The sequence below is a fragment of the Ceratotherium simum genome, chromosome 18, assembly GCF_057802395.1.
Source record: "Ceratotherium simum simum isolate JZ-2026a chromosome 18, ASM5780239v1, whole genome shotgun sequence".
Lineage (NCBI taxonomy): Eukaryota > Metazoa > Chordata > Mammalia > Perissodactyla > Rhinocerotidae > Ceratotherium > Ceratotherium simum.
In genome coordinates this window covers 53,524,250-53,668,428 of record NC_141917.1, presented here as the reverse complement: position 1 = coordinate 53,668,428, position 144,179 = coordinate 53,524,250, and the positions used below count along the sequence as shown (strand labels likewise).

The following is a 144,179-nucleotide window of genomic DNA, read 5'->3' as shown; positions in this document are numbered from 1 at the left end:
ATTGACAGATAGAGCAGCTGAGGAATGTAGAGGTTAAATAATTCACCTGCATCACATAGTAAATGGGGCTGCAAGGTCCCTGGTCTGAGCTCTCCATCACGATTTCATTCTGCGTCTGTGTCCCCTATGGCAGTCTCGCTTTAAAACATGTTTTCATATTAATTATTTTATTAATTCTTCACACAACATGCTAGGGATGAATTATTAACTCCATTCTACAGATAAAGACACTGAGCCTCAGAGGTTTAAGGCCCAGTCTTCTTTGTAAGGTACATTTTAATTAGAGTTTTGCTGTAGAACATTCTTGATGAGAAATGGATGGGAGGGGTGGCTTATGAAAATGAAGGAGGAAGATGAGATACTGAGAAATCTTAGTTTGGAAGAATAATTCCTTACTTCCTCATCTCTACGCCTTCAGCAAGGGGGAAATAAAACTTAATAATCTGCTGTGAAGAGCTGTTTCAATTGAAGTGAGAAAGGCTAGACCCCTGGGAGCAGAGAACTCTCTGGTGGATTTTATGGAATTAATGAAAAGGTACTTAAACTAGAGGATAAGAGAGATAATGAGAAGGAAAATGCCATCAGTGCGACCTTAAGCTCTGTACCTTGCCTCACAGAAAACCCACATACATATTTTTTGAATTGAATTGAATCCAATTCTTTGGTATGCAATTTCCTCTTGAACAATCTAATGCCAATTCAAAAGTAAAAGAAACAGCCTGCTTTCTAATACATTTAGGCTTTTGCAAGACTTAAGGTCCTTCAGACTACTATAATTACCCTCACATTATTGCTCACATCAATTTAGTGTCCAGATTGAAAAATGGAATAAATGTTTACCAGAAACCCATTTACTTGTCAACTTCAACAATGAGTCTGGGATGAGAAACAATATTCTCTGAGCCGAGGGGTGTAATTTCACCACCCAATGCTGTTGTCAATGTTTCATCAATTGAAAATCAATAAACTTCAATCAGTTCCCTAGATCCAAGTACCCTAACCTTTGGACGGCAAGAGGGCCGTTTCTGTTCCAGAGACCTTCGGGTCTAATATGGTTTTGCCTTTCTCATATAATCAGCAAAGCTCAAACTGCTTCCTGATTGAAGAAAATTGCTCAGCAGCCCCTGGCAAATGATTGGAAAGTGTTTTCCAGTTTCTAACAATGACCTCGGGAAGTGAATACGATTGGAGAAGGCAAGGCTCTCAGCATCTCTGCAGGCTCCTGTCGTTCTTTTCTTCTGTTTCCTGTTTTATTATTTTTATTTTTCCTGTGTTTGTTATAGTGACCTGAAGTTAGCCAGGCCACTATCTCCTTCTCTAAGGGACAAGGCGACAGGCATTGGGAGCCTGCTTTAGCACAGACCTTGCATTGCAGGCACTAAATACTGGCCTGCCCAGCCCTGCCCCCAGCCCCTGCTGCTCCAGGAGATTTCGAGATTCTGCTAGAGTCCCACTCAAGTGCAGGTGGGATTTTCCTTACACTGGGTAAATCTTGGGCTAGTTAGTTCTTCCATCTCTCTGCTCCTATCTATGCTATTTTGCCAAATTTCTCCCAGTTACTACCCTATTGATAGTGTTCTTCCCTGTTTTTCAGAATAAAGTTGTGTTTTTTTAAACCGTATTCTAAAATACATTTTTGGTCATTTCCATAGAACTTGAGAAGAAAAGGAGTAGTTAAACGTGCAGAGTCAAATCGCCATCTTAGAACGGAAGTCTTGACATCCTTTTCAAAAACAATTGCTAATAAAATTTATAGTTCTGTTTATGGCATAAGAGTAAAAAGCCCATGAAACTACTCAGCAGTGTAGGAAATGAATGGTTTATTAAACTGTTGACGGTGCTCTAATCCCGGCTTCAGAATGATTAACTAACAAATCCATCATCTGGGGGAAAGCTGGCTTGGCAGAGATTATTTCTTAAACTATTCTTATTTGGGGGGATTGTTTGGTTTTTATTTGGGAGAACTGCCAGAATTGTTTAAAAACATATATTTTTTTTAAGATTAAAACAGAAATAACCTGTGTTTTATGCATGGCTATAGATACACTCCATATATTTTAACTGATTTTGATTTTTTTTAGTCTGGGAAAGGGCCAGAATTCCAACAGGAGGCTCTAAAGGTATTTTATCAGTTCCAAAAAGGAGGCAGGAATATCAGTTAAGATTCAATTGATGGCAGGTACCAGAAATCAAACTATGTTAACTTAAAATCAAAGAAGGAATTTATTATAAGACTATGATGAGGAGGGAGGCCCTCCCAGAATCTACACACATAGGTGAAACTAGAGAATGTTATCAATTACAACGTATTCAGCTGCCAATCATGGAAAACTAGAAACAGTGGAGTTCTTCCTGACTCAGGTAACTGGAAATCTAGAGGTAGGCAGGGCTCCCAGGTTGGTCAGTGATGTTATCTACTTTCTTTCAGCTCTCTACTTGCCTTTCATGCTACTGGTTTCATTCTTATGCTGGTTCCCATGGTCACAAGAGAGCTGCCAGCAATCTGTGAGGCTACATCCTCCTTGTCTTAGCCTGAGTTCTCAGAAAAACTAGGTGTCAACACTTTATTAGGGACTGGAATGAGATTTGGGGAAGCAAGAAGAGGAAAAAGGGGAATGAGGTGGGATAGGGGAGAGAGCAAGTACAATGAGGAGCCTTCAGAAAGGTTGCACTAGCTACTGTAGATCAGGACAGGCTGTATCGGTGCAGGAACAGAGAAGAATTTATCCATCAGCAACTTCCTCTCCCCTCTCTTCCACTGATCAGAGTCATTTCCATGGGGCCTAACACCCCCTCCTTCTCAGTTATGTCCCCAGACTTCTCCAGGCAGCTGCTGGGAAAGCCACAGCCCCCCAGGGCCAGTGGGGCCAGTGCATAGGTGTAGCAATCTCTGTTTACCAGGTGGCACTGCATGTGCGTTTTCTCCATGTCTAGCAATAGCAATGGCAGCAACAGTGACCTGGGTCTGTAATCTCAGGAACATCAGATGGTTGCTGGGGCCTTCTGGTCTATAAGCAAGGCAGGTGCACGGATCTGGGATGGCACATAAGCTGAGTCCAATACACCATCCCCGTCTGGGGTGGGGGTCTCTTCCAGATGCTGCTTCAGAAGAGTTAGAAAGCCTCCTTCCTTGAATCTCCTGACAGTTATCTTCCTTTGTTTCATTGGCTTCACCTGGTACCCCCATCCATTGCTGAACCAACACCTGTGCCCAGAGACTAAGTTTATGATAAACTGAAGCCATAGTCATTTGCCCATTTCCAAGGGATGCATGGGGTGGCTGTAGATATCAAAGTGAAAACGGAGGCAATTACTGAAAGAAGGAAGAATAAATGTTGAAGAGACAACCATAATGTCCACTTCAAGAATATGCTTGGAAACAGGAGCCAGAAAAGATAAGAAGACTCTGTATTTCTTCTCCATAAACATCTATTTCATTGTTATTCTGAGGAGAATTTAGTATCCAGGGCATAAAATATGGCCTCTAATAGCACAAAAGTTTAATTGCTCCAAATCTAGCCACTCTCAAAGATACTGAATCTTTTCTTTGTATCTGATTGACCCAACTTGAGTCCTATGTTCTCTCCTGGACCAATCCAGCTGCAGCCAGGGGGATGGGTTCACATAAAGAATGTGCTTGATAGAGGCCCAGTCCCACAAAACAGCCATGTAAATGGGGGAAGGGTGTTTATAGAACAAAATAATATTTGTAACATTCCTCAATAGGACCATTTTTATACTTTTCAAGGATAAATAAATTAAACTGTGTATTTGCCTTCAAAATTGTCTAAACATGACATCTCTGACAGTATTCAACCTTTCTTGGTGCTAACCAAATGTGGCAAATACCATTAGCCTGTTGCTGAGCAATATTCTCTTTAGTGGCTATTACCTCTCCTTTTTCCATTTCATGGATGGTGACAAGGTCTCCACCCCATTCCTGAAGATACATAACTTCAAATTCTGGTCATTGAAGTCTCACTACTTCTTGGAATATACAAGAAATCACTCCTAGACTGAGTAGCCAATTCATTGTGTAAAAGTGGGCATACCATCTTGAAAACATATTTCGCTGGCTTTAGGTACATACTCAAGTACAACTTGCTGAGTAAACAGGTGACACACCATCAGTATCTAAGCTGCCGACCAAACACACTCCAGGCCCTGTCATTTTCATGTAGGAATCAAAATTGCATAAGCTAGTATAAAGGGGTAAGAAATTCATAGTTGCCCATTAAAGACCAGAAGTGGAAGTGAAAAATAGTCCTGAGGACTAATCCAAGGAACAGAGAAGTAAAAAAGAAATGGCAGTGTCCTTCAATAGGTGAATGGATAAACAACCTTTGGTGTATCAGTACAATAGAATATTATTCAGCACTAAAAGTAATGAGCTATCAAGCCGTGAAAAGACATGGAGGAAACTTAAATGTATATTGCTAAGTGAAAGAAACCACTCTGAAAAGGCTACATATTTTATGTTTCCAACTATACAACATTCCAGAAAAGGCAAAACTATAGAGAGAGTATAAAGATCAGTGGTTGCCAGGGATTTGGGGGGAAGGAGGGATGAATAGGCAGAGCACGGGGGATTTTTAGGGCAGTGAAACTATTCAGGTAATGCTGTAAGACACAGGTATGACATTACACATTTGTCAAAACCTATGAAACTGTACTACATAAAGAGCACACTCTAACATAAACTATGAACTTCAGTTAATAATTGTGTATGGATATTGGTTCCTTAATTATAACAAGTGTACCACACTAACGCAAGATGTTAATAATAGCAGAAAGTGTATGTGGGAGGGGTAAGGAATATATGGAAACTCTCTACTTTCTGCTCAATTTTTCTGTAAGCCTAACTGCCCTAAAAAATAGTCTATTATAAAATAAAAGAATGGGAGGGGGGAGTAGGGAAGAGTGAAGTTCTATTCTTTGAATGTGAAGGAAAAGTAATGGCCAAGCACGTCCAGCCCTCGGCAACATTTCCCTTGGATGTCTTGGTAGTTAGGTTGCGTTCCTAGTTTCCTCATCTTGGGAACTGCATCCTTCCCCCCCAACATGACTCTTTTGTGGGAGTGGGTTTCTATCAGACACATTCTTTATCTGACTGCATCCCCCTGGCAGCAGTTAGATTGGTCCAGGAGAGGATGCATCACTCAAGTTGGGCCAATTAGAAGAGAGATTTGGTCTCTTTGAATGTGATAGATTTGTAATTTTAGGAACAAAAAAGTGGCCTGGCCAAGAACAGTGTTCTCAGAGAATAGATTTTACTACCCTTTAAAGATCGTAACTTGTTTTCTCCAGGATTTTGCCCAATCTGGTCTAATAATAAAGGAAAGATTTTAATTCAGATCTCCATAATATAAACTCCTTGAGGATGTGAATTCTGCACAGTGAGCCCTCATAAAACATGTGTTGCCCATGATAGCAATGACGGTCATGATGATAATAATGATAGAGTAATAAGTAATTCAGTAAATCTTATACCAGTCTAGTCACCTGTAAAATACCATTTTCCCCCTTTGTCTTTTCATAGATGTTGTGAGGATGAATCAGAGGATGTCTGATTGCTCTGTGAGAGCGAGCTGCTATTGATGAGTGCCAGAAACCTGAGGCTCATCTATTGTTGAGCGCCAAAGTCCACCCCATCTCAGATTGCTGCTCATGGCAACAAGTAGGTTACCAGGAAGAATCATACACAAACCCGCCTTTATTACAATGACATTGTTAGATTTCTTAACATCTTGCCCTTCTCTTCTGAGAGCTGAGAGTGATTCACAATACACAACCTCTATTCGTGGGCTTCCTGTGAGGTAGGCAGTTAGAAGAAATTGGGAACTCTTAGCACATCAGAACAATAGCAAGTCCTTCTCCATAGTCTTGCCTGAAGAGAGCTTGATGACATCAGCAGCACGTCTGTGCCCTGCCCCACACAACTCCCAGGAGCGTCTATGCATGGGCCAGCGAGCATCTTATTAGCTGACTGATAATTAGGAACACCATTGAGAAAATGGGAGAAACATTCTGCAAATTAAAGGGACTTGAAACATAAAAGAAAATGAAATCTTCACTTTTTAAAACAGAGAGGCAATCTTGCCCACCAACACTTCCCCCCTTTTTTCCTTTACTTCTTCCCGGTACATGCTCTCCCTTTATCTCTTCTCAGGCGGTCATTCCGGTTTTCTGAACTGAGTTGATACTGCCTCACACAGCTGTGTGGTTTCCGTAGGTGTGTCATTAAAACAACGACATGGCTTCTAGGCATCTGACGACTTAGTGAGTTCAAGCTCTATCCCCTGACTTAGTGCAGTGGATCTGCCTCCTCTTGCAGCACAGAGCCTGCCAGATGTCTGGGGTGCATGGCAGGCTCTGGTTGCGCAGGCATTATTTTATTTCAACAGACATGCAACAGCTGTCAGTAGAGTGGCATGGCTTGACTTACTTGTCTGAGGGCCCTAATGAATGAGGGAGAGTTGCCTTGGGATGTCCTTTCCTGCACTGTGAGGCACTGGTGGGACTGTGTTGACCTGTTTACTTAGTATAACTCCTACTCCTCTAAACCTGGGTTCCTCCTTTTGGAGCTGTGTGGTCAGGCTCACCAAAGCCTCTGTGCAGTAGATTAGCTTGGCGCTTCCCAAACGTGGTGGGCTGATGATTCTGCCTGTCTAACAGATGCTGATGTTCCGAGGACCATACCTTGAACAGTAAGAGCTTTGCTAATTGTAGCTGAGCGTGCCATTTTATAACAGCCCACCACCAGGAATGAATAGACAGAACCCACATATGCCTCTAGACTTTTCCAACCTCAGGACCTCCATAAAGGGGAAGGGAAATGTAACCACTACTGATAAGGCCTCCATCACACCCCAGGCATGAAGCCAAGAGGCCAGCATTTAATTCTAATATCTTAGTTGATGAGAATCTGAGCAGCTTGAATAAGAAAGTGATTAAGTATACCTTGGCTTGTGAGTCCCGCCCCTTTGACATTATGAGTAGATAGTGTTGCCAAGGCAACTTGTTAGATCCAAGGTGCCAAATCTGAGATGAGGGGACCTCAAGAGAGACCAAGTGCTTAACACACTACTGGAAACCCCAACTCCAAAAAAGACCTGCCGAAAATAGAGGTGCAAATCAGTAACCACTGCTGTTCTCAGGGTGTAAGAATAGGTCAGAAACCTCTCTGGTGACTCATCAGCCTCCACCGTTGCCAGCAGTTATCTCCAGCCCTAGTCAGGCAGCCAGTCACTGCCTGGCAGAGGGAAATCTCTCTGCAAGCTTTTTCTCAAGGATGTTTTGGATCTGAGGAAGGAGCACCTTGGACTTGTCAATCAGCTGGCACAATGGACTATGCTACGTCATCTGGGATGGCCTTTCTGAGGTCACAAGAACCAGACCAGGTTGTCAAGGCCCCTACCCATTCTGGCCTAAGTGCCATGCATTGAGGTATATGAGTGATGGGTATGGGGTTTTCCAAAGCCAGGTAGAGACTCCTTTCTCTGGGGTGCTTGGCTGTTTGGCCAAGTGGGTGAGGACCCACAGTCAGACGAACTGCATCTCCAAGCACCATAGGGCTGGCGCTATGCACCAGGGTCCCAGGTTGGGCTCTCTCTGTCGGGAGCAACGGCCTTGAAAGATTATTTAGCTGAAAATGCCACTAGCAGGAAAATGAACCCCCACACACTCAAACTTTTTTGCCCTTCCCTAACCATTCTAACTCACAGACTTTCTTCTTCCAAGGCAGGGCTCCTGCTGACTGAAGAAACTAAAAGTAGACAATTAAAGATAGTTTTTAATGATTTCAGGTCTTCTGAAATGTTTACTTCTCTGCAAAGTATTCCTAAAACGCCAAGCTCCTAGCCTAAAATCCAGCAGAGCAGAAGTGCCTCTTTGGGTTATTGAAAGGAGTAGCATTTGAAAGAATTATCAGTGTTGGCTGGTAACATATTCTGAAGATCTGCTAAGGGTGTGACATCATGTTAGGAGCTGTGAGAAATAACAAAAGTTACACCACAAGTTTTTATTGTCTGATGTGGAATAAGAGTTGTGCATTCTAAAGAAAACATGTATGGTGCATTAGAGTTTATAGAGTACTTTTATATAAATTATGCTATTTGTTACAACCAACCAGAGAAGTAAAAAATTATCTTCTGCATTTTGTAGATGGGAAAAATGAATCTCAAAGAGGTTAAGATAATTTTTCAGAGTTAAATAAGTGTCTAGCAGTGGATTTGGGATAAAGCTCAAGCGTCGGCATCTTTTCTCTTCATCACGGCGCATAACACCACTTCAGCCCCTCTGGAGTCAGGAGGGAGAAGAGAACGCCTCTTCTCAGGACTTTTACCCTCGTCCTAGAAGAGTCCTGGGTGTGAGTATCTGGTTGACTAGGAGCTATCCCCAGGCCCTTCCCTCTCCTTTCCATGGCTCCTCATTCTCCAAAGGGTGCAGAGTCCTCTAGTGCAAATCTCATGACTTGTGACAACGCATCCCTCCCCAAAACACCCATGGTCCTCCAAGGACTTCATGTTGGCTTAGCCATACTCACTTATCTTGCTTTAAAGATAAAGAAGCAGAGTTCCTGGTGTGCAGGGGGTGAGCCATACAAGACAAGGACTCCACTGTACCTTGCTTTGCAGCCATTTTAAGCAGTCACAATTTGTCACAATCTATGCTCTTCTAAATTACTTTATCAAGGGCTACCTTGTCTTGTCAGTTGATCACCTGTCCATAAGCATTCCATATATGGATTGTGTTTTATTCTTCCTTATTGCTCCAGCTCCAAGCAGAGCTTCCTATACAGTAAGTGCCTGATTATGATTGTTAGAATAACCGAGGGGTATTAGGAAAAGCCTAGGAAAATTCTCTCTCTGTCATAAAGTATCCTACACAATTCTCTTTGATGGGAGGAGTAAACTTGCAGAGCAGGGACTATACTCTGCCCTTGCAAATTCAGTGGCAGAAGTTCACTGAGCTGGGAGATGGAGAAAACTCTCAGGAATGCTCAGTTTCCCCACCTCCCTGGAGTCTCATTCCATCCCTCCTCTTGCCCAGCCTCCGCTTGATTACTTCCATCAGGCTCTAGACCAAGAGAAGACCAAGGATGCAAATTCCTACCCCATCCCCACCAAAGAGATGCTGGGTCTGTAGATCCAGGTGAAGCCCAGCTATGTGCATCTTGAAAGGCACTCAAGGTGGTTGTGGCTCAAGGGGCCCCCACACCACAGTTTGAGAAAACATTGTATTAGACAAAGATTGCATGCAGGGCTGTGGGTACCATCCCTGGGGGAACCTCAAATCTGAGTCATGCCCAGTCTGGTGACACCTCAGCAGGCAATCCAGAAAGGCATTTCTGGGTCATACCAAGACCATTCAATGGGAATATGATTCTTCTGGTCCATCCCCGAGTTACATGTGTATGGCTTGGGACACACCAGGCCTTCTGTAGTTTAGGTGAGAAGATACTCTCCTCCTCCCACACCCAACCGATTTATTAAGTGCTTTCTATGTGTCCGTCAATGTGTTGGGTCTTTCTTGTGTATTCAGTTAATCCTCACAATAACTCTGTGGGTTATTCCTCCATTAGAAACAATAAAACTGAGGGCCAGAGAGGTTAAGACGTTTATCTAAACACGACGTGAAAGTGGCTGAACTGGATATGCATCCAAGCAGCCTGGTTCCACAGACCATCCAGCCTCCTACCACTGTGCCACGCTCACCTTCCATCTAAATCGAACAGGTCTGCGATTGGGGAGCAAGGCGGCTCAACAGAGCTTCTTTCTACATGAAGACATTCCACGTTCCATGGACACTGCATTTCCATCCTGTCATCTAGCTGGAAACTTTCCCTTCTTTGAACATTTGTTCAAAGGACTAAAATAAAAGCTAAGTAGGGGGCCGGCCCGGTGGCTTAGCGGTTAAGTGCACGCGCTCCGCTACTGGCGGCCCGGGTTCGGATCTCGGGTGCGCACCGACGCACTGCTTCTCTGGCCATGCTGAGGCCGCGTCCCACATACAGCAACTAGAAGGATGTGCAACTATGATGTACAACTATCTACTGGGGGGCTTTGGGGAAAAAAAAAGGAGGAGGATTGGCAATAGATGTTAGCTCAGAGCCGGTCTCCGTCAGCAAAAAAAAAAAGAGGAGGATTAGCACGGATGTCAGCTCAGGGCTGATCTCCCTCACAAAAAACAAAGTTAAAAAAAAAAAAAAGTTAAAGCTAAGTAGGAAGTCCGGTGGGGTGGAGGGGAGCTGGAACATTTACATGCGGAGCTGGATGAGCCTGCCTGTCTGCCATGAAATTCGCCCTTTGCCCTGCACATCAACCTGACCTCGGGGAGCACAGGCAGCCCCGCACCAGGGCCAACCAGGGCAAGGGTCAGTGGGAACACAGCTCAGACCACCTCATGGATATGTTGGTTTTGGCAGGATCTGACCAGTTTTATCCTGTGCTTAACACTCTTCTCTGTATCAAAGACAAAAAGGGAGGAAGCAGGAATGAAGGATCAGCAGCAAATATAACAGGAATTAGGAATTGGTGCAAACACTTTAGGATAGACCCACAGGCTATATATTTTTTCTATAAATTAGTAAATTTATAAATATGTAAATTATATTATAAATTAATAACATCTTGGTCTTTTTTTCCTACAAAATTCAAGACATAGAACATAGAGTTTGGATTAGACGTACCTGGATTCTCATCCAGCTTCTGCCACTTACTTGAGCAAGTTACTTAACCTTTGGGTCTTAGTCTCTCAATTTTTAATTGTGGACGATAATATCTGCTTGAAAGAGTGAGCTGTGAGGATTAGAAATAAGGTATGCAAGGGAGGCTCTCAATAAATGGTAGCTAATATTATGATAACTACTCTAGAACTCATTTCCTAAGTTAATGGAGTGTCTGAAGATGAACCTAACCATATGAAAGGTGTAGACTTTTGATCATTATGATTTCAAAAATAACAATACAGGATTTTAATTAGTATATTCTGTGAGCTCAAAACACTTTACAAGTAAATAGAAATTTTACATCTATTATTCCATTTGATCCTCATAACAATCCTGTGATGTAAGATAGGTATTATTTTCTTCATTTTACAAAGGCCTCTGTTAAGGATTAGCAGGATTAAATGGTTTACCCTCACAATTTATGCAGAGAAGAGCTGAGACTCACACACCAGTCTTCTGAAACTAAGTTCAGAGCTCCTACTACCCGACCACACTAGAATTTATGTCATCCATCTTCAAAGTGCCCAATGAAAACACATACTATATCCTCTTTCATATTCAATTGTTAGAAAATTGTATCCCAGAGATGGAAAGAAAGTTTATTCAGATTATATGGAAAATCACCGAGAGGAGTAGGATTTTTTACAAGGAGACCTCAGTACATAACAACTTAGGATGGCCCGAGGAGACCATGAAAAGGCATGGATGCTGCTACTTGCTTGCTATGCAACTTACACAAGTTACTGAACCTTATTAGACTGAAGTTTCCCAAGTTCTGAATTGAGAATAACAGTAACAACTTCATAGTGTTGTGGTGGTGATTAAATCAGACAATAGATGTGCACCTGGCAAACAGATGCTCAACAGACGTCGGTTTCCTCTATCTCATGCATTAGGTTGACAAATGTCCACTTGGCAAAATCTGGTAACCGAAGCTCTGGAGTCATGAAGCCTTCTCATGTCCACAAACCAGGTACAGTGTGTACTTGGCAGGGATGGCCAAGCATCTCGGGAGTTCTCTGCCTCAGCTGTCCTGAAGTGGAGCGCTTCCTGGAAGGGCCAATGAAAATACTTTGGCCTCTGTAAGTAAGTAAATTTCCTCCCTTTGCTGTGTAAGGGTAATTGCCAGTAAGCGTGCTAATGTGATCCAAATGTTAGAGTGGTTTGTCTGCTCTGGATGACTTAGATGCTGATAACTAATAAGTAGACGGCACTAAAGTTCAAGCTTAATGTGAACACGTGCTTGCCTAAGAACAAGACTAGAACCATTAGCTCCCAGCACAAAGGCTACTGAGCCTCTATGAAATGATCACAGCACTCGCTGTTATTCCCCTCAGAGCAATGATGAGTCTCGAGGCCCATTACCACCCATTACTACCTGTGCATGGGGGCAATTCTCAGAGGTGGGAGGGGGAAATCCATTTGACTCGAAGGAGGCAAGCCTTTCCTGCTAGCGTTCACTTCTTGGCAGACAAGGCAATTGAAGAGACTAAAAAGTTTTAGCTTTCTTTGTCTGAGTGTGCATGGCTATGTGTGCAAGCTCATCAGCTAACCATAAAAGAATATTGTTTTCATAATCATCTCCTTCTATACAACCATGGTATAGAGCACACCATGAGGGTCGACTTATGTGAGGATTATTAGCAAAGTCGCCTTTCTAAAGGCCAGGCTGTGTCAATGACTCTCAACTTGGACTCATTTGCTGCTAGGTCTGTGGGTTGGACCCTGGCTTACGGCTTGTAAAATCTGAGTTCTTGCAGTGCTCCGCCTACCTTATCCTGGTGGGAAAATATCCAGTTGTTTGTTTGTGTTTCAGTTTGATTTTAGTATGTTCTAATTCAATGTCAATATTTTAGGTAAAAATGGCAGTCAAATGATGGTCAAAATCTGGACTGCCTCGACCCCAGGAAGGACACAGTGAGCCAAAAAGAATCTTGTTCTCTGGTACCTTCTTGGGTTTTGTCTAAGTCATCATCACAGAAACCATAACATCTGCCCTCCTTGTCCAGCCTGTGGTTCCTTTCATCTCCTGAGATCAGCCTAGGAGGTGTCCACAGCTCTGTCCTGATCCTGAGGTTCTCAGTCATATGTAAATCCCTCTACCCTATGCACTTTCTGGGGGAAGGCAGCTAAAAGCCTTAGTGTGGTAGTTTCCTATTGCTGCTGTGACAAATCAAAACAAACTTGGTCGCCTAAAACATTATTTTATAGTTCTGGAGATCAGAATTCTCACTGGGCTAAAATCAAGGTTTGGCAAAGCTGCCTTCCTTCTGGAGGTGATAGAGGTATCTTGCTTTTTCAAGCTTCTAGAGGCCACCCACATTCCTTGGCTCATGGTCCCCATCCCCCATCTTCAAAGCTAGCAAAGTCTGGCCAAGTCCTTTTCATGCTCCCATCTCCCTGGTTCTCTCTCTTCTGCCTCCTTCTTCCACTTACACGGACCCTTGTGATGACATTGGGCCCACCTGGATAGTCCAGGGTAAGTTCCCCATCTCAGGGTCAACTGATTAGCCATCTTGCTTCCATCTGCAACCTTAATTCCCCTTGGCCACATAACCTTGCATATTTGCAGGTCCTGGGGATTAGGTTGTAGACACTTTCAGGAGCCATTATTCTGCCTAGCAAACACCATCCCTTTTTTCCCACAAGGCAGAGGATGCACAGGACCATTGTTGAAAGCAGGCCTGGTCAGGTGCTGGACTTACAGCAGCCTCGCCCACTGAACTACCTCATCCTGGCCATTGGTAGATGTTTGTGATCAGCTTCCCTTTGCAGCCTTCCCAGGCATACAGTCTGAATCAACTTCTAGGGATCCCAACATCCTCTCCCTTGCAGCTGACACAGGCTCTGTGTTCCCAGTCATTACTGGTCTATGACCAGTTCACCAAACTCCATCTTGGATGGAAATTTCACTTTGGGGAAACATGGCTGAGCTATGCTTTCTAAGGCTTTAAACATCTGATTACTAAGATTGGCTCGAGGCAGAGTGTCAGCCCCTGACCCAGGCCTGGGCTGCTGCATATCTGAAGCATATCTGTTGAGCTTCCTCACCGGTCCCTGGGATGGCAGATGACCTAGGCCCAGCAATGGAGGCGTTAAATCATCTGGCCACAGTCCTGACCTAAAGATGGGCACGTGACTCAAGCCAGGTGTGGTAGGAACAATGATGCCCGTCAAACATTCTAAGTCCTCCTTCACATTCCTAGTCACTTTGCAGTTAGGCAGGGCCATGGGGCTAGTTATGTCCAAAGAAAGGAAGAGGAAGTGATATTGGTCACTTCTGGGCTGAAGCAGTGGAAAATCCATGCCTAATTCTCTATTCTTTCTCTGCCTCTGCTGCAGCAATAAAGGAAATCTTAATTTCCAGATGGTGCAGATACAAAATGGTGTAGGGTCCATCATCCTGGGTCCCTGATGACCAATGACACACATTGGACCTGTAACGTGAGAAAGAAAGAAACTTGGGTGTTGAGCTTCAGATTTGGGATTGATTGTTACCACATCACAACCAGCCTATGCGGACTAACACACCAGCCCCATAAGAGGGCTTCCTGAGACTTGCCAAAACTCTCAGGAAAGACTCTGCCCCTCTCTTTCTCTGGCACTGCAAGCACATTTTGAGACATTAACTTGGAACTTCCAACAGTCATCTTGCCATTAAGAAGAGAGAGCCTATCTGAAGAGGAAGCCACTCAGAAGCAAGCAGAGCCAAGAGATGAAGAAAAGGAATCCTGTCAACCTCATCTGAATCCTTAGATACATTTGGGCACAAAGGCTGCTTGACCCTCTGAATCTCTGTGACATGAGAAAGACATTCCCATTTTTGCTTAAGCTAATTTGAACTGTGTTTCTGTCCTTTGCAATGATGGCAAAAGTCCTCGTAATCAGAGCCCTTTCTTCTGACTGACTCATGTGGCAATCTAGAATTATCTTTTTTCATCTCAGGGACCGTTCCTAGAAAAAGCAAGACTCCTGCATATCAGAGTGGAGCCCTCAACACAATTTGCTGCCTCTAGATACTATAACTCTTCTAGATTCTTTATGCATGTCCCTGTTGTAGTATAATTACATTCCCCTTTCTCATTTCCTGAGAAGGAAGGCTGTGTTGATAGTCAGGAGCAGGGAGACAATATAATCATCAAATCACTAAAGGGAAAAATTCACCAGTGATTCAAAATAAAACAAAGAAAAAGTGAATATTGATAAGCTTGACTTACATAACAAAACAATACCGAGAAAATGGTGCTGCCCTTATTCTGCTATAATACTCTCTCGAGGCATTGATTTGCCTCCACATGTTTCTTGTTTGGGCCTTCGGGAAAACGACCAAAGGTTTTGAGGTTTCCTCCAGTAGAAATGATGAGTGTGCATTGACTCATCCACAGTCTCTCTTTTGTTCCCTGTATGAGCCAGGAAGGAGGCATGTAGGAGACCACTGCTTGGAATGAAGTTGTGGTCTGTGGCTGTGGAATTGTACCAAGATAACAGGTCCATTGAGGGGTCAAACCAGCAAAACTGACCTCCACTCCATGATTTAACCAACAGTGCCAAATCCTGACCAGCTGCCTAGGCCGGGCTGAACCACACTTTGATGTGACCTGAGCTCACCCCCACGCCCCCCTACCCTACGTGATTCCTCAGAAAGCATCCTGAATTGACCGAATGGAACCTCCAAACTTAGAAATGGTCAGGAGCCCAGAGGTGGCAGACTCAGAATTTCTTCAACTTTGACCACCACTGTGAGTCAGTGGATAAAGCTGAGTCTCCACCAAGTGTCCTTCCGGTACTAACTCAGGAATTCAACAAGATCTATAGGAGGGATGGCATTTCGTTGAGCGCAAGAAGTCAGGTTAAGTTTTCAAAAACCCCATCGTTAACTGATAGCTTTTATTTAGCAAGAGAACATATATGCACATTCCTGTGTGGATAGGTATTACTCACCTGGAAATTATCATTAGAAGATTGGGAATCTCATTTTCTTAGTAATGAAGGCCTCTGGTGGAGAGTCTTCAGGCAGTTTTTCATCCAACTGAGCAAAGCCAGAACTCATTCACACATATTGTAAGAGGATATATTTCTCCATCGCAAGTATTACTATCTTGGGGTCATATCTAAATAGTACCTGACTTGGATGAAAAGAAGTCGGATACTATTGACAGTATTTCCTCAAATTATACTTCTCATTACTCTTGATAATTATAATGTTAACAACATAACATCTATTAGTTGCCAAAATGCGATGGCCCCCATGAACTTTTACTGAGAGAATTAGAGAATTTCACATGTGAAGTGATTACCTAGCCTACATGCTCAGATCCTCTCTGCAACATTCCCCACTAATAGTCTTCCACCCTTGAATGCCACTGCTTCTAGAGGCAGTCTGTAAATATTGTTGGACACCTGTCACATCACCTCAGCCCACCTCTGATTTCAGGCACAGCCCAGACTAGACTCACTTTGAGCTGATGGTGTCTCACCTCTACTGGGTGCCCCACAGATTTCCACATCTGCTCGTGACCTTCTCCCAGGCCACCTGCTGTGCAAGGGCAGCCTGGAAGTAGGATGGTGCTAAAGCCTTGGGGGCACCCTCAATCGACAGGGGTCGGGGGGCCTGGGTCATCCTCCTTCAGCTGGATGGTTCTGAGAGGGTTTCTGCAAGATCCTCAGAGGTCTCTAGATAATGCTCACGTATATTGGCTCCTATTCCTTCCCTATCTCTCTCCTCCACCCCTTCTCTGTTTTCCATTACTGGGATTATCTCCCAAATAAATGGCTTGCCTCAGGCTCTAATCTTGAGGGAACCCAAACTAAAATACAATCTATTCTATTGTAGTGGGTAAGAATATAGACTTTGGGAATACACTGCCTGACACCAGCTACTTGACCCTGGGCAAGTTTCTTAACCTCTGTGCCTTAGTTTTTTTCATGTGTAAAATGGGGATAATAACATTACCTACATTCTAGGAGTATTATGAGGATTAAATATTTTAAAAGCACTTAAAGGAGTGTCCAGCCCATCATGAGTGCTATATAAGCAAATGTTTCTGTATATATGTTCGTGCATACATAAAACAGCAGTCATTGTTGAAGAGCTTTTCCCTATGGTGAGGTGGAATCTGTCACCCTATACATTTCATCCTTTAGACAAAAACAGCCCAGAGCTTCAGGTCACAGCAGCTCGGTTGGTTAGAAATGAGGAGGATGGGGGAGTGAGTTCAGTTTATTGGGGATTCCTAACTCAACTTGGTAAGTCATTTCTCTGGGCCTGGCTTTGTCCTAGGCACTAAAGCCATGAAAAACAAAAAATTTTACAGTGATGAAGCAGAGAGATTATTTTAATAAGTCTGTAAATGAATCACAGTTAATTGACACAAAAATGCTAGTGAAAATGCTATTTAATGCAATAAGTGTCACCTTTTCAATTCTTTTCTTTTTAGAAGCAGGGTCATAACTATCAGAATACAAAATCTTGCCTCCTGACACCCCAAGTTTACTACTGTAAATGTTCTTCCACTGACAAGACCTGTCCTTCTTTGATACAGAGCCTAACACTGGGTCAATCTAATTTGTAAGAACAGAAAGTAAGTTTCAAGGAAGTGATAAAAATCAGAGATTGAGAGACAACAATGGGTGTTTGCTGGGGTCACCAAAAGGTAGATTGTATGTGTGACAAGGGAATGTGTGACAGGGAAAAAATATGAAATTGTAATTGCAGGCTCCTACTAGCCCTTTCCCCTCCCACTGCTTCACACACATGGCTCCTCAGTTTCCAAGGCCCCTTTACTCGAAGTGTGCTCTTTGGACCAGCAGCATCACCATCACCATGGAGCTCAGTAAATCGACAGAATCTCAGGCCCCATCCAGACCTACTGAATTAGAATCTGCATTTCAACAAGATCCCTGAGTGTCTCCAAGTGCATTAAAATTTGAGAAGCTCTGTCTAAGGAAGGAGGGTCGCTGGCTTGCTTATCCAGCTACCAGGTCCCAATTTATTCTGATATTTTTCCACCTCCTCCCAGGTTCTGCCCCAGAATGACTGAAGGCAGAAATTGAGAATAGATCAGAGTGCTTTTCACGTGGGAAGGAGAGAATTGGCACAATAAAGGGCAGCAGGACAGAGAGGAGGGAAGAGAGAGGAGAGGAGGGGAGCAGCTGCCGTGGCGAGTGGGCCTCAGCGAGAGAAGCATGTGAGGAGAATCTCTAGGAAGTTGTGGCTGCGATTTGTTGTTCATTCCTTTTCAGCTTCCTCAAGAGACTTTCAATAAAACTTCCATTTTTTTTATTTTGAAAAAATAAACCTGTAAAGAATAATATTGCCAATATTTAGTTATTCACTACCTACAATTTGTAAATGTTAATAATCTTGCCATGGTTATCCTAGATTTTTAAAAAATAAAGCATTACTGATAAAGTTGAAGTCCCCTACATCCTCCTTGGTGGCATTTCCCTCCCTCTCCTTACATGTTACCACTGTCAGGATTTGTGTCAATCCAGTCTATTTACACGCTGTCACCACATGCATGTTGCTGCATAACATAAAGCATTGTTTTGTCATTTTTTAATTTATGTAATTCTTATGTTGTACACCCTATAAATAACATTCTAAAACTTATCATTTTGAAATCTATCCATGTCAAAAAATATAGATCTAGCTCATTCATTTTTTTATCTCATTTTCTTATTGTGGTAAAATATACATAACACAATTTTCCGTTTTTAAATGTACAGTTCAGTGGCATTAAGTACATTTGCAGTATTGTGTAACCATCACCACTGTCTATTTCCAGAACTTTTTCATCATCCCAAACAGAAACTCTGTACCCATTAAACAATAACTCCCCATTCCTCCCTTTCCCTATCCCCTGGTAACCCGTATTTTACTTTCTGTTTTAGCTCATTTGCTTTTAATTGCTACATCACATTTCTCCAGTAAATACTATACACAGTATGCATTCCTCTTTGGGCTAAATTACTGTGTTAGTTTTCTGTTGCTGCCCTGACAAATTACCACAACCTTAGTGGCTTAAAACAACACGAATTTATTATCTTACAGTTCTATGGTTCAAAGTCCAACACAGGTCTCACTGAGCTAAAATCAAGGTATTGACAGGGCTGAATTCCTTTCTGGAGGCTCTAGGAAAGAATCCATTCCCTTGCCTTTTCTAGTTTCTGGAGGCTCTTCTTATTCGTTGGCTTGTGGTCCCCTTCCTCCATCCTCAAAGCTGACAACATAGGGCTGGCCCTGTGGCTTGGTGGTTAAGTGCGCGCGCTGCGATGCTGGTGGCTCGGGATCGGATCCCGGGTGCGCATCGAGGCACCGCTTCTCCGTTCATCCTGAGGCCGAGTCCCACATACAGCAACTAGTCCCACATGCAGCTACAACATACAACTATCCACTGGGGCTTTGGGGGGAAAAAATAAAATAAATAAAATCTTTAAAAAAAAAAAAAAAGCTGACAACATAAAGTCTCTCTGACTCTGCTTCCATTGCCGCATCTGTTTCTATGACTCTCCTCTTTTGCTTCCCTTGTTCACTTTTAAGGACTCTTGTGATTACATTAGGCCTACAGATAATCCAGGATAATCTTCCTATCTTAAGGTCAGCTGGTTAGTAACCTTAGTTGCCTGTGTAACCATATTTCCCCTTTGCCACACAACCTAACATATACATAGGGGATTAACAGATACATGTAGATATCTTTTGGGAGGGGGCGTTATTTTGTCTATCACAATTACTGAAACAATGTTGCAGTTGACATCTGTGTATTCTCTTAGTGCTCATTTATGGAGAGCTCTCTGGGCACTACATCTTCAGTGGAATTTTGTTCTTTAAGGTCAATTTGGAGTCAGATTTGTCTTTATTTTGAATACAGCCCTTGCTGAGACTGACCCGAAGGGGGCCCAGCTTTATTCCGGTTGCATGTGTAACGGAGGAGTTGACCTTCACCTTTCAGACCTGGCCCTTGCATCTACTTCCTCACAAGTGCCTACTTTGGAAGCTTTAAGGTCATAGTGATAACCAAGAGGGAGACTAACAATTACCACGCGGAGGAGTTGGAAAGCAGAGATGTCTGGGACATGTGATAAAAAAAGAGCTATCTCTGGGATAAGGGAAATCAGAACCATCCCTTCAGGGAGGAGAGTTGGCAGGGGACAGGCGACGGCCCTGACAGCTGGTCCAAAGTAAGACTGGAGGTGCTGAGGCACAAGGTGGGAGAGTGCAGGACACACAATAAAGCATGTGCATCCAGAGGCTTTCTCCTCTGGAGTCGACGCATTACAAAGACGCTGCTCTTGATGGAAATACTTTTAGAATTTCATTAAAACCAAAAGCACATTCTTTTGACATCACAAGTCAAGTCTTGCAAAAAAGGAAGTTATCAGCTGAGTAAGAACATTTTTGGTCAAACAATGACTGAAATTGATTTTATGATGTGGCTCTAGAGCAAAGTGATCACCCATCCTAATTGCTCAAGACTGGGTTTTCACTGGTTATCCTAACAATTATCAATAGTACTCACTGTCACTCTCAAAGTGCTCCAGGTTGTGCGATAAATTATAATATCCCGTCATGAAAGCAATTCCCAAAAGTAAGTAACAAATGTGTAAGCAATGGCAGGATTTGGAGATTGAGTCCCCAGCTTCCTAATGTGACTACTTTTAAGAACACACTGATATAAATGTATAAGTTATGATATGTTTGCTTCAAAAACAAACACACACAAACCAATAAACCACCCTCTACATTTTTCTTTGCTTTTTTGTAAAATCGTGTGCAGGCAGATAGAGTTGTGGTGTAACGATGATTGGCAGCAAACCTCCCTCCTCCCGTTTTACACACCATCAAGATGAACTTGTATTGACTTTTCCTCCTGCAGATTGTCTTTGATATTATTTACTGTAACTAGAATTTATCTCAATAACAATGTTAGGAGAAAATGAAGGAGCTCATGTAGTATAATGTGTCCTGTGTCTTGCAGTCCCACGAGAGTGCCCTTGGAGACGTGACTTTCTTTTGGGGGCCAAGAGAAAACCAGAAGGAGTAGCTGATCCATGACACTGTAATGAGGCAGTTGTGAGAACTATTGCTCTCATGAGGGCAGCTCATTCCTGTGCATTGCCAACAACTTAATTCCATACACACTCTATCTTCCTTCTCATATTGAGGAAGGATATACTGGCATCACTTCATAAACATGACCTTGCTCGTTATCATAATACACTTTCCCGAAAGCTGGGGAGGACAAAAATACCTCATGGTGACTTGTGACTATTGATGTAACATAATAAAATTCTATTAGAAACATGAAGACATAATACTGACACTTCAGACTATTTTTGGCTAAGGAATGTAAATAGACAATGTTTCAAATATAAACATCCCCAACCTTCTGATATCAAAAATAACAACTTTGCAACAGACTATATATCTAGGGGTTCTGGCAACAAAGAATTTCAGAGTGGAATCAAAAACCATAGTGATGAAATACAGAATCAAAATAACACGGTTTCAACTATTTTGGGACTCCTTTTCTCCCAAGGAGGTTAACATAATGAAGATGTTTGATCATTTTCCCAAGCCAGGCTCCATTTTAGAAGGTAGAGGAGACAGAACTGGGTCAGAGGAGGAGTGGGAAAGTCAACAATTAATTGATGAGCAAATATTTATCGAGTGACTATTGTGTGCAGGGCATAGCACGGTGGTTAAGTCCACAGGCATTAGATCTACCTGCTTTACCACTTACTAACCTCAGATGACGTACTTTACCTCTCTGTGTCCCAGTTCTCTAATCTAATGTGGGGCTAATAGCAGGACCTGCCTCATAGGTTTGTTGTGAAAATTAACAATTAATTTTAGGCATTTATAAACTATAAATTAATTAGGCATTTATAAAGTAAGTGGCACAGAGCAAGCACTCAAATGTTATAGTTGGGAAAATACTGTATCTGCAGATAAAAATACAACTACCTGAAGAAGGCAGTATATGATCAATAGGGAATGGTAACTATAGCAGATTAAGAGAGGGAGGATCTCTGTGAATGAGTGTGGAGGAATTCCTCATGGAGGAAGGGGGGTTTGACCGGAGTCTGGACAAGTAGGTAGGAGGGGACGAGGTCATAGGGTACATCTGGGAAGGCCAGGATACAAGTGAACATGTGCAAGTGAAAAGGAGGTGCAATTATTAGGCCGCTCTGGCTGGAGCAGAGGGTTTGTGCGGCGGCAAAGTGGGAGGGAAGGTGGCAGAGGTAGTTCGGGCTCAGTTTGGGAGAAGCTTAGATTTTAGCCAATAAAGGTTTTTTGGACAAGCTCACACCTTGGTGCAAGTGTTAGCCTATAGCATGGGGATCAACTGTCCGGAGGCTTTCGCAGTACAACGGGGGTCAAGTGTGAGGGCCTGGATGAGTGAGAGGCAGCCAAAAAAGTAACTCTGCTGTGGATTTGGCTAGACATGACAGGCCTCTGCTTACTTTGTCCTAACTGAACCCAAGGGCCTTCTGTGCTCACGGGAGGACAAAGCCCAGCCTGGGCCACTAAAATGGAGAGGTCTTCATGAAATGACCCATGCTTGCACTTTCTTTTTTGTATTGGATGAGAATATCCTCAGAGTGACAATTCTTATTCATCATAAAACAACATTGGATACCTACTTGTGCTGGAGACATTCAGAAGAAATACAAAACCAGTTCTCTAAGATCCCTAAGGATCTCACAACCAGGATTGGGGAAGGGAGAGGAGGTGTTGGGGAGGGCCGTTTGTTCAGAGGAAGGCCAAAGACTCCGCCTTTCGTTGTTCAATAGATGTCAAGTGAGTAATGTGGATCAAGTGTGCTCCTGAGGTCAGAAGAGATTGCTACAGGCCACAGTAGACACAGAAGCTAATTTGATGGTTTATTTTATTAGAATTCAAGACATTTCCAATTTTAGAGAGGAAAAAACAATCTTGTAGTTGAAGTGGAGACCAAATTAGAAAAATAAAGTAAAATTTGACAATGTTATTCATGTTTGTGCTCTTAACATAAAATTCCATCTGGGTCACAGACTTGAATGAGCAAAGAGATTTAGTAATAATAGCTAACATTTATTACACACTTACTTTATGTCAGGTACTATGCTATACCGTTTACATATCAGCTCATTTAATCCTCACACTTTATTAAATAGGTGTACTGTTATTGTGTTCCTTTTACAAATGGGGAAAGCGAGGCTTGGAAAGAGTCTATTTCATTCCCCAAAAGATTTGCTTCACTGTAAGCATTATCGCCCCCTTGATTAGACTCTGATCTGTCATTTCTTTTGTTTTTGTCACCATTTTCACCACTCTTTTGAGACTGATAACCTTATGTTTAGGTAGCTTGAATTGCAGGACCCTTAAGCTCTAGCTGAAGCAGATTTGTGGGTTCAATATTGGCAGTATCACCCCACTATAACATATGTCAGGTCTACATATATTTGAGCATTTCTAACAGCTGCTGCTGCCAGCACCTCCCTGCATTGCTTCCTGGACACCTGCTCTGCCCGGGACACCTGCGTGGTGGTCAGGACGCCAAGCAGTGGAAGTTGATGAGGCATTTGGTGTCTGCTTGGGTCTCGTTCCTTCCTCTGCCCCTTGATCGTTGTTGAAAAGACTGGCAACTCATTACATTTCGGTCACTTCCAGCTCTTCAACTTGTTAGCTGTATGATCTGGGTAAGTTGTTCAACTCTCTGACCATCAGTTTCGTTACTTATAATATCAGGATAATGACAGTACATACGTCTTAGGGTTGTGTGGTTAAATGAGTGACTGTGAAGCACTTAGAATAATGCTTGGCACACAGTCAGTGCACAATCACTGTTTGTTTATTATTGTTTCTAGAGCTTCTCAAGTGTTCATTGGTGACATTCGGTGGGTTCAAGCACTAGAATCAAATCAAGACTTAGGAATTGCAAATAATTATATATCAGAACAACTTGTAACACGGTTACAGAACAAGACTGACAAGTAACTATTCTACAAGTAAAATACACGGGGCTGTAACTTAAGTTTCCGTATCAGTTAGGAAGTAGAGCACAAGGAAGGAGGGACAGCACCACGAGGAGAGAGCCCAGCACCCTTGATCTGCGTGTGACGAAAGTCGTCATAAGTGCTGATCGAAGTGAAGTCTGAGGACCTCTTGCCTGAGTACTTTAAAAAGACAAACTCCTGGACCCTACTGATTCAGAAGTCCTGGGAATTTCTTTTTCTTTTCTTTTTCTCTCTCTCTTTTTTTAAAACAAGTATCCTAGGTGATTGTTAGGCACTTGAAAGTTTGGTTCCCATCCATCTGAGGATTGGGAAACAGCATCCCACCAGGATCAAAGTGGATTTGCAGCTAGACAGAAGCAAGCCAGAGCCTTTCAGTTTGACAAAATGATTCCAACTCCTAGGCCTTTGGGACATCAATTGACCAGAGAGAAAAAAAGGAACTGGCCATGTGGGCCATTTATTGAGTCAAGAGCATTGATCATCTTATGACCTAGCCTTGCCTGATACCAGCTCTGTAGGACACCCAGTGATCAAGGGACGTGGGCTTAACAACAGCAGAGTAACAATGGCCCACTCTCCTCTCAAATGTCGTTCCCTTAATAACAAGAATTACAAGAAACAGCACACTGCCTTCCATGATACTAGAAGCCAAATGAAACCCTGAAACATGAGACATGGAGACAAAAAGCATATGGAAGATTGGTAAATGACTTAGCCAAATAGAACAAGGTCAAATCTAAGGGTCTACAAAGGAAAAACTAAATTAACCAATTCATCTGCAGGACTCTGGAAAGGCATCAAAATTTACACCAAGTATTGTAAAATATGGGAAGAGATTGGGTGAGGGAGGCTAAAAAAGATGAGGGTGGTGATTAAAAGTACATAAAAGTTATTTGGACCCCCTGGATTCCAAATAATTACCCTATCCAGTTTTTTAGGAAACTACTGAATGATGTACTGACCCAAACAGAGTATAAACTAAGAAGGAGGAAGACTTTAGGGGATTTTAGGAAACAGGAGACACACACAGGAAGGAGGTGAAGGGAATTCCCTGGCTGATGGCAAAGGGAAGTCCCAGAACAACAGCTGTGCAGCAAGAATAGGGAACAACCAGCCCAAAGGGGAACAAGGGAACAGGGGACTGTGGAGGAATGTCTCCAGAGAGAGACATCGAAACCTACAGCTATCTGATGGGTTTAAAGATGTGGAAAATGGTATTGGAATGGTATTGTGGAACGGTATTGTGGAAAGCCATAGCTATAGGAAGACGTGGAAAGATTTTGCCATTGATTAAAAAAAAAAAAAAAACCTAAGCAAATAAAAAATTAGGTAACAATTAACTGCAGGAAAAACAAAAAGTTATACAATATAGGGAATGTAAATAGTGTACATTATTTGGTTTAGAAGTGAACAGTAGTCAAAAATAATGAAACAATGAATATGAATTTAACCAAAAATTATGATTACAATTATATTAAAGAAATATAGAGCTAAAATCCTCATCTACCATAGTAAGAATTAAATAGATTATTTAATTATAATTATAAATGAAGAGATATAAGTATATGAATATTATTTAGAACTACAGTGGTATACACCCAAAGACACACCCCAAAATTTAAAAGTGGATGCCTCTGAGGAGTGGGACAGTGAGGAATCTGTGTATGTATGTGTGTTAGGAATCTGCTGGGTTTTTTAAAAAAGACTCTAAAATCTAAACTTTTATTATATACTTTCTTGAAGCAGAATACCATAACATTAAATGTATTGGTTCCAGAGAAAAACTGTCAGAGTTCAAATTTTAATGCCACTGCTTAGTAGCATTGTGACCTTGGGAAAGTTACCAATGATCTGGGTGCCTTGGTCTTAACATCAGTACAATGGGGATGACATGACTCATGGGGTGTGTTGAGAATTAAACAAGATAATCCTTGTAAAACATCTAGCATAGTCATATAGGAAGACTTCGATAAATCTTATCCATTATCATTTCACTTTTTAACTTATGTTCATGTATTACTTTGAAAGAAAAAAATAGTTTTTTAAAAAGCAAGTAGGACAAACAAAAATCCCTAGCAAGGGAGCTTTTGGGAGGCTTTCTATGCACACCAACCAGGAACTGCATCCCGGTTCACCATGCCCCTAAAAGGAGGCAGAGAGCGAGAGAGCGAGAGAGAGCGAGAGAGAGAATGAAGCTTCCTGGTTAATGTGTCTATTTGAAAACGGGTTTGTTTCACTAATATTTTGTCCCTAGCCTTCCTCTCTAAGTCTTCACATGTGTAGAAATAGTTCACCTCCTAGGCTTGTTTCTTTGAAGGTAGGAAGGAGAACAGTCTGGGATTTCTCATGAAGAATTCATTCAGGTGCCAGCATAGTTCTGCTATTTCTTTGTGGCAGGGTGCATAACTCCCAGGCCTGGGACGGGGGGGTTCCTTGCAGCCCTCTCTCTCCACTTGTCTAGCTGGGGAAAATGGCAAGTCAAGAGTGGAGATAGGCTGAGCTCAGGGTTGTTTTCCTGACTGCTGCTAAATCAAAACGGCTCATTGGTACCTTTTCCAGCTCACTCTAGGTGCAACTGGCTGAAAATCAACCATAATAGCTGATACAGCTGCACTTGACTCTGTTTCTCCTTGAGAGGTCTGTCTGCAGGGCTCTTATTAGGAGCAAATAGCGTCTGCTGACTCACTCTGCTCTGAAGCTTTTCAGGCCAGGGCCCCCCTAAGGTCTGTCCTCCTGGGGACCCATTGAACTATAGGCGTCTGCAGTGTGGCTTCTCTTGCTCACTACCCCTGCAAAGAGGATGATTGACATCCATGAAACGCCACCCCACTTCGCAAAGCTCTTTCCACACTGACCACTGGAAAGTAGTAGATGACTTCTCGCTTCTTCCTGCCTGGACTTGGAACTCCTGGGCCCTCCTCCCTCCCTCCCTCCCACCCACCCCAGCTACTCAGCCCAGCTCCTCACCCTCTGTGCACTTACCCTTGACCTAAATGGATAAATTCTTTCTCGTCTATTCACTATTTAATGTTTAGGTTAAGTGGCCTATCTCGTTCACGTCTTCAGCTGTGAACACCCAAGAGTCAAAGACTGTCTCTCTTTGCAGTTCTCTTGTTTCAGCAATTGACACGGCAGCTAGGTGCTTCTATAGCTGCTTTTGTAAATGAGGACGAAGCAAAAAATTGTAAAGCGCAAAGAGTGTTTAGAGGAGTAAGAGAAATCTCTGGGTTTTGGACAAGAGAACAAGATCAAGTTCAGGGACCAAGCAGCACTTTGTAGTCATCCCTCTGCAGTGTGACGTGCATGTTGAGAGTATCCCGTTAAATAAGGAGTCAGGCCAGAGCTGCTGAACTCCTTGGAAGGATGAGAGGCTCATTTGCTGGCCTTCAGCGAGTCACCTGTACCACGGCCCTTGGGTGGCCATTGTTCAATCCTCATTGAACAATGATGGGAATAATAGTGAGTTATAGAGGCGTGAGATAAGGCTGAGGAAAGCTTCTGAGAGCCTCCAAGAAATGAGGGTTTAAACCTCAGTGGTATCATTTGTGGTAAGAATGAGTGAGGGGGAAAGAAGAGGGGATTAACTCAAAGACTGTGCGAGGTGGGGTGGGGCTTACTGGTTCAGCCAGGAAGCTGGAACACCAGGCCAGAGGGCAGGTTAGAGGGAGTATGGTAAGGCAAGGCTTCTTTCAGCCACAGAAAGCCAGAGGCAGGAGCAGGCTCGAGGCACCATCGCATGTCAAAAACAACAGGAAACACACCCACGTAACCCAGCACGCTTAGGGGGCACAGGAAGCAGCCTTCCCATCACTACGATATTAGTTTCCTATTGCTGCTGTAAAAAACTGAAACAACGCAAATTTATCATCTCACAGTTCTAGAAGTCAGAAGTCCCAAACAGGTCGTCAGGGCTACAATCAAGGTAGAGCTGCATCACTTCAGGAAGTTCTGGGGGAAAATCCGTTTACCTGGCCCTTTCCAGCCTCTAGAGGCCTCCTTCTTCTTTGCCTGTGGCCCCTCCCGCTCATCCCCCCACCCTGCTTTTGTGGCTATATCTCCTTTCTAACTGTGATCCTTCTGTTTCCCTCCTAGGAGGACTTTTGTGACTATATTGCCTCCCCCGAAAAAATAATCCAGGATAATCTTCCCATCTCAAGATGCTTAATTTAATCACACCTGTAAAGTCCCTTTTACCAAGGAAGGTGGCATATTCAGAGGTTCTGGGCATTAGGGAGTGGATATCTTCGGGGAGCCGTTATTCAGCCTCCCACAACTACTTGGTGAAGTTCATTTCCTTTGTTAAAGGCTATTTTTTTTTTGTTTTAGTGGTAAAGCCATGACCCTCTACAAACATAAAATAAAATAAACATGTCAAAGATTTTATTTAACTCCCTAATTAATTAACTAGTAAATTGGCACGGCTCTTTCAGAGGTGAATTAAAAACCCACACACATACATAGGCCATCAGGAATGCTGAAATGAATTTATAGATGGATACAAAATTGGTCAATATCTGTAGGACAATAATTGAGTACATCTCCACATAATCTGCATTTCTATGGAAAAAACAGTTTGCATTCCTATCGGTATTCTACAATTGACGGAGTTGTGGCTTCATTGAAAGGCAAAGATAACCGAGGGTGCTATTCCAGACACCCAGTAGTCTTTCCTGACCATTTTGATCTTGCACAATGTTTCCTGACACCTCCTACAACTGAAAAATTCCCTCTGATCCTCAAAGAAACACTAGGCAACCCTGGGGTAAGACTTGAAACAAGCAGTCTGGCATCAGCACCTCCAGCCTCCTGACTTGGCAGCCCTTCTACCATCTCTCCACCCTTCTTAAGTGCCTCAAGTTCTCCCCACCCTTACATCGCTGGGCTAGCTACTTCACTGATGTGCATTTACAGCGATCACGTGCTTAAAATGCGTCTACTCCTGAGTGAGTGTAAAGCAAACAGGAATGAAAACCTTGTAAAGGGAGTGCAGTCAAGTCAAAAGCGTGGGCAGCAGTTTTCAGGCTGGTTAGAACTACCTGGGATGCCAACGCGGGGATACAGCCTAAGACCAAATGGACCAGCATTTCTGGGGGTGGGCTCAAGCATTGACAGTCTAAAAATCTCCCCAGGTGATTCTCAGGTGAATTTTTATGCGAATCACTGATGTGGAGCTTTGCTACTCAAAGTGTGGTGCAGAGACCAGAGTATAAGCGACGCCTGCGAGCTCGATAGATATGTGGCATCTCAGGCTTCACCTAGACTTCCTGAATAAAGTCCTGAAGATTAACATGATCTTAGGTGCTTTGCACTCATGTTCAAGTTTAAGCAGCACTGGTGTGGAGCAGTGGTTCTCACACTTGGCCAAGCATCAGACTCACCTAGATGGCTTATTATCACATAGATTGCTTTGTCCCCTCCCCAGAACTGCTGATTTTGCAGGTCTCATTATGGTCCAAGAATTTGACTTTCTTGCAAGTTCCTGGGGAACTACACTTTGAGAACCACTTCCTGTATAGGACATTAGAGAGCATGAGAGAATTCTGGGGAAGCATCAGTTCTTTCAGGCAAACCACAACACACTACTGGCTTATCTATTCCACTGAGCTGGTTGGTGCCCCAAACAAACAAATGGACTCGCATATCTCAAACTCCTCAGAGTGACCCTAAAAATAGTTGCAAAGCCAGGCAGGGAGATTGTCTTGAGAGCAAGAATGTGCAGAATGCATCTTGGGTGGAATCAACTTGCCTCTCCCTCTGAAGTCCATCAGGATCCCTCACTCTTTGGAAGTCTTTCTAGGGAATAGAAAGCCAATGTCTTCTTTCTCCTGAGACTGGAGAGTGGGAGAGAAGCCCACTTATTATGTGGAATCACCTTAACCTTTTTAAGTTCTTTCTTTCTTTCTCTTTCTTTTGTTTCTTTCTTTTCTTTTCTTTTGTTTCTTTATTTCCTTCTTTCCTCCCTTCCTTCCTTCCTTCCTTTCTTCTCTCCTTCTCCCACTCCCCTTCTCCCCTACATCTCTTTCTTTTTCTTTCGCCTAGCAGAGAGTCCTAGATGAATCAGGATGGCTTGCAATTAACTGACACCTGTTAGTTGCAATTAACAGGTGTCAGTTAGTCCTGAGGCAATTTCTTTTAACAATTCACTGATCCATACCCCCCACTTGGGGTAACAGCAGGGGTGAGTCTTATTAACCTCATTTTTCGGATGTGGCATCTAAGGCTAAGCTACCTGCCCAGGTCACTACCCACACATGCCTCTAGGGTTTGCAACAAATAAATCACCTTTTCAGGCTTGCTTGCTCCAGCTGCCCTGGGAGAAAATGCAACTGAGGCACCTGGAAGTGGACAAGCTGGAGTGTGACTCACAGAAGTGGGCAAGGCAGAGTGGGGTCCTGCATCCTTCTAGGTGGGGGCCCATAGCTGCAGCAGGAGGCTGGCCCGCAGCCTGTGGAAGAAGGTATGGTGAATGTAAGGCCAAGAGAAAGTGAGTGGGGAAATCCCAGGGCCTGAAGCTATGCCCCAGCCCTGTGCCTGCTTTACAGAAAGCCTGGTAATAGGTGGTTTCCAAAGATTTCACTGCCATCAGTCTTGTGTGTTTCCTTCATCCCTCCCTTGTTCCTCAAAAAGCTGACCTAGGGCTACCTTCTCGGGTTGTTAGGAGCATAAAGGCTTTTTTCAGCTGCACAGGAGAGTAAACGTAAGATGTGGCCTCCTTCTCCTTTTCTTTTTCCCCTCGTGTTCATTTCGTCGACGGCCCTTCTACCACCTGCTGGCTGCTTCCTCAGATCCTCTTCTTATAATGGCCTCTATTCTCCCCTTGGCCTGATCTAGCCTCTTATAATATTGCATGGCCAGAACAACTTTTGATAAACACTCCACTTCTGAGGGATGGAACCCCATATGACTTCCTCCACGGTGAGTCTTTATTCTGCAGAGATGTTTTTTCCTTGTGATTGTTTCTTATCATTGGCTAACATTTACTGAGAGTTTTCTGCATGCCAGGCACCGAGCTAAATTCTTTACATAGCTTTTTTTCCCCCCTCATTTAATCCTCCTAACACCCTATGAAACAGGTACTATTCTTGTATCCATTTTATAGATGAAGAAACTGAGTCATGGAGAGGTTAAGTGAGAGTTTGTAGTAAATGTTACATTCCAGAACACCACAGCTGATTCCCATTGAGGAGGTCCCAGGGATAGGTTACTCCCAAACCCTGATGTGGTCAATCCCCAAACTCTGAGCTTCAGGTAAAGGGATGGCAGAAAAGAAACCATTCTGTGTTATCTGTAACAAGGTTATGGGTGACGTCCTGCAGCGTGTGGAGAGGAGCACAAGACACAGAGCTACAGTCCTGACCATCGTCAACCCAGGTGCTTCTTACTATCTTTTAGTCGTCGGTCTCTTCATCTCTGAAATACAATGGTTCAGCTACATTACTTTCAAAAACATTTCCAACTGTGAAAGCCTATAATTATACAAAAGTAATGAGTTTTCGAAAGGCGGAAGTCCCATTTGAGACCAGACATCTGCTCCCTTCTGTGCTTGTAAACGTGCAGCCAAGCCTTCCTGCTGGACAAGTGGACCAGTGGGGGACATGACCTGGGGTGACTTAGAGGCTCTGCGGGAAGGAAAATTTGGCTGAAATGGAAAATGGGCTAATACCCATATGCCCAACTAAACTCCTATTTTATTGTCCTGTAGACAGGGGTTGCTTAAAGCTCTTATCTCTATGCTCCTTCTCTCTTTGATGTGGTCCATGCTGGGAAAACATGTTCTACCTCCAAAGCCTTGAGAGCTGCCCTCTAATCAGGGATTTATAAAGTGTGGGCCTGATCCAGTGGCCAACTGATATTTCCTGTCTCCTGAACTGGAGATCTTCTGGGAAATGGAGGTGGTATTAGAAATAAGCCGTGATGGGGAGAATATGGAAGGAGAAGTCATGGGACTCATGGGGGTTTCTTCTCTACCCAAAACTTTACTCCAAATAGCTGGGAAGCTCTTGAACCATGTGAAAATGACATAACACTAATATAACTATGAGCTAAAACTAAGCATCTAGAGTCATCATCTTCCCATCATTACCTCAAAACCCTCTTTGGAGAGAAACAAAGATGGCGAGAGGAAGACTGAGGCTTAAGGAGGGAGGAGGAAAAGAAATTTAGTCTAGAGAGGTCATGTGCATTCGCCTCACCCCACTCAGGGAACATGGCTCCCAAGCTCAGGATGCCCGTGGCGATAAGGGGGATACCTTTTATCCCAGTGAGAGGCTAGAGATCTAAGCTGGTGTCAGCTTGAATACAACTCTGTCTAGCAGTTATTCCAGGGATCCATTATTCTGGGGCAGGGAATGAAATGAGGACTCTGCTGTCACTTTCCTTAAGCCCCTGGTATAGCAGAGGGCTGTGGTGGAAAATATCCCAAACTAAAGATCAGACGATCAGGGTCCTTGGCCAGGCCCCAGCATATATTAGCGTGTGATCCTGGCCATGTTGCTTCATCTCTCTGAGGCTGTGCCTTCTCCTCTGTGAAGTGCAGATTGTTATACCTGTTCTTCCTACCTCGTATAGGGTGGTTATGAGGATCAACTGAGATAATAAATACTGAGAGAATGAGTATATTAGTGTCCTAAAATTAGTGGCTTCCAAAATCAATAAACATTTATCATCTCACCCAGTTGCAGTAGGTCAGGAATTTGCAGTTAAGCTAAGGGGCTCAGGTTTGAGGCCTATCATGAGGTTGCAGTCAGGATAGCTGCCGGGGCTGCCTCATGGGAAAGTTTGACTGGGGCTTGCACATCCGCCCCTCAGATGATGCACTCACCCGGCCGGCAGGTTGATGTTGGCTTTTGGAAGGAGGACTTAGTTCTGCACCATGTGGACCTCTCGGTAGGGCTACTTGAGTGTTCTCATGACATCCAGCAGGCTGCCTTCTGTGCAGGCCTTCCCTTGCTTGCATAGGTAGCCCTGTTTCACGTGGAAGGACTACGTAGGAACAGGAATACCAGGGGTCAAGAATCACCAGAGCCGTATTAGAGGCCGTTTTGTAAGCTGGCTACTGCAAGAGTCATCAGATTTATTGTTCTATCTGAGAAAATTGCTGTAAGTTGGAACTACTTCTAGCTTAAGTGATGCCTTTGGCTAAAATTCAAGCTTTCTCTCAGTTCAGCAGCTCTTTCTGTTCTCTGAACTTATGACTCCAAAATGCATTTTTTTCCAAAGGCCATTTGGAGGAGTAGGGGTAGGTAGGGAGGTTGTGTAGATGACAGGAAAGAGAAGGCAAGGAGGTGACATGGATACTTAGAAAGAGCTATGAGTGAGGATCAGTTAAGAGGCTCAGAAAACCCTCAGGAACACTAGGCCAAGAGTGTGTCGGTCAGCCCTCATTGTGCCTGTTATAAGACAGAAGCAGTAACAGAGTCAACTTCATCCAATAGTTTCAAATTTCCATCCCAGCAGACCTCTAATCAGCCTTGCCAACAAACAGCATGTGTAAGCCTGACTTCCTGTGCTGTTTCCTGCTCAGCCTCTGTAAAACGGTCAGCCATCACGGGAAAGGTCAGAAAACGTGGCCAAAACAGAAAGCATTCGGCTCAGCAACCTCCCCTCTGCTGTGAGCGTTGCATGTTTTTCACAATAGTGAAATACAATTGAATATTGACAGAATTTTTCAAAGGTTTTCTTTCTCTTTTTTGGTCTCAATCAAGATTTTATGAAATAAAAAATAACACTCCTTATATTTCTAGGTATGTATTTTATACTTAATAAATTCAGTTTTATGGGTATTTATACAATATCAACAATGTGCCCCAGAACTTTGCAAGATAATGGTGAGAGTGAGGAGGAGGCACAGTAAAGAGAGAATCAAAAAGACTCTGCCCTCAAGAACATTATGGCTTATTTCAGGGTGACAAGGATTAAAGAAAAAGAGCTGAAAGAGAGTACAGTGGCACAATGGCAGACGCCACTGACTGGCTGACTCAGCAGCCATTCCAGTACCTTCTCTTTGACCACCTTTCACCATAGGTGCAGAAGTGAGGTACTTGCTTTCCTGGCCTCACTGGAAGCTAGGTGTGGCCAAGGAGGTGTAAAGTCTGCTGAAGGCGTTTGGGAAAGTTTCCTTTTCCTTATAAAAGGGACAGGTGTGAGAAGAGGGCTCATTGGCACTGCCTCTTCCTATCCTTCCTGCCGGGAATGTGAATATGCTGGATGGAGTGGGGCAGTTATCTTGTGACCATGAAGCAACAAGCATGAGGCCAAAAAAACCCATATACAGAACAAAGCATGAAAGGAATCTTGGTCATGGATGGTGGTGTTGCACTTCCAAACCAATTCCAGTACCTGCCTACCTCCAGACTCCTAGTAATATTCATTAAAGCCACTTTTAGGTGACTTTTCTCTTATTTTCAGATTATTCCTAACTGATATGGAAGATAGAACTTAAGGTCAAATGAGTTAGAGAGTAAATGCCCTGAAAGATCAGCGAGAGGTGAATTCAGTGAGAGCTGGAGAGGTAAAGCAAAACTATGGAGACAATAAAAACATCAGTGGTTGCCAAGAGTTAGGAGGGCGGGGGGATGAGTGGCGGAGCACAGAGGATCTTTAGGGCTGTGAATATATTCTGTATGATACTATAATGGTAGATATACGTTGTTACACATTTGTCAAAACCCACAGAATGTACAACACCAAGAGTGAAGCCTAATGTTAACTACGCACTTTGGTGTGTCAAGGATGCGTCAATGTAGGTTCATCAATTGTAACAAATGTACCATTCAGGTGTGGGATGTTGATAATAGGGGAGGCTGTGCATGTGTGGGGGCAGGGGGTTTATGGGAAATCTCTGTACCTTCCTCTCAATTTTGCTGTGAACCTAAAACTACTCTAAAAATAAAGTCTTGGGGGCTGGCCCTGTGGCCTAGTGGTTAAGTTTGGCACGCTCAACTTTGGCAGCCTGGGTTCGGTTCCCGGGTGTGGACCTACACCACTCTTCAGCAGTCATGCTGTGGCGGCGACCCACATATAAAATAGAGGAGCATTGCCACAGATGTTAGCTCAGGGAAAATCTTCCTCAAGAAAAAAGAGGTAGATTGGCAACAGATGTTAGCTCAGGGCTAATCTTCCTTAGCAAAAATAAAAAGAGAAAAAAATCAACCATATACTCATAAATATTAGATATAAGATATAGATGTATACACACCTTTCACAAAATGGGATTATTTTGTTTTTATTGTTTGATAAAAATGTATATAAATATCATGAATATCTTTCCATACCAATAAACAAGATATGAATGTATAACTTTTTTTGACAATGAAAATTTTTATTGAAACTGCATACAATCAAGGCAGTCAAAATTAAAAGTTAAAAAAATAACATAAATATTACAGAACCAAAAAGGAAAAAAGCAAAGCAATTTTTCAATAATTTTTATATCTACCCAAGAGTTTTAACTTTGACCATTTGTTAACAGGTCAAAATAGTGACCTTTTATCTAAGTAATTCTCCAGCAAATAATAAGTGAACTTTAATAAAACTGAAACATTTGTAAAAGATATCTTAGGTAACTACTAAATCATACTGCTGATATAATGTATTATTTCTTGATTTATTGTTAATTTTAAATGGAACAATAAGCAATTATGAAGGACAAATTTCAATTTTATATAATTTTTCCAGATTTATTGAGATATAATTAACATACAACATTGTATAAGTTTAAGGTGTACAATGTAATGATTTACCTGTATATTGCATAATAATTACCACAATAAGATTAGTTAACATATCCATCACCTCACATGGTTACCTCTTTTTGTGTGTGGTGAGAACTTCTAAGATCTGCTCTCTTAGCAATTTTCAAGTATACAATACAGTATTGTTAACTATAGCCACCATGCTGTTCATTAGATCCCAGGACTTACGTATTTTATAACTGGAAGTGTGTACCCTTTGACCAACTTCACCCATTTCCCCCACCGCTGGCAACCACCCACCTAATCTCTGTTTCTATGAGTTCAGTATTTTTAGATTTCACATATAAGTGAGATCAGAAGGTATAACTTTCCAATGGTATCCTTCTGATCACTAATATACTGTTGTTTATTCAATAAATTGATGTTCATTTAGATTAATTCCAATATTTATTATTAAAAGAAAGGCATCAATAAAGTATCCTGCTCATATATATATATACAACTTGTCCAAATATCCACTGTCTCCCCTGCCTCTAAGGATTACTGGAACAATTTCCATATTTGTTTTTCCATCTGCATCTATCTTTACGTATATTCTCATTCAATAATTATTTTGTCATTTTCATTATTTTTCATGTATATGTTAACAACAACTACTTGGATATCAACTGTTTTTACTGCCGTCTCTGTTCTCTGGCATTTTTTAAAAGACATTTTGCCATATTGGTGTTCTTTCTCTTGATTTACTTTTCATTTGGCTGGAGGATTTTTTTGAGTAATTTTTTCCAGAAAAGGTAAATGGTGGTCATTCTTAGGTACTGTGTATCTTAAATTTCTCTTGCCTTCCAACATGAACAATTATTTGGTGGCCTTATAGCTGTTATGTCACAATCCTTTTTCCTCAAACACGGTAAATGTTCTTCCACTGTCTTTTGTCATTAAGTGCTGTGAAGGAAAGTTACTATCAAACTTATTTTTAAAAAATATTTTGTTAGTATCCTGTTGTTTTTGTTTGGCTATTTGTAAAATAATTTTTTCTCGAGTCCTGAAAAGAGTAACCAGCAATTTGAGGCTCTTAATTGTTATTTTATGCTACTCAGTGTGTCCTGCATATATGTAGGCTCAATCCTTATTCAACTCAAGGAAATTTTCTTCTATCAGTTCTTCCATTAGTATTTCTCTGCCTGCTCCACTCTCCTGGAATCCTAGTATATATGTATTAGATCTCCTCAATCTGTTTGTTAGGTCTTCTCTCTTTTCACTTATCATGGTCATCTTTTTTCTCTCTTTCTCTATATTCTGAGAGGATACCTCGAATTATTCTTCTAATTCACTAGTTTAAGTTTCTGTAGCATCCAATGTGGTTTTTACTGTCAACGCTCCATTTTACACTTTGCTTGTAGTGTTTTTCATCTGATCGTGATTAGACCTGAGCTCAAATCATTTCCTTTTCATATAACGCAAGGTTCTCTCAAATTTCCTTGAGAAAATTGATTCCATTTTTTTTCTATTTTCTGGAGTCAATTTGTTTTACATGGGAGATATTTGCTCTAACCTTCCAGAAATGTCCCCTTCATTTTAATTATTAAAACTTTTCATATGCCCAGGGATTGGCTGTGAAATTTCTTCAGCAGGAAGATTGGGTGGCCTAGTACAGAAGCACATATGGGTTCTGCCAGAGGTTGTCAGGAGAAAAGGGAGTTAAGAGAACATTTTTAATACTTTAAAGCTTTTAATTTTTAAAAAATAATCATAAAAATTTTAATCTAAAAAGCTATGTTTTTCTAGACTAGGGGATCATTGTTTTGTGATGGAATAAGGCAGAACTTCTGCAGAAAAACAGTCATTGCTCCAGTTTATTGTCCATGTTATGGTGATAGCCCTAAACTAGCCAGGATACGGTCTGTTCCTCCTAACTGATTTTGCTAGAAACCTGGCGTGGGGCTACTTCTGCTTTTCTTAGCAACCATCCTTCCATGCAGAAGCTGGATGTGAGGTGCCTAGTCAACTGGTATATGTCAACACCCAGTGCATCTCCCAAAGGGACCTTAAATTTAAGATTCGGCCCCTTCCAACTGTCAGTGGTGTGCTGGAGCTGACTCAAAAATCAGCTTGCTGTATTTTCAGGTATTTTGTGAGCTGGTTGTTATACACAGCTATTATTAAAAATTAAACGATGCGAACTTAAAATCAAATAAATTATAATCACAGATATCATCAAAATTAAATCATATAAACTTACAATCAAATAAATATTCAAAACTCATCACTCCCTAATTGTTTTACTACATATTATTATATGTGTTATTGGGGGTATTTTTCATCTATTGTATCTGTATAGTGGCAACACTATATATTAATGTGCTCCTGTGCACCTCTTCTCAATTCCGTGTTCAGTGACATGCAGGAGATCTGATGGTTGAACATTTTCCATCACACCCACCCTTACCTCTAGCCTCAATTTCTCTGAACTGGGGGAGGGAGGGTTTGCTGTGGAGTTTGCTGAGGATTATAGCCACTTACATCCCAAAGACACTTTCCCTTCTAATGCCTTTAATAATAGGCTGATCAGAACTTCCTTCCATCCTATCCTGTGCTCATAGATTTTTGCAGAAATTCCTCAAAAGTTCTATGTATTGATGACAACTCCTCCTCACTGGAAAAAGCCAGAAAATTTGGACTTCCAAAGATTCATGGGTGTTATTTAGCTGAAATGTATTATTGAAATCTATCTTTGAGAATGAAGTAAAAAAAAAGAAAATGAACTGGAACTAGCATATCCCCTGGGGGAATGATGAACAGAACATAGTGCCGTGTGAAATTGGGCTCCAGACCAGGCCAAGCTGATGTCAGCATGAGAGAGTGCAGTGTCCGGTTCCCCATAGCTTTGAGATTTGACACTGCCAGAGATGTCACAAGGACACCCTGAAAAGTTGCACAAACTTTTATTTTGCATTAACTTTTATTATCCACATGCCAAAACTAACATTAAGTGGCAAGAAATTTTACCACTGAGCTTCTGGCCTGGAAGCATCTAGCATATAAGCTGTGGTCTGCAATTTTGTCGGCCTGTCCTTTTGAAGAACTTGCAGATCAGTCGTATCAGACATGTTGAAGTGAGTGCAGCCCAAAGAGTGCTACGAAATGGACAAATTGCACCATGAGCTGGGTTTTAGAAGCAAGCCAAAAAACATTTTTTCTAGAACAATATTCAGCTTCTGCCATAGGTTGAATAAGAAAGCACTATATGGGGAATATCTCTGCAACAATTTTTAAAAATCAAAAACATTGTGTAAAAGGCATGAACATTTACAAAGACCCCTTTGACAAATTCCTCTCAAGTACCAGGACAAGGGAAGTGTTTATCTCACAATGAACTAACAAGTTCCTCCTATTGGAGCATTAGGACTATGAAACCATTGTGTGGGCCTTTTTTTGCCTGGTTGATAGGAAGCTCCGTTTTCCTTCAATTATTGGAACTTTCCTTAGACATGATTTGTTTTTATTTTCCATAACTTCTCTCTTTCCCTCCTCCTTCACGACTTGTTTTGTGTCTATTTTATGTTGGTCTTTTTTTATCTTGTCATACTTGTGTTTAGTAAAGTGTTCTACAATATTTTTTCAGAATAGTTACATAAATAGAACAGCCAGTCATGCATGGATGAGTGATTTTAGTGTGTTGGATTATGAGTAATCCAATGTTGTGTACCTAAATTCCGATAAAGTAAAATAAAAAAATATTTTCTGGAAATCAGTAAAGGTATAAATAAATATATATTTTATATATATATAATATACATATGGGGACATTCAATTCTGGAGAACTTGTAACAGAGATAATGCCTATGACAATACTTAAGAAAACCATAAATAAAACTTTACCTGAAAAATGATTGTATTAAGGAGGTACAACGGCCTAGCCTCAACAGTACTAGCTCTCATGCAGGCTGGGGAGGAATGTTATGGGCTAAATGTTTGTTTCCTCCCAAATTCATATGCTAAAGCCCTTACCCCCAGTGTGATGATATTTGGAGTTGGGGCCTTTGGGAGGTGATTAGGGCTAGATGAAGTAAGGAGGGTGGGAGTCCTGACGGGATTGGTGCCCTTCTGAGATGAGACATCTGAGCGCTGTTCCCCGCCCCCACCCCCACGTGTGCACGCAAGCAGAAGGAAGAGGGCACATGAGCACACAGCAGACAGCAGCCGCCTACAAACCAAGAGAAGAAGACTCAGGATGAAGCCACCTTGCCAGCACCTTGATCTGGGACTTCTCAGCCTCCAGAACAGTGAGAAATACGTTTCTGTTTTTCTGTTGTTTGTAAGCTACTCAGTCTACGTATTTTGTGATGGCAGCCTGAGCTGACTAAGACAAGGAGCAATCAGGAGTAGATGGGCCCTTTTTTCTAAACCAGGTAATGTTTGAAAATGTTGTCTCCTCTCTGAAGCTTTGCCTGACTCCTTCCCCTGCTGGCGTCTTGAAGCTTCCTGTCCGTTCCTCTCTGCTGTATCTCTTATCATGAGGAATGGCAGTTGTTTAAGAGTTTGCCTTCACCAGTGGACTGAGGTCTTCAAGAGCTGCCACCTATCGTCTTTATTGTTGGACTTCCAGAGGGAAGCACAGTGTCCCACGATAACAGGCGCTCAGTGAAGCCTCATCCAATGAATCAATAAGCCATTGTCAGACATCTCACCCTCACGGGTCCAAGGAAACAGGTCATCATTGCTGTCAACAAATTGTTTAAAGCCCCAAACCATGTGGCACAAGGCCTTTCTTAAGATGACAGTAAATATGAAACAAAGTGACCAGCACTCTTTCTCCGTCATGATGAAGTTATCCATATTTTTTTGGTTTGCAAGGGCTTGGACTATAAATCATTGAGCTCTTAAATGAGAGCTCCATAAATAAATTGGTTCCAGTAGGTTAGTCATAGAATGTATAGTATATTTTCCAGTCAAAACCTTAATTCTAATGAGCAGTCTGGGTGATGAATGGAGCCATCCTTTAACTGCCCTTAATGTGACAAGTGGTGGTAGTTAGAGGTTGACTTTCCTGTTCTTCTATCATAGGCCAAACCTTTACATGTGTCAAGCCAGGTATAGCTCTAGAATTTTTTATTTAACCAGTTAAGCCTGAGGTCATGCTTCAGACAGTTGTGATCAAGTGCTACAGAGAGCAGGGAATTTCTAAACTTCCTTCTGGAAAGCAAAATGCAGACAAGCATGTTGGTGGTTACTCAATTATCCTTTTTTTTTTTTTCAAAAGCATCTTAGTGGTTTTCTGTTGGGCTGATTTATGACATCAATATCTAGCTGGAGATAACAAAAGTGAAATCTTTTGAGAAGATTATCTGAATTTTGGTGAACAATCAATTATATTTATTTACACTTACGGTATCACAACAGGATTCTTTGATTTTTTTCCAGTTTTATTGAGATATAATTGCCATAGAGCACTGTGTAAGTTTTAAGTGTACAGCATAATGATTTGACTTATGTATATCGTGAAACGATTACCCAGGAAGTTTAGTTAGCATACATCATCTCATATAGCTACCAAAAAAAAGTTTTTTCCTTATGATGAGAACTCTTAGGATTTACTCTCTTAACAACATTCATATATACCATAACAGTGTTAACTATAGTCATTCTAGCCATTAACTATAGCCACTAGTACATTACATTTCTAGTACTTATTTATCTTACAACTGGAAGTTTTTACGTTTTGAACACCTTCCTCCAATCCCCACCTCCTCCTCTAGTAACCACAAATCTGATCTCTTTTTCTATGGGTTTGGTGTTTTTTCTTTGTTTGTTTAGATTCCACATATAATTGAGATCATACAGGATTTGTCTTTGTCTGATTTATTTCACTTAGCATAGTGCCCTCAAGGTTCATCCATATTGTCACAAATGGCAGGACTTCCTCTTTTTTATGGCTGAATAATATTCCATTGTGTGTATTTTCTTTATCCATTCATCTGTCAACGGACACTTAAGTTGTTTCCATGTCTCGGCTGTTGTAGATAATGCTGCTGTGAACATGGGGGTGCAGATATCTCTTTACATAGTGTTTTCATTTCCTTCTGATATAGTCCCAGAAGTGGAATTGCTAGATCATATGGTAGTTCTATTTTTAATTTTTTGAGGAACCTCCATACTGTTTTCCATAGTGACTGCACCAATTTACAATCTCACCAACAGTGCACCAGGGTTCTCTTTTTCTCCACCTCCTTGCCGGCATTTATCTCTTGTCTTTTTGATGATGGTCATTTTAATAGGTGTGAAGTGACATCTCATTGTGGTTTTGATTTGCCCATCCCTAATGACTAGTGATGTTAAGCATCTTTTCATGTACCTGTTAGCCATTCATGTAACTTCTTTGGAAAAAGTCTCTTCAGTTCTTTTGTCCACTTTTAAATTGGATTATTTGGTTTTTTGCTATTGAATTATATAAGTTTTTTATATATTTTGGATATTAACCCCTTATCAGATATATGTTAGCAGATATTTTCTTTTTCTTTCCATAGGTGGTTGTTTCACTTTGTTGACTGTTTCTTTTGCTATGCATAAACTTTTTAGTTTGATGTAGTCCTACTTGTTTATTTTTTATTTTGTTGCTTGTGCTTTAGGTGTCATATCCAAAAAATCATTGCTAAGACCCATGTCAAGGAGTTTTTTCCCCTGTGTTTTCTTCTAGGAGTTTCATGGTTTCAGGTCATACATTTAAGTTTTTAATCCATTTTGTGTTAGTTTTTGTGAATGTGTAAGATAGGGGTCTAGTTTCATTTTTTTTTTTTACTTGTGAATATCCAGTTATATCAGGACCATTTATCAAAGAGACTGTCTTTTCTCCATTGAGTATTCTTGGCTCTCTTGTCAAATATTAGTTACCCATATATGCATGGGTTTATTTCTGGGATCTTGATTCTGTTACATTTATCTGTCTGTTTTTACCATACTGTTTTGATTAGTATAGCTTTATAGTACAGCTTGAAATCAGGAAGTGTAATGCCTCCCACTTGGTTCTTCTTGCTCAGGATTGCTTTGGCTATTCGGGGTCTTTTGTGGTTCCACATAAATTTTAGGATTGTTTTCTGTTCCTACAAAAAATGTCATTGGAATCTTGATAGGGATTGCATTGAATCTATAGATGGCTTTTGGTGGTATTGACATTTTAACAATATTGATTCTTCCAATTCACAAACACGGGATACCTTTCCATTTATTTGTGTCTTCTTTGATTTCTTTCCTCAACGTCCTATAATTTTCAGCATAGAAATTTTTCACCTCCTTGGTTAAATTTATTCCTAAGTATTTAATTGTTTTTGATGCTATTGTAAATGGGGTAGTTTTCCTTATTTTTCAGATAATTTGTTGTTAGTATATAGAAAAGCTATTGATTTTTGTATGTTAATTTTGCATCCTTCAACTTTACTGAATTCATTGATTAGCTCTAACAGTTTTTTTGGTGGAGTCTTTAGGATTTTCTATATAAAACATCATGTCATCTGCAAAGAGAGACAATTTTACTTCTTCCATTGCAATTGTGATGCCTTTTATTTTCCTTGCTTGATTGCTCTGGCAAGGACTTCCAGTACTATATTGAATAGGAGTGGTAAGAGTGGGCACCCTTGTCTTGTTCCTGATCTTAAAAGAAAAGCTTTCAACCTTTCATCATTGAGTATGATATTAGCTGTGGACTTATCATATATGGCCTTTATTATGTTGAGATACATTCCTTCTATACTTTATTTGTTAAGAGTTTTTATCATGAAGGAATGTTGAATTTTGTCAATAATTTTTCTGTGTCTATTGATATGATCATATGACTTTTTTCTTTCATTCTAGTAATGTGATGTATCACATTGATTGATTTGCAAATGTTGAACCATCCTTGCATCCCAGGTATAAATCCTGCTTGATCATGGTGAATGATCCTTTTAATGTGCTGCTGAATTCTGTTTGCTAGTGTTTTATTGAGAATTTTGCATCTATATGCATCAGGGATATTGCTTTGTAGTTTTCTTTTCTCATGTTTGTCCTTTTCTGGCCTTATTATCAGGGTAATGCTGGTCTCATAAAATTAGTTTGGGAGCATTCCCTCCTCTTTGTTTTTTTTTGGAAGAGTTTGGGAAGGATTGGCATTAATTCTTCTTTAAATGTTTGGTAAAATTCACCAGTGAAGCCATCTGGTCCTAGGCTTTTCTTCTTTGGGAGATTTTTCATTGCTGGTTAAATCTCCTTACTAGTAATTGGTCTATTCACACTTTCTATTTCTTCATGATTCAGTCGTGGTAGTTTATATGTTTCTAAGAATTTTTCCATGTCTTCTAGGTTGTCCAGTTTGTTAGCATATAGTTGTTTATAGCAGCCTCTTATGATCCTTTGTATTTCTGTTGTATCAGTAGTTAATGTCTGCTTTTCATTTATAATTTTGTCTATTTGGGTCCTCTCTCTTTTTTCCTTGGTTAGTCTAACTAAAGGTTTGTCAATTTTGTTTATCTTTTCAAAGAACTAACTCTTAGTTTGGTTAATTTTTTCCATTGTTTTCCTCTTCTCTAATTCATTTATTTCTGCTCTGATCTTTATTATTTCCTTCCTTATGCTAACTTTGGGCTCACTTTGTTTTTCTTTTTCTAGTTCCTTATGGCATACAGTTAGGTTGTTTATTTGGGATCTTTCCTGCTTCTTAATGTAGGTGTTTATTGCTATGAACTGTGATCTTAGAACTGCTTTTACTGCATCCCACAAGTTTTGGTATGTTGTGTTTCCATTTTTGTTTGTCGCAAGATACTCTTTTATTTCCTCTCTAATTTCTTCTTTGATTCATTGGTTATTCCAGAGAGTTTTGTTTAATTTCCATGTATTTGTGAATTTTCCAGTTTTACTCTTCTTATTGACTTCTAGTTTCACACCGTTGTGGTCAGAGAAGATACGTGGTATTTCAATCTTCTTGAATTTGGTAAGACTTGTTTTGTGGCCTAACATGGTCTATCCTAGAAAATGTTCCATGTGCATTTGAGAAAAATGTATATTCTGCTGTTGTTGGATAGAATGTTCTGTGTCTGTTAGGTCTATTTTGTCTATAGTGTTGTTCAAATCCACTGTTTCCTTATTGATTCTCTGTGTGGATGATTTATCCATTGTTGGGAGTGGGATATTAAAGTTTCAACTATTATGGTTTTGTTTATTTCTCCTTTTAGCTCTATTAGTTTTTCCTTATGTATTTAGGTGCTTGGATGTTGGGTGCATAAATATTTACAGTTGTTACATCTTCCTGATGTCTTAACCCCTTTATCATTTTATAATGACCTTCTTTGTCTCTTTTTACCATTTTCAGTTTAAAGTCTGTTTTGTCTGATATAAGTATAGCTACCCCTGCCTTTTTTTTTTTTTTTTGGTTGCCGTTTGCTTGGAATATCTTTTTCGATCTCTTCACTCTCAGTCTATGTGTGTCTTTAAGGCTAAACTGAGTGCCTCATAGGCAGCATATCCTTGGATCTTGTTTTTTAATCCATTCAGCCATTTTATATCTTTTGATTTGAGAATTTAATCCATTTATGGTTAAAGTAATTATTGATAAGTAAGGACTTACTATTGCCATTTTGTTCATTGTTTTCTGGTTGTTTTGTAGATCCATTGTTCCTTGTTTCTTATCCTTTTGTCTTTTTTGGTGTTTTCATGTCTTGTGGTAGCAGAATGCTTTGACTTCTTTATGTTCTTTTTGTGTAATTATTAGTTTTTACCCTTGTGGTTACCATGAGGCTTACATAAAATATCTTAAAATTGTAACACCCTATTTTAAACTAATAACAATTTAACTTCAATAGAATTCCTAAGCTTTATACTTCTACTCCTCCCCCTCACATTTTAGGTTATTGATGTTACAATTCAAATATTTTTTATATTGTGTAGCTAATAATACATTATTGTAGTTATGGTTATTTTTACATTTGTTTTTTAACTTTTAAACTAGAGTTGTAAATCAATTATGCACCACCATTACCATATTACAGAATCCAACTTTGACTATATATTTACCATTACCAGTGAATTTTACACAGCTTTCTTTGTTTATATGATGTTAACGAGCATCCTTTTATTTCCACTCAAAGAACTCCCTTTAGTATTTCTTGGAAGGCTGATCTAGTAGTGATGAATTCCCTCAGCTTTTGTTTGTTCAGAAAAGTCTTTGTCCCTCCTTCATTTCAGAGGGACAGCTTCACTGGGTATAGTATTCTTGGCTAACAGTTTTCTTCTCTCAATATTTTGAATATGTCATCTCATTCTCTCCTGGCCTGCAAATTTTCTGTTGAGAAATTTGCTGAGAGTCTTATGAGAGTTTCCTTGTATGTAACTTCTCTCTCGTGTTGCTTTTAAAAGTCTTTCTTTGTCTTTGAGTTTGGACAATTGTAATATGTCTTAGTGTAGCCCTATTTGGGTTTGACTTGTTTGGGGTCCTTTGGGCCTCTTGGATCTGGAAGCCTATTTCTGTCCCCAGGTTTGGGAAGTTTTCGGCCATTATTGCTTTAAATATACTTTGTGTTCCTTTCTCTTTCTCTTCTTCTGGAATTCCCATAATGCAAATATTATTTGTTTTCATTGTGTCTCATAAGTCCCATAGGCTTTTTTCACTCTTTGTCATTCTTTTTTCTTTTTGCTCCTCTGACTGGTTAATTTCAAATGTCTTATTTTCCATGTTGCTGTGTCTTTCTTTTATGTGGTTGAGTCTGGTTTTAAAGCTCTCTATTGAATTCTTCAATTCAGTTATCGTATTTTTTAGCTCTAAGTTTTCTGTTTGTTTTTGATGGTTTCTATTTCTTTGTTGAACGTCTCATTTTGTTCATGCATTGTTTTCCTAATTTTATTTAGTTATCTGTGTATTCTTATAGTTCACTAAACTTCTTTAAGAGCATTATTCTGAATTCTTTGTCTGACAGTTCACAGATCTCCATTTCTTTAGGATCAGTTATTAGAGCTTTATTAGCTTCCTTTGGTAATGTCATATTTTCATGATTTTTCATGATCCTTGATTTCTTACATTGGCATCTGTGCATTTGAATAAGTGTTCTCCTCTTCCAGACTTGGCAGGTTTTCTTTGGCAGAGACAGTTCTTCACCACTCAGCTCAGTTTGGGTTTCTGGATGTGTCTGCTGACAATGTCCTTGGGCAGATGGGGACTGCTATTAGGGTCTATTTTTGGGTGAGGCAACTGTTTGAGCTCTGAGGTCAGGTGTGAGGACATGTGCCACTGGCTGAGAACAGCTGGATAGAACTGCTGGCTTGGTTTTCTGCCCAAGTGAGGCTGTAAAATGGGCTTTGCAATTGCCTAGTGTCTCTTGTCAGGCTTACTAGATGGTCAGGGTTGGGTATTATACTCAGCAGTAGGCTGGCTATGAATTAGCTTCCTTGCTCTGGTGGGACAACAGGACAGGACCCAGGGCCTGCATGGCTCATTGTTTGGGGACCCAAATCAGGTAAGAGTGTGCACTGAATATCCTGGTCAGGCGAGGCCATTGGTTTTGCTCTGTAAACAGGAAAAGCCATGGGCTGTGCTCTCTGTTTAAGTACCACTGTCAGTAGCACTGTTGAATGGGCTACACAGCTTCACATGTGCTCTGGTAAGGTTCCCTGGTCAGGCAGGCTAAAGGCCGTATTCAGCAATAACAGGGGCAATGAATTAGTTTCCCTGCCAGGTGCAGTGCGAGAAGCAGCTCCAAGGCCACTAAGGCTCTTTGTTTGTGGTCTTGACTCAAGCTGACCCGTGCCCCAAGGTCCCTGGCCAAACAGGGCCACTGGCTTTGCTCTGAGGATGATCATCACTGCTTGCTCACCTCTCAGCTTGAGCATTGCTGGGTTGTGCAGCTTCCAAGTGTTCTTGCCAGCCTTTCTTGTCAGATGAGGCTGGGGGCCACACTCTGCAGTGGGTGGGGCTGTGACTCAGCTCTTCTGCTTGGGTGTGGGCGGACCAGCCTCCAGGGCCAGCAAAACTCCTCATTTGAGGACCTGCATTAGGCAGACCTGCACCCTGCTGAGTTCCCTGGTCAGATTGCCCCGTCAACTTGATTCTACAGATGAGCAAAGCCACCGATTGGGACTACTATCTGGGCTCTGCAGGTAAGAACTTGGTCTGCCAAGATTCGAGTGCTGCTTGTTGGAAGCTCCTCCCCTTTTCCCCATCACAATCACATTCCCAGTGGTTGAACCCCACAGATTCCCCTGTGATCCCTGTGGGTTGAAAGCAGACTAGGGGCTCCCACTAAGCAACCCACAATGCTGGCAGGGGCTGGATGTCACCCTTGGGCTCTCTTTTCCCACTGGAGGAACCAAAGGCTCAGGGAGACCCCTTGGCGTGGTGCTGCACCAGCCTGAGGGAAGGGCAGTGCAGTCAGTGTGTAGACATTCCTCTTACTTTTCTAATGTGGTCTGTCACGGTTTTTGTGGTACAGGGAGTGCTTCAGTCTCATTGTGATGTTCTAGGATTCTCTCGGTGGTGTCTTGTCCATGAATAGTTGTTAGTTATTCTTCTTGTAAGGGGGAGTGAAGTCAGAAATGACTTCCATAGCCATCTTGGTGACATCACTCTCTGATAATAGCCATTCTAACAGGTGGGAGGTGATAGCTCATTGTGGTTTTGATTTGCATTTCCCTGATGTTGAGCACCTTTTCATGTACCTGTTGGCCATTTGTATATTTTCTTTGGAAAAATGTCTATTCAGGTCCTTTGCCCATTTTTAAATTGGATTATTTATTTTCTTCTATTGAGTTGTATGTGTTCTTTATATATTTTGAATATTAACCCCTTATCTGACACACGGTTGGCAAATATTTACATTCTGTAGGTTGTCTTTTCATTTTGTTGATTATTTCTTTTGCTATGCAGAAGTTTTTTAGTTTAATATAGTCCCCCTTATTTTTAATTTTGTTGCTTGTGTTTTACGTGTTATATCCAAAAAATCACTGCCAAGGCCCATGCCAAGGAGCATTTTCCTATGTTTTCTTCTAGAAGTTTTATGGTTTCCAGTCTTACCTTTAAGTCTTTACAGGATTCTTATTTTTAGACAGACTTTTTAAGGGACAAGTTCAGAAAAAAGCTTTTTTTAATGGGTTGACACAGTGTCGGGTCTTAACATGTTATAACTTACCCACTTCCTGCCATGCTCCAGAAGATCTGGTAGGCCAAGTTCTCTGACTTAGTGCCTCATGCTTCAGAAAGATGGTCCAAGTGTCATTTACAAGAGCACTCCCCTCCACATTATCAAGAACTTGCTGCCCATTTTGATTTACCTGAAGTGTAGCTTTAAGATATCAGCGAGATAGATGGAGCCTAATTTTGCTAAAGCTTTGGCCATCATCACTGACAACACAAAGGAGCTCAATCACCTACAGTGGTCTGCAGTCACCATTCATGCTGTGGGTTGTAATTGTGGCCAAATCATAAATTAGAGAACTGGGGAACTGAATAGTCTCATTCAGTACACCAAATCCCAGCATATGCTGTAGAAGGAGTCCCAGAGACTATTAATACTCATAACCTTATTTGACAGGTATGGAGTTGGAGGCCTAGACAGGTGAACTGAGTTGGTCAAGTTCCCACAGCTGGTTAAATACAGAGCTAAGGCCAGCTGGACCTCCTAAGCTATAAATCAGTCTATTATCTTTCCTGTATACTGTCTATACTATGAGCATAAATCATAAAGTAAAATATATTTATATCACTCATTAAGGGTGGTGGCTTTTAATTAAAATACTTACAAGTACTCTTTCAACAATTGGGTGATCTTAAGTGGTGAGTCCCAAACTTTAGTAGGCATTAAAATCACCTGGAGAGCTTGTTGAAACAGACTGCTGGGTCCTATTCTGAGTTAGTAGATGTGGGGGTGGGGGTGGGGCTCGAATTTGCACTTCTAACAGATTTCCAAGTGGTGCTGATGCTAATGCTGTCAGTCTGGGGACCACACTTCAGGAACTCTTGGTCTAAAGCAAACCCAGGCCATTCCCTGCTGTTCAACATTGACCACTTGTGCCCTGTCCACTAATTGAGAGCCACATGATTAGATCCCCAGGAGGGAAAGTGACGGTGAACTTTTCTTTGATGGCCCAGTGCATTTTCCATTGCAAGGCTGTTACAACACAGCGGTGAAGAGCTCTGGCTTGAGTCAGACCGCCTAGGCGCTCTACTCTGTGCTCTGAATGCTGCATGATCTTAAGTCATTTAAAGTCTATGCTTCAGTTTTCTCATCTGTAGAATAGGGATAATACCGTCTAACTCAGTTGTGGAAAGATTAAATCACATAAACGCATATGAAGTGTTAATGGGTAAAAATCACTTGCCATATCAATCAGAGACCACTCAAGAAAAAAGAAATGATTCTAGCTTTTATAGAGAGGATTGAATAAAGAGAATTGGTTACTCAGGTGATGGAAGGGCTCAAAAGCCAACAGGGGGTGGTGAGAGAAACCAAAGGTTTAGCAATGGCAGAAAGCTGCTACTCCGCTTAGGCTAGAGTAAAAATGGGAGGAGGCGATGTTGCCAGAGCTCAGAAGGCAGAGGCTTCTACTGAGAGAGAGCATAGTGGGGCTGCTCAACCCCTAAAGAGAGAGTCGGTCTGGCAGGAAGTGGAGCCACGGGGGAGACTCACTGCCTTGAAGCCACAGGGCAAAAGACCCTGGGAATGTGGTTCTCTGTGGTACAGAACAGAGCAAGGGAGAAACAGGAAATGAATCTCCGAGTTACTGCCATACTCAACAAATGTTAGTCATGGTTGCCATGACCATAATTATTTATGTGCCCCTCTCATCCCCATACTAGACCATGTCTTCATGTCCAGGAGCCTCACTGTGCCTACAGGTAAAGTAAACGCCATATACATGTGAAGTGGCACTGTTGAAAATTCATTCAGCAATAAAAATAAAATGAGAAAGCTATTTCAGATTAAGAATAGTTTGTATATATTGACTAGATGCTACTGTGTGAAAGCTGAATCTGGAGTGTGGCTTGGCTCCGTCTACCCCCCATGTCACACTGCATGCTGCACAGTGCCTCATACTGTCCCTGCACCGGGAGTGCTCAACATATGCAGACTGGAGGACCGGGGGACAAAAGCAATTCCTTAATGAACATAGTTTGTAGACAACAATTCTGAAGGTTTGGGGTTGGATGGTGGAGGAGGGGAGGGATAGAGGGGACAGTGGGCATTCTTATAGCAAGAACAGACCTTGAAATGACATCTCCTAGAGGTATTTCTCTTCATCATTAAGGATATAGGGAAATGACATGAACAACACTGAACCGTCATTCACGTGACCACTCTTCATGTCCTTCTCACTTTACAAAAACGAGATAACGTGATAATAGAATGCACGGGGGTGGGTGCGAGACTAGAAAAACAGCAGCAACTTTTATTAACCAAAAGAGCAAGAGAACGGTTTTAGAAATATTTCTTAGGTGATAATTGAAATTTCAAACCATAACTTAAGTTTCAAAACAACCTTTATTCTGTTTGAAGACCTAATACAATGCATTAAAGCAACTTAAAACAACAAGACATAGCTCCATTGAATCTATAGCTTGAACAAAATGTCAAGGAGGTACACTCCCCCCACCCCCCACCCCAGTTGCCTTGTAAAGGCAAAATTACAACTGACCACAACATCCTCCCTCTCGTCAAAAGACCAACTTTATTTTAACAATGTCATATAAACAGATTTGTAAAAACATTGAACAGATCGTAGCTTTAAAAAATACACACATATAAATGTTTTTTTTTTTTGTTTTTGTTTTTGTTTTAATAGCAGCATCCTGGGCAGCTAATGCTAGCTCATGGTGACAAGTTTAATGTTAAGTTGGATAGTGTTTCCAATGAACCCAATTCAGTTCCCTCCCTACTCAAAATACCAGTATTTTATATAACCAGAGTTTTAAAAAACAAGAATTTGGTATTTTGGAACTTTGTCCCATGTGAGGCATTGTGCTTTAAACTGCCCCTTTCTTAAATGACCCTGAACTCAAATTTCAGGGTCTGCTTTCCAACTGACTTGGATACCATGCATAGCAAAAGCACAGTTGTTAAAACCAGCAGAATTTTTCTCCCAATAAGGAACATCAGTAGGACTTCCCAAACACGTTACTAGTTCATAACCAGCTATATGACAAAGCAATTGGTTCCCCACAGTGACAGCTCACATAAACACATTTTGACTCGACACACTGAAAACAAGGATTTCCACGTTAAGCGAGTCATCCAGACCAGCTCCCCAAAAGGAGCAACTTTGAAAAACAGAAAAAGCCAAAGAATTATGAACTTCTCACTTCACTTGCAAACAATTTTCACCTTTATAAGACAAAACAAAGCAACTTCAAAAGAAAAAACAACCCATACACATATACAAGAATTCTACTAGACATTTGCTTGTTGTGTACTTGAACTTAACGACTGTGGATCTGTTTTGGCTGAAAGGTGTCCTGGAAACACAGTCCATGCACATATACATATATACAGATATCAAGAGCCGTGAAGTCATCAGATGTTGCAAACACATGCTTTTTGCCTTTTCACATGCTTATGGTTTTTCTTTCATGTATATTATCCAATCCCAATGCTCCACTTCTATAGCCCTATCACAGCCTCTCTGCAGCTTGGCTTCTGGCTTTTATGTTCAGGATGCTACGCTGCGGGGGGGAATCAATGCATGGATAAAAGCATGTATCAGGAGTGCCTCTGCTGGATCCATTCATACTTGTGAGCCACTCAGACAATGTTGTGAGGAGATGACATGTCTGATTCAACCCAAAGAGCCCTGCTGGTCAAACATCTAGAAAGACAAACGTGAGCATGCTACGCACAATCACAAAGGCATTTGGCAGAGGTGTAACATCATGGGTAAGCTGTAACTCACTGTGATGGGGAACGATGAATCCTGCCTTTGCTGTTTAAAGAAAAATCTATCGCATTTATGCTTGTGAGATGCAAAAACAAGGCAAGTGCCTAAATATCATGGCATCTTGCGAAGTGTTGAGGCAAAAACATTAACAAAACTGTAGCTTTTAATGAAACATTCCATCTCAGATCTTATATTTTAGAAATTAAATGAAAATTATACTTAATAACGTACATGGATGTGCTACCAAAAAAAAAAAACAATCTCTAGTTTATAAAGTACTATTAACTGATTGTTAGACTTCTGTGTGACATGGAAGGATAGTTTTAAAGCAGACACTCAGACTAAAACCAGGGAGATCATCAATCGTCTGGAGATGAGAGGGAGATGGTCAGATCAGTACGGTCAAGTTTGACGGCTGACAGTCTGGCTGTAAGACTGACTATTGCTCTTGATATGAGTAGCTTCATGTAAAGAGAAAAAAATACATTCTACAGTTAAGTCAGCTGCTAGATGGATTCTTTCAAAAGAATTTTAAAAGGAACATTAAAAAACAAAACAAAAAACCCTCACCCCAGTATTTGAAGGGAAGAGAAATAAAGCTGTGACTGAATCTAATATTGAGAAAGGAAAACTGAAATTGTAAGATTCCATTTTAAGCTACCAGGGTAGTGACCATGATTTTAATTATCCTTTATTCCTCCCAACACATGTACATTGACACTGCAGAGAAAGGCTTTTGCATACGTCAATCAGGGAGAGAGACCTCTCACTCTGGCCCTAAACTGGAAAGATTACTCTAACAACCCCTGCCTTTCCCCCACAGTGAAGTGTAACACATACCATCATGTGGATGAATGAGAAGGACTGGGGTCATGATTCCTGCAATGGCCATGACTTGAATGAGCTCCCCATAGCCCAGAGCAGTAACAGTTATGATCATGTCTATTTGCTTTATGATCTAAATTGAATGGAAAGCTAGGGAAATATCCAGATAAAAATTTTTTCAGATCATGCTTTTTCTAAAACAAATGCATGTTGTAATGGGTAGTCTAACATTAAAGGGACACATTTTCTAAACATATAGATTATACTTTGAAATCAGTGTTCCCAACAAAGGTGAACACTGTTCCCGGAGCCTAACCCCCTTCCTAAGAACTGAAATATGTGGCCAGCTGCACTGTGTTAGAGTTCCAGGAGGTTTGTAATTGTCATTAATTGATAATAACTAGCAGACCAAAGTGGGAAAAACTGAAGTACAAGCAACTTCACCTTGCAGTTATTCACTTCTTCTCTACAACCATGAGAAAGAGAAAGTGCATACACCGCGCCACCCCTCCCTTCACCCACCTGTACATCTCTCTGCCACATCCCCCCTCCCGAGATTCAAGAAGTTCACAATTCTTTATGAAACAAACATCACCAGGTACCGTATTTTAAGAGTCTTGAAACAACATTGTTGAACTCAGTGATACTTTGTCATATTCATATATCTTTCTCTTTTTTTATTGAATAAAGCAGCTTTGAAGCTTATCAGGCACTGCCCAACAAAACACTTAGTCCAAAAAATCTGTTATGAACTTTTTAACCTTGGGCTAACCGCCAAGTACTCTGTACAAGAAAAACTGTAAAATATTTCATAGTTTTAATTCTGAAGCCATTTTTTTTACTGGCATCCTGTACATTTCTTCTTTAAAAAAAAAGGAAAAGAATAACAAATGAATATTAACACAAAAAACAGGGACAACAATATTTTCAAGCAACAAAAATTGGGGCGGGGGAAGCTTATTCTGAAAGTACATTTAAAACTGAGAGAACAACTTAACGAAAATTAAGAATTGCATAGCGCTGTGAATTTAGCCTTCAGCAAAACAAAACAGAAGCTATTTGGTATTGATACAAATCCATCTATTTGATAGTTAGTCATCCAATATTATGTACATATTTTATATACTGAATGTCATTTTAAGTCCTGTTTTCCAAACTCCATTTTTCTGTTGGTGGATGGTGTTTTTTGATAAGTTGAAACAAAACACTTTCTGGCACTTCGCTACAGCAGAATTTCCTCTGAACATATGTGAGCTGATGTTCTCCCCAAGTGTGCCTTGTGAGCGGAAGTGCCTTTCTGCTACATATCGTTCGTTTGTTAGAAAATGAAATAATCCACAGTGCGATGCGTCTGGGTCCACTGTGCACAGCAACACCCAGGCTAAACCAGGCTGGACCGAAGATCCTCAGGCCAGGGCTCTTCAGCCCCATCCACCCTCGGTCTACAAGGTCCCAACTTTGAGCTGGTAAAGCTTCAGAAAGCATTAACAAGCACCATGGTTAAAGGCCTCTTTGTCCCTGCATGTAGAGATTTTTGCATTTCTTTTTCTCTTTGTGTCGTGTGTCGTTGTGGCTTTAAATTAAACCAAAAAAAAAGGAAAGAAAGGAAGGATAAACACTCCAGATCAGAAACCTATGGTCATCGCACAGCACTAGGCTGCATGTTTTCCCCTACTACTTTTTTGTCGAAAGCTCGAGTCCCATCTGAAGATGGGCGGCTTGGTTTCCGCAGCTCAATTCACAGGTCAGGCTGGAGAGGAGCCCTGTGCTTTCCCGAGGCCTCAGCGTGGTTGAACTTCAGAAGAACCAGAGGGTACACGCTTCATCGCCTCTGCTGTGCATATACCGGGTAGGCTAGTGTGACGTTGAGGGAGTCGTTGTGCTGCACGAGGGACGTGTGTTGGTAATGTAGCACCAGTTCTTTCAGAGAGCTGTACAGGTTATAGGGCTCGGCGAAGCCGTAGCCAGTCGCTGTTTTGTTTATGACACAATGCTTTACTTCGCCGTCCACCCTAGAGAGGAGAGGAGAGAGAAGAAATGCCTTTTGAGCCTGTCCAGGACAATTCGCGACTCCACAAGGTGTTTTTATTAAAATCATCACTATGAAAAAGTAGACTCTACGCAGGCCAGTCTCCCTGTGGGGAACAGTCCTGGGTTAGCTGTAGACTTGTGGCTCTGTCACTTAACTGGCTGAGTGGCTTAGGCAGGTAACCCAGCTTCACTGAGCTGCTGTATTTTCATCTTTAAAATGGTTTAAAAGGAAGATGATAGCAATAAAACAGGGTGGCTTTGAGATATGACATAATGTACGTAATGTGCTTGACAGGATGCCTGGAATGCAGTAAGCATGCAACAAATGGTGGCTTCCAGCCGTTACTATTAATGCCGCTGTATGACCATAGTAGTACCATCACTACAATTATTAATAGGCTGTCCTTAAGACGTCTACACACCTCTCTATCTTTGCATATTCTCTCTATTCTCCTATTCCCTTGTCCTAACTCAAAGTTCTTCTCACTCCTTATTTTCTGTAGGAGTAATTCTCTGCTTAAATAGAGGTAGATCATGGAGTATAATGTACTTTTAGAACCTTTCCCTCCTAGAGGACACTCACTTCTCTGAAATGTTAGTACTCCAAAACTCACTTTTCAAAGTACTCCCCAAACTACTAAGAAATAAAAGGAAAATATGCCACATGATGGAAATGTCTTCTCTTGGGTGTACACATCTCAAGGACAGTGACCAGGGTCATTTCTCTTGTATTTTGACCTGTTCCTGATGGGTACTTTATACCTGTGCGTGGGGCTCTCATGTGAATTACCTCAGATTCCAACTATATTAGCCGTGGGAGGCAAAAAACAACAACAAAAAACCCAAGCATTGCTATTTCCATTTTAAAGATGGAAAAAAAAAAAAGACTTCAAGACTTCTCATGATTAAGTAGTTGCTGAATTGGGACCCAAACCCCAGTCTTCCAACTAAACAGCAGGTTTCTTTCTACTAGACTCTATTAACAGATGTTAAAATATTACGTCTATTTCCTCTTCTACATTATTGTACTGTAAGATTCTTCAAGATTAGAACTGTCTCAAATCCTCGCTCCCAAGGTTGGCTGGCTGGCTGGCTGAATGAAACACCCTCTCAAGAGATGTTTAATAAGAAAAATAGTTTGCTGGAGATACATACACCACGGAGCAGGCGTAGCAGCCCTGTTTACTGCTTTCCCGAACAAGAAAAGTGCCATCTCGCTTCCCTCGCAATAGGTTTTCAGCCTTGTTTCGGTTGCTGCTGCCAACATTCCATGTCTTCTCATCGTGGTGGGGCAAATCCTCATCATCTTCCACCAGCGAATATTGGCTAAGTAGGCAGGAGAGAAAGTTTCTAAATGAAGTGCATGGGAGCCACTAGCCTGCCCCACTGTCCCTCTTAGGAAGGGTCCTCATCCCGTCTATCTCCTTCCTGCCCCTCGTTCAAGCAAGTCAGGCCAGCGATCATGGGTCAGACTTGACCAGCCTCTCTGGCCTGACTTTTCCTCTCATCAAGCTTAGCCTTCAATCTAACCTCCCTGGACAAAGAGTGAGCAACAATAAGTTATACTCTTCCTGTTTTCAAGTCAGCAACTATGCTCAGGTACCTGGGCAGAGAGAAGGTATTAAACAATCCTGTTTGTCCAGTTTAGATCAGGAAATTGATTGACTAGGAGGATTGCCAGTCTTCAAATAATTCAAACAAAACATATACTTAAGCTTCAAAAATATACTAAACATACTTGTGTCCCTTTTTTCTCTTCTGATTTTTCCAAAAATATGTTGGGATTTTTCAGATGTTCAGGGACATCATTACGAACACAATGTCACTTTACAGCATTATGGGAAAAAATAAATCTGTATCCTCCCCCACTAAACTTTCCTGTATAAGACTGAGTTTATACATTTTCTCCTACAAGATGTTCCAAATTGAGTAAAATTCCTCACTTGTTCTGCAAACAAAGCAAGTCATGTGTTTTCCTAAAATGAGAAAAATCTTTTGGTACCGCCCATCCATAGTAACTACTTACTCTTCAGTGTTTTCATTGCCCAACCACTCGTTCAACTTCTTTTGCCGAACACCTTTCTGAGTCAACCACCTGAAAAATAGTTTTAAAAAGAAAATGCATTAATAACTTATCCTTATTTTAGCAATTCCCAATCCTTCATCTACCAGGTTCCACTTCTAATACTTACATCAAGTATTGGTCTCTTGTCTTTCTCAGCTGGATGAGGTCTGGTTTAATGCTGTTCATGCGCTTGTCAATCTCCCGGTACTCAGCTGCCTGCTTCTTCAAGTCTTCCTCCAATCTTCTTCTACTGTCAACAATTTCACTGATTCGAGACTTTAACTTTTCATAATTATGCATAATCCTGCAGGTAAGAGAAATGCATCTGTAATTCCCTGGGTGCATCATGAAGGTTCCCCAAAGTTTATGAAAAGTTTCACTATGGAGTCCCAGCAGTTTTCTTCAGGTAAAGAACGCTTTCTCTTCCTGTCATTTTTTAATCATCCAAAGCACAGAAAGCGAGATCACCTTTAAACAGTTTTAGAGGATTTTGGTTATCACTAGCGCAAGGATAATGGAAGCACTCCTGGGTCACCAACCTTTGTATTTCTTTCTCATTGCCTTCACGTTTAAACTTTTCTATGTATTCTTTGCTGTACCGCTCCTGGGTTTGACACTGTTCTTCAAATATTTTTATGGTTTCATTAAATGCTTCAATAGCTGTTCTTTTCATTTGGATTTCCTGCAACATAATTTTAACAAGACAATGTCATACCTTTCATAGAAGAGACAATTTCTTATTGCAAGACACTACCAGGATATCTGATCTGTATTACTATCTAGCATGTAAATATTCTGTTAACAAGGTGCGACTCTAATTCATAAAACCCATTAAAATAGTATCACAGAAGCACACATATCCTTTGGAGAATTTTCCCCAATCTGTGGAAGATGACTGCTTGACAATTTCCTACAGTTTTCATCTTTTTTACAGCCATTCTACTTTATCAGCAGTTTATGGCATCTGTGTTGCCCTCTACCCTCTCTGGCGGTCCCCGATACATGATGGCCTAGAAAAGATTAAGTTCTCTAGGAAAACACTGCAGGAAATGAAGCCTCGACTTTTCATGGCAGGGTATATAATGGTTAAACTTCCATTTCAGGGGAGACAAGTCTGTGGAACTTCCAGTTATTATTAGCTTCCAATCTAAAAAGAATTCTTCAATTAGGAATTATGTTAAATCAACTTAAAACTCACAGCGACCTCTTCATTTATCTAGTAAACTTAATTTATTATTCTACTACCTATAGGCCTCATTTAAAAAGTATAGCGATACAATGAACAATTATTAGAATAATCAACAATGATTCATAAATGATCTCTCCCGCTATTTTATTTGCAAAAGTTCAACCTTTTTTATTCTTTTCTTTTTTTGAAGCTGAATATAACACAACTTAAGTTCTAATAACTAAGAGTTCTAAAACTTTAATTTTCACAGAAAACTCACCTGGGAAGTACGGGTATAATCTTCATATAATCTATCATATTCCCGACTTTTTTCTTGAAATTGAGTGTTATATTCATGTAATTTTTTTCCTACAGCTTCAATATTATCTTCTTTGACAACTTGATCCTGGAAGGATTAGACATTGAAAGAAAAAGAAAAATACAGTTGATAAGGTATTTAATCAAATAATTTTTTAACAAAATATCTGAGATGGAAAAATCCTTAAAGTAAAATTTTATTTAGCCACTATAAAATTATAATTTTGTGATTACAAGTGTCAAGTTTTTCAAACTTCATTAGTAAGCACTGAAAGTATCTTATTTACATATTATAATAACATGAATATTTGATTACCTGCTGGTATTTGGATACTGGATAAAGTAACTTCACATCCAGCTTGGGATTATACTGAGCTAGAGATTCATTCCGGTAGTGGTTTATTAGTTCAACCACCGAGTTGAAGGTTAATGGGTCAGAGAAGCCATATTTCCCATCTCGGTGAAATATTTTGATTAATTTGTTATTTCCTCCTTTCCTGTAAATACAACATAAATATAATGGCATTACAATTTCCTTTAAAGAAATGTGTTTTCATGTCAACTTGAGCACCCCAGCTGGAGCTACATTCTGACTCACCTTAGTGTCAGAGTATAATCGCCATGCATTTTAGTAGATGCGTCTCGTACCAAAAAGGTCCCGTCGGCTGTATCTCGAAGTTTTTCATTCACTTCTTCCCTGGAGTGAAAAGAACACAGGACGGTGCTCACCTCAAGGATTCAGTGACTCTAGGTTTACATTTTTTTTAATAGATTTTATTTTTTAAGAGCAGTTTTAGGTTGACAGCAAAATTGAGCGGAAAGTCCCAAGAGTGCCTATACCCCTGCTGCCCCTACAGATTTACATTCATTAATTACATAGTCAGCTTAATTTATTCTTTGTTTACATAGAAATGTTATCAATTTCATCTCATTACAAACAGGCACATGGGAGTTAAAGAAAAAAATACCCACTTTCACTACTGGTATATCTGTGGTACAAAGTTTTAATTTACTTTTTAACCAAGCACTCCAATCTCTCTGACAAATCAGCACAGACAGTCGTGATCCCAAAAAGGTTTTCCCCAACTCCTGAATCCTCTTAAAAAAAGCTAAGAATAAAAATGCCCTTTTATTATATTGAAGATGATAATAATATTAATTCTCAGAGTACTGCCTAATCAAGAGTGACTTTACACTCTGCCCTTAGGCGGTGCCACTTCACCCTGGTGCTGCCCTGACATCTCTGTCAATAATGAAACTTCTCTGGGATTTAATTTCCTGTGGCATCCAGCACCCACAGCTCTCCAGTGCTCAGTGACTTCTCTGGTCTTCTTTGGAAGAGAACCAACTATGCTTCATGCTTATGTTGGATGATAGCCTAAAAATGGAACTTAGCAAGCTGGTGCTTTTCTTTCTCTTAATCTAAAACTCTCTATCTCTAGTAAAAACTCCGAGTTTCTGGAGCCTTACCTCGAGATATCTCCCCAGTACCATTCAGCATCTTGTAAGGACATATTGTTATTCATACCGTTGTTGGCTACAGTAGTGGGCTTTGGTGGTTTAGGAGGCAGTGCTGTAGATTAAGGAGAAAAAAAAAAGTTGTTTGCAATCCCAACTACCATTGAACATTTTAAATTAGACCTAAATTTCTTTAGATAAATATCATTTCTATGTAGAAAAAATTAGAGTAACTGTGAAAGAGAGCAATAATTCACAATTCCATGAAACATGGAAGATAACGTTCTTAAAAAAAAAATCAGAAATCTTTCAGAGTATGGCTCAAAGAGAAAAGAAACTGAAAAAGAGAAAAGAGAGAAACAGCTTGGAGACTAACAAATAAATTGGGCTGGCCCTGTGAATGAATTTCCAAGCAAATCCAGAGTCACAACATTTTCTAATTCTGAGTTCTAGTTATATTCAAGTTTCATGCCTGGTCAAATCCATCTAAAGTAAGAAACTATGAACATATGAGCAGAAAGAATCACATGAGTTGCCTTGAATTTCCTCTTCTTATTTAATTATAAAAGACAAATTTAGTTTCTGTCCTCCACAAATGCTGTTGCAGTAATAAAACTCATCTACAGCAATATGTTTTAAGACGAGGAATTGGGTTTCTCTAATCTTAGTATTTCAGTCACTGTTCTGCCAAAAGCCACTTTAAGAAACTCATCTGTGACCTAAATCTCTTTAGTATTCATGTTAAGATTCCACTGGATAAATTGTGCTCTCTATGCCAAGACTGATTAAAAACCATATCTCTTTTCTTCAATGTCAAATCAGTATTCATATACCAAGTGGTGACAAATAAAAGACTGCAGTGTTTCTGAATTTCTTAATTGAGAGGAAGGCTAACATTGGAATCAAATAATTTAGAAAGCAAAATAAGTCTAGGATTTTTAGCTAAATTCTAAGTTGTAAGTTTTAAAGCACTGTTACTATTTTAATTTATGCAAAAATTATTTCAGGAGTCTATCAAGAATATTTTATAAAGACTAGGACTAAATAATGGAAAGCCAACTTTTTTTCTCATTCCAGTATCTTAATATAAGAGAGAGCAGGCAAAGTCTCGACCTTTGATCTAGAATCATTTCAGGTCACCTAGAACTGAGTTGCAATCAGTGCTCCATTTGACATGCTTTTCTAAAGTACCAAGTGTAATCACTGCAAGGACCACACTGTCCCCATCCACTGTCAACAGAGAAGAGCAGCACAAAGGATGCATCTTTTTAATTAAAGGAACGATATACAACAATGTAACCCAAATAGCAAAGGACCTCGATTAACAAAAGACACCAGTGAAAAACCGGAATTCAATTCATATTCATTCAAGTAAGAATAAGCATTTACCACACACAGCCTGATCTGCCTGCTTCAGGAGTCAAACAATTTGTTTCATTTTCAAGCTATGGTCAAACTGTTTCCTATTAAATTAGAACAAATTAATAAAAACAGAAATCTAAAGAGGATCTGTTACAGTAGTTGTCAAAAAAATTAAATGCCACAAAATTAACTAGCTTTCTACAAGAATACTGCAGTATTACCTGGTGGATCCATTTCTATATAAAACATCAAGTCTGTGCCACAATTTATATCTGTCTTAGCATATTCTAAATCCAGGTCTTCCATATTCCAAACAGTGTTGTACATTTGTGCGAGAGTTTCCTTGGCTGAGCTCAGTTATAAGAAAAGAGTCCGGCTTTCTTTGTAATGGTGTCTTGGAATTCATTTTAAAACCTATAAGGGGCTGCACTGTAACCTATTACATCACACAGCCCAGCCAATCCAGTCAGACAAATGTCACCAGACCACTCCTGCTCCATCATTTCTCTTCTATCCCAGCCCTAACACAACCCCAGCCTCACTAAGAACCTACATTTCATAGAACTGCAAAGGATACATGCTCATCGTTTCAAAAAGGTGTTTAATTTGACTGTTCTTCTCCAGCAGTGAGTTTTCTAATTCCTTTTTTATTACTCCTTGCAGCATGCATGGTACGCGCCGCTGTTGGCAGGTTGACAAAAGCTGATATGCTGCAGCACGTAGCTTTTTTTTTTTTTTTTCTTTCCCTAGTGCATCTGGGTTTATAGATAGCCCAGTCATTCCTCGGTTTAAAAATCTTACACAGGCATCAAGATGGTGTATTTAAGGTATATTTTACAGTCCTTAAATACCTCCCATATATATTTAAAGCAGAAAGGATCAAGAACTCTGGATATTTAATTTCACTCCTACATAATTCACTGAAAACTCAGAACTTAAACACTGTCACAAATGTACAACATTAGAAAGCATAATTAGAAAAACATGTATAGACAATCTCCTCCTCTACCAAACACTGCAAAGTTAAAATCAGACTTTATGAAACCACAATGAAAATTCTTAACAGAAATGAAGATGCCTATTAGCAGAAATAATAAACATAATTGTCAACATTATTATGGTCAAGGTAAATTGCATCTCCCAAAAAGAAAGAGGCATATATCAGAATGCAGAGTAGAGGTGGAGTTATCTTTGCCAAGTATTTCTCACTGACGAACCCATCTCCGGATTTATTGTGCTAATGCTGCTTGAGGGGGAGAGTGATCACCTTTGGGGGGGCTTCCCCCCCCATCTTAAATGCCTCACTCTAGGGACAGATATTATTATTCCTTCTTAGCAGTATTTAATGTAAAGAAATCAATTCCCCTATAAATTGACTTATTAATTTTAGTTCTTTAAAGCCATTCTGCATATAATCCTGCCACCCTTACTAGAGCCTAATGTACATTGCCATTGTGAACCAGTCTCTTTACATTTACAATACTATGACGAGAGGGGAGGAAAGGAGAAAAGGCTCCCCCTTCCATGTAAATGTAACTGATTTAAAAAACTATAGTGGGCTTTGTGGTCTACACACATACATATGTTACATACGTAAACAATTTTAACATATTTACAATTTAAAGAACACAGAAGCCCTTAAAATGTATTCTTAGACTTTCTATCAAATTTGGACTCATAAAATATATAAATTAGCAGAGCACAGGCAAGACATTCTGAGCACTGTTCACTTGTGTCCCCTCTGGTTCAATTCATTTTTCCACTAAGGAGGAAGGCAGACTCAACCTCTACCCTCCCACCCTCTCCCACTCACACTTTTCTATTTGCCTAAGGGTTTAAGTAAATCTAAACTCAAATGCAAATAAAAATGGTAAAAGTGGTGGTGGGGGGTATGCCCTCGGATAACATTCAGAAACAATTCTTTCTTAGTTTAATAAAAAGTTGACCCTCCCCCAAAGGGAAGGGAGGCAAGTCCTCCAAGCAGCTGTGTGGAAGGTCTAACAGCCAGCAGGCAGCCTCATGCCTTTGGGAGCACTTGGTGCAAACCAGTCCTGCTGCTGGATCCCATGTGGCAAACTGACCCAAGGAGGAGGACAGGGAGACAGGTGATTTTCCACGTCTCCCAGACGCCTGGCCGGGCACCAACTTCCAGCCAAGCACTTTGTAATTACCTCCTTCTCCATTTCCAACCTAAACCCCATCTTTCCCTCACACTGTGCCCCTTGAGGAAATGGGGGAGTGTCTCCCCTAATCTCTCATCTGCCCTTCCCAGGCAGCATTTAATCTCTCCCTCTCCCTCTCTCTCTCTCTCTCTCTCTCTCACACACACACACACACGAAGACAAACTACAGAAATGACCCTTTCACAGAAGTACAAAAGACAGTGAAACAGCGAAGGGGCAGAGAAGTGCACAAATTAAAGGCAACTTACTTTGCAGGTTATGCATTTCAATGGTCTCCCTTTGAAATGCCTGTATCCGACAATGAAAAAAAAATCCAAACAGCTATTCTTCCAGCAACCGGGACCAGCCCCCGCGTTCCCCCCACGGCTCCCGGCTGCAGTGCTCGCGCCCGCAGGACCCTCGGGCTGTCACCGCGCGGACGCGGGGACACGCGCACGCCCCAGCGCAGCGCGGCTCAGCGGCGGCTCCCCATTGAGAAACCCACTGGAGGTCGGTACCGTACTGCGGAGGGGAAAAGCCCGGGCGCTCGCACGTCTCTCTCAGATAAAGATCGCGGCTTCATGATTAACTTGGGCAGGTTCAAATATTTGCTGAGCTCGGGATTTTGGGTGGGGGAGGGGAGCCCAAGCCAAAGTCAAAGTTGTCATCGGCTAACAAGTGGCCAGTGCCAGCCCAACTCGCTCATTTTCACCGAGGAAATGAGAAGGCCATTGTGAGGGGACCTAAAATAGTCTCGCTAACCGGCTGCGGCGGCGCGCTCGCTGGCTCGCGGGGCTCAAGTGGCCACAGAGAAGCAGGCACTATGCGCAGCCAAACACAGGAAGTGGCTGAGCTAGTTCAGCAAAAAATAGAATCAAAGCCTTGCTTGTAAAGGCCTGAACCTCTCGAACGGCCCAGAACACCGTGCCCTGCTCTGTCCACCTCCTCCCACACACTAGCACAGGCAGCCCCGCAGGTGTAACAGGCAAGCCCTATGGAGCCACTCGGCAGGAACAGGTTTAAAAAATGTTTCATAGTCGTAGGAGGGGATCCCAGGGAAGATTACTGTAACTCTGCATGGATACTATCCTCCACAACCACGTGAAGATTAAGAAAGAAACAAAACCCACTCTGCGGCTATTTTTATGAGGTCAATTTCAACTCATGTTCACACAGCCAGACGACTTTCTAATAATTAAAAGGTGTGTCTGCATGAGGTTCATGTGACCACAACATGGAGCAAAGGAGAGGAGGGCAAGCAGAATGGCACACCTTTCTAGAGGATTTTTTGTCCTTTATTTGAGAAAGTTGCAATGAACCAGACTTAGGACTGTTGGCTACTATTTAAAGAATTAAAATTTCACCGAAGAAAAATTTCACTTGCATCAGCATACATGGCTTTACTATTACCCCAAGAACCATAACACAGTGTAAAATCACAGAATCACTAGCTTTAAAACAAGAAAGTAATGTAGAGGTCACTTCAAGCAATTCCCTCATGCTACACACACACACAGTTCTGATCCAGAGGGGGAAGTGGTTTGCACAAGATTCTAGCGCTAGGACCAGAAGCCAGCCTCTGAGCTTTCTCCTCCACGCTTTTTGCTCCGCCCACTGGCCCTGCTCTTCACTTCCCTCTGCCAGAGAAAGTAAAAATTAACAAGCGAAACTGACGTTAATTGCTTTTAAGCCACATGCAAAAAATTTCACACCTACAACAAAACTGACTTTTTCTGTTTTCTATTTTTAGCTTACTTAAAAAAAAACCTACCTTCTAATTTTCTTTGAAGAAACACAGGTTATGTCTATAATACCCTCGGACTTCATATGGGAAGGTGACCCAGTGGTCACAGGCAGTGATAAGGGAAGATCTAGGTGCTGACATAAAGCCCACGCAGGCAGGAACCAGCTTCAGGATTCCTTGCAATATCTGAGAAGCGCTGCTAAACTCACGATGAAAGCGCTTTTACAAACTTTCCTTTGGTGCAATTGATATAATACAAAAAAATCTACTTTTCCAATGGAAAAAAAAAATAGTCTGTTAAGTGATCCTGCCAGCTCCTGCCAGCTGATCACAGGACCACATGGTTAGTTTAGAGAATACTCATGCCCCCTGAGCTGCATAATCTTGCCCTACTTTTAAAAATAGTCTTTCTGAAGCTAGAAACCTTGGAAACATCAGTGTCTTAAGCATACCCGTCTGGATTCATATGATGTTTCACATGAATGAAAGGTCAAAAACCTTCTAAGATTAAAATGCTCTCTAGTGCAACAATGTATTTTCTGTTTCAGAAGAAAATTATCTGCTGGAAAGCAGTACAACCTCTACTTACAGAAAGAAAGTCTTAAAATAGATTTGAAAACTTTGCTTCAAATTTCTCACAATATGTACAATCATCTACCATAGAGGTTCCATTATATTATCGAAAGTGTGAACGGAGTCTTTTCCATTCAATTTTAGTCTTTGAAAAGTGATCGGCAAGACACATGCTCTTTATAAGTTTAAAAAGGGAGCCCTCTGCTGGTAGAACGGAATCAGTACCTTCTGCTTGGGAGAAAACAATTTTCTGTATATTTCATTCATCTCACACCTGTCCAAAATGTCATACAAAATAAACGTAATTGTCCAACTATCACTTAATCTATATGATTCACTAACAAATAACTTATAAATCAAACGCACAGATGTCATAACAATTTAGGAGATATTTTTCACGTGGCTGCTCAGCTCTTCTAAGAAAACTTGTATTTTAATTTCAGCGTTTATCTGAGACCCAAAGACCCAGCCACACTGGAAAACTCACATCATCGAAACTAACATTACCCTTTAGATTCTTCAAACCCATATGTCTCATTACTTTCCCTTTCCTCAAAGTTTTGTAAAACTCATTTCAGAGGCAAAAATAGGCCACATTTCACTTCTCAGCAGGCGTGATCTAGTCAGTCCCTTAATCATTAAAATATGTTTGAAAGTTACAGACTAAACACTGTATCTCATACGTGCAAGTCACCACCACATAGCGAATGTTCCACAACTGGCTTTCATTCTGCACAACTTCTTAAATATTTTTGTGGGTCATCATTTATGAACAAAAGACCACTTTAAAGAAAAGGCAGTGAGAAAAAAATAAATGAACCAAAATCTTAATTTAAGGGTTAAATGAATGCCTCCCTTCATAACTTTAACCTAAGACAACGTGGGACAGAAGGGCCTTTCACAATGATGCAAATTCTTTACTCCACATCCAGTGCTCTTAATGATCCCGTGCTAAACAAAATGTCCATTTAAGTTTAAAAACAAACTCAGGTTTACATATACACAAAACTGATGCATTCTACCAAGTATCTGAAAAGGTGTGCCCATTGCTTAGTGGAAGAAAGAACTCCACCTCTGCTGTTTCCCTCTCAGATGCTGTCCCTTGAGGGAAAGAGAAGCTGCACTGTGAAAACAAAAGTAAAACTGAGCCATACCCCACCAACATATGCGCCCTGAAATACGTCTCTTTTTCAGAGCACAAATAAAACTTCCTATTTTCCAATATAACCTAGTATGGCTTGCCTCTGTTTATTCCTACCCATCTAAATACATGCATTTTTTTCAAGGTTTCATTTCTCACCTTTGAAACAACCCTCTAATGTCAGACCACATTTTAAACCCAATAAAAAATAAATCAGAGAAAAGTAAAACTCTTTGAAAGTCATTTCCCTCCACCTTGGTGCTTGCTTTAGTCTTGGTTGAAAACCAAGCCCAGAGCATTTAAAACAAGATTTATGAATCAGGCTCTTCAGGATGAATGTTTTGCAATGTGCCAGTGGTTAAAAATTAACTCTGACAGGTGTAGACGGGCAGAGGGGGAGAAAGAGTCATTTATTTTCCACTCTGGGCTTGAGGGTACAATATTAGACTTCAATTATGCTACATTAATATTTCTGAATATATCCATGAAATCTGAAATACATAAATACATTTATAATGGGCTTCATTCAAAGGCACCCCGTTTTGAATGGTCCTATTTTTACCTGAGTTGCCCTATAGAAATCTACTTTAACTACCTAAGTATTAGTAGGGTAAACATAACATAATGATTCCAGGGAACTACTGTTGGGCTTTAAATATATTTAAGACTTTTAGTGACAAAGGGAACAGCAGACTATCAACAAAGTTCTAAGAACTTATGCTGTGCTTACCTTTCAAACCTTAGTTTCCCTCCACACTGAGGAGACTCCTTGCTTCACAGGTTTGTTGGATGTATTAAATGAGTTGGTGTGCCAACATTCTTTGCAAGTTGGGGAGTTTATCAAAGAATTTAAAAAACTTTATATGGATGATTATTAAGCTGTGCCTATTCTATGCTAGGCAGAGCTGAAAAGGAGAAGCCTTTGTCCTTGAGAAATGTAGTTGAGCAGATGAAACTCATAGGAAGAAGTACAGAACAGTTAAGTTAAGGGGACAAGGGGGTTAAGGACATAAACATATCGAATGGGCCGACGACCTGCACATAAAGCAGGGAGAGGACCTACCTGGGTGCAGATGAAGTGGATGGCACTGTTTGGGGCTGCTGTGTACAGCTGAACATTTTGTGCACTGTGCAAAGGCACCTTGGGTAAGGTGGCAGAGGGAGCGGGTACTGAAATCCAGGCCCCTCCACTCACCAAGCCACACATAGAGGAAAGGGCATCATACTAAGGCACCTTCCTCCTTCCAGGCAATGCACCTACAGGGCAGCACCTGCCCAGTGAGTGTCCCTTTCAGATTTGCATTAAAACCCCTACAGGCTCCCAGAGGCCTGGCTCTGCTGGCTGGGAACGGGGGGCAGGCCAGTGGGGAGAATGGCCTGATGGGATTCAGATAGTACTAACTAGGAATGGTGGACCGGGGAGTCGCGGCTGCAGAATGAGGCTGGCTCTGGCAGGGCCTTAAAAACTCGAGTTGATGCAACAGACAGTAGAGACATAGTATAGGGCCATGAGCTTCAGTTCTTATTACCTCATTTAATTCTCACAACCACCCCAGGAGAGAGGCATTATTCCCATTTCACAGACTGGACAACAGTTTGGAAAGGCTGAGTTACCTGATGATGAACTTGGCAACTAAGTAGCAAGAGTTGAGATTCAAACCCAGATCCATTTGACTCACACTGTTCTTTCCATGGCACGACGGATGGAGTGATTCTAAGCCTTATCCCAAAAGCTATAAAAATCGCCCTGAGGCTCTTTACTATATGTGACCCAGAAGAGCAAACATCACATATTTTTAGTTTATTACTTGTGGAAACTTCAGAGGACTTTTTGACTGGACACTAAAAACAGTCCCATTGCTCACGAAGCTTCCACAACCCCAGGCAGCAGGTGCAGCAGATATAGCAGCAGGCTGGCGCCCAGGGTCGTCCGCAGACCCAGGCTGGGTGGCACCACGTGAAACTCTCAACCCCTGCGGGCTTCAGTTTCTTCACGTGCAGACGAAGAGCTAGACAATGCTTTCAACTCTAAAGGGATGCTTTACATGATACTGTCACTTAAAAAATATTTACTGCTTTTTAAAATCTGGTAAAAATATCAAGCCATTATTTTTGTGCTTTGCAATTTATTTTGAATAAATCTTTGAAACTCCTTGACTTGAAACGCTATTTCTCCCTCCCCTATTCAAATTGTACCTTGGCCCTATTCAAATGGGCTTCTTCAAAGCCCATTTCAAGTCCTATGTTCTTCTGTCCACTCAATTACCCTAAAGTCACCAATCACATCTCAATTATTCTTTTTATACTTACAGTACACGCTGTCCCACCTAGTATTTAATTAGATACTATGCACTAATGGGTCTTACAGTCATGTGCTGCATAACAATGTTTTGGTTAACGATGGACCGCATACACAACGGTGGTCCCATAAGATTAGTACCATAGAGCCTAGGCATGTAGTAGGCTATACCATCCAGGTTTGTGTATACTCTATGATGTTCGAACAATGATGAAATCGCCTAACGACCCATTTCTCAGAACATATCCCTGTCATTAAGTGACACATGATTACATTGCCTCAAACATCATCAGTTTTGCCTATTGTTTCAAGCTCTATCTAGTAAAAACTAGAAAAGATGTCTATCTAGCCCATAATAGTCTTGTCCTCCCACCCCCCCCAAAATCATTCAAGTACTCATTTCTATTCATAACAATAAAGTTATTGCAAATGAGTGATTTATGACGGTTCACTGGAGATGCGCCGGTGTTGTGCTTCCCAAGCCCTCTGGTACCAGCACACGCTGGGGCAATGATGAAGGACTATGAAAATGTCGCATTCCCACTAGGCCTAAGAAATCATTCCTCTAACCCAGGGTGCCCTGCCCATCCTGTGCACTGGAGCCGTTCCTGAATACAAAGGTGTTGAGGAGGTGGACGTTTTTCCTGGGGTTGGTAGTATATTTTCACAAGGGAGAGACACTGAAGCATCCATTTAATTCCAAAGGGCCTACAAGATTTCCAGAATGGCTAAAAGACATCACCCAGAGAGAAAAAGCACTCAAACTATAGTTTAAAAATTACTTGGATTCATTTTTTTTGAAGAGGGTGCATGAAATCTGGGATGGTTTAGCAAATGTTCAAGGCTTTATTTATCATGCTTCAACAAAGCTGATGGAACTAATCCACCTTTGAAACCGGCACACCAATTTCTCAGAAGAATGTAGGTAGAGTCTGTAGCATATCAAGCAGTTTTAAGTGTGCATTATGAAAATGGCTGCAGATGAATTTTTTCTCTGGCAGAATTATGCTGAAAGTGATAAAGACATTTAACCAGTTTACACCCGTCAGGCTAATTAAATTCCACCACTAATTCTACTACTACTACACCCCATGTAGTAGCAATTTTCAAAAACTCCATCTGATAAATTTGTCTGTGGTATCTGTCTATCCATTCTGGCTTTTCTACAGAGGGGGAGCCACTGAGAAGACCAGGACCACCCCCTAGCCCTTCACTGCAAGCAGGGCCCAGCTCTCCCCCTAGTCTCTCAGAGATGCCTCTACACAAGTCAGGAGGAAGTGAAAGATAAAGATCACAGCTCAGCCCTTTGGCCCAGGGTCCTGCTTTGTTCTTGCTAGTCCTCTTCCTCCCCACCCATGTGATTGGTCAATAAATAATTCAAGTGCCATGTTCCACCCCGGCCCCCTACCCCTTCATCACAGGGTACTTCTAACCTACATTGCATTCTTTCCTATGGAGCCCACAGGCAGACTCTGAACTCCAACACAGGGCTCCAAATCCGTCAACAAAGGACCCGAGCAGTCACATGAGAGGAAACTTTCAGCCAGCCCCTGGACTCGGCGATACCTGCTGACAGACTTCCTGATGCAGTTTACCTACAATTCGGGTACCCCTGTTGAACATCCCGCTTGCTGTGCTCTGGAACACTTGAACACTCCACGACTGCCTGATGTACTACTTCTGCTGCCTCTCTCACTTTTGGATACCATATTTTGGGCCTGTCCACAGAAGCCCTTCTCAACACCTGCACCATGAGTGGTTCCCTATCCCATCATTTATCCCACCCCTACAGGTAGGTTTTAAGCCTAGGCCCTCACCTCTCTCAGTCTGCCCCATCCAGATGCAAACAACCAAGCCAGTAACACCTAAAAAAAGCACAACTTAATTCTCCATTGCATGACACTGAGAACTGGGTCCCCATGCTTGCTAATACAGAGATAAATTTGGTCATTTGCATGAGTTACCTATAATAAACAATAAATTCATGATGTTTTCTTTAAATTCTAAGCATAAATTAGGACTACAGGCAAACCTTCTGCTTGTCCTGAGACTTCGCTTCACTTACAGGACCCAAATCACTATTCTAAATGATGAGCCTCTATTAGCTAAGTTTTAACCAGTATATAGCCAAGTAAGGTTGTTTAGACTTCAGAAGAAAAACATATCAGTTTAAATTAAATCCACTGCTAACACAGTCTACGTTTCCTGCTTTGTTAAATGGCTAATTGAATGCCAGCCTGCTTTCAAAGAAGTGTCTGGCTTGCTCTAACTTGCTACAGCGAATACCCCCGGGTTCATACTGCCTGCATTATTGAAAATGTTTATTTTGACAGACATTTCTCAGTCTACCTGCCTCCAAAAAACACATTCCAAAATACTTTAAATTATATAGTAATTATAAATCTCCTACTTTATACGTATTAGAAAGAAAAACAAAAATGTCAACAACTAAAATGAACTCTGTAATTTATGCAACTAGAAGCATAAATGTTGAGGGGGATGGAGAGCTCTCCCAACAACCCTCAGCTAAAACTAAGATCATTTAAAATCCACAAATATCAAAATCTGGATAATATACACCACCACTCAGCTATGTTTTCTTTAAATCACAAGGTAACATGTTGTTATGGATCTCAATTCTACAAGAAACTTATGTTACTTCAGAGGAGGTCTAAAGCCACCATTTTTCAGGCTCTAAAAAACCATGAGAGAATTTTAAATGTTCAAAAGGCATTACCTGGTGCAGGCTGTCGTTCATTCCATTCTGTGGAGATTAAAATTTCTATAACTTTTATGAGGTGTTCAGCATTCTCAGAGCTACGAAAAAGAGAGTTTTATTAGAAACCTTTTCCCCAAACAACAAACTCACTTTCATTTATGCACATGCAGGCGAATGTGTCTGCTGCAAATATGTACATGCATCTGTGAACTGGCATCTTTAGACTAAGTTTAATGACCAATCAACTCAGGACTACCCACATCACCCGAAAGTACATTTCTCTTCTTTCACTTACCTGGCTGCCGGGAATCTGAAAAGCAGAGGGCTGAAAAGTTCAGAGAGGACTCTTGCATTCAAAAGATTTTTGCTGGAGGTTTGAGAGAGTTTGAAGAAATGTTTTAGCAAATACTGGAGCGTAAGCCAATACTGATGAGGTATATTAGGCGACCTAATGAGCTTCTTCAACAGCTGGATATATTCGTCGGAGCTTTGTACTTCTACGAGTTAAAGAAAAAAGAATAAGAGACTGTTTCTAGGTACCAGTGAATAAACACCTAACAAATTTCTGTCCTTCTAGCTACACAAGAAGGAGTTATTTAAAACAAAGTCATCAGAAGAAGCAGATAGTTCATGTGTTCTTCTCATTAGAAAAGGCATTGTGAGAAAGTAGAAATCTCAAGTCAAATGGAAATGCAAGAAACTCTGGGTGTAAAAAACCACAAGAGGTTCAGGGTGTACTGGCAGAAATCTGCCCTCCATGGAGCAGCTTCAAGTGTGATTGGCTAATTCAGAGGAGCATCAGATAAGTATCACAGGTTTTAACTTTGAAGGTTACGAACCACAATTTCCTGTCCCCAAAGCACTTTAACTGAGCACTAGCTCCTAAAACTGAGTCCTTTTCCCTCAACGCATTTTGTAATGGCCACTCAGGGAAGATGACAAGAACATCTCCAGCCACTGGGTCCTAGTCCCAGTTCCCTGAATCCAATGATGGCACTGGGAACACTGTGGCCTTTGCTGACAGTGTGAACTTTGTCAGTCTTCTTAAGCAAACGGGAATCTGAGACTTCTACCGGATGCCCTGGTGAGGGAATTTGTGCTGATGCGGGGGGGGAGAATGGGGGGAGGGCAGATTCCTACCAATATTTTCTAAAAATTATTTCTTTATATGCAGCACTTAATGAACTTGACAAGCACACCCACATCTCAATATATGTTCAATGAGGTTCTCAGAAGAGAAAACAAACCTGGGGCTAAAGAAATCATTTCATTGTAAACGGCTACTGGAATGACAGGATTTGGTAAGTCCAAGAGATAGCGTTTGAGAGCATCTGCTAAAACTTGCACATCGATCATTTCCAAGTCCAAGGAAGCGGCATCTAGGATAGAAACATTAAAAAATATATTTCAGACATTTTATACATCGGTTGGGCCAATTTTCTGAATGTTTGACTTAAACGTGACACGTGAAAGGAAGCAAGATGAGGACAAATATAAGATACTTATATTTATTTATTAACAGTGGGTATTTATTAACTCATAGGGGTTGCTGCTGGCATTTCAAATAGAGTAATTTTCTTTGCGTAGGTCTGTCCCCCATGCTGCAGGCATTTGGATGATGACCCCTGTCGATGATGCCAGGAGCACATTCCCAGACTTTGGGGCAACAAAAAATAACGCCCCTGATATGGGCTGAATTGTGTCCCCCCAACAATTCATATGGTGAAGTCCTAACACCCAGTACCTCAGAACGTGACTGTATTTGGAGACAGACCTTTAAAGAGGTGGTTAAGCTAAAATGAGGCCGTTAGGGTGGGCCCTAATCCATTCTGACTGGTGTCCTTATAAGAAGAGGAAATTTAGACACAGAGACACCAGTGGCACACGCACAGAGGAAAGACCACATGAGGACACAGCGAGAAGACGGCCATCTGTAAGCCAAGGAGAGAGGCCTCAGAAGAAACCAAACCTGCCTTGACCTGAGACTTCTAGCCTCGAAAACTGTGAGAAAATAGGTTTCTGTCTTTAAAGCCACCCAGTCTGTGGAATTTTATTATGGCAGCCCTAGCAAACTAATGTAGCCCCCAAAACATTTCCAAATACCTTCTGGAGGGTGGTTCTGCCCTGACTGAGATGGGTTCTACCTAGGGATAGTCAATCATATAGTAAATGTCTCCTAAAACCTCAACATGAAAACCTGAAATGCACATCCACAGATTTCCTAAAATTTGAGTTGCTAAATCCTGCATCCCATAATTAATATAAATTTAACCCAATAGAGGGACTGACTAAACAGTAAGATATTACAGAATTTTAGCAGTCAATCTCAAGAATAGCCATAAACATAATTTGAACATCTTTAGAACGTTTCCCCCTAATTCTGACAGAGTATTATTAATCTAACCGGTGGACACTGAACTACCTCAGAAGAAAGAAAAGACAAGCACATCTGTCCAGTAAATCCTTCAGCTAGAAAAGAAGGCAGGCAATTCAGTAATGGGGTGAAACCAATCAAAACCCCTCTCTGAGTACTTGGGGTAGAAAAAGTACAGTGCCTAGCAGAAAGGAGGGATCCTGGGGAGGGAGGAAGGACCGTGGGCATCTAGAAACAAGCAGAGGCATTTGTCTGCTGCTCAAGGACGCACACTGGTGATGGGAAGGGTGACCTGAGAGAAATTATCTGGAGACTCGTGTGCTCAATGGAGAAACGGTGGGCAATGAGCAAAATGCTACATTTGTAAACAGCTTTATTAATTGTGGTGTTAAAAATAAGTTGCGGGCCGACCAGTGGCATAGCAGTTAAGTTCGCACGCTCCACTTCGGCGGCCTGGGGTTCGCAGGTTCGGCTCCCGGCGTGGACCTACGCACCGCTTATCAAGCCATGCTGTGGTGGCGTCCCACATATAAAGTAGAGGAAGATGGGCACGGATGTTAGCCCAGGGCCAGTCTTCCTCAGCAAGAAGAGGAGGACTGGCAACGGATATTAGCTCAGGGCTAATCTTCCTCACCAAAAAAATAAATAAATAAATTGGAAAGGAGGCTGCTGGAAGTAAAGATACCAACTTTGGTAGTCTGAATTCTAATGCAGTCAGAAATGTGTGAGACATTATCAAGAACTAACATAACTTGGTGATTGACTGGATTGGGTTGTGGCCTAGGACAGAATGAGAAAGAATCGAAGTTTACTCCAGGGTGTTTGAGCATGAGTAGGAGAAGGCGGTATCCTGGGCGCCCGTGAACCAGGTGTGATATTATAAATCACTCCAGATTGAGCCTGAAGCTACAAGAGCTCCTGGGACACATTGTCACCATAAACCAAATTTGCCCCGTGACCTAGGCAGAGCTTATGAAAGATAATCACACAACACCACAAAGCTCTGAGAAAAGTCCGTCTGGTAGAAAATGTGGATAGGTCAGTTAGAGGAAAAGAATTATTAAACTTAAAAGGTGGCGAGGCAAAGGGTTAAATCCCTTAAATGTCCTATAAAAAACTAACCAGAGACATATCACAGCTCTAACAAGTATGGGAAGGGCAAGACTAGGTCTTTGCCTGACGGACCCACACTGAAAGTCATGCAGCTTCTAGAGTGACTGTCAAACAGGACTGTGTGCGCATCACCATAGGAACATTCCACACTGACTATTTGGCAAGCTGCCGGCCCCCCACATACTTCAACCCCTGTATGCTTCATTTAATATGTCTCGTTGCCCAGCAAATTAATATTACTTAATTTGCTCATCCTGAAAAAGGTGACAAACCATTTGGCGATGAGGTATAAACATTAAGACACTAAATAGTCCACAAGTCCCTCCCTCAGGCAGAGTTTCTGCTGCCTTCTCTGTGCAAGAGCAGTGCCGCTGAGCCATCCCCGTATTCTGACACTTCCTGGACAGTATGGTAATTACGCGTCTGTCTACTTGACTGAGACCTCCAGGGCACCGACTGCGGGCTCTCACCTGCTCTCCTCGCCTCTCTCAGTGCTCAGCATGTAGAATGTGCTTGTTAAATGTTTGTGGATTGAATTATAGAAAGTCCTTAAAGTAAGGTTAATTCACTGGAGCGCTTCTCTAACGCATGAGGTATATTCCAAAGAGCCTTTATATAGCCTTTGAATGAAATAACCTTATTTCAAGTCTTCAGACAAGCTCACCTTATGTCAGATTCCACTAGAGTTGATGACATAGTATGTTCTATTTATTTTTTTTAATGTAACTTTTAAAACTCCTTGGAGTTTCTGACTTCTGTTCTAAGCGCCTCCTTTTCTGCATTAAAGCTAGCCTAACATGCTCTTCCAACAGCTACACACATCAGTCAGGTGATGACTTTTGAAGTTAACTAGGTGAGAGCCACACAATATTTAGGTCTGGGTTGGAGGGGTTTATACCCTCTTCCACCCCACTTTTAACTGAGTCTACTCATGACAGGTAACCAGTAAACTCTCCTGTGCTCCACCCGTCCTCCCACTGGAATGGAGCCCCTCCTCAGCTGATGATCTCTATCTAGCTTAGTAGTTCTCCACTGGTTTTCCAGTCTGCTGTCCCATCCCCACCCCTACCCCAGGAGACATCTGGCAATGTCTGGAGACATTTTTGATTGTCACAATGAGGGGACGATGCTATTGGCATCTAGTGGGTAGAGGCCAGGGATGCTGCTAAACATCCTATAATGCACATCCCCCATTCCTCCAAAAGATGTTAATGTGTGGAGGAAATAAAATAACAGTAGGTGCTAATAAAAGTGGGCTGTTGTCCGTCATGTCTGTCCTTTTCAGATATTGGTAATTCACAGGGTTGGTTAAAAGCCATGATTTCTTTTTTTTTTAGTGTAAGTGACCTATCTCTGAGCTTCCTCCAGGATATTATGATATTTTTATGGATTGAAAAATCCTCAAGCTGGAAACGGTGCTAACTAAATTTAGATAATGTTTACTCTTCTTTTTTTTTTTTTGCCACAAAATTTACTTTTATTGCACAGAATCCAAGTGAAACCAGTTTTCTATATGTGTGTTTTGATCTCAAACGGGGAGATGCCTGTCAAGATATATTGTTGACGTGAATTTTGGTTATTTATTCCATCTCACAGGTGGTGCAAAGGTTTTTTTAAAGCTAAACTGCATCATCTGTTTTTGGTCACATTTAAAAACTTAACCACTATGTCTCAAATAGCTTCCATCTCTGGTGTCTAAACATTTCCTGTGACTTTTAACATGTTCAATTTGACCAAGTTTCTGACCCAAACATGTATCTCTATTTCAACTGGGTAGGACAAAATTCAGTGTTTCTTTAGCACCCTGGTAAAGCTGTTAGAAATAAAGAAAAACAAGTCTTTTCACCTCGAGTTTTCTGCCAGTCAACTTCTAATGACCTACTCTGTGGGCAGGGCGGGAGACACAGCAGCAAGGAGGATATGCCCTGTACATGTGTAAGACTGATTTCCATGCACAAAGGAAAAATGAGAGTTAAAAAAATTTTTCTTAAAGCTTCAAACATTTGGGCGGTACATTTCAAGTGAAACTATTTACTGATAAAGATCTGATCAATCTCCTTCTTCTTTCCCAGAAACAACTCTTCTAGAAATTTTCATAAGCTACCTCATTTTGAAGCTGCCTCACTCTTCAAATTTTCATTTATTAAATATCATATGGGCATTCTTTGCACAATTATACATCTGAAAGAGAGTCTTCCAAAACTGGGTTTTACTCTCTGTGGTTCAAACATCCAAATTCAGCTAAAATAATGTGAAGAAGAAAATTATTTTTCTAAAACCAAAAAAGTATTGGGAGGGAATGAAGAATGTGAGAGATTCTAGAAGGTGATATAGATGATGATTTGCTGGAATGATAGCAAGTAAATTTATCACATTTGTACAGTTTTATTCTGTATGGCAAAGGAGGGAGGAGACAAATTATAATAAAGCCACCACTTGGTTGAATTAATTGATGTCATTTAACCAACGGTGTGCTGGAGTGGCTTGTACCATCTTACAAGGGCCAACTGTGCTCAAGTCTTCCCAAGTTGGAGTACAGTGAGAACATGCTGGTAGCTTGACCATGGTGGGAATATTTACACCACAGAAATGGGCAAATGCTACAAACAACGAGGTTTTTTTTTCCCCAGAGAGTTGGTTTACCAGCACACCACTTAATATAACAATACTGTGGTGTTACTTAATGCAAATATGGCATGAAAAAGCAAGCAAGGAAGGAAGAAAGCAAGACAGAGAGAAAGGGAAAGGAAAGGGAGAAAGTCAGAAGAGACTTTTGTTAAACGACATAGACTTATAAATATTTTTTAAACCGATCCAGATGAATTAGATGGAACCAACTGCAGGGTCAGAGAAAGAGGGTAGATATGCAGGAGTCAGAGAAATCCCAAGAGGCTGCTTCTCTCCTCTGCATTCCTGCAGGACCCGGAGGCTCTTGGCTGTGACGACAGCCAATGTGCCTGCAGGCAGGCGTGCACACACACCCCAGCTCTGGAGACAAACATCAAAGGTTTGCACCGTTACTGTCACAGGGCAGAGGGAACCGTGTGTGGTTTCTGAGCTCCCTCCAAACTTAGAACACTGCATGCTTAAGTTCAAGTTTTTTGTGCTTTACCTGAAACAGAAAGGTAAGAACTGTCTTTCCCACTTATATTTCTAGCTCCGTGACACTCACCACAATCAAGAAGCTGTCGTAATTCTGCTGGGTTGCTGGAGCTCTGTGTTCTGTATAGAGTTGAACATTCCAGACCTAGGACACAAAACAGACTGAGTATGCAAAACACAGCTCTCTGGAGAACCTGTGAGCCTGCTGCCAGAAAGACATTCCGGTCTCCATCCAGTATCTATTCTAGATGTGTACCAAATATTCTTGGAAGTCAACTCCTACTATTAATCTTTTTTTTTGTGTGTGAGGAAGATCAGCCCTGAGCTAACATCCATGCCAATCCTCCTCTTTTTGTTGAGGAAGACTGGCCCTGGGCTAACATCTGTACTGATCTTCCTCCACTTTATATATCACAGCATGGCCTGACAAGCGGTGCCTCGGTGCGCGCCTGGGATCCGAACCCGGGCTGCCAACAGCAGAGCACGTGTGCTTAACTGCTATGCCACGGGGCCGGCCCCCTATTATTAATCTTATCTGGCATGTCAATAATTTTCACAAAATCATCTGGCCACTAAAAAGCAAATTAATTATATTTATTAAATTATCGAGAATTTAACAGTTTCCATACAGTAACTACATGTTAATAGTAGTTAGAATATATACCATAGAGTTAGAAATCAGACCAAGATGATTTCCCCAGGACACAGCTCCAAAGAGCTTGTGTGTCTAGCACAGGTAGCAAGAATTGTATTTAGTGAATGTCCAAGAGACAAATACAAATTATAACGCCCATGAAACAGGATGTAACAAGGTCACTGGTTCCCTCCAGCAGCTGGATTACCTTTCTTTTCAATGGCTTCCACGAGCTTGATAAGAAGAGGTGGAGCGACGTCAGGAGGGGCAAACTGCTCTGCAAGGTCCGGAAGAGTCAAAGCTGCAAACAAGGCAAGTCCTACGATTACATTTAATTTGGTGTAATCAAATGCATTAGACAACAATCAAGGAACTCTAAACACAAAATCATTCAGTCTATCTGACAGTAGCAATCTCAGGCCCGAGCAACAGAGAGCCCTGTGCTGGGCCTGGCCCTTTAGAAGGCTCCTCTCTGGCCCTCCTCCAGCTGTGCCTCTTCCCACAATGTGATGAGTTTTGAGGGCCAAGGGGACATGCTACCTCTTCTCTCCTAGGACACCCTCAATCTTCCTACCCAGAATCCCAGAATTCCTTGCCCTACTGGCTTCTCAAAGCCTCTTCCCCAGGTCCATCCTCACCAGGGCAGACCTCCCTGCCAGGTGTGCCCTGGGCCCAAGGAGTAGGAGCTGGGGCTGGGAAGGAGGGCTCAGGAAAGAATGGAGTTTGGACGTGCAAGGCCCCTGGCAGTCCGGGGCAAAGCCAGGGGTGGGCCGAGGGGCCAGCTCCCCCTATGTCACCATGCTCTGGGGCAGAACTGGGAATCCAAGAAATCTAAATTCAAATCTGGCCTCCTGGTCATTATGAAGGAGCAATTGTCCAGACAGGAGGATAGAAGAGATTTCATTGAACAGTTTGTTAATGTGATTTATAACCTTAAAATACCGAGACACAGGGCACCTGGGCCTCCTTTTGTACTCTTGCCCCAGGCCCCATAAATGTCAGGGGCAGGCCTAGTGTCAGACATGGAAGCCAATACAAATGATCAGTGGCCACTTGACACTCAAGTTAAGTCCCTGCTGTCGAAGCCCTTATTTGCTTACATATATTTTGGTCAGTTACTATCTTAAGAAATGTGATGCTTTCATAAACTGTTTTTCCATGGTTTATTTACATGTTTTATCAATTGTAATGATACAAAAAGAAAAAAACTTCTTGGATGACACTCACAAATAATCTCCTTCAACGTGAAATTGGTAACTGTATTCTCATTCCAAAAATATATGAAACCATTTTAAGTAAAAATATCTTTCTCATACCAGAAGAGGGAGCTAAATATATTCACCTCATATTTCTCAAACTACAAAATATAGGTAAATGATAGCCTTTATGAAAATACCTCCATGTGTAACCTATTTATTAGCCATCAACAAATAACTTTTTAGACACTTAAGGTTCATCACTGTGCACTCTTATCTAGCAATACATAGTTTATATAACCTAACAAAGCCTAAATATTTATAATTTTGTTTCAATGAGATTTTAGTGGTGTGATTCTTTATTAATAAGCCATATATCATGCAAAGCAAATTCCTAATGAAGACTACCTTTCTAATACTAAGAGTCAGCACAGAACAACAACAGATTCACAATGCAAAAATAAAGTAAAATTATGTTATTAAATTTTGACCTCAGATGGGCCGGCCCCGTGGCTTAGCGGTTGGGTGCGCGCGCTCCGCTGCTGGCGGCCTGGGTTCGGATCCCGGGCGCGCACCTACGCACCGCTTCTCTGGCCATGCTGGGGCCGTGTCCCACATGCAGCAACTGGAAGGATGTGCAGCTATGACATACAACTATCTACTGGGGCTCTGGGGGGGAAAAAAATAAATAAATAACATCTTTAAAAAAAAAAAAAAATTTTTGACCTCAGAGAATTAAGTATGATTTATGTCATTCTGTAAACCCTAAACCCTGTGGTCTAAGACCCTTTTATTTTTTTTATTTTTTATTTTTTGTGAGGAGATCAGCCCTGTGCTAACATCTGCCAATCCTCCTCTTTTTGTTGAGGAAGACTGGCCCTGGGCTAACATCTGTGCCCATCTTCCTCCACTGTATATGGGATGCCGCCACAGCATGGCTTGCCAAGCAGTGCGTCGGTGCGCGCCCGGGATGCGAACCGGCGAACCCCGGGCCACCGCAGCGGAGCGCTCGCACTTAACCGCTTGCGCCACTGGGCTGGCCCTAAGACCCTTTTAGATTGCCAAATCCCTGAGACAGACACACACGTGATCTTGCCACCTAACTCTATTAGCCATTGCAACTAGCCAGGATAAAAGGAGAAGAGCTACATTATGAAAGAAAATCCTAGAGCAGCACTGTCCAGAATTTGTGTGATAATGGAAATGTCCTATTAGCTGTGCTATTCAATAGAGCACTGACTAGTCACATGTGGCTCCTGAGCACTTGAAATGTAGCTACTGCGACTGAGGAACTGAATTTTTAATTTTTATTGATTTAAATTGAAATAGCTATATGTGGCTAGTGACCACAGTATTGGAGAGTGCAGTCCGATGGCCTGAGCAAGGGCAAATTTTGTCACTAGCAGATGAAAGATTCCTGAGTTGGCTGTGTGCTACAAAGACCCCACTATAAAGCCATCCCTGAGGACAGGACATTGGGACACAGGGCTAATCACATCGGAACTCAGGGCATGCCAAGTTTGCCGTGCACTCAGTTTCCTGGGTGACTGTCCTACTGCAACACCACTGAACACATCTGGGACTTCATGAAGGCAGAATGGATATGCCATCGACTTTTCAGACAGTCACTACTCAGAGAGCTAATGATGAAAGAAACTTCATCTCTCCTGTGTTTCCCGCACCTGTCTGAACTCAGGGATCACCCAGAGAACTTGCTCGGAAGACAGATTCCTGGGTACACCACGAACCCCTGGAATCAGAATATCCAGGAATGGAGCTAGTAATCTGTTTTGGGTTAGTGATAATATGCTATTAAGATAAGCAAATTCATGTGGGTGACCCCCCGAAAAAATCCAGCAATGACATCCCCCAAATCTCTAAATGTTAAAATGTGAGTATATTTGAAAAGCACAAATATCTTGAAAGTTTCATATAGTCTTTTGAATTAAAAGCACTGTAAACTAAAAAGAGAAATACTATAAAATGAAAGAGCCTACCATTTCACATCCTCTTATAAACTACTTCCTTTTGCCTTAGAAGATTATCAGTTCACAAAAATATCCTCCCCAATAAATGCCTCCTACACTGAACAAAATGAAACATCATCCTATCAACATATGTAACAGAAGGAAAACATAAAGGTAGAGAAATGGTATTAATTAGGATTCACTGTGGTGTCTCTCCTCAGCCCTCTCCAACTTACAGGTCTTAGCACAGGCCAAGATGAAAATGCTAAAGGTTAAATAGTAAATACAGGAACCTACATATCCACACAACACTCGTCCAACCAACATGCCCAGTTCCTCTTTCTTTTCCCTCATAAATTACAAGCATGTTTTTTTCCCAATAAAAAAAATCCTGAAAGTTGGCACTTGAAAATGGAATTACTTAATAAAGGTTTATCTCCTTCCAGAATCTTATCAACACGATCATTTCTGCAGGCAAATATGAAAGTTAAATTAAGTGATAATTAAAGATTTCGCCTAATTGTGACTGAAATATGCACCCAACAGTTATATTACTGGATTGGCAAATACTACGTATAAAAGGGTTTCCATCTCTCTTTTCTTCACTTCACTTGAAGAAGGAAAAGGAAAAAGCAAAACCTTCCCTTAGTGCTTTCAACGTTTTTTTGGCAAGAAATGGTGGTTTACCTTCAGTATCCTCAGCTACAAAAATATCATTTGTTTCACTCATACAAGTGTTACATGAAGTTCTAAAAAGCACTGTGAAGGCTGTTAGGTATCTACAACAACACTGGAGCTTTTCTCAAAGTGCACACCAGAATACTTTAAAAAGAAAAAAGCTAGATGTATACAGTAGGAAGTACAGGTACTCCTTTTGCAATTTATCAAGTGAATTTCTCACTGAATTTTTAATATTGAAAAAAAAGCTTTATGACCCATATGAATCATCACAGCTGATCGAGGTTTTGCAATAGGAGTTTTAAAAGGTAAATTTTACAAGGAGAGATTTTTTTTTAAAAATAACAATTCAAGGATTTCCTATTCTCTAGTACAATATCTGTGAGTCAAACCATTTCCCCTCTAAAATTTTTAAACATAGGGAATGTGGAAGCCCTCCTCAAGAAGCCTTTAAAGTTCACATCTTCTACTTTGGGCAACAGGATCAGTTAACATCAAAAGTCTAAAAAGTATTCTAAAGCAAAATATTAATTATTTCAATAATCCTAAAATCAGCTATTCCTTTAAATTTATTAAATACACAAAGTCAATATTTACTTTTCCATTAGATTCCACTTTAAGAAATTCCAACAGGAAATGACAATTGGTAGGAATTACCAAATTTGGTGAGCTGTTCTCTGAAAAGTCCATGCTAAAGCACATCATACAGTTCATCATACAGTTCAATAAACCAAAACATAATGGAACTAAAAATAAAGATATATATCATATATGGTGGCTATCAAACAAAACACAAGTTAACAGAGCATGATCCTCACAAAGTTTACATATAAATTCTCATTAGATCGTCTTCAAGACAGATTCTTACACCCGAATGAGGAATGCTGTGGTTTTGAATCCTGCTGTAGCCACTGTATAAGTCTGGAGAGCCAAGATACTCTTGAGAATCTGGGGGAATTTGTAGATTCTCTACTACAATCCAACACCAGTTTTTCACTTAGCTGAATCATTTTTCATCAAAAGAAATCAGTATTACATAAGAAGAAAGAAGACAAGAAGAGCAGAAGGGTCTAGAAGTGGTGAAGCCAAGACATGTATTGTTTCAAAAGAAAGGAGGCAGCAGTCCTCAACAGTGATAAGAACACCAGGGAACTAGGTGTCCAGGTTGTAGAAAGAATTTCTGATGACACATCAGATGCTGCATTTTCCACTAGTTCTATTTTCCCCCCTCGCCCTGGTGACAACCAATCACACAGAACAGAAGAGAGCCTTCTCTCCAAACGTGGGCCCTTCTCACACCACTAACCTGGACAGGCCCCAACAGTCCCTGGGCACCAGCGGTGTGTGGGAGACAGTGGCATTCCTCGCACTGAAGGGTGCCAACACTGCTACAAAATGCAAGATGAAACCAGCACACAGCTGCACCTTTTGGAGGCGTTCTTATAAAAAAAGATATTTTAGAGCTTGTGCCTGGCAGGGACGAATGGAAAGTTTAAGCTGAAATTCTGGGACTCCAGAGACTGCCCAAGCCAAGTATTTCATTACTGATGGAAGCAGCTTGCAAGTGTTTGAAAAACTGCCACTCACCTTTTAAAATGTAATACAAATATACAGAAAAGAAAGTGTATATGCAAAGTGTGGATCGATATTAAATCAAGATGTTTGTCTATTAACTGTTGCTGAATCAAGACTTTATTTCTGTCTGAAACAATCTCCCTCATTATTTCAAATGAAAAATGTACATTCTGGTGGGCAAAAATCTAACAAATCCCAACACTTTTCTTAAATAAACCTTATAAGCACATTCATACTTTATGCCTAAAAAGGTTAATACCCTGAACGTTTAAACTTCTTAAGCTCTATGGGCAAACCCATAACAAATGCTGGCTAAGATAATGCAGCTAAGAAACTAAAAGCAAAAAACCAATTACAGGTTCCTTAAAATTAATTGGAACACACCTGTTTAATCAGCAGTAGAGAAATTAAAAGCACAGGTTTAAAGCCAGAGAGAGCTGGGTTTTAATCCTGGTTTTGCCACTTACTGAGTGTGATCTTGGGCATGTTAATGAACTTGAACCCCAGTATCTTCATCTGTAAAATGGGAACAATTATAAGTATAATAGGATTAAATGAATAATATAAATAAACATGGTAGGCATAGTGCCCAGTATGTAGAAAGCACAAACTAATGGGTAGCTATTATTTAAAATAATTCACATAATCTTTTTCATTATTATTGTTAATAGATTTTTTAAATACTCAATTGCAAAGGCAAATTTTAAGACCAGAAACTATTAAAACAGAAAGAATTCTCAGGGCTGGCCCCGTGGCTTAGCGGTTAAGTGCGTGCGCTCCGCTGCTGGCGGCCCGGGTTCGGATCCCGGGCGCGCACCGACGCACCGCTTCTCCGGCCATGCTGAGGCCGCATCCCACATACAGCAACTAGAAGGATGTGCAGCTATGACATACAACTATCTACTGGGGCTTTGGGGGAAAAAATAAATAAATAAAATTAAAAAAAAAAAAAAGAATTCTCAATACTTTTTTAAGGTGGCAAACTGGAAGCACATATGATAGGGTAGACATTTGCATTTTGCCTTTCATTCTATATATAAACACACTCAATATCTTTTCAAAAGTCGTATCTAAAATATCACATTACTTTTAGTATACTGCACTTTTCCCCTGTAAGGACTATCATACTAATCTATTTGAGTTATTATACTTCAGTTTTCTGAATGTAAAGGAAAAATGAAGTTGGAATGATACTGAACTTGGTGGAAACAAGGATTTTTTTTTGTTTAGAGGAGGAGGGAGAAAAAAAGTATGGCAACTGAAAATGGGAATAAAAAGAGTGGATGTGAAAATAAATCTTCAGTCATAACTACATTGTTTTCAGAGATAACTAGTTGGAGGGAATTAAAAGAGTTGTCAGCAGATTTAAATAAGAAGTCTGCAAATCTTTTCAGATACCCTCAACTAATTAGTCTTTAATATCTTTATCTTCCCCCACTTGTGTCTTCTGCTCCACAGCTTAAAAACAAATGAAGGGATCTGAGATCCTCTGCCCGTTTAGTGTTACTTCTAGACAACAGACTAGTACAGGAAACAAACACCAGGCAAAGATCCTGTTAAACAAAAGCAGACATTACGGCTTTGCTTCTGACAGCCTTAGCTAAAGCCTGGAGTTAAGAGATAACTGAAATGCAAGATTACACTTAATCTTTGACAGGCTAGCCTAATTAATTGTGATTCTTATCACTTAAATTGGAGTCTGATTTAAAGATTACAATTTTCAGTGTATAGCAAATTAAAATGCTGAGCAGGAGGTAAATGGGGAAGAAAGGGACTCCTCCCTCTCCCCACCAGGCAAGTAATTTCGAGTTGAGTCCATGGGATTTCGGAGGCTAATAATTTATAAGGGAAGTTGGTCTGTTGGCTCAGAAAGATTTCATATGAAGTGTGACCAAAAAAGGAAGGAAAGAAGGGAAAATCACGTGACACACACACACAATGGGTGCCTGACCATTTGTTGAATGAGTAAGCGAATGACTGACCGTTACTGAACATCAATTAGAAGCCACACTTCTCACGTTAAGTATTTTACAGACATGCTTTCATTTATTATTCATAGCAGTTCAAAGACCTATAGTCCTTATTATCCCCAATTGAAAGGCAAGGAAACTGAGACTTAGAGAAATAAAGTCATTTGGTCAAGGTCACAAAGCTCATAAGCAGTGTCCCTAAGTTCAGCTTGGACCAGTTTCTCTCCACTAGGGTCTATGAGTCTCAGCCAGGGAAAAAAACCTGTGATAGGTTTCCCAAAATGTCCTGCCAAGTCTCCCTAATTTAAAGGGTAACTGTGGTAAGAGCGTCACGTGACACACAGAAGTCTGATGCTTGATCCCACGAGTGAGTGGCTGTAGAACTTTCTGGTATGTTCAGGTAAAGCTACCCTGATACAACCAGTTTTTGCATTTTCCCTCTAAACAAGCAAGTACATTCTCCTCCACTATAAACTATTTTGAAATGCAGATAATTAACAGCGTGAAGAGAAAGCAGTGAAAGCCCCTTTAATAACCAGAGGGAGCCGGGGCTCCAGGTGGGCCACACTATCTCCCTCTAGGCTCAGGGTGAACCTATGGAGGCACTCAGGTCTCTCCCATTTATATCTGATAATAGATTTCGGTCAAACATATAAAATATAATGTTAGAAAGGCTTAAAAATAATTAAGCAGGGTCTTCCAATGTAACTTGAGAAGCCCCAATCTCACAAGAATTAAAGGATCTTCTGATCAGGAGAGGGCAGAGGAAGAGAGGAACTGGACAAGAAGATGTTACTGATGAAAACTAGAGACCAGGAACAAGCGTTTGAACCTCACTAACTGCGCGGAAGCAGGACCCTGGCTGACCAAGGAGAGAGCGCAAAGAGAGGGAGGAGCTGCCAAAGAGGCAGATATGTCCAGCCAGGTGGAACAGGCAGCTTCAAGAAAGCCTAGATGGAAATCAGAGAAAAGAACCACCAGATTCCATTCTAGTAACTACAGGGAGAGGGAGAGCAGGGTTTTCTCTGACATTTTTAACATATCGAAAAGTTGAAAGAACTATACAGCGAATGCCCACATATCCTCACCCTAGATTCTACAAGTACCATTTTACCATATTTGCTTTCTCACATATCTATCCACCAATCCATCTTACTTTTTTTTGATGCGTTTCAAAGTAAGTTGCAGAAATCAGTTGCTACGGACTGAATTGTGTCGTCCTCCCCCAATTCATATGTTGAAGCCTTAACCCCAATGTGATAGTATTTGGAGACAGGACCGTTGGGAGGTCATGAATTTAGATGAGGTCCTGACGGGTGGGGCCATCATGATGGGACTAGTGCCCTTGTAAGAAAAGACTCCAGAGGGCTTCCTCTTTCTCTCTCTGCTGCGTAAGAACAGAGAGACAAGGCAACTCTCTGCAGGCCAGGAAAGCGCCCTCACCAGAACCCAACCCTGCTGGCATCTGATCTTGGACTTCAGCCACCTGAACTGTGAGAAACAAATTTCTGTTGTTTAAAAGCCACCCAGTCTATGGTATTTTGTCATGGCAGCCCAAGCTGCCTGACACATCAATACACTTCACCCAAAGACAGGAAAGAAACCTTAAGTCTAGGAAAAAATCAATATCAAATACCAATTCTATAGGTATCTAGCAAACATCTTCTGTGTGTTAGAATATTCCCAAGGGCAGTGCTTCCTCAACTTGAACGTGCGCATTCATAACGTGATTCAGTAGACTGAGGTGGGGTTCAGGATTCTGCATTTCCAACAAGCTCCCAGGTGATGCCCATGCTGCTGGTCCTCAGACCACACTCTGAGTGGCAGGATTTAAGATGAGCCCGCCAGTCACAGAGAGAAAATCCAGATCTCTGTGGGAGACAGAATCCCCACGTTAACCTTCATGTTCATTCCTTCATACTTCATACTTGTTGCCTAAACGCCCTGGGCTTCATGGGCTGGTCTTACACCAGACCCCAGCAGCTCACTGACTCGGAGGATCTAGCTATCAAATCTAACTAGATCTGATATCATAAGTTACTAGATGTCAAAAGAGAGAGATCAGTGGTAGGGGCTCTGCTGCTCTGTGCGTCTGTGTACTGTTGTGTGGCGAGGGATCGCGTGGGTCACAACTTGCCGAGGTCCCACAGTGAGTTCAGGCCGAGGACCAGCCCCCAGTTCTCCTGACCAGAGCCCACACCAGAGCTTTTCCCACCTCACCACATTCGAGAGGATTCAGCTCTTTAAATTATGGGGGCAGGGTGGGGGGGGACCGGACATATTAGAAAGGCTGATCTGTCAAATTACTACTATTACTGCTTCTACTAGTACCTACTACTACTGATAGTTTTCATGTACTGAACACTTAGTCCTGGAAACTGTGCCCAGGGCTTCGTGTGCTCGATCTCATTTCATCGGTACAAACTTGTGAGGTATTATGAATGTCCCCACTTCATAGATGAGGAAACTGAGGCTAAGAAAAATTAAGCAAGTTAGCCAAAGTCATGCCAGCAGGAAGCGGTAAAGGTAGGATTTTAAAGATGGACTTCACGGCCAGCTGTAACCACTCTACGAATCTCCGTTGCCTACTTAGGCAGACGCACTGCATGATGCCATTCTGAGGTTACAAAGCTATGAGAAGAGGTTGAAAAATCTGCAGGATACGGATGGAAAAGCATTTGGCAACAGGAGACACTCACAGTTACAACCCTTAGTGACAAGAGGTGCATCTGTTCAACCTGAGCTGGACTGGCAGGCAAGCTTCTCGCCATCACCTCTGCTTTATCAGGATTGAACCGTCGCCAGTCCTCTCAGCCAGGCTAAATATTTTCAGGACAGCATTTATTAAATATTTTCTCATAAGGCTAAACTAAGCACATTCTTCCCCAAGGAGGTAATGGGTTTTATTCAGCTAAATATAGCTGGCTAACTTATCACTTTCAGCAAGGTACAAATGGACTGTTCTGGTTAATCATCAGGTGGAGAAAAGGCCCAGCAAACAATTTACAAGTTGATATATTTTGTAACTTATATTTCAAAGGATTCCAAAACGAAATCTTAATAAGATATGCTTAATACATATATGAGGGGAGTTAAAGAGCTCATGGTCAGAGAGGGAGAAAAAGGGAAAAGAATGAACTGTCTGGGATCGGGAAGAAAAAGAAAATAAAGGCAAAAACGACAAAGGGCCAGAAAATATTGAATAGGAAATTCTCTATCAGCTAATGCAGAAAAATTACATAAGAAAATAAGATAGTATTTAGTCAATTTTTTTTGATTAAAAAATTTTTTAAGAAATCATTAATACAAAACTAATCTATCCATATATAATAAAAGGTAGCAATTTTGAGATAAAAGTAAACACAATCCTTAATAATTGTGTGAGGAACTGGAGTTTAAAAAAAAAATGAAGCAATATACTTTCACTACCTCAGACAGATGCGATTAATTCTGGTGGGCTAATAAATTCTCCTCTCTCACAATATACTACGATCATCAGTGAAATGAACAAGGGGCTATCACCTCTCAGCTAAAGAAATTCATGGATTTATTCTGGTTATGAATTTTCTTTTAAGGATAATTTTAGATGGGTCAGTCAAAGGCAGCAGTCGGATCACATCATCAAATTCTCAAAAGAGCTGAGGATAATAAATAGTACTATGCTATAGAGACTTATTTGCACGAGACCAATTCACCTTTTTTTTAAACTGTGATAATCAGGAGGCCCTACAGATAGAACAGAAGCAAAATATAAAACATATATTGATTACAGAAAGAAATCTGACCATGTTCCAAAAAAGATTCTTAGAAATAAACTAAAAAATATAGATAGGTGATATTCGAGGAGTGGATATACTTTTATAATTGCTTAAAAGTCAGCTGGGAAAAGTGGCTATGTCAAAGAAACGAGAGCTAACTGGTGAAAGAAAAGGAGTAAGTCAAAAATTAAGCTGGACCCAGATACAGCAATTTAATCAACACGTGAAATTCTTGATAGAAAATACGCTGGCAACAATTTGTAGATAGCACACTGCTCACACTTCCCAGCGAAAAGGGGGAATGGTAAGGGAAATGCTGGTTTCCTAGAATGGCAATACCTGTGATGTTGTTAATGAACAAGTACGCAGTGACTCGGGCTGGTGGACGGCCGCAGGTGAAAGCAATCACGGATCACTGCGGGGTATTCCTTTCCGCATTCTCGCCTCACAGTCGCCTCTTTCTTAACAACCATAACAACCTATACTCTACTTCTCTGTTGCGCCACTTCTGTCTTCAGTTGAAAGGGAAGTGATAGGGCCTGAACCACGGGAGGGAGTTTTGTACATTTTGTTCTATCAGATTAGGCCTCAGTGACTTTATGAATTATGAGCTGTCAACTTCTTTTTCATCTGCTATAGAATATGCTTCTTAGAAATTGTGGCTATAAATAAAACAACAGATTTTTTTTGCTGGCTTCAATAGGAGCTTGAGTAATTTTTTAAAAGGGGCTAGAAGTTAAGTGAATTAATCCAAACGGCTGTATTAGGCTGCCCCCTGTTGGTCACCTTCTCCATTATCCTTTTGAAGGCAAAGATTTTAGTGCATAAAATACTTTTGGGGGCCATTTAATGTAATCTACTGGAGAAACTAGAAAGGAGTTTGTAACACATTGCACTTTTCTGTACTTCTGTTTACAAAAAAATTACTGTTAAATGCCTTACCTATGCACGATTGTTACTATATTGTATGAAAAAACAATTGAAAGGCCACTGTGCAGTAGCAGGAAAAAAATTAGACAACTAGTGAGGACATGAGTTCTAGATTTCTCTGTCAATAACAAGTTGGGGAACCTTGGGGAAAACATTTACTATCTCTGGGCCTTCACTTCCATAAATGAGTGAAGTGGTAAGGTTTAGCTAAGAGGTCGTAAAATAATTTCTAGGTCTTAAATTCTATGATTGGAAGATAGAAATCAAGGATCACATGGCCAACATAAAATTACTAAATTACATTTAACCATGAATTACTTTAAAAATAACTCTGTATTCTCTTTAGCCACATTGTTGTTGCAAATCTGGCAAAAATCACAAGGCAGCACCTGGGGGATGGCTGGAGTTGGCACCAAGCAAAATATTACTTCAGATATGGGGGGGATAAATTAAATGAATTAAATAAACAGAAAAATGGCAAAATTTATATTCATTGGGCTACTTTAACCTATAATTTCTAACAGGGGGAGGGGAAGCTTTTTCAAAGTAGTGTTTTCAAGTGAGGTATAAACTTTCACTTTGTCAGAATGAACAACTTCAAAAGGACTAAAACATTTCTCCAACTTCTATGTGTGGATCTAACAGAAGATAACTAACTACATTTTCTCAAATGTATTCTAAAGTCATGACAGCTACAATCAGAGAATGTAACTTTAACTGGGTTTCTGTACACTATCACGATTTGAGGGGGTGGGGGTGGAGATCATGAAACTGAGAGCAACATGAAAGTCAGACCAAGCGAGAAGCGATGAAGAGTCACTGGCCTAGATAAAGCTCCAGTCACCAGGTTATCTTCCTGAGTCATGAAAACAGCCTCATGCAGGACATCAGACTCATTCTATGTGGGAAACACTGAGAGGTTAGGTGACTAACACAAGGCCACTAAACTAGTGTCTGGCAGAGCAGATACCACAACCCACGCCTGTCTGAATCCAAGGGCCCTGCTCTTTCCACTTCACCTTTCATCTCTCCCACGGGTAGTTCTTTCTCCTGTTCTCCCTCTTCTGAGTTTCTGAATTAAGTGGCTTGTAAATGCAGTCCCTTTTAACATTTTGACATTTCTGACCAATGCACACTGGGCTCTAAGAGACAGGAGGGAGGGTCCGTGCAAAATCAGCTTATGATGTATGCAGTCAGTGAGTACAAAGGTCTGTGATGAAGCAGATAAAGGAGTTAATTAGAGGTCATGATACTCAGAGGAAACTGCTCTGTTCCCCGAACCCTAGATCTTTGTAAGTGTGTCCATTCCCCTCTAAGGGAACTTGGCATTTAGTCATTCAGAAAATAATACATTCTTAAAAATGTGGTATTAGGAAATAATCCCAAATCACACAAGATCGGGAACAATATACCAAAGATTGCCCTTAGCATTTGAGGTTCTCATTACCAAGATGCTAACAATAATGGCTAACATTTATGATGCACTTAATATGTGCAAGGAACTGTGCTAAGTTGCTTTACTGAAATTATCCCATTATGAGGAAGGTTCTATCGTCATCTCCATTTTACAGAAAGGAAAACTGAGGCTCAGAGAGGTTAAGTGATTTGTCCAGGCTCACACAGCTCTACCAGTCAGAGACAGAATTTAACTGACAGGGGTTAGCTGGTTTAGAGGACATAAAGGCAGCTCCCTTCCAAGGGATTCTTACATACTAATTGAATGTCATCCCATTGAGTTCCTTTAGGGCATATGGTTTCCTTAAAGACTGTACCTTTCTTGGTGCAGCCAGTGCATTACTCTGAAAACTGCGACTGTCAGGAGCCAGACGACAAAGTTAGAAAGAGAAGAGTTCTCTAGTTAAAGAACAGACCTGGAAAGTAGAGAGCTCAAGAACAGCCACTCCTTGATTGGCCTATTTCTTCTTTACTGTATTTTTCAAATTCTGTGATATTCTACATGATGTTGAAGATGTCTGACCTATGCCCACTAAATGAGAGCAGAACCTCCCAGTCATGGTGAAAACCAACCCTCTCCATCCTGGAAAATCACAGTATGAGACCAACCATTTCCACAGTCCTGCCTTCTACCAGTTGATCATTTGTTATGGAAGAAAAGACACAGATATACATGAAAAGAAAGCCAACAGAATATACCAAACGGTCACCGAGTAGAGTTTACACCAGAAATTCAGAGAAAGAACAACTTTTAGTACTCTGTAATGATGGGGTCCAAATGTAAGCCATACATGTAATTTAAAATTTTCTAGTAGCCACATTGCCATAAAAAGAAATAGGTAAAAATTTAATCTTTTATTTAACCCTATATATCCACGATAATATCACTTTAACATATAATCAATATAGAAGTGATTAATGAGATATTTTACATTCTTCATTTCTTCTTTTACCCTCGCAGCACATCTCAATTCAGACCAGCCACATTTCAGTGGCTCAACGTGACTGTGACATGTGGCTGGTGGACCCTGCACTGGGCAGCACAGCTCTAGAAGGCACAGTCTTCAGTTTTTCTTAGTGTGAATTTGGTTATATGGAAAATGTGTTAGCTTTGAAATCAAAATTGACAAGATTTAAGAACCATATTCCTTATGTCCCAAGAGGGTCAGATAAGAGCTGTGTGTTCTTGACTCTTAGTGTGTAATGAGTAAAAACAGCTAACCCTATTCTGAAGGCATTTAGTCCGGGTGGACCAGGAGCTGCGGGCACCTGCAGTGCTCGTTACACACTACGAATAGAAGGAAGCAGGGGTCCCAGTGTCTGTCACAGTGCCTGGTGTGGGTTGAGGACATCAGGCAGACCTATAAGTTGATTCTTCAGAAATGCCGTGATTAGTAAAACTCTTTCATTGGATGGCTCTCCATCTGCCACTGGCTACCCTTAAAATGATCATTAAATGTGTCTGTGTGCCTCCTGCTAGAGACAGTGTGCTGAACTGCAGCTGACAGAGGGGTCCATTATCAGGGAAAGGCTGCCACAGTCCAGCTATTAAATCAGAAAATCTAAGGTCTGCTTAGGTTCACATCTTGACAGTAGAAGCTGCAATAATTTCATTTTTATAAAATTACTGATGATTAACATGTCCGATATTGGCTATGAGACAAATGAACAGAAGTTGAAATAAAAGGGGTGGAGGCAGAAATGTGTACTAGTACTGGAAGCAGAGACAGGCACCTTAGGAAGCTGTCTTTCTTCCTGATAAGATGGTCCAACGGTGTATATTTTTATAGCCCAGTATTTTAAAATTCAAAGTCTCTCAATACATCCCTCTTTCTAGAACATGCAATTTAATGAATCCATTTTTATAAAAACTTGGAAACTATTTTTCAACTGTGTTGGTAACAATATGAAGTGCATTCTGGGCTTCAAACTCCTGCTAAAAGGCATATGACATGGGGCTGTGGACGAGGGTGAAGCCACTTAAGTGACACCTGTGCTGTCTCCCTCGCAGCAGGTGCCCGTGCTGCTTGCTCCCAGTCCTAAAACCTGACTTAGTCCAAATACAGGGAATGCAAAGCTTAAACCTGGCTCCTCATTGATACTCCTAATTAAAAAAAGAGTTTCACAGCTCAAATATCTGCCTTCAGTTTGGACCCCAATGAGAATTTCTTTCCTTTAAAAAGTCAAGCTGCTATTGTTTTCTCTAAACTTAAAATGTTTTATGGGTGGCAGAAACTGAAAGTGACAAGCAGTTCCCAACTCAGACTATACGAGAACATTATAAATAGCTAAAAGGTACTGAATCAAAAATTATTATTCAGGAAAGGCACAAGAACAGAACAGAGATTTGCAGTGTGTTCCCCAGGCCTCTGGGCTTTTTCTGGGGAAGGCTTCTGAGTCTGAAGGCAGTGGGGCTCACCATGCCTGAATTTCTAAGGAGAAGTCTGAAAGAGCCTGCCCCTTGTGAGACAGCTGACACAGTTTATCAAGTTGACATATTTCAAGGTGTCAATTTTAATGGTTTTAGGGCTCGACTATGCAGTCTACACCTTGGTATGATGTGCTACTTTCCGGTGATACCCAGGAAATTGGCTCTCAGGAGGAAGTGTGTGGTCTATAAAATTGTGTCCTCACCACCTGCAATGAACAGCTAGAAAAGATTAATTTCAGATATAAACCAACATTTCAAGAAGGGGGCTTAAGATGGCCCAGAGAATGTAAGTTTTGGGATGTCACTCATGGAATCTGTCCTAAACTCATCATACCAGGACACAGAGGATGTGATCAATGAATATCTGTTGACCGAATGCATTTATAAAGGGGTCCATCTCTCCCAGAAGGTTCGAGAACTCTTGGTCTAAGAGGACAACTTGAAGATGAAACTTATAACAAACTATGACCCTGACCCACTTGAGTTTCTTAATTAACAGACCTTAGATAGTTTACTTAATGTAAATGAAAGAACAATCACTTTAGAATTAGTTTGACCTGGGTTCAAATGACACCTCTGATGCTTTTCCATGCAGTAGTGTCTCCAGTGCAGGGATGTTAACCACTGTACTCTGAGCTTTGTGGACTGCCTGACACATGGACGTTTTTCAATGTTGGTTGGACTCCTCTAAGTTGAATCTTTCCATACTTCAGTTTTCCTAGACATAAGCTATATGGATTGGGTTATCATTTCTAAGATCCTTTCAAGTGCTCTGTGAATAATATTATGAATTAAACTTGCTGTTTGAAAATAACTGAGCCATTGTGTTATGTATTTCTGCTAACAATACTGAATATAAACCCTGAAATCATGTATCACAGAGATTTTAACACCCATAAGTAATAGCCCTCTCCTTTACCCAGTACTTGAAGATAGTATATGAATAATTCAGAGATTACTAATGAGCAATTAAAAGATATTATAATGTTAGAAAAAACAAAAACCAACCAAAAAAAAGCCCAAATAACAAATACCATATACAGTGAATGTTTGAAAATGTTAATTAATCTGTTTTGCAAAAATGGTCTAACAAAGGAAGGAGAACACTGTTTTGCAGGACACAAGAAAAAGTATTAGCAGAACATAATAACTTCACAGTGTGGTAGCCCCCTTTCCCCACCCTGGCTGACTGTCATGACCGTATTACTCACTTTTGGGGTCTTTCGGCACACAGTAAGCCAAAAGCATAAACAGATCAACGTTAAATTACTAAAGGTCATCCATATGTTGATGGAGGTTACTCTTCCATGGTTATGTTTGCATTTCAGTGGGCTCTTTGGTAGACAGGAGGGGTAAAGTTTTGGGGAGAGGAAACTTCACAGCTCCTCCTAATGAAGAGGCAGGTTCTACTGTCCATCTGTCCACTTTCATGGAGATATGAATCTCTGTACTTGCTCCCATAATTCAAAATGCTGAAGCAGGAAAATAATAGGCTGTGCTGGTAAGCTGGGCCTGGCTGGGCCATGTAGCTCTCACCTCTTCTGGTGCTCCCACCTTAGACTGGGGACCATACAGCATCCTACGTCCCTGGTGGTACATATCACAGGAGTGGCCGAGGAGGCCCCATAAAGCACATCTGCCTCTCCCTGGTGTGGCCACGCCCAGAGGACGACGCTCCCCACCACAGGACAAGTACTAACGTACCACCCCTTGGTGGGTCACCAAGCTACAACTGGCCAGGTAAATGCACTGACCTTCTCCAATAGGGCAAGGCCTAGGCAAAATAGGGGGCTTGTCTTGAGCATCTCTGTCTTCCTTTCCCAAACCTTTTTTCCAACTTGGCAATATTTTTCTTCCTCCATTATCCCACTTTCTTGCTAATCCTCCTCCCCAATCATCAGACTGCTTAGTGCCTTGTGGTCTCTCTGCCCCTCTACCCACTCAAAAACCACCCTCTTAGGAAGAGTCTGATCAACAATCACACTGAAATGGGAATGACCAACGAAGCTTCATGTGGTATCACATCCGAGGAATATGGTTGATTTTAACAAGGTCTCCAGCCAAATCTTCTAACTGTAGAATTCCAGGCATAATCTTCTACGAAAACATACATCCACATATATGGCTCTTTAATACTTTGTTATGAATGAATCATTAGAATCGGCCTAATAAGAATCATTAAAATCCTCCGGTCAATGATGGATTTTGCAAAGCTGAGACCAGAGGATCATTTAGGACACCCCACCATGCTCACTGTTAGTGCTTCAACAACAATCAACATTTACCGGAACAGTAAAATTAGGAAGTATAACAATAATACCTTAAATTTCTGTAGCACTTAAAACATTACAAAATGTTTTCATATCTTTTTTTTTTTTTGATCCTCAAAAGAGAAAAAAAAAACTAGTTAAAGAGAAAAGCAGAGGGAGGTGGTGAAGGTGCAGAAAGACCCAGGTTAATAAATAAGTTCAGGCTGTTTTCATTAAAAAAGAGAAAAACATCTAGTTGAGGTAATCAGAGTTGCTTTGAACAATGCGCTACTCCGAATAAACAGATACTTGGTTGTAAAGATTTCTGTGAATACGCCCCCATGTATTCAGTGGCCCACTACTTGCAACCAGGTGCTTCAGAAAAAAGAATAAAACCACAGCACAAAGGCACTCAGTTACCAAGCCTGCAAAGCCCATGTCTCTCTGGTTTTTGAAGATGTTATCAGCATTTTAATGTGAGATGTCTTGCAGACCAAAGTCCCCAACAATCACCACTACTTGGGAATTTTGCAGAGTAATGTTCTAGACGACATAAGAACATTCATGAATGTGCATATTATAATCTCTCCATTACAAGGGTGATTAATGACAATAGAGAGGGAGCAGCTGTTTCACACTGACAGCCAGTATGTTTCACTTTTGCCCTCTGATTCCCTCCCAAGTTCTAAGAAGAGCAGTGGGGACAAGTCAGGCTGGGATCCTAAAAGAATACTATGAAAGTAGTGAGGCTGAGGAGCAAAAGGAAGACACAGCTCATTACAAGCAAGCTTAAGCGTTTCCCAACCCCCATTATCTTTATCAAATCACAAACCCATTTCCCCCAGGGATGATTTCACAGAGCATGGCTTCAAATTAATGCTGGGTCCATAAGGGTCAGGAAGAAGTAGCTAACAAGTGACATTTGTTTACCCCATTGCTGAAGTAGATGATAAGGCTGAATCAGAGGCTGACCCAGATAAAGATGCTATTCGCATATAGCTTGGTCAAGAATGAATACCTCCAAAGACGCCGGAAAAGCCCTGAATTCAACATTTGTCCCTGTACAACACTAACCTCCCTTTACCAGCAAGAGTGGGTTACTCCTTCCACATCTGTGGCATGGAAAAATCTTTATCTGACAAAAATTTTGAGAGGACTAAAAGGCGAGTACTTTGCAAATCAAGGAAAGGCTGAAATAATTCTCCTTTGGTAATTTCAGAAAATTAGATGCTGTTCAATTTCATCACCCATTTAGAAATCTTAGAAGTTAAGCTCTAAAAAGCTTCTGGGGCAACCCAGTGACTAATGTTCTGCACCATTCCAGATTTATTTCCCTTGAAGGATTTCTCTCCCCAGCAAGTACAGACTCAGAGCAGCATCACGTCCATTTGCCATATAAATCGTGGCCTGACCCTGTCCCCTTTGACCAGGGACAAAGGCAAGCAGAGGATTTGGAGGTTACCCAGTGGAAAAGTGAGGAACAGGATTCCAGAACCTCAGGAAATCCTGATTTAATTTAAAACTGCTTCATTTGCCTCATTGAAAAAAAAATAGAAAGACTGTAATTATGCAATCAACTCCTCTATATTATATAAAGTTTTAAGACCTAAAAGAAACATGATTATGGGTATGAACCATAGCCAAGCACTTCCAAGAGTGTCTTCCCTTAAATCACATTAAAACTGTAAAAACTAAGTTACAAATAGTGACTAACTCAAACACTTATCAGTCCATTTGGGCCAGCTCCAAGGTAAGACTGACTTAAATACTGAACAATGTTCCTGAAACACACATAACCCTATCCTTAGAATTCCTGACACGGTCATTTTTTTAATTGAAGACTTCACTAAAACGAGGTCTTTGTAAAGATACCCTCTTTTGATACAAACCTAGGATGAAAATGCATTAAGATAACTTCTGCTTTATGTAGAGATTCCAATGTCCTAACACTACCTCATCCATCCTCTTTGGATTTTTTTTTTTTTTTTTGTGCGTTGGACTGGATAATCCTATGGTCCTTTTCAAATCTAAAATCCCGCTCAAAATTCTTTTCAGTAAACTTACAATTTTCCATCCTAATTGAAGAGGAGAGAAGGTAAGAGAAGGGAATTGACCACACAAGACAATGAAACATCTAAACAGTTTACATTTAAATTTAGGATGCAGAATTTTTCTTTGTCAGGAACAAATCTCTCCTGGTCTAGCTTTATATCTGCTGACAGCGCCAGAAGAACAGGGCGTTCACAGAGCCATCATCACTGTGCTCAAACACCGACGGTCAACTGACTGATAGAACATGCAAGAGTGCAGGCTCACATTTACTTGTCACATTTATGATCAAATAGCAAACATTTAAAAATCACTCAAGATTCTGGAAAGGTTATAAAAATACAAAAACAAAAAATGGGATCCATGGGAAAAGAAAAAAAAGATACTTAATAGCTCTTTCTTGGAATGGATATAGATGGGTTTATTCATTGTTTTCAGTCACTCCTCTGACTAAATAAGCTTTCCACCTGCTTAGTCAAGTGCTGAGAGAAGATGACTACACCAAAGTATGTAAGAAGCATGCATTTCATTTACCATAAAGAACCTGAACAAGGCACATGTGTGCAGCTGGAACGCGTACTACATTTCACCAGCCCCCAGCTCAGGGCAGATACTTGCCAACACCTCTATGAGTCCCAGCTGTTTTTAGTTACTAGTTGATGTTGGGAGCATCTTTCCTAACTTACTGAACCATCATTTTATTTAAAATAAGATTCTGAACCTTTTTTTTAATAAAGACTAGATCCATTTATTTTCAAGTCAAATAAATGACCCAAAGATAAACTTAAGTTTAGCTCTTTCAAAAACAGTAATATTTCACATTGAATGTGCTCCTGAGGCCAGAGGAAATGTTCTTTCCTTTCCTAAAATTTCTAGCCAAGTACTAACAAACCCGGTTTCTTCCCAAGAATATTTGTTTTCTGTTTTTCCGAGTCTAGTTTAAAAGGGCTGGAACCTTTCACAAGACAGAATAATTCCATTTGCTAGTTGGCTCTTTCTCCAAATCCAGCTCGAATCCTATGGGACACACAAATCCTTGTCTGAAATGTAGGATCAGTGTCACGAAACACACTCGGAAACTGGGAAACCACGGTTCAAAGCATAAACACAAAGATATAAGTGAAGACCCATTTCAAATTAAAACTATCACACCAATCATTAATTCTTCAGCCAAGAAAATAAAAACATTTAAGGAAAAAGTATGCATATTATTACTAATTTGGGGAGAAAAAACAATAATGGGGATAATAATTAGTATTGCTAGGAAGAAGGGACGAAGTAAATAAATTTACATTCACCCTGAATTACTTAAGCCAGACATATAGTCAATCTTTCCCATCAAATACTGTGTCAGGTATTACCTAGGAAAAAAAGCCCACAAAACTAGGAGCCGCGGAAAGGGGGAAGCTCAGGGAGAGAAGACAGAACAAGGTGGAGTTAACAGCTACTGTGCAGTGTAGCCAGCTGCCACTGGATGGCAGCAGGATGTCACACAGGTAAGTTGTTAAGTGTTAGACTGGGTCATTCAACATTCCTTACACACTCTGCCCCAATAACTTAAGGCTTCCGGAAATAAAAAGGAGCTCCTCTCCCCAAAAAGGTTGGGGACCTCCAGCCTAGGAATTGCAAACCTTCGTTCTGATCATCAAGTCCCTTGAAAAATACTAATTTACTATCAGAGTATGGAATTGGGGACTGAAATTGAAACTTCTAAATAACTTCTAGGATTCTGAAATTCAGAGAACACACACACACACACTCCCTACAGTTTACTACTGAAGTATTATCATCCCGAGCACAGTACAACAAATTGAAACCACATTTTATTCTACTTTTTCTTGTTAACTTGATGGCTTCACCACACTTTTAAATGCTACACACTCCCCTCCCTCTCCCTTGGCATTTGATTCCTTTTTTTTTTTTTTTTTGGTGTAATCTCACCAGCGACAAGCTTTGCTTTCAGTAAGTGTATTTGCCAACTTAAACAGCATCTCCTAAGGCAACGGAATAATGAAAGACACATGTAGGTACTTGCTCGTCATCAGACACAAACTCCTCAAGTTGGCCTGAAATTGGGCCTGTAATTCTGCTGATCCTTGGGTTGGGGACAGTGTGCCAAGAGAGGTCTAAGACGGTCTAGGTCTTAGTCTAAACAGCAGATGAGAGATGCAAGGGGCCAACCTTTTTCATCTCCGCTGGACTCCCTGTGGGACAACTCACAGCTCCTCAGTTCAGTAAGGAGAGGGGAGGGATTGCTCAAACACTTGGCAAACATAAAGGTCTTAAGACACCAAATCGTGAATTCTGCCTCATTCCTGCTGGTGAACTCCTGCTGAAGGTAGTGCTTTCCAAGCCCAAACTCATGATCCAGCTGAACATCTCCAAGGTCAGCCATTGCTTCTGCACACAGCCAAGGCTCCTCCAGCCCCCAGCCAGGGCAGGGGGCCTGCAGAACCTCCGATCTGGGTCCCTCCTTGGATAATACAGAGTTTGCTCCTTTCTCCTCTCACAATGCTGTCAACTGTGTGCTTTCCTCTGTGGATACAGAAAGACTATTTTTTTTTTTTTTGTGAGGAAGATCAGCCCTGAGCTAACATCCATGCTAATCCTCCCCTTTTTGCTGAGAAAGACTGGCCCTGAGCTAACATCTATTGCCAATCCTCCTCCTTTTTTTCCCCCAAAGCCCCAGTAGATAGTTGTATGTCTAGTTGTATGTCATAGTTGCACATCCTTCTAGTTGCTGTATGTGGGACGCGGCCTCAGCATGGCTGGAGAAGCGGTGCGTTGGTGCATGCCCAGGATCCGAACCTGGGCCGCCAGTAGCGGAGTGCACGCACTTAACCGCTAAGCCACGGGGCCGGCCCTAGAAAGACTATTTTAAAACTTGTCAAGTCTGAAGAACAGACTAATGAAAAGGCTGAAAGATTTGGAACAAAGAATAGGAGTTGTGGTTCTAGCCCAGAAGAAAAGTTTCTTACTTTTTGCAGTTGAGTCTACCATCAGAAAATTAGACCCCAACCCCAACCTGGAGACTGACTTAAGCACCCTGTTATGCACTTCCTGTGAGAGTTAGTCAATGGCTCACAACGTCCAGCCCCCTTAGTTCTGCCAAACAAGAAAAACCTCTAGGATCATTAGGGCTTATAAAGACATACTCATTACAAAAATTATTACATACTTTTTTGTGTGTGTGTGAGGAAGATCAGCCCTGAGCTAATAACATATGCCAATCCTCCTCTTTTTGCTGAGGAAGACTGGCCCTGGGCTAACATCCATGCCCATCTTCCTCCACTTTATATGGGATGCCGCCACAGCATGGCTTGCCAAGCGGTGCCTCGGTGCGCGCCCCGGATCTGAACCGGCGAACCCCGGGCCACCGCAGCGGAGCACGCGCACTTAACCACTTGCGCCACCAGGCCGGCCCCCTATACTTTTTTTTTAATGTAACAAGGTACATTGAAAAACCAACTCAGAAACACTGTTTACACCTTTCACCTGAACCAAGAACCTCCGAGTCATCTCACACACAGCAAGGCTACCAGAGATGTGTTGCAGAGGTTTTATCAAGAGTACATTCCCACTGTACATTATTAAATAGCTATTATCTAGAATCCAAGCATTTTAATTTCCATAATGACAAAGGCAAAGTTAGCCAACAGAACCACTATATCCTACCTTAAAGAACCTCCCCGGCAAAAAAAAAAAAAAAAAATCCTAGGATAGTTTAAATAGGATCCTTATCTGAAAGCAAGAGCAGTAACCCATTGTATGCTGATAGGTTTTGAAGATAAATCTTTAATACCTAAGAGTTGATTATTGTCAGGAAATTAATCATTTCCCTCATTTCCCTTCTCCCTTGGGGAATCACAAAGCAACCAGTTGCTGGAGCACCAGGTTAATTTTGGCATATGCATAAAAGGTAAACACATACTCTTGATTTAAAAAAGGACTTTTCTGGGTATGAATTAGGTTTCCTTTAGCTCAGGGGCACTGGTAAGCAGGTTGTGGAATTGTGTATCTAACCTCAAGAACTCCAAGAAAGTCAGTTCAAAAGCCCCAAGGAGCAGCACTGCTTTTAGGAACAAACGCCCTGGCGCACAGAGGCACTAACAAAGCGGGGGCTCTGCCAGCCCAGCTGAAAGTCAATACAGGAAGTCTCCAGCTTACACACGGATTGTGTTTCCAAGGCTCATTTGTAAGTTGGTTGTGCAGAACTCAGAACACATTTCCCCCCAATAATGTTATAGAAGGTGGTTAGATCCCCAGATTAGACCACCAAAGTCTATTTCAGTCAAGTAATTTTGAATAACTACAGTGGTGATGACTGCAAAATGGCATATTTCAGTGACATTAGGGGTAAAATATATTTTAGTAAATAAATACGGAAACCTAATTCACTTAGGATAATTTCTATACCTAAGTATGTCAAGACCAATGGGAATAACGCAATCCTCCCTCCTTCGCACAGAGCAGGGAGAATTACAAGGGGTGGGAGGCAGGGGACAGAGGAGGTCTGGCAGTGCCAGAGAGCAACACATGGGTTTCCACTGCCTTCCCTTCCCGTGCTGGGGCCTGTCACTGAGATTGAGACCCTGTGGGAGGTACCTATTCCCTCTTCCTGCTCTGACAATCTGAGGAGGGGGCACTGCAGCCCCAGCAACCTAGACCCCAGAGAGAAGAAAGGGCAGTGAGGCAGAAGAGGAGTGGGTGCCTCCTCCCCTGTTTCCAATGGATGCTGCTCACACAGCTGGGGTGGCCCTCAGCTCACGCTCTCTGCTTCCCTCCGCTAGGTTCTGAGCTTTACTGAAGGCAGTGAAGATGCCCTATTCATTATGGTGACCCCAGCATCCAGCCCAGGACTTAACATACAGTAAGCACATAATAAATAACTGTGAAGAGGGGTGCCCAGGGATCACCTCCAGCTCTCTAGGGAAACAACTGAAGCTCACTGGCATGAGATGGGTGTTCATCCATTTATTCATTCAACTGCCTCCTATGTGGAATGTTCAAACGGTGGCCTGAGAAAGTATCTGTGTTAACTTTTGTCCCAGCAGTTTCCATTCAGAGTACTTGAAATGCTTGGTAAGTGATGCCTATAAACACCTATTAAAATGCAGCTTTATGAGAGGTTAAGTCATTATCACAGCAACACAGTCACAGGAGCTATTGCAGTAGAACTCCTAGAATGGCCCGTTGGACTAACCTATGTCATTTGGAGAAAAACTTAGTTACAAAGTCCAACTGCCCAAACCAACATTCTTGAAAAATGAATTTGAATTTAAATAGTGTGATCATGTGTGTTTAAGTATTGGATTTTGTGACAGGAGCACTTAGTGCCAGGGAAGATAATTTGTCTGGGCAGCATTTAACAAGCCCAGTACATCTGCTTTTATGGAAATAGACTACAAAAAGAAGAGAGACCACCATCCAGACTCGATGGTTGAAAGAGTAGAATTTAAAAACGGATACAAGTTGGATAGTTGGAAAAAGCAGAAAGTGAAGAGGAATAAAGTTTCACATGCACCTAATTCTACTCCTCTTTAATGAGAGGAACAAAACCAACTAGAACAGGAAAATGACTCTGAATTTTAAATAATGAGTAAGCATATATTCCTTTTCCTAAAGGAAGGGACAAAAATAGAAAGAAGGTATCATTACTGGTAAATGGGCAGGTCTTTACAGAAGGAAATTACACAGACCGATTAGAACAATGTATTTCAACTTTCCTATACAAAATGCTCATGTCTTAAACTCCTTGACCATGTTCACAAAGCTACCTTTTCTCCTCTATCTCAGCTTTTCAAATTATACAGCAACACCAGGTACAAGCCTACTGCTGACATCCAGAGGAATCTGCTAGAAAATATAAATATGTTTACTTCTTTCAGAAAACATTCCTTGATTTATTATGGCCTCATTCCAACCACTCTTGTGTTTGATTCTTGCTTTTATTGTGTCTACTCATTTAAATTCATCAGTATGTTGCTTTATAACAGTTTGTATATATTTTTCACACATATAGGTGTACTATGTAAAAATTAAAGCAAATAACATACGGTTCTCCTAATTTCCCTTGTACCACTTTAGCTCTTAGAGTACTTAGTTTCCAATGGGGGGATGGGGTGGTAAATAAACTTTGCCAAATTAATTAACCGAATATGTAATGCCAACAAAGGGTATCAAACAATTATTTGGGAAGTTCCTAGTATAAAAAAAGCTTAAAATTTCAAATATGAACAGACGTGTGAGCAAAGAATAAGACACAATATAGGAATGGTGGTGGCTTTACTCCTAAATTTGTTAGGACACTTACTGACACACACATACATACACACACAATCACAGAGAAAACAATGATCTATGTAAATTTTAATTTTCTCAACTTTTGAAGGGTGTTTAGATATTGGGGACAGAGGGGAGGTATTTAAGACGATACAGCATTAACAATAAAAAATTGCTACACTGTATTTATATTTAAATACAACCATCCTTAATTATTGAATTTACTTTTCCACCCAAATATTGGGGAAAGAACTATTAAAAAGAACCTTTTTCCAGTTTGCAACCACTTGAGACTTTTCAACAAAAACAATGAACTTTTTTTTGATTATCAAATGCACCTTGAGGACGTTCAGCGACCCTGGGGAGATCAGAGTCAGGGCAGTGCCCTCTGTATGGTGCTCCTGATCTCGAAAAATAGATCCTGGCACCAGGAGGCACGAAAGGCCAATGTCACCAAGCCCGTCCCATTTCAGTTGGACAGAAAATGCTAGATTTCAAAGCTTGGACTGAAGGAAAGCCCAAACTAACAATAGCGTTAGAAAATGTTTTCAAAATCCAGCCTCCAACATTGGTCCTATTAAAAATGCCTTTATCCACTTAATATTCTATTAAAATGGATTTCTGACAGTCTCAAAAATATGCTTTTAAAAGGCACCTGAAAGCAGCGCATCTCCTCTCTTTGAATATCTGCTATGATCTCAGGAGATTAGCTGTGAGAAACCCAAAGCACAGAATGAAGAGCGTGACCATCAAATCACACATTTTCAAATACCTCAACCAAGAGCACCATCAAAATAATTCTGTTTTGATCACACCCAAGTACTTGTAAGATTAAGCCAACATCTTTTAGTTTTAGTTCTTTTTTTTAACCAACAGGTGGCAATCTTTATTGCTAAGACTATTCAGGCAAAAGATTCAGTTTAGAAAGATTGTTTTTCCTCCCTCCTGTCAAGGCTCAGAATTTTGTTTTATTTTTTTACTAATGAGCTATTTGATAAACGATTAGTAATCATAAAAGCGAAACAGTTGTAATTTATTAAGTTACTGTAGTTTTGGCTTTGTAAGAGAAAAAAAAGACCCGAAAATCTCAAAAAGAAGCACACCAAATGGACCAAAGCAAAATGAGACTTTTTTTTTGGTCCAGCACGATTTTGACAGTATTATTACCTCCAAGTAAGGCATAGAGTAAGTAGAGAATATATCCATATAGCATATTATAGACCGTGGAATGGCTCTCAACCAAATGGTAGAGGAAATGAAGACATACAATGTAAAAAGAATAAAGTCATGCGCCACATAACGACATTTCAGTCAATGACAAACTGCCATATGGTGGTGGTCCCTTAAGATTAGTACCATACAGCCTAGGTGTGTAGTAGGCTACACCATCTAGGTTTGTGTAGGTACACTCTATGATGTTCATACAAGGACAAAATGGCCTAACAGTGCATTTCTTCAAATGTGTCCCTGTTGTTAAGCAACACGTGACTGTACAGGAGTTTACTAGAAAACGTCTTCCAGCAGATAAGACTTAATATACGCAAATGAAAACACTGTCTCAAGAAACAAAGCACTATTCCAGTAGTTTTTTTGAGGCAACACATACACACCTGTTTGGCAAGTTCACTGACCCTTTCCTTGAAACCGAAGAGAAATGTTCAAGTACGTGTCTTAGAAAGAATTGGTCAGTATCACCACTGTGGCTGTCTAACTTATGAAATTCTGCTGTAATTTAACCTAATTTCTTCTTTGGATAGCCTCAAGGAAGCTGAGAAAGAGTTTGCTACTACTGTCCAGAAAATACTGCTTCATACAATTTTCAACTGTTTAAATCGGCCTCATGTCTTTATTTCCTGTGGCTAAACAATTTCCTTTCATTTCCTTCAGGTCTAAACATATCACTTAAGTCTAAGAAACTGTGTGTGTGTGTGTGTGTGCGCGTGTGTGTGTGCGCGTGTGCGCACTAAACATGTTTTTTAATATGTTTGAATGGTATCAACAAGTATTTGGCTTTCACCAAATATCGGGTTTTTAATACTCTAATTAGGTTTTCAGGGGCTTGGTTGTGATCATGATGCCTCACTGGAATCCTTGGCTTGGTTGAGTGTCATTAATTCTATTTTACAGATGAGAAAACCAAAGCTAAGTATGTTACTGTCTTTAGGTCACACAGCAAATTAGTCACAGCAATTAGGACTAACGGTTGGCCAAGGGCATTGTTCAAGGCCCCGAGATGCCCAGCCTGCACACAAGCGCTCTACATAAGCAAGAACAATGAAAAAGGATGTGGAACAAAAGTGCGATGGTTGCTCTGGTGCTCCTGTAACATCAGCAACAAACTCATTCTCCTAAATATCCTTCCACACACCCGCAAGGACCCAAACTTAGCTTACTCAAAACTGAACCAGCTTCAAATTTAAAAAGAAAGAAAACAAGCATATTTTTCAGAATTCCTAAATTTTCCAAGGGGTACAACCACTGTTAAATAGATTCACTTATAATGCAGTAAATAATTATGAAACATAATAAGGATTCCCTGATGTACCAAAGTAGTTCAAAATTTTCCTCCAATCAGGAGACTCTGATTAGAAAACAAGAGGTGGCTGATAAGACTCCTCACATATTGCTCACTGTGTTCTGGTCAGATGCTGAAATGCATTTCTTCCTTCTGAGGACAGCAGCTGAGTCTCAGAGCGACCTGGATGCCTGATTTAATCCGGCAATTAATTGTGAGTCACTTCACCCCTGTTTTTGTCCCCTCGATACAAAAATAATTCTTTGTGCCACAGGGAGGCAGGGAGGTTGATAAAACTACACACTAATTTGGATTTCTTAGAAATTGTCTATAAAATTCATGGGATGTGTTATACAATAGAATATTACAGAATTTTACAGGATGTTCAGTTAAAGCTATTACTTCGTACCTCTAGTCCCGATGAGTGCCACATTCGATCTGAGAAGTTCAAAGAACTGTATTTTTCTAAAACATACCTTGTCTTATAACTATTATTAGAAAACAAAGGAAGAAAACTTAAAATTAACAATAGATCTGACCAGTCAACTATTCAGTAAACAGCATTAATATATTCAACACGAGCTACAATTATGGTTACAGCGAACTCTTCATTGTACCACAGAAATTTTACTTACTACTCGATATAAAATACGCAGCTAGAAGACAAGTTTTCACAAGGACCATTGAGTCGGCTTGATATTTTAAATAAAAAAAATAAATCCTAAATTTTTAAATTATGATCCATTTAGGTAAGAACCTTTTTTTTTTTTTGTGAGGAAGATCAGCCCTGTGCTAACATCTGCCAATCCTCCTCTTTTTGCTGAGGAAGACTGGCCCTGGGCTAACATCCATGCCCACCTTCCTCCACTTTATATGGGACGCTGCCACAGCATGGCTTAGCCAGGTGGTGGGTCGGTGCGTGCCCAGGATCCGAACCTGTGAACCCCGGGCCGCTGCAGTGGATCTCGAGCACTTAACTGCTTGCGCCACCGGGCCGGCCCCTAGGTAAGAAACTTTTAGCACATGCTTTCTGCTAAGTCCCACTGAATGAAAGAACAGAACTTTCCATAATGCAGTCCTGCAACCATGCAAGTACACTCCTCATGACTGTGCTTTATTCTTTTATCTTCTAACTAGAATTATTTCAATTTTAAGAGGTTTTTATGCATAAATAAAAGATCACCAAGGATCAGTGGTTAAAAGAATTTTGGTTTGACCTGGATAAGCCATACTGTTGCTTATATGCACCTGTCAAATCCACAGGAATGTAATCTTAGTAAAGATATAATTAATGCAGCCACAGAACACTCCACATTAATGCTTTAATTTAAACTACAGCTGTTTAATCTTCTCATTGTAAGAGACCAGAATACCTAATGCTTGATTCTAGAAGAGCAGGAAGTAAACAAGAGTAGAGAGAGGAAACTGAAGTTACTCAATTGTCCATGAAACTTAAGGAACCATTTTATGTAGTTTCAATTAGTCTCACATCACTCTGGTCCATGTGACTGTTCGAAGGCAGACTATTCAGGATCTGGATCGCAAAGCTAACTTGCTTCTACCCCCAAGCCACCAAAGTTAACTGAACACTTGCTTTATGCTAAAGCCCTGGGCTGGGAGCCAGTCCTGACATAGCTTCTTTTTGGTTAGGAAATTGCACTGCCTCTAAAGCAAAAGGCTGCACCAATGAAAGATGTATGTTCAACCACAGCTGGTTTACATATATTTTCTCTAAAGAAAATATATGTTGGGGAGGAAAAAAAGGTATAACTATTTGTAGGAATTCCTAGTGGGGCCCCAGGCTACCTCTCCCCTCCTCTGAACTGACACCACTGACTTCTGTAGACATATTGGCTACACATTACGGGGCTGCCCAGGCTCCAGAGTGCAATGGTTTATTCAGCTACAGCTGTGGCAGAATAGAACTTTCAGCTTCCTAACCCCGCCCTCTTTTATTTCACTGAAACTTCCCCTCAAAAATGTTCTAGGTTACGACCTCCACGGATGGTCCTTCCCAGAGCTGAATTTTCTCTGAGGAAAATCCTCTCATCTAGTCGGAGTTCATAAGAGAGGACACAGTTTTTTTAAACAGGAAACAGAACATCAAAACCTTTCAAAGTTTTATGTGTCTAGTCAGAGCAGCGGAACAAATCTTTTCCTAATCAAAATTACACTTTAACAGTTAGAGCCTAGAAGGTTTTACATGCCTCTCAGAGAGGTTCAAAAATAACAATTCTTCAGATACCAAAAACAGAAATACAAGTTATGTTTCACATAACACAGAGGCAAAGGCCTCAAAATGGGCCTTCCTCTTTCAGCATGGCCTTTTGTAAAAATTGCGACAGTGGACCAGTGGGAATTCTGGCAGGAAAAAAGTCCCATCAGAGACTGGCTTTTTGTTTTAAAAAAAAAAAAAAAAAGCCTTGCTTATGCAAAAAATTCTTGCTTTTTCCATTATGTGGTGTCTGGGGGAGGGTGGGAAGAGGAAGGCTTCTTTCTATATCTGTAGAGCACTGTAATTTAAAATGAGTCATGTAAAACATAAATGAAAATGTTAACCTCTGAGACAGAGGTCAGCAAATTTTATTCCTGCTAAGATCCAGTTTTCTCTGGCAAGCTTGACTAAACCCAAACCAGGGGCTTTCCCTATAGATATGCTCCCACTTACTCAGAAACTGAGGGTTAAGTCTGAAGGCAGGCAAGCTCAGGAAAAAGACCTCTCAACATGAGAAATCCTTGATTTCAAGGCTCAACCTTGGGCCATCCCGTCAACCCAGCATACCTCCCATTTCACAGGAGTGAATATTCCCCAATCACAGCTACAGAGGACACCCTGAGTCCTAAGAGGGGTGGGATTATCTGTCTTATGGTTATGCTATACTGAGGTAGTTGGCACTAGGAAAGCATTTTTTCCAGTGTCTACCCATGGAAGACCTCTCTTTCTGGGCCCCCTGCCTTGGTTCACTGGAAGTAGCGCTTCAAATAAAAGCATTAAATCCATCTTGATGATGTAATGGAACCACTTAGCATCTGGGACTTTTCTTTCTCTTTTCTTTTTTTTTTTTTTTTTGGTGAGGAAGACTGGCCCTGAGCTAACATCTGTTGCCAATCCTCCTATTTTTGCTGAGGAAGATTGGCCCTGGGCTAACATCTGTGCCCATCTTCCTCTATTTTGTGTGTGAGACACCACCACAGCACGGCTTGATGAGCTGTGTGTAGGTCCGCACCTGGGATCTGAACCCATGAACCCTGGGCTGAAAAAGCAGACTGCACGAACTCAACCACTACACCACCAGGCTGGCACCCTAGGACTTTTCTTTTGGCTTCATACATCATGACTGCGATATGAACCGAAGTTTGACTGCCGTGTTCCCCGAGCAAGACTCAACCTGAGGTCACATGGAAAAGTTCAGACTCCTGATTCATGTTCTAGCCTCAACTGCTCTCAGTCAGAACTGCTCTCTTCTCTAAGATTAAACTTTTATTTAAACAATAGAACACAAATATTCTTCGAGACTGGAATTGCTGTACAGGAGTCCAACTCTAGGTTCAAACACTGACAACGTCCTAACAGCCCAATACTTCAGCTTGAATGGAAGGAGGTCATTGCTTTTACTTAAGATATTTCATATTCTTCCCTCTTTATTGAAACCAAACTTTTTAAAAAGTTGATGATTTCATACAAATGTATATACAAATTGTCTCATATAAGTTTCTGATTTGATATATGGTTCAAGTAGATGATCTTGACAGAAACAAAATATTCGCCAATCAAGTATTTTTAATATCTATATGTTTAAGATTTTTAAATTAGCTCGAGGGTAACGGGCATATGGGCAAAGATTACAGAGATGTGCAACTGTATTTAAAATTCTACAATTTATAGGCCACCATTTCCTAATATTTATTTAATATTTGCTTTCAGAAGCCGTGACTGCTTTACTATGACATGACCTCTGGAGAAGTCAATTCTGCTCAAGGCTCCTTTCCTCCCCTGTTTCACTGGGAGGGCGGTGCAGTGTGGTGCTGGAAAGCACGCAACCGGACGTCGGACAGTCTGCACGCAAGCCCCAGCTGTCCACCATCTCCTAGCGTTGGCCTCTGGGCAGGCTTCTTTTTCTCTCTAAGCCTCAACCTGCAAACAGGACTAAGTGAGATAATGCAGGGAGAGCACACGGCACGGCGCCTGGCACAAGGCAAGAGCTCAGTGCACGCCTGCAATCACACTAATAAAGAATCCTGTTGGAGAAAGTTCAAACTTTCTCATCTCAGAGGTAAAACGTTTCATCTTACACGCATTTAAGAAAAGAAAAAGGTAGCATCCAGATGCAATGAACTAAAAACAGTAATATAAAAAAATGGCAAATATCACCTCCTTTTAGGATATTAAAAATTCATGTAATCATTCAGCTACCTGCCCATAAATGAAAGGTCAAGAGTATGGAAACAAAATTATTCAGAGGCTACACTGCCTTTGCCTAAAACATCAAATATCAATTCCATGAGACTGATTTCTGGGAAAAGACTTAAAACTGATCAGTAATGGTCTCTTCTTTTCAACTCCTATAAACAAAAGAGTTTTTCCCTTCATTTTAAGAAGCTTTAATTACTGTAACTATTAACCCCACCTTCTCCATTTTCTTATCTATTAACCCCACCTTCTCCATTTTCTTATCTTAAGAAATTATACATTAAATGTGAGACAACATAATTTGAAGATTACCAACTACATTTGCTAGGATATAAAATTTAAAACATTTCAAAATGAGAATTAAAAATAGCATTAGACAATGGCAAAGTCCCTTAGGGATCTACTGAATCAAGAGACTCAAGCAAAAGCCTCAGCTATTTTTCAAATGTTCTAGAAGTGGATTGAGCGGGGGTTGCCTGAGAGGTGGGAGGGACAGTGGTTTTGTATTTTGGAAAAAGATCATTGTGAAACTGACCCCATCTTTTTCTTCTAGAGTATATGAAAAGCAACTAGTTTCACAGATAGACCATTACTAACTCTCCGCCCCCCCCAAAAAAAAAAAAAACAACAAATATTTTCTCTCTTATAGTTAGAGAATATAAATTACTTAAAATATTAAAGGGACGTAATAACTAGGTTGGAATTCCCCCAAAGTAGTTAAGGGAGTAAAAATAGTTAACTGATGACAATTCACTTATTTGACCACACTGCTATTAGACAGGCAGACGTCTCAGAGTCTGCTGCATAGACTCAGGAAGCTGGCAAAGAAAACAAGAGTAAACATTCTGTGCATCTTGTGAAACTTTTCCTTAATGTGGGCCAAAGTTCGATAATTTCAGTCACAGCAGAGCTGGATAGATGTGGTCTGACAAGAAATGGAGTTTCAATCTAAACAATCGTGAATTTTACATTCCAATATGTTTAAACTTCCTCTAAATGTTAAAGCTGACCAGGTTTCTCAAATTTCTCTTAAGGGGAAGATTAGACCACAAATGACAGTTACAGTATAACTGTACATGTAACTACAAACAATGACGGCTAGTAAAGTAGCAAGTTAGAGCTAGCTTTCAATCCTTTCAAGTCGATTTTAGTGAAATAGCAAAGTCAATTATAAAGGTGCATTTGCATAATTAACCCAACAATGACTTTTCTATAAGGCCTTATATACTGTACTATCAGATATATGTTTACGTATAACATTATATATAAATATATTTATATATAGCATGTTTATATATAAATGTTATATACCATTTTATAAATTCATAATGTTTTCTATATACATAACATTGTGCAAAGTGAGGGCTAACTTGAAGGTTAATATTTTAACCATTGAAGCCCCATAGGTTCTAACATGCCAAGGGAAGGAACAGTTCTTTAAAATTAATCACCTCTTCCTAGCCTGTTGTTCTGATGAAGTTCTTTTGCTGGAAGGAAGAGTTACTCACATATCTGCTTCATTCTCTTTAGTTTTTCTTGGGTCTATTGCCTGACAGTGGAAAAATCTGGTTATTTAACTCATTTTTTCATAGCAGGTCGCATCACAGGTCACTGGCAAGCTAGAGGAGCATCTGTCCTCCTGGCCAATCAGCTGTGGCCAGGAATAAAATAGCGTCACACAGCATGAACTTACAACCCAGGGCCCCTTAGCAGTATGGCACAGTTGCTTAAGAACAGTGGGTCAACCGTCAGATGGTTTGGGGTCAAACCCCAAACCTCCACTAGCTGTGTGACCATGGGCCATCATTTAACTAAGCTTTAATTGCTTTATCTTCACAACAGGTGTCATAATAAGCCAAAGTCAGAGTTCTTATGAAAAGTAACAAGTTAATGTAATAAAATGTTAGAACAGCACCTGACACAAAATATTTGTTGAACACACAAATATAAGTAGGTATAAATTCATTTTTATATTTATGTGTATATATATTTATATATGTAGTTCTTTAAATTTTCACACATAGTATTTTCCCCATGTCAATATGTTTACGTTTTATTGTCTATTTTTTGAAATGTGCATTGTATTTCTAGGTATTTGAAAAATATACACCTTACAGTTTTATTCTTCTTGTAATTACTCTTAAACTTAATCAAAATGAATTATTTTTTAAACTATGCTTTTCTAATTATAAAGCTTAAGAATGAAAAAGCAACTTTTAAGTCCTCCCATGTGACATGAGAAATTCATCTTCCTGAGCTCTTGCTTATCAGAGAATGCCTCTCAATTGCCTTTCCACATGATATATAAGGAAGCAGCATAGTAAGTTCTTGAGTCACCATCTTTTCTCCTCAAAACTCTATTGAAAGCAATCTACTATCTTTTGCCATTTACTGCTACAAAGCAGAAGGAAGCCTGAATTTTGTTCCTTGGTAGTGAACCAGATATTTTGGCAAGATGTTTTAATAGTATTCTTATAATTAAAAAAAAAAATTGCCAAAACATATCTAGAGGTTGCCTCTCATCGATTTCATATGAACAATGTGGTGAACACTTTCAGATCTCCACACATGCAGGCAAGCTTATTTTTATCGTTGTTCTTTTTCACTTCATATGATTTCCTGTTTATCAATGCTTAAAATTCTCATGTTAGATCTTCTCTCTATTTATCTACAATCTTTTCCTTCGTTTTTATCTTTTTTCTTTAGATTCTGGAAAACCTTTGAGCTTCTCCTTCACAACAGTAATTTTATTTTCAACTGTGTTAATTCTACTCTTTACTGCCTCTCATACAGATTTTAATGTGCATATTTTAAATTTCTTTACAATCATTCTTTTCATGGTTTCACTCCCATTTCATCCCATCCTATTGTTTTTTTCGTTCATAATCATCGAACTGCTTTCGGCCCCTCTTTCATTAGGGCCATGCTTTTTGAAGTAATAAATCATTGTTGGAGGTCTACTCTTCCTTTGAATCTTGAATATGATTGCCCCCTTCGTTTACAGAGCAACATTTTTCAGTAGGCTCCACCATATTTTTCCTGTTTATTAACCACTAAACAAGGAGAGATCTACCCAGACCTGATGTTTGCTCTGAGCTACTCCTCATCCACGTGGGTGCTGGTTTCAGATCAACGGTTGGTTGGCAGGTTGAAATGAACAGTTCTCAGGCCAATTCCCAATGTGGTTTTCATTTCAATGTAGTTTTGCTAGCCTAAAGGAAAACCTTCTCCTGGCTTTCTGAGGCTCTGAACGACGGAGGACTCAGACAATACTCGAGCCCTCAGTAAGCCCTCACAGGTCTTTCTACCTCTACCCCCCCCTCCAACACTTCACTTTTGTGAAATAAGATTCTCAGGATGTAACAGTAATAGCCTCTATCCCACTCGCCCAGCTCTGCCCGGTTCTTTTCTGAGTTATGACCTTCCACTGAATAAAAAGGCATTGTTGGGGGAGATTAGAAAGAGGAAAGGAAGAGTATTCTGGGGACAGCTGCCTAAGCTCTTTCTGAATTATAGGCAGAGAGTTGGGGAGGACATGGCTCCGCTCACCTACTTTTTAGGTGGTCAAAAAGTTATTCTGCCTATGTTTTTAAACCCAGTTCCATTTAGCTTACAGTAGACATTACTCCCGCTAGTTCTAATTTTTATAACTGCTTAGAATGTAAGTGCTTTTCTCTACCTTCTAAGGGACTCTAGTGAGAAGTCTCAAGATGCTTTGTCAGGACTACCAGGCAGAGACATTTTTAAATCAGGAAACTTTTAAATAAGTTTATTTTTCAACTGAATAAACATCAGCAAAAATAAAAGCATCCAAGAAGTTTTGCTGGCACTCATCGCCTTTGAGAGACCATCTCTGTGCAATGTCACGTCGTCCTTTTAAATAGATAGAAATAAATTTCACCTGTGTCTTTCACTTGCCCTCATCCACCCTCCCGTCCTTGGAATTCAGGTAACAGAAACACAATGTTTATGTTACAAACTTGGCAGTGATTGACTTTCTTGAGAAACAAAGTTTGACATTCAAAGAAATTTAGTGATTTAGCCAATCTTTTAAAATGGCACTTATTGCTAACTTTGACAGAACTCAGGCACAAGACTTCAGATTCATTTGAGTGAACTTATGATTTCTTATACCTACGGATTTCAAGCAGCAGCTATCCACATGCCGAAACACATAATTCCTACAATGGATCCTCTCAGCTTTTTGGCTTTTAAGCAGGTAATAACCAACCTGTGCTCCATTTTAATCAAAATGGTACCATTATGAGTCAGAAATAAGAAAATCTGAAACTCAGGGAAGCAACTGAAGGAGACATTTAACTTTTTCAAAGATAGAAATGGAAGGAAAATCATTTATCAATGGAACATAACTTTTGAGTATCTGATCAAGGTATATTTCTTCCTGAGAAATACTGCATATATACACATATACCCAAAACTCGGTCTTAGTTTCATGGTCTTATCAGTCTCTTTGTAACTCAACCCTTTAATATATTTAACAGACATGAAAAAATGTTGTAAGTCGTATGTAAAGCAAAGGTAATTTGTTGTGTGGTCGTGTGAATGTAATAGCCAATGAAACTTAACAGATAACCCAGACATAATTAAAGACCACCCAAAAAGCAGAAAATATCTGGTTTCTTCAGTTACTGATAACTTCACAAAGAACTGCTTAACAAGATCCACACAACTGCCAGGCGGAGTGTTCTTGAATCCTCTGAATGCTCCTTCTCCGGAGCCCTCTTCTTTTTAAATATTTACATAATTATTTGAGTTTTAGTTTATTAATCTGGAAAATGGTTATCATGCCATCTTTGCAGGGTGGTTTTAAGGATCAAATGAAAAATGTCTATAAAATGCCTAGCACAATGCTTAGCAAACAGTAAATCTGCAAATTTTTAATGTATATTTTGAAAAAGGCATTTTCAACCTTTAAATAGACCCATGCGGAAGTGAGGGACAATGACTATAATATATACTTTGATATGTTCTAACCAAATTCATTAAATCTCATTCCTTCGTACATAATCAATATTATTTAGCAATAAAGTCATCTGGCTCTAACCTCTTTGAATCTCTCACCTTCTAACATGGAAAATTTACTTTTTGCTGCCTGAAAAACACGGTAAGGCGTAAGTTAGCAACATTGTGAAATACTTTGAAATTATAAATCAATAATGATACAAATATTCAACTATGTTTCTATAGTTATGACACAAGGATAGAAATATATATTTCAAATGAATTGTTTACTAATAAAAAAAGCAACATTCTTAAACTTTAAAAATTATTTTTAAAAATAGGATAAAAATACAACCACAGTGTTTAACACAGAGTCACAATAGATTATCTTACTAACAACCTTATGTAATTTTGAAAACTGCATTTTCCAAAACCCAGCAGCAAGTTGGAATCAACACTGACTTTTTCTCGCTGTGGCAGTGATACCATGTGCTGAGTCTGAGGGCACTATGGCAGTTTTCCTGCTTAGAGTAGAGCCTGAAAGATGAAGATGATCACCTGACAGTCCTGCTGAATTTACAATGCAGCCTTGCCTAATGCCTATGCTAATATGTTACTTCTTGGGTACAAATTTTAATAGTTCTATCACACAAATTTGAAGAGGTCTGAATAAACAAACCCTTGTAACCTGAATAGACAAATGCTATAACCATCACCCTCTATCTGCCCTGGAAAGGCAAAAAACCCACTGGACAAATCCCTAGGAACTCTGAGTGCATATCATGTCAACAAATTTAGTTATACCACACAAATGCAGTACAAAAGAGGCATTTCGTGAATATCTTTTTTTTTTTTTTTTTTTGGTGAGGAAGATTAGCCTTGAGCTAACATCTGTTGCCAATCTTCCTCTTTTCACTGAGGAAGATTGGCCCTGGGCTAACAACAGTGCCCATCTTCCTCTACTTTATATGTGGGACACCGTCACAGCATGGCTTGATAAGCAGTGCATAGGTCTGAGCCCGGGGTCTGAAACTGTGAACCATGGGCCGCAGAACCAGAGCACATGAACGTAACCACTACACCACCAGACTGGCCCCCTCCATGAATATTTTTTAATTCACTCAGGAACTGCAATGTGTAAAACTGGAGGAGTCTCAAACCAATTCAGATGTCAGCAACGGCTGAGTGCCCACCACCAGAGGTAGAGCACAAATTCTCACACTGGTGAAATAGATCTTAAAGTCATACAGTATGTAGATTTGCAAAAACTTGGTACCAATTTGGCACTTTCATTAGCAATAATCCCATATAATCCCACGGACCAACCTCCAATCAGATCTTGCAAAGAAGTCATGTGAGTGCATCTGCCCATCCATCCTTTCTCTACAGAAGTCCCTTCATTACTTTCCCTTCTTCTGGTTTCTGGCTTGCATTACTGGGAAAACACTACTAGTGAGAACTTCAATTTTCTGGGTTTTGTTTCTCCAAAAATTCTTAAGAGTAGGAATGGAGAAACTTTTACTGAGCAAGTGTCAGTAAGAGGTTAAAATAAAAATATTAGCCAAAACTCAGAAGAGACAGTATCTACTTATCTCACAATTAGAGACCGTTAGGATTAGAAGGGTTAAGGAATTTACAGGAAGCAAAGCAGAGAGAAATTTCTGAGTCAAATACTATATCACAGAGATTCATATTTCACTTACGTCTACGTCTTTACTTTCTTGAATTTCAGATTTGATCATCAAATTACAAACAATCTTCTACAATATAGGGTAACAAATTCACAGTTGGAACTTCAATATGTACCAAACTGTGACAGGACAGAGGAATCTATAGGCATTGCATAATACATGCTACCAACTGAGAATAGATATAAATAGATGAATACAACCACCTCCAGGCAAGAAACAGTCCAGAGAAGGTATTCCTGAAAATGACAGCCACGCTTTAGGCGGCATAAAGCCGCTGGGATAAAGTTCTGCATACATAATTAAACAGAAAGATCTGATGCTTGTTTGTTTTGTTTTTAATTGCAAAGTTAACAGAACATTTTAACAATGTATATTGCACGGAATTATCATAGAGAAACAAAATATCGTGGTCGTGCACATAAATTAGCAAGTAGGAATTATACATTTATAAAGTATTCTGGCAATATTTCGTTCAACTTGACATTTTAGGCAAACTATACTGAAGTAACTCAAACAAAGCCAATTTCTGGTTCTCTTTGACCTCCTCTATTTAGATTAGTTTCATGGAAAGCCTAAGAATTGTTTTGATATTGGAGGCTATAAACTCAATCAAGACCTCAAAACATTAAGATATAATCCATCATGCAATTATGCTTCTCTTTTCTAGCTATCACACCAAGTTATCGTCTCCTATTTCAGCCTTCAAACTAATTTTATGTCCTTCCTCATGGAAATTTGTTAGCAACCAAGACACACATATTCAATAGCCAGCTGTACTACTAACATCTGTTTTCTTTTACTAAGAAAAACATGGCTATGTAAACGGCATCATATACTTGGTATCCTTATTTGTCAGAGACACAAAATTCTCCCCTTTTTGGATGCTACTTAGCAGATGTAAGGCTAACAATCTTTTGTTGTTGAATTTCATAATTTCGAATGTTTATTTTCTCAAACCCTGACTTAGTGAAGAAGTGCTTATTAATCAGAATTTCTCCTGTTTTAGACAAAGACGCATTCACCTAGAAACCAGAAAAGACTGACATCAAAGTTATCAAAGAATCTATTGACAACCAAGCTAAAAGAGAAACACTCAGCATATCGAGTTCTACTTTTATGACAAAGAAAATTTTATTAGAACATCCACATTAGCTTGGTTGCTGATAAACAAAATAGGTTCGCTCCGCTTACACAGCTCCTGTTCAAATCAAAGGTGTGAAGGCTTCATTTAGGTTGTACAGATATGGACACTGGACCCTTTACCCATTTTGGAAAAAAGGACACAGAATGAAATGGCTAAAGCTAGAAGCCTTAACAAAAGCATCTGGACATATATCTCACATAAGAAAATACAAGTTGTAGTACCACGGCCCTGTGGTTCTAAATGACACAGGTCATGGTAACCTGGTAGAGAGCTTTTTCTCAAATAATGTCTTATCTGTAATCCTGAACTTAACTGTCACCACAGCTCCAGAAAAGAGAAAATCAAGTTCTTTCGGTCAAACAGACTGGAGGAAGGAGGGAGGATGTCTTCCTTTCCTCTCTGGGAGTAGCAGGGGGCTCCCTCTCATCCCCCTCAGGGTCTGCCTGGGAATCCCTATCATGGCCAGGCCAGCTCAGGGTAGAACCTTCCTGCTAAAAAGCAACAAAGGCTAGAATCCTTTCCCTTCTTGTCAATTTCCTTTTCAAACAACCATGGATATGCAAATTGTTAATTAAGGTTCTTTCCTTAGTCTGTCACATTTCTAAGGAAACAAAATACTTAAATTTATAATTAACAGGAAAATGTCTTAAAAATCAAGAATTTAGTAAAAAGAATAGAAATGCTGGTGCTCATGAGAGAATTGTTATATAATTTACTACGTGAGTAATATATTCTGTGATCATAAGAGAAGTGGTTATGCTCATCTGATTTTATCAAAAATAATTATCACATTTGTTTTCTCCAGACCTACTATTTAATCAACCATATTGATTACATTTTTCAGAAATGTATTCCATTTTTGTACTAAATCACAAAGGGCAAACACGTAAATTTTTACACCTGCGCAAAAATCTCTAGTGTTCTGATTAATTTTTCTGGCTGGTCAGAAGTGAGACAGGGGCTTCAAAGCCCCTTATATCTTCAAATATCCTGTCACCAGGCCTGCTTTCTCACAAAAGCAGAGTAGTCAACGCAGAACGGGCAGTCAGCACCAAAAGTCAGATGTCTTACCCCATCGTTCAGGGGCGTTTAGCAAGACAATCCTCCAACTTTCACAGCAAAGTCCCAAGTAAGTAGGAGAAAAGGTGACAGAAGTTATGACAAGGCAAATTCTGAACTATAACAGAATCCATACAGGCAGAAATTTGTGAAGCAAAACATAATACTTTTACCGGTAATATTTCTGTGAATAACAGCGATATGTTATGACCATGGGCTCAGCAAAGGTGTGTAATTTGGGATCAGGTCGCTAACTTCTGTGACCTCTGTGCAGTGCAGTCAATTTATGTGATTTATTACAGCCTTGCTTTCTAGATGGGGAACAACAACCATGGAGGGACACTCAAATGCTGAGTGTGAAAAATGTTTAAAAATAACATGGCTGGGGAAACTATGAAAGCAAACGCAAACTGTAGGCTTTTTTCTTTTTCTGTTTAAAAAGAATTTTGATCAAAACGTAAAATAGTCCACACCAAATGTGTGCTTCATGTTTTATATGTGGAACCAGCTGGGACCTGAGACCTACCCTCAGAGTCCAAAGTGGGAGTGTGTGGACAGGGGGATGGAGGTGGGTATGAACTCAGATCCATAGTGATCTCTCAAGTGAGCAGGTTTCAACGTTCTGTACAAACTAACATGGTCATAGAATCTCACCAGTCTACATATTCTGCATTAGCGTGACTTAAATTAAGGGATCTCAAAATAGTGTCTTGAGAAACAGCCCCACTGGACAGCTTACTTATGAAAGAAAGCAATACATTTTCATTCCCTGATCAAACCACTCCCCCCAATGACTCATTTCCTTGCATACAGGGGAAATATGGCATGTACGAGAGTATCGCCCCTCCATTCCTTTCCTGAAAGGAGCATGCCTCTCCTAAGGAGCACGTAATGCCTATTCTGCACACCCATCACACCCTTCACATGTACAGAACGTGGAAGAAGCTCTCTCCAAAGAAAGTAAAATGGGGCTTCACTGGGTTGTGGCAAAATGAAATGTGGCGCTCATATTGGCAATTTCAGCCCCCATGCAGATGAAAGGAGACAAAAGGAGGGAGAGGGCATTAAATTTGTGCCGGAGGACATTTGCTAATCTTGACACATCTTCTACTCACTTTGCTCAAGTGGCTGACTGAAGGCACTACCAGTTGTAACACATTTTCCCACCAGCAGAACTACCTGTCCTAAGCACTGGGGTGGAAAATAACATTTCTGGAGACACAGCATGCAACGGCCAAGGCCAAGGCTGCAAGATTCTTCAGATGCGAATAACAAACCATGATTTCCAACAGGAAGGGCTGCGATAGCCTTGTGCCTGCACAACACATACAAAGCACATGGCTAATTTCAAAAGTCATGCAGGATGTGAAATAGCTAGAGGATGAGCTTCAACAACAAGCACTTATCCACTTGCTGAGAACCTACCGCATTGTTCTAGAGACTTGAGATAATGGAGGGACCACCAAGATCCCCGCCCTCAAGGAGCTTACAATCCACCAGAGGGAAGAGACAATAAACAATCAAGGTGGTGAGTACATTCTATAGTAGGTTAGGTAAGAAATGCTTTGCAGAAGCAGAGGGGCAGGTTGCCACATGAAATGAGGTGAGCAGAGCCAGCCTCCATGAGAAGATTCAAGCAAAGAGGTGAGAGTGGGTCAGCCAAAGGGATGTCTGAGGAAGAGCTGTCCAAGTGGAGGGAAAAGTAGAGTCCTGAGGGGGCAGGGGGGAGGAGAGGGCATCAGGAGACATGCGCTCTCTATCGAGCCTTGATTTCATCTTTCATCCCTGCTTCCTGACATAAAATAAGGATGCAGTTCATGTTTACTGAACAACGTCAATTCCAATAAATGCAAGATTGTCCAATAGACAAATTCAATTCAATCTATAGGCTAGGGTGTCCTAAGAAAGCCATATGCAAAATGTACTGGCAGAAAGTGCATTTTCCTGAGAGGAGCTGTTTATCAGACTTTCAAAGGAGTTTTTGACTCTCTTTACCCCTAAAAGTTAAACTTCACAGCTTTATTTCCAGGAACATACAAGGAAAGTGGAAAAGTGAGTTCTGTAATAGAAGGAAGATCCTCTCACACAGAGTCCACTTTTGGCCAGAGTCTAATGACAACCTTCTTTTAAAAAGAGAGAAGTCGGTGAGAGCAGGATACTGGGAGCACAGGCAGGTTCAGCACCCTGCATTCACCCCACGGCCCTTACAGGGCTGGGCCAATGTCCACACGACATTGTCTTAACCAGAGACCTGCATTTAGGCCTTAGACCTCAGGGGTAACCTTTTAAATAAAATAAAGACAGTCAAGAACAAAAAACAGGCTAAGTCAGGTGGGGGAAGTCAAAAAAAAAGGGGGGCTAAAGAATTCAGTTACAGTAAGAAAAAAGAACTATCCTTTCTTGCCTGCACACAGTCACTGCAAAAGCTTTTCAAGTACACACTTAGAAAGAAAAATCAGAGTCCCTTAGGTTCTAACATATAAATTTATCCTTACAACTACTTTCCATAACAATCTGACACACAACAGTAGGAGCTACTGAATTCTTCTTTCATAGGAATCATTTAAATAAGAATATAAGACTAACGTTTCTAAAAAATCTCATGTTTAGTGCTATATTCCCCACCCAACCCCTCACACCTGCCTTTTCAACCTTCAATTATTTCTAATTTCTCATTTATATTCAGGCCTGCTCTAATACTTCAATGCACATTATCACAGGTATCTTTCTTGAATTCTGCTAAAAAATTTCCTTTTACTCTACCTTTCCATGTATTAAAAAGAAAAATAAAAAGCTGTTAAAAATCTCAATTGTCACCACATTACATGAGGGAGAACGCCTTATAAAATAGTTTAGGACCTAAAAAGAGAAAATCATCCTTCTTATAAGGAAAGATTTGCTTTTCTGTATCCAAATGAAATTACACTTGACAACAGTTATCAAATACAATTTTGTTTAGAAATTATTTTTACAAAATCTTGTTGTCACTAATGTTGACAAAGTACCCTCTTTCCACCTTTTAAATAATCTTCTCAAATCCAATTCAGGTATTTTCATGATTCTGTAATCTTTTGTATTCTGGGACAAATTAAATCATTTTTCCTTTTGAATTAGTCTACTCAAGGAAGTGTTTCTAACTTAAAAAATAAAAAGTCAAACTAAAAATATGTAGTTTGGACAGTTTGGTGGTTATCAGGGGGAAGAGAATTGGGGGGGCACAAGGGGTGATGGGGCACATTTACACGGTAACTGACAAATAATAAGGTATAACTGAAACCTCAATGTTATAAACGATTATGACATCAATAAAAAAATAATAAAAAAATGTAGTTTGGTGGGAAAAAAACAATTATATATATACCTTCAATCTGCTAAGTGAAAATATACAAGAAACACAACGGTTGACAAAATTACATCTATATGTGCAGAGTCGAGGTTTTCTGATTCACCTGCAAAGAAAAACTAACTTTTGCTTTTGAACTGTATAGTAAAAGATATTTCTTGGATATTATTTATAAAGTACAGTATAATATTTATGAAACAAGTATCCCTTTTGGGTCGGGAAGGGGAAGGAAAAGCACTTCCCTTCAGGTATCCTTAGTAAATTCTTTGACTTTTACAAAATATTCGCAATCCTTTTATCACCCAACGCTAAAGGCAGCTACTCCCCCTTGCATTCTGCGTCTCTATTCTAGCTACCTCATTCATTTGTGCTAGAATCAGCCAACACTAAAGAAGCTATAATCGTATCAGAACCTCTTCCAGAAATGCATGGGGATGCCTCAGTCAGTGCTGCTCAGCATGGAACCACCGCAGTCCAGTCCACTACTCTCAAACATACCTTTCTCAGTGTTTGAGTAAAAAAGGTTACACAAGGAAAAAAATGCTTGAGATTTACTAGGGAAGAAACAAATTCTTTGACAAAGTTGATAGCAAAGCTGAGCAAAAGGCTTGTCTCGGTATGAAACTGCATAGAAGAGAAACCTTAAATGAACTGCTGTGCACAAAGCTTGAGTGTGGACCATCTCCAATAAACAATGAGTGGTTTCTGAATCAGGGTGGTTTCCACTGAAGAAAAGTATTCAGTGATTTTTTTCTTTTCCTCATGAAAGCCAAGCACACTACAGGCATTAACGCTACAGACGACACTGCCCGTGAAGGATGAGAAGTCCCTCTACATCTCTGTTAACTACAGGACTGACCTTTAGCTTCAGCCCCAGTTCCTGGAGAGGAGACCAAGAGGTAGATACCAGGTTATGAAAACAATGGTTTCTTCTCTGCCAAGTTCTGTCGTCATTTTATTACTTTCTACATTTTTCCAATACAAATCTTATTAATGTTAAATATACTTATATTAGACTTACTCTCTACTCTTCCAAAATGATTATTTATGTTAATACCAATTATAACAAGAAGAATGCAACAGACGTTTAACTCAATGGCAACTATGATAACAGTGTATAAGGACACTCACTACACAGGTTCTCAGACACCATCTCCCTATTTTTATAACAGTTCCCCACCCCACAAACACAGATTTCTAGCCATGTAATGATTGAATAAGCTTTTATGCACCATATGTAAATTCAAGTAAAGTTGCCAAAATTACTTCTGTTCAGCGTATTATAGCCCAACCCAAATCTAAGACTTTTCCTTTAAAAAAAAAAAAAAGAGTCATTAAGCAATCATTCATCAATACCGACCTTGTTGCTCACTGTCTGCTTCAGTTTTCGAAGAACCTGGTGCAACGGGAAGGGGTCGAGGCGGCCGGGGCTTTGGTGTGGGGGGCGAGATTTTTTTCCTTCCAATATATTCTACATAAGTTCCTGGAAAGTCCCCCCTTTCCCCCGTGGTTTCATTATAGCCATTTAACCAGCCAATTTCTTCAGGCCTGGCTTCCTGTCCATCACTGAATCCAAGAGCTAGTAAGGACCCTTTGTTCACAGTCAATATGTCACCCAAGTGCAAGTCAATATCTTCTTCTCGTTCCTTCTTATAATCATAGAGCGCTCTGTACTGGTACCCCTCGGCACTCATGTCTGCGAATCTGTGAGCATGCAACAGATGAGTCCGGTTATACACAGCAGTCTAATTTTACGTTTCTATGGAAAGTGAATTCAGAGAGTGTGTTAAGATTCCTAGTATGTGTCCAGCAGAAGACAAAGGACAACTCTCCAAAGGTTTAAGAGGAGAGGTGACTGGCCATCCGGCCGTCCATCTGTCCTCCATCAACGGTGTGACTGCAGTCAGGGCTGCACTTCCTCTTTGGGCCACAGTCGTCCCCCTGGCTTCCTCTTCAGCAACTTGTCAACACTTTGACTCCAGACTGACTCTCACAGCGAGGCCCAATCCTTTCCGACACTCTTGTCACACTGTCCATCTGTCGTCTGATGTTACTGTTCCACTCCACTCGCGAGCTGCGCCTAGCAAAGGAAAAACAAGACTTATGAATGAACATTGCATTTCGTCATCTGTGTGAATTTGAATTTCTACTTCTATTCAACAAGTACTTAATTTTGCGGACACACACGGGGCAGAGTGCTATCGCTCGACAGCATCTACACAACCAAGATTAGTAAGACAGTCCCTGCTTTCTAAGAACACTAAGCAGCGGGTGTAATGGGTGTTGGCACATGGCATGTCTGGCACAGAAAGAACCATTACACTAGGTAAATGCCATAAGAGAGGCAGAGACTAAACGCTAGGGGGTTCAACTGAGGGACAGACCACATCTAAACACAGGAATCCGAAGACAGAGTGGAATGTGTGGCATGATCTTAGGTGCAGATGTGACTAAGCAAATATCATATTCTGGGGAGAGTTGGAACAGGAAATCCAATGCATCTGCAGCCAAACAGGGAGCAAGGGACCGAGTTAGACAGGGGTCATCCGACATCATGCATGCCCGTGTTGACTTGGTGAGTAATGCAGTCCACAATTGAAAAGCTTGGAGAAAGGGGAGCAACAGGATCAGGGATCTCAATCCAAACGTGTTGTGTAGGAGGGACTAGCGTGGAGACAGAAGAGGTGAGGAAAGCTATGAAAGGTGTACTGCAGCGGTCTGGGCAAGTGGCCAGGAGGGCATGAACCAAGGTGGCAGCAGAGGGTAGGGAAAGGGGAGGACTGAAGTAAGAGACACTGCACAGGAAGCACGTGTGGATGTAGCGGTGCTGAAAGACGGGTCAAGCCAAGAGAGGAGCAAAAGGTGCCTGATCCTGAGTTAATGAGAAGAATTGAGCTACCAACATCAGGCAAAGGGAAGCCAGGACGCCTGATGGGCTCACAGTGATGCTGGGCATATAAATACAAGTGTGCTGGTGGGTGGTTAAAACCTGGCCTGTGATTCACGAGAGGGAACACACTCGAGATTCAGTAATCAGCTGCAAACTAGGCAAGGCTGAACTCAATGGCATGGAGGCGCTCACAAGGGAAAACGTTCAAAGTTAAAAAAACGATCAAAGCACCAAACACCAAGGCTCAGTGAATGCAACTGAGAAGGGAAAGTCAAGGCTTGGAGACAATGCAATGTCCTGGAAACAAGGGATAAGAGGGTTCAGGGAGGAAAAGGTGATCCCTAAGACTAAATCCTGCAGAGGCCTCCCGAAGGGGGAAACTGAGGCCAGGCTAGGTAATTTGGGCTCTGTCCACTGTGGAATCATCACTGACTTTTGAGCAAGCAGACTCCAGTCTAGTAGTATTGAGGATGCGAACTAGAATTTAAGGAGTTAAGGAACTAGAGAGGAAATAGTGATGCTTGTTGCAGATTACTCTATGAAGATAATTTAGAGGAGGGGGAAATAGGAAATGAAAGGCATTTTCTTCTCCTTTTTTTTTTAAGCTAGTGGAGGCAGAGGAACTAGAGAGTCAAAGACTGGCTAGTTTGAGAGCTAGTAAGTCAGAGCACGGATGGCCCTAGAACAGTGTGCACACGCGCACACCCTGCCCTCCACTCATTCCTCAACGTTATCTTCATTATAAAGAGTAAAAGCAACCTAAAGGCTTCAGTTAAGCTGGAGGAACAATAAAGCAATAAAAACAATAGCCACACAACTTCAGTGTGCTATATCAAAGAGAGCTTTTATAAGTCTTAAAGAGTGGAATCCTTTAGAAGTCTAATATTACAGGCCCTCTTCAGTGTAGGCATTTTAAGAAGCAAAATCTAATCACAGATTAATTGTTATGTTGGCATTCAGAAGTGTAAAGTATTCAACTGTACATGGTAAAAGGCTCTTAGCTGTAATACAATAACACTCTTAGGAGAGCTACATATTAAAAGAAGCAAAAACAAACACTGGAAACCTTTGTATAAGCAAGAATATTAATTTGGGATAGTATTCTACTTTGTGTTTCAGTTGTCAGAAAAAATTAAAGCAACCAGCAGAACGTATGAGAAAAATAAACTATATTATGTTTGAAGACAGCCTCTCCTTTTGACAGATCCAGAATCAAATTAAATATTCACTGCATAAATTCACACAAAAATGTAGAACTAGCAAATCTCATTTTTAGTACTAACGTACTCTGTACAAATGAGACACAGAACTCTAAAGAACATGAAAATTTACATATCCCTAAATGCCTGGAAACCAGGCAATATGCCTAAGAATAATTTAATTCCTCCAAATCTGTCTTGAAATTTTTGTTAGCTTTTCCTGGCAATGTATGTCTTGTTGGAAAAAAACTCCTCAACCAGTAGGCTGGGTGGACCTTTCCGCCAGCTGCTGCTTATGGCTTCCTCTATTTCCACAACCCAGTGGGCCAGTTTGGTGAGATTCCTGACAGAATGGGAGTATAATGGTCTCTCTCTCATTCTCTCTCTCTCTCCCCTACGCAGCCCTCAGCAACCACCAAGCCCCTGCTCACAGCATACCGATGTAGCTATGCATGTTTCTCACCAGGGGACACTGGAGTAAGAAAAGGCTCCATGTCTGGTGAAGGTTTGACAAACCTGAAAACTGGGCTTAGGTCTGCCTGAGGCTTAATCTGTGCAAAGAGAAAAAGAGCCCTGAGAAACCCGATGACTCTAACAAGGCCAGACTCTAGAGTAGCCATCTCTGCCATATGTGCCAGAGACCTCTATGTCTCTGCAAATGGCCCCTCCCTCACCATCTGTGAGAAGAATCTAACTTTCTGTGTAAAAAGAATCCTGTGCAGAACTCCGAGCCCTCGTCAGATTAAAAAAACCCCAGATCTTCTGTGACTCTAGGATTGTAAGTAAAACACACCATACCTGTCTTCTGGAACTCCACAATCAAGGCCAGGAAGATCAATCAAAACAATTCAAAGTCGGCCATGATTCAGTGCCAATTAAGTGGTTGGAAAGCAATGTTGTAAGAGGGAGAGCTGACAAGTCATTTGGGTGGCGAGGTACAGAGAGGCCTTGGCTAGGGAGAGGAGACAGGCACCTCTACCCTACTGCACACATACACTTTCTCCTGACTGCCATGCCCATTTTAATGACTGTCACCGTCATCGTGGTCATCATCTAATACTTACTGGAAGCTATACGTGTATTAACCCATTCAACCCTCTTCCTCCTCATCTCATACTTACTGGAAGCTCTATGTGTATTAACCCATTCAATCATCATCATGATCTAACATTTATTGCGAGCTATATATGTATTAACACGTTCAATACTCAAGATAACCATGAGACAGGTACTATCAATATTCTCACCTTACAAAGGAGAAAACTGACGTGCAGAGCTTAGTATCTGGACCATAATAACACGCAGCAATTGAGTGGTGGAAGCAGAATTCAGACCCAGGCAGTCTGGCTCCAGAGCCTCCACTTTACCACCACTAGAACCTACTTCCCCAACTCAACTCGCTTCGATGACCAAGGACAGTCCAGATATGCCCATGGGGTCAGTGATGCATATTCCTGGCCTGCACACTCTGACCTCTCAGATTTAACCTTGAATGTGTGCTTTTTACTCTCTGAGACACCAGCCTTACTGATAGTGTTCACGGCTCTTGCACAAATACACCTGCACAGAAAGAAGTCATTGTAACTCAGCAGCAGTTCCAAGACCCAGCATCTTGGACCATGGAAATTTTCTTCCAAAGAGACTCCATTAAAATGCACCCTTGCCAAAGAAGTCCATAAACCAGTGAATAAAAGAATACTTGGCACATCACTTCTGAAAGGTTGCCCACTTCTGGAATCCTGCCCATTTCTGCTCTCTGAGCTTAAGCTTCTGCCACCTGTATCCTTCTTGGCATCTATGCTCCCTGCTGCTATCCCAGGCCCCTCCCTGCACAATTTCTAACAACTTAGCTCCACCTTAGAGGGATATGTGAAGCATCAATCCACAGGCACAAGGGCTATCCCATCTAGAGGACTGGCAAGTTCTCTTTTCGCTCACTTCAAATTCTCCCCAGGACTGCAGAAGACTCAGCAGCCTGAGGCATTATTAGTGCTGTGTAACCCTCCTGAGATCGATTTGGAGCCCAAACTATCCAAATCGACAGGATATATGTTGCCCAGGTTCACAAGATTGCACCTCCAATCTCTTTGGCTACATATACTTATCTCTTTGGCTACACGGAACTATTTCCACCCAGCTCCAATATAAAAACCTTTACTCTGTGAATGATTATGTGGATAATATCCACCATGCATAATTTAATGCTTTCAAATAACCAAGGCAGTTATATGATATAGGCTCCAAGTCAGTGCATATGTAACTTACTGTAACAAAAAGTATAAAGGAGTCCTGTGAACAAATAACAAATTAACTTACTCTTATATATAACACCATATGCAACAGTTCACAATTTCCTTAACGAGAAATATTTTGTTCCAGTCTTTCAATCCTTTTAAAGAATTCCTGCAATATCATTAACTGGAAAGATATTTTCTCTCTCTGCTAATATACTGAGCAGTTCTCATTCTGTTCCTCAAAATAAAGTTGTTTCTAATGCCCGACAAGTAGTAATCCATGACTTCTTAATGTACAACTGCTTAAAAGTAAAATTTCAATTTAACCCTCTAACCCACAGGCATTCTGGCCAAGAACCAAACAACATTCTTTGAAAAAAGTCCTCTGACTTTGTTGACCTACTCATTCCCCTTTTACAAAGGACAAGGATTTAGCAAACTTGGTGGGGAGGCAGGAATAAAGGATATTTTTAAATCACTTTAAATAAATCAAGAATATATCCTAATCATATGATTCTATCCTGAGATGAAATCAGCAGTTTGGCACTGGGTCCCAGCACAAAATGGGTCTTCAGTCCAGCTGAGAAGGCTATGGAGGGGTTCCTGGGCCCCCAGTCATGCCTCCCTACATTCCACCTCTCCACCTTCAGTGTGATAGCTCTGAGTCTAGGGCATGCTCCCCACCTAAATTCACACAGTCTTCTTTAAAAAATCATTATTTAAAAATCTTTTACCTTCCAAATATGGTGTCCTGGAAATCACAAAAATCAAATTGAACAAAGTTAAAATTTCCTAGTAAACATAATGAATTTCAATTTAAAATGATGGGCTCAGGGTAAATTTTATGGTACGTGAATTTCACCTCAATTAAAATAATAATGAAGGGCTCGGATGAAGCCCAAAGTCACAGACACTCACATATCTCCATTCATTTTTAAACCAACCAAGTAACCAGAATGTGCTGCCAGCTGCCATGCTCAGGGCTGGGTCTGCACTGTGCGGAAGCTGGGTGTCTAGGCCACAATTCCTGCCCACAAGCCGTTTCAGGGCTGCAGGGTACGAGGGAGACAGGACAAGTCCAGGTGAAATGACAAGGAGGCAGGGCTCTCCAGAAAGCAGTGATGGGGTGGTGCCCGAGCCCTGCAGGAGAAGCAAAGGAGAGAGACCCAGGCCCAGCCGGAGGCAGCTGTAAGGCTCAGTGGTCACCACTGGGACGTGGGAGGAAGGACAACGCCAGTGCTCAGGCTGTGGCTTCCAGGGCCTACGAAACAGATCCTATCACCCAGAAAAGGCGGTGGGGTTGACCATTCCAGTTGTCTCCATCATCACGGTGCAGAGGCCCTGAAGTAGATGATCTAAAGTCCTTCCTCCTGTGAAAAAACAATGCTATTTTGTAAAATTCTTAACCAGAAAGTATGCAAAAGCACTGAGCTTCAGGCTCAGGCAGCTGTGCCCACCAGGGCCTAGATCTGTAACCTTAGGCAAGTTACTTAAACCTCTCCGTGGCACAATTTTATCATCTGTGACACAGATACAATAAGCAAACCTGTATCTCATAGGGTTAGTACGAGATTAAATGAAATTACATATTTAAAGCACTTAGCTCCATGCGTGATAATTACAGCTTAATATAATTAACACCGACAGTGCTTATGACAGGCCAGGCATAGTTCTTAGAGTTTTACATATATCAACTCATTTAATCCTTACAACCACCTTGGGTACAATTATTATCTCCATTTTACTGATGAAAACAAAGAAAACAAGCACAGAGGAGTTAAATACTTCGCCTGAAGGTACAGAGCTAGTAAATTACAGTATAATGTTATTACTGTTATAACTACTGTGATTACTATTAGTATTGAATGCCACTTACTGCCATGTATACAATTCAAACTTAAAACAGGAACATTTGCCAGGAATTTGCTTTTGCATTGCCTCTAAATGCTGCAAACTGTTCTAAGTGAACCCTGAAGCTAGCCAAAATAACACTCTGCTGTCTCCTTGACTCCTTTCCAGAGGAGACAGACACACAGACAGATAACGGCTGCACGTGGACTTTGCCACCAAGTTCTCTCCCTACCTGCGGTAGAGCACGGCTCTGCAGATGTCAGGGCAAAGGAGGCCTGGGAGGGGCCAGGAGTGTGTGAGAGCATGGTGTGAGGCAGTGAGGCAGGGGGTGGAGTTAGGGGACAAGACTCCTCTCCAACAGGGTGGCTGCTCCCTAGCTGCCCTCAAAGAGAAAAGATGACAGCACTAATGCAATCCTCTGGCGACTGAAGGCAGCTGCATCCTCATGGGGCTGAGCCCTGGGTCGGGATCCCTGGCGGTCCAGCAAGGAAGGCAAGTGGAAGGGACACCATCCTAGGCACCTCGCTTATTACCTCACTCCACCCACTGGTGGACTCTCCTCACGCTGTGGCCAGACTCCTGTGACTTCAATACTCTCTGGGGTGATCGTTAACCTGAAAACTATTTTGACTACAGGTGCCTGTGGGTACGTATTTGATTTACTTTAAGGAAAACAATGCTGGGAGGATAAAATCAAAGATGTTTCTACAGTAGGATTTTTTTTTCCTTAGCAAAAGTTATACTACACTCATTCTACCCTTTCAAAAAAAAAATACTAACATAAACCAAACAGACAAGTTTATGAGTAATTACATAGTCTGTTTTTCAGCTCATTTGGCATAATGTACATGAAATGGCCTTTAATCACCACTCTTTTAGGCAAATAATTCCAACAAGAGTGTTGGCAGAATCATGGCAAGTAATCACATTAGGGTGTAGGTGGAGGAGACAGGAAAAAAAGCAATAAACAATACGAATATTTTAAAAACTAGTTACGACCTAAGTTTCTGATTAAAGGCTGTTAAATAATTAATATTATGCCTTCTTAGGTAAAAACTAAATTGATAATCCCTTCCTTCCATTGCTAAGCAACTTTCTCATCTTCTGAGGGCTTCACTAAGATGCTCCATTCTCCTGCCCTCACTGGCAAATCTCGGTGCCCTCCCAAAGAAGGAGATTGTGGAGAGCCTGTCTAAAATGTATAACACTAAAAAAAGTACTTCTCATTTTCTTCCACATTGTGTAAGCCTCAGATGCAAGAAAATTAAAAGCAAAACCCCACATGCAAACATCGTCTCAGCTTTCTATATTCTACCTGACGATAAGTTCACTTTTTTTCAATCTGCTCATTCACCTCTTTATTCAACAAAACACATTTTGCAAATCACAAAATGCAAACATAATAAAACTTGCGCTAGAACTGTTCCTGTTTTAATGAGCATGTGAACAATCTTTCAGACTAGATGCCTTTTTAGAATACTCCCCTGAACTACTTCAGAATAAAAATAAACTTTGACTAAAATACTAACCTAAAAATTACATGGCATTCATGGGAAAATTTAAAGATATGGCCAACACTTTTAACAACATTAAATTTGGGTAAGTAGAATAGGTTTACATTTAAGATACAAAACCCTTCGAAAAGCAGCTTAGGTGCAAGTGACATTTCCAGAAAATAAATGCATACTACCATCCCCACTGTCAATAACCAAAATATGTACTATCTATAACTTATTGTACCACTTCTGTTTCCCAAAACCAATTTTATGCTGTGAGATTTCCTGATATTAACAATTTTAAATGTCAAGAAATAGCTAAAGAAAGACAATATAATTAACCAATGGGAAGTGAACTGCTTTTTCACATTGACTGTCAGCATCACAGACATGAAAAGACACAGTGATCTCACCATTTTACAAAAGCAGATAAAACAGCAGATAGTTGTGTGTACATTGCAGAGTTCTGTCATGCAACTGACAAGAACAGGTCCCAAATCAAGATGAAAGTTAAAAAACAAATGCACATAAGACTTTGAAAGCCAATATGAGATACATAAAACTTTCTTCCAATCATAACAATCTATACACTTCTATGGAGAAAGGATAACTCTCTAGGGCTGATCTGCAACTGGCAAACAAAAGCTGAAAAGGCCAGCAGTGACACGACTCTCTGCAAGGCAGGGAGCCTCCTCCACTGGCCTCTGCAGGTCAAACCTTAATTCCGAACCCACCACACCTTCCCAAACTTTAGAGGGACTCTCCCCGCAAATCACTCTTAGGGTATTTTCTTTGTAATGACCAAAACACTTGCTTCCCAAAGTTTAAGCAAGTTTTGATGCTAAGAAAACTATCATCTATTGCTTTTATAAACTTTATTTCAAGAACAATGTGATCTGCCAAAAAATTATAGCTGGGAGGGTTATACTCTGATAGCCTGCCTCAGAAATGAACATGTCTACCTAACTCTGACCTTTTCTAATACCTAACCATCTTTAAAGTTGGCAAAACACAACGCAAGCTAATGAAATATTAAAATACAATTCCACACAAAGCCTGGGTCAATAAGCTTTGTGAATGTCCCGCCTAACAACTAAAACTTGACCCTCATCTCACAGAAATGACAATCTTATGCTGCATTCAAAACCCGGAACTGCTTTATCCATTCGTACTTTGCATTGACTAAGAGGAAAAGAAGAGGGGAAAAAAAAAAAAAAAAAAACCTTATCGCGTCTCAAGTCATAAAACCCCCAATAAAGAGTAACCTCATACTCAGACACCAACAGCGCTGCAGCTCCACCAGGGATTAACGGCAGAAGTGAGACCTTTCCGATATTAACAGCGCCCAGAGAAGCATTAGAATTTCCCCAAATCCAGTTCACACATGTTCTACATTCAACACGTAACAGCCATTCCGCTCACACCCTTACGTTTCATGCTCGAATTCTGGTTACCAGAGTACATTTCTGTACTGGAGTGGTTGGCCTGGGTTTTTCTGTTCTCTTTGTCTTGTGATCTGCGGGGCAGTTTCTGCCCTTGGGAAGTGTTAGAGCTGTGGTTTCCAGACAATTCCCCACGATATTTTAGCCCCGGCTTACACGCTCTCTTGCTCTCCCTAGCCGGCTCCATATTGCCGGGCAGGTCCCTCCAGTCTCGCCCCGCGTGACAAAAAACTGGTTTTCCGGGCGGTTCCAAGACCCCATTACATATGCCTCCAACAACCTGCCCAGGCCCGGCCGGCACTAGACGCCGACTTAGGGCCCCAGCGACCCGCTGCCCCGCGGCACACTTCCCCCACCCCGGAAGAGGAGGGAGGCAAACTTCAGAGGGCGGGGGCTGGGGTGAGCTCCGGGGACCACCGCGCCCCGCCCGCCCCGGGGAAGGGCCCGAGCGGCGACCCTGGTTGCAGCTGGAGGGCGCGGGGGAAGGCATCGCTCCTTCCCGCTAACGCCAAGGCAGCGGTCAGGGTGCTCTCCTTCGGTGAAGGGCCCCGGAAAACTGCAGCAAGACGACAGTGGGGACCCTCAGAAGTGTGCGGTGACGAAGGGGTGGGGTGAGCCGGAGATCGCCTGCAACTCCGGGGACGAATGCGCCCGGCGGCGTGCAGAACCAGCTCGGAAGAGGACCGTGGAAACGGGCGTCAGGAGGTGGCCGGGAGCACGCAGGGCGCTGGCCAGGAGCGAGGCCCGCGGCTGCCCGGCAGGCGAGAGATGCCGGCGGCCGCCCGGCGTTCCCGCGGCTCGGCTTTGCAGAAGGAGAAGCGGCTGCTGGTGACAGGAAGAGAGCGGCGGCAGCCGCGCGCGCACGCACCGCCTCCCCCTCACGAGCACACACACCCGGACCCGCTGCCGCCGCCTACCTCCTCCGCCGGCCGGCTTCCTTCCTCTGCGGGGCCCGGGCTGCAGCGGCGGCCTCCTGCGCGCACCGCTCCAACGCGCCTCTGACCCAGCGCCGACCCGCCGGCCGCTCCGGATCTTGAGCTCGCCGTCTCCGACCCGGTCGCCCGCCGCCCTCGCCGCGGCCGCCGCTTCCTCCAACTCCGCTCCAGCTGCTCACGACTCCTCTCCGCGCGCCCGCAGCCCCAGCGCCCGGCGCCGGCCCCGCCTCCGGCCCGGCCCCGCGCGCCCCGCCCCCGAGCCCGCGCCAACCAGCGCCCGCGCCTCCGCCCCTCTCCGCGGGCGCCGCGCCCTCCGCGCTGCCACTCACCGTGCCGGCCTCCCAGCCGGGCGGCCGGGGGCGGAGCTCCGCCCCTTTCGACCCTTCCTGCTGCCAGGCTCGCCTTCCGCCCCCAGCCGCGGGGATGCCCTGGGCGGCCGGCCGCGCTCCCTCCGCTGTGGAGCGCTCTGGGTCTGCGCCCGCCGGGCGTCTCCCGGACCAGAGGCGGCGGGGTGGGGGGAGGTCGAGGACAAGTTCAGACTGAGAGGCTGCGTCTCTAATCCTAGTGTCTTGAAACAAACCCCACCCTCCTTCGAGCCCCCAGCGCCCCAGCAGAGTGGCTGGGGCGGGGAGGACTCGGATTCCAGAGCTCGACAAAGCGGGGAGGCCTTGCAATTCCCAGCCTCGCTAGCACCGCCTCGGGAGTGGGCGGAAAAACCCAGCCACCCCGCGTGGCGCCGGGGGTGAAGGAGGGGTGAAAGGGTGACCCGGAGGGACGAGCGCCCGCAGCGTGCCGCGCACTCCGGGAGCCTGGCACCGCCGCCACCGGGGCCAGGGGCTCCGCGAGAAGGGAAGCGGGGCTTATGAGAAGGGCCCACGCTGGCTGACTCCTTCCAGTGCTGGGATGACGGAGTAAATGTAGGTCGCTCAGGCACACCGCGGCTCCCTGGTTGCTCATGGGGTCGATGAAGGAAGCTCACGTGAATTATATTGTCCCGTCAATTTGTTAGTTTTCAAATGCAGATTCTTCAACTAATAATCAAGTTCCTCAAGAAAAATCTGATGTTGGTTCAGACCTTCCATGCCAGCACCTTGCGTTCCGCTCTTTCCCATTAAAACATGTAAGAGTCCGTTTTTTAAAAAGCTCTTCCCAGATTCCCCTTTCTGCAGTTTTGAGATGTGCACCCGCCCAGCCTGCTTGCCCTAACGCCCTCTTTACCACTCTTTCCCAACTTCCTTGCAAGAATATATATATTTTTAACTAGGCACTTAGACTTTTGTCAAACTTTGAATTTCGTGGTTTATTCTGTGGGCGTTGGAAGTAGAGGAAAGAACATCCTGAAATTTGACTGTCCTTAGAAAACCGTTTTTACAGGTGACTCACATTCTAACGGAAAAGTAAGCTCTACTTTAGATTATTCACACTGGCGATTCTATTATTCCAATATGTCTCTTGAAGTGGAGGTACAGAAACAGACACCCACCTACATGTTTAAGAATCCACTTTATGTAAAAGTGAATATGAAGTGTACCAAACTACATCCTTCCCACCTACTATGTGAAATGAAGGGCCTCATATACCGTTTGTCTGAACTCTGTAGATGAAGGAGGTGTCTCACCCTGTGGTAGAATTACTTGGATCCAATCCATTATGCTGAGCTGTAACTGCTGTGATGTTTCCAGTATTTCCTTTAGGCTTGGGTCTGAAGAAACCTGACCAGCTGCCTCCTCCTTTTGTACATGATGAGTTCCTGGACTTACCTATTGCTGCAATGGGGTTCTGATCCCCCAAACCTAAAAAATAGCATGAAATCCTTAATTGAGCTTCCTGTTTTAGACAGTCTTTAGCAATTTATTTCCAGTATACGTTGTATTTTATTTAATTTTTTCCATCATATTTGAACACATAACCTAAGTCCAAAGAGTGTCCCATAGAAGGACAATAGGGCTCTTTTTTCATAAACTGAATAATTTCAGTCTTTGTTTCATCTGTATTAAATTGATACCTGCCCTCATATCACTAATATTAGCATTATTTATTTTCATTTTCCATTAATTTCTATGAAATAAAACAAAAGGCAACAAAACAGCAGTATTCAAACTTAAAAAAAAAAAAACTTTTTCTTTAATAAAATCTTACCTGGACTCCCAAAATGTAACCATGTGGTGAGGCCAAGAGCACCTCTAGGTCTTTGGACCAGCAACACCATTATCTCCTGGGAATTTGTTGGAAATGCAAATTCTCTGTCCTCACTGAATCAGAAATCCTGGAGGTAGAGCCAAGCAAGCTGTTTAAATTAGCCTTCCATGTGGCGGGATGCATGCTAGGGTTTGAGAACCACTGCTCTAGGCCTAGAGCATCTGGGAACACAGACTGAAAACCACCACCATAAAACGCTCAAATAAACGCACAAACACCACAGTTCAACCAGTGACAACCAAACTGTGGGCTGGCAGATGGTGCTACCACCAAGGAGCTCAAAATGTCAGAGGATATACAATTTCTCAAAGGGAAACAGGGGTGTCATGTATGATTGGTGACAATGAAGGTGGTTTGGAAGTCACACCTAAGGGATTCAAGGACCCCCAGCACCTTGAAAGGCTTTTAGTGGCCACAGCAAGCTGAGCAGTGCCCTCCCCAAAGAAGCCTGGTAGGCTACTCTCATTTGCCACCATCACTCCAGCTACGTCAATAATGTGAGTGCTAGAATATGCTTCCATTAGACTTGAAACCTAAATATGTATTTTAGGGTTCAAAACACAAAAGAAATACAAATGCCTTAGAGCCTTACTTCTCAAAGAGAGGTCCACAGACCATTGGCACCATCTAGGAGCTTGTTAGATATGCGGAATCCCAGGCCCTATCCCAGACCTACTGAATCACACTCTGCATTTTAACAAGATCCGCAGGTGACTGATATGCAAGTTAAATTTAGAGACACTCTGTCTTAGACAGAGTTCCTCAATTTTGGTTACACATTTGGAATTGCCTAGGGAGCTTATAAAAATCCCAATGCCTGGTCTGCACCCCAGATGGATTATATCAAAATCTCTGGGGGTGGAACACAGGCATCGGTAGCTTTTAAAGTTCCTCAGGTGATTCTGATGTGAAGCCAGGTTTAAGAACCACTGTCTTGGAGGATCCAGGTGGGAAAGGTGCCATCAGAAAAGTCAGCTGGAGGGAGACTGGAGCTCAAACGGCTGGTCTTACAGGGAGCAGCTGGTACTGGAGTTTAGCTGATTGTTGCCACATAGGAATTGTGAGCCCAGATTTGTCAGATTTTCCAATTTTCAGAGACAAGCTGGAAATCCAGATTTTTATGGGCAATTTCCCAATTTTTAAATGCTGGCAATTAATTCAACATTTTTTGAAACCTGGGTTAGGCCACATAAGTGTGATGACCACCAGTTTATGGTTTTACAATGCTGTATATCATAAAATTAAGTGCGACTGAAAAAACAAGACACCCAGGAAGAGAACTAGCTTGTTAGAATGTCAAACTGTTGATCTAAAGGCCCATGGATTTTAAATCTTCTGTTCTGTACAGCACCAAACATTGCAGGCATTCAATGACTGAGAGTGGGTAATGGTGAGATACCAGTGCTAGGAACCCTGGGGCAAAACACTGTGGAATTTTGCCCAATATTTTTATTTTCTCTCTCTCCTGCCCTGATAACTGAAATGTTTGGGAAGGGGAAAAAAATCAGTCTTTCTGTTACTTAGCTTAAAATCTTTCACTTTTGTGAGTTAACCAGGTTAAACACATATAAAGAGAAACATGAAAAAAAAATTATTGGCTGGAATGCTTCCTAACAGAGGGAGAATTCAGAAGACCAGCAGTACTATAATTCTCAATCTGTTGTTGCTGGACTTGTAAAAGCTGCTAACCGTGTGGGAGTATTAGAAGGAGAGACAACTTCCTGACTATCCTGGAAAACGTGTCAGATCATAATCACCTATACTCAAAGTTCTCTCATCATAATCTGTGCTCTGGGCATCCTTGTCTCTTTTAGCTCTTCAGTCCTCATACTTTGCAAATAAGACCAAATAAATCAACCAGTAGGAGATAGAAGTAAAGGAGCCACCTTAGTCACAGTTTCAGTTGAATTTTACTCAACATCTGCTCTCAAAATCTTCTGTAAGAAGAAGCTAGACTTCTAAAAAAAAAGTTACAGTAATCTCAGTTGAGTTGATAAAATATGAAACATAGAAACAAATTTTGTGTAGTTATTTTCTTGAATGGAAGGGCCACTTTTTATTTTTGTGTAACTCCAGCCGCTAATAGACTTCCTGGTACCTAGTGGACACTCAATACAAGAGAAAGGAGGGTTAAAGGAAACTCAACACAAAATTCCTATTAAAGCAACAGAATGCAAGTGCTGTTCAGATTGAACCTCTGAGGGTCTCAATAAGTCAGAGCCCCATATGGGGACAGAGCATCAAGGCCACCCATGCTGCCAATTTACAAGTGAAGCCAAAGCATCACCAAGCACGGAGCAATTGGAAAGCCACGTGCAAGGAAAAATGGACCTTGATGCTGATACTCCACTATATAAAACTTACTGGAAATGGACCACAGACCTACATTTAAGAGCTGAAACTACAAAACTTCTAAAGGAAAACAGAGGTTTGGAAAAGATTTCTTAAATATTAGGACACAAAAAGCGTGAACTATAAAAGGGAAAAAAATTAATTGGAATTCATCAAAATTGAAAAGTTTTGCTTCTTAATAGACACTGATACAAAAGTAAATAGCCACGTGTTGGAGAAAATATTTGCAAAATATATATCCAACCAAGGATTTGTATTTAGAACACATTAAGAACTCTCACAACACAATAATAAAAAAGCAAATGACACAGTTTTTAAAAATGGACAAAAGATTTGAATACTTTACCAAAGAAGTTATATGATGGCAAATAGGGTCATGTATAGAAGCTCAACATCTTTATTTATTAGGGAAATGCAAATTAAAACCACAATGAGAACGGAGTCAGATACTTGTATGCCAATGTTCATAGCAGGATTATTCACAATAACCAAAAGCTGGAAACAATCCAAGTGTTTATCAACAGATGAATGGATAAACAAAATGTAGTATATACATACAATGGAATATAATTTGGCCATGAAAAGGAATGGAGTTCTGATACATGCTACAACGTGGATGAAACTTGAAAACATTCAGAGTAAATGGTGGTGGAGAGGCTTGAGGTAGAGTTCACCCTAGCTTTGGAAAACCTTACTGGGGTGTCCCAGGCACCCAATGGAGTACACCTCTCTAGTGAGCAGAATGTTTATACCCTCCATCTCAGGAACTTTCTCCCTGGTACTGTCTTGATAAACATGGACTCACTCTTACTCTCTGACTTCTCTTTGGGTGTGCTCCGTGAAGCTACCAGTTTGATTAAAAATTTTTTACAAAGCTTATAGGACATGTAGCTTTCATCTTCCTGAGCTAACCTCACATTCCAGTCTTGCCTCTCAGAGACTAAAACTTAATCACCTTATTTAGACTCGGGTGATGCAAGCTTTTCCCCATCACCATTTACAGACTCTCTCTCTCTCAGACTGATTCAATTGTTATATTGTATTGTTGTATTGATTTCTTTCTCAGAAGGTCACCTTTTCCCAAAGTTCTGGAGACACCTTACTCCAACAAAAGCAACCCTCTTAGATCCATAAGGATGTGTCATTTGAACGGAAGAAGCAACTATGAAACATTCTAATATTTTTTTATTTGAAAATGAGCTTGCATTTGAAAAGTGACAAGAACTGTAAATGCAATGAGGAGTAAGCTAATAAATTATATTTCTTGCTGATTCAACTAATTGGAAATTTAGCCTGTAGCTGATTATATTCCACACCCCAGCTTGGAGCCCTGGCACAGATTGTTAGGGTGCTGTTACAGCTGTCTGGGGAAAGGATTTGCTTAAATATGCTCGTGTTGGCACTGCCAGCATAAAAATTAAGAGCAAAGTCACACCGATAGATAATGAGCCCTTTATCAAGGAAACTGTGTTGGACAATTTCACTACTCAGAAAGAATTTTTCAAAAGAAACCCCAGCCTTTGTTCCCTCCACTGGAGGGGATCCAGAACTGTCAATGCTTCTGACAGAACCGAGCCCCGAGCATTCAGACAGCCTCACAGAATAAAGGCAACACATTACCATCAGCCTCCTCAACCTAGCTCCAATCACACAGCCTTTTCTCCGGGTCTTGCCAAGCTGTGTATGCAAAGAAGACACTTCAGATCAGGTGAGGCTGTCTTCTGACAGTACCAATTTTTCTAAAACTGGTTAGAATCTTTTAACACTCAAAATCCTTGTTGGGTGGATGTATCGCAACATTAACAAGGATTTCCTTTCTTCAGTTGTGAATAAAATGCATTTTGAAAGAATGAATACTCATAATTTAGGATGTTTTGCAGGTTATTCATTTCCTTAGCCACTAACATATTTGAAAAATATATCTTATGTTTTCTGTTTTAAGAAGGGAGCCATGCTTATGATGGCTTCTGTATTGAATTTTGATGTTTAAAAAGGGCTTTTATATGAATTATTTTATTTGATGCAACAGCTCTGGGTTGTAGGCAGAGCATGCATGGTGATTTCCACTTTACAGATGAAGAAACAGACTGGGGAAGACTGTGTGGTTTGGCCCGGGCCCACAGACGGTAAGCAGCAGGACCAGATCTCCAGTTGGGCCTCTCACTCTAGGACTGCAGCCTAGAGAACATAACAAGAACCTAAGTCTCCTAAATCCAGGCTCAGGCCTCACTGTTCTAGCTGTGGCCTCGCTGGTACCATTCCAGTTTAGCTAGTGCCCAGTAAATACCTGCCAAAAATAACAGGCACCGTTGACTTACGGAAGAAAAGATTTATGACTCCTATACATGATTACAGGTCTGTCAACAATGCCCTTGTAAAAGATTAATAATCTTGTACATAATTTAGGTACTGTGCCCATGAAAAACAGGAGGAACTATGCAGGCTGATGATGCAACCTAAGGCAAAACTTCTTTAAACCCGAAATGCTGTAAAATCCTCTACCACACAATTCTGTGG

At 41.1% G+C, this 144,179-nt stretch overlaps 1 protein-coding gene across 9 annotated transcripts; it reads right to left on the bottom strand.

The window, feature by feature from the left end:
* Positions 1 to 50,902: 50,902 nt before the first annotated feature.
* PIK3R1 (phosphoinositide-3-kinase regulatory subunit 1) lies at positions 50,903 to 137,289 on the bottom strand. Of its 9 annotated transcripts, none has more exons than XM_087443363.1 (17): positions 137,094 to 137,289; positions 132,306 to 132,757; positions 126,425 to 127,144; positions 79,608 to 79,718; positions 78,836 to 78,910; positions 73,424 to 73,555; positions 72,472 to 72,673; positions 72,195 to 72,274; positions 60,189 to 60,291; positions 59,317 to 59,415; positions 59,035 to 59,215; positions 58,681 to 58,806; positions 57,772 to 57,914; positions 57,360 to 57,536; positions 57,194 to 57,262; positions 56,323 to 56,493; positions 50,903 to 55,148 (listed from the first exon to the last, which is right to left on the bottom strand). In XM_087443363.1, exons 3-17 carry the CDS (start codon positions 126,756 to 126,758, stop codon positions 54,959 to 54,961), a joined length of 2,193 nt encoding a protein of 730 aa, XP_087299489.1. In that variant the 5' UTR covers positions 126,759 to 127,144; positions 132,306 to 132,757; positions 137,094 to 137,289; the 3' UTR covers positions 50,903 to 54,958. The 9 variants fall into 9 exon arrangements, with proteins under 9 accessions (XP_087299489.1, XP_087299490.1, XP_087299492.1 ...); XM_087443364.1 differs by having other exon boundaries at positions 132,332 to 132,757; XM_087443366.1 differs by having other exon boundaries at positions 132,670 to 132,757.
* Between the last annotated feature and the right edge of the window lie 6,890 nt (positions 137,290 to 144,179).

Coding starts and splice junctions, on each gene's coding strand:
- PIK3R1 (XM_087443363.1), bottom strand. CDS start 126,758: ATGAGTGCCGAGGGGTACCAGTACAGAGCGCTCTATGATTATAAGAAG. Junction 60,292..72,194: donor TGAACGACAGCCTGCACCAG/GTAATGCCTTTT, acceptor CTTAATCTACAG/CACTGCCTCCTAAACCACCA. Junction 59,416..60,188: donor TACTGGGGAGATATCTCGAG/GTAAGGCTCCAG, acceptor TTTTCACTCCAG/GGAAGAAGTGAATGAAAAAC.